General features: G+C 44.4%; 3 protein-coding genes across 3 annotated transcripts in view; all 3 read left to right on the plus strand.

Annotated features, from left to right (window-relative positions):
* LOC138674584 (zinc finger MYM-type protein 1-like) overlaps positions 1 to 105 on the plus strand; it is a 3,974-nt gene extending 3,869 nt beyond the window's left edge. Inside the window, exon 2 of the mRNA XM_069762402.1 lies at positions 1 to 105. This exon is cut by the window's left edge and continues 2,549 nt beyond it. Coding sequence (XP_069618503.1) covers positions 1 to 105 — 105 coding nt within the window.
* A 30,555-nt stretch (positions 106 to 30,660) lies between these two features.
* LOC138674237 (cocaine- and amphetamine-regulated transcript protein-like) lies at positions 30,661 to 32,539 on the plus strand. The gene is made up of 3 exons (XM_069762135.1): positions 30,661 to 30,910; positions 31,204 to 31,287; positions 32,226 to 32,539. Exons 1-3 carry the CDS (start codon positions 30,749 to 30,751, stop codon positions 32,331 to 32,333), a joined length of 354 nt encoding a protein of 117 aa, XP_069618236.1. The 5' UTR covers positions 30,661 to 30,748; the 3' UTR covers positions 32,334 to 32,539.
* A 31,073-nt stretch (positions 32,540 to 63,612) lies between these two features.
* On the plus strand, positions 63,613 to 116,233 carry TUBGCP4 (tubulin gamma complex component 4). Its single transcript, XM_069766115.1, has 18 exons — positions 63,613 to 63,880; positions 70,486 to 70,614; positions 80,427 to 80,549; positions 82,639 to 82,692; positions 86,890 to 86,946; positions 88,217 to 88,296; positions 90,080 to 90,281; positions 91,429 to 91,594; positions 92,085 to 92,209; positions 94,586 to 94,636; positions 97,187 to 97,292; positions 107,309 to 107,416; positions 109,645 to 109,783; positions 111,789 to 111,966; positions 112,106 to 112,240; positions 112,323 to 112,439; positions 112,513 to 112,652; positions 116,084 to 116,233. Exons 1-18 carry the CDS (start codon positions 63,803 to 63,805, stop codon positions 116,094 to 116,096), a joined length of 2,001 nt encoding a protein of 666 aa, XP_069622216.1. The 5' UTR covers positions 63,613 to 63,802; the 3' UTR covers positions 116,097 to 116,233.
* The last annotated feature ends 5,663 nt before the right edge of the window (positions 116,234 to 121,896 follow it).

Below are 121,896 nucleotides of genomic sequence, written 5' to 3' on the forward strand. Positions count from 1 at the left end.
AATATGGCCATTCTGTCTATTGAACATCAGCTGAGTGAAGAAATAGACTTTGATGATGTTATCAACGATTTTGCAAACAGAAAGGCAAGAAAAGTAAAATTCTAAAATATTTGAAATCCACTTTACTCCCAAAGTGACAATTTAAAGTTTCAGTTAAACAATAAAGAGTTTTTTTTCTGTGCGTGTTGTCCTGACTATTTTTGGTAACCTTTGTATTGAGTCGGGGGGGGGGGGGGGGCGCCAAACTCGGGACCGGCCCCGGGCGGCAAAAGCTCTAGCTACGCCACTGCCTAACCCTAACATGGCTCTAACCCTAATCCCAACCACACCCCTACTCCAACACACCCCTAACCCCAACACACCCCAAACCCTAATCTCAACCCTAACCGCACCCACAAAAGCCTCTGGCTCCCGGTTCCCAGCTACTGCGCTTCAGCTCTGAGGGTGCCCTGCCACAGTTCCCCTCTGAGCTCTGTTCCTCTCCTGTGCTCCTTCCCTTCCGGTTCCTCCACATACAACCCCTCAGGTCTTTCTGTCCTTCCAGAGGCTGCAGCTCCCTCGTGGCTGCCAGGCCTCTCTGTCTACACTCAGTTCCAGACTTCCTTCTACTTCAGTGTCTCTCTCAGACTAAACTAGCTCTTCCTTCAGGTCAGGATACATAAAGCCTAGGGAAGCTCCCCTGAATCCAGGTCCTGAGCTCCCCCTCCTGGCCTGGATTCAGAATGTGTTGCATATGTGTGCCTTACCTGGTGAAGAGAACTCCATTGCCTCTGAGCATGACATTACCATCCCCGAAGGAAAAGCAACATCACTGCAGCAGCCGGTCACCTGGGGTGCTGCACCTGCTGTGCGGAGTCTTTGCACTGCACAGACCCGAGCATCAGGCTAGGATAAAGAATCAAATGTCTGTACTTGTTGGGGCCATCATAATATGGGGACAGGTGCACTGTGGGGACAACATGATATGTGGGTATTATACTGCACATGTGTGGAAAGGATTCACTGTGGGGATATCATACTGTGTGGGGACAATATTTTGAGCATAGTACTCTATAATGGGCAAAGTAGTTATTGTGGGTGAGATCACAATGGGGTATAAATGTATTTCTTCTTGTTCACTTAAAACTTTTGCAGCCACATGATTTCTACACATGGCCCTGTCATTTGGAGTGGTAATAATTTGTTTCCACCAAACAACCCCAAAGCAAAATCATCTTGGAAATTAAAAAACAAAACAAACAAACCCAGTGGACATAAGATTTCTACAAATCCCATCCACTTTACTTAAACTTTAAGCTTTTACAAAGTTAAAATTTGCAGCGTTAAAAACTCATCTTGTGAACTTAACTTTTTATCTCAGGCATACGGTCCACATGTGTGAGCCATCGTACTGTATGAGAGTCATCATAGTATGGGAGCCCCCAAAGCCCCCACACACACTGAATGAGCCATTATACTGAGTGGGATCCCCCATACTGAGTGGGGTTTAGGTGGGTGCCCCCAAACTGTGTGGAGGGGCCATGATACTGTGTGTATGAGTGGGCATTATACTGTGTTAAGAGCACTGTGGAGTCATACTGTATAAGTGGGGGGGATTCATTGTGGGGATACCATAATTGTTGTGTGCAGGTAGGGGCATTTTTAGAAACATATTCTGTAATAGCCATAAAAGGAGGAGTATTGATGTTGAGAACACTAAGGGGCTTTAATTGGGTGCATAATTATTGTGCACATGTCACAATGATTGACCTTATCCTGATATATAAAAATAGACAGAGTGTGATATATGTATATATATATATATATATATATATATCGTAACAGCACAATGCTCACCGGTGGGTGCCAAGCCTCCTGGGTAAGACGGTCCACTCATCCACCCAAATAATATGCCAAAAAGAAAAGAAGGCAGCACTCCAATTCTTGAAAAGGTGAAAAACTGTGAAGTTTATTTAGACCCACATCTCTGTGCACAGAGATGTGGGTCTAAATAAACTTCACAGTTTTTCACCTTTTCAAGAATTGGAGTGCTGCCTTCTTTTCTTTTTGGTATATATATATATATATATATATATATATATAATATTACAGATCCCAAAATCATACTATCAGTCTGGAAAGAACACAAGTGTGTTGAAAATACCCAGACGGATCAAATCCGCTCCATATAATATACATGAGAAAATAGGAGAAACCGGAGCATATGGAAAAAGCAGCTCTTTATTAATACAAACATTAAAAACTATCATAAATATGCAGAGTATACAAATTCCACTAGATAACAGAGGTAAGGGGGCGAAAGAACCCACTCCTCAAAGTACCCCACACTGAGCACTATTTACATAAATAACTGGAAAGCACAAAGTGTGCTGTGCCAAAGAAAAATAGTAAGCTTAGTCAGCAATAAATAGCACAGTAATGCGAACAGTCACACAGCGCAGTGTAATAAACATAGGTGGAGAATGGCAGATGGCTTACCAGCTCAGGGGGGACCGAGGAGGGGGTTCCCGCCGGAAAAAAGACCCCGACGCGCGTTTCGCGGCACTTGCCACGCCGCTTCCTCAAGGGGATATGTGAAGGAGCAACCAGGACTTGCTAATAACCTTCCTGACCCCAGTCACATGTCCCTAACCGGCCAATCCCGGTGGCGCTAGCGGCGCATGCGCCCGGCGATGGGAAGGTCCTCCATGGAGGCGCGGCGTCAGGCCCAGCGCGAGCGCCCCGGGACTAAGCCCAGGGCGATCACGCAGGGCAAATAGACGCCCGCCCACATGGAGGAGCCGCCCATACACCGGGCAATGCGCACGGCCACCACAGAAGAGACTAATACCACAGATACTGAAGTCCAATAGGGGACCTCAATAACTCTGCCTGGCAGGAAGAGGTCAGAACCCAAAACCACGGGGCACCAATGGGAAAGGGTAGATAAGGGACCGGAAGGACATAAAAAATTGCAGCTGCTAAAAAGACAGCACAGGTCCGCAACATCTCAGAAGTACTGTCTGTCTAGCGGAGAAGACATGGCCAGGAGTAAAATGCCATATACCGGGTAGAACATGAACGCTGACACATATGGTGGCACATACATGACATGATTATATGATAAAGGATAATAATAATAAAGCATATAAAATAAAAAGAACAATAATATCACCCAATATATATGTGTACAGCCATGATCCGACATAGGGCAAAATAGACATCATAAATGAATATGGTAAGTCCTTTGATGGTATATAAAGTATAAGCAGGTCATTCTTGTCCGTGATCCGATGTCGAACCTAGGAGATGGCAAAGACGATAGACTGTGATCCATATGACCAGGGAAGAGGGAAAGGAAATAGCAGTCCAGGAAAGGCCCATAGGTGGAAGTGATTACTGATAAATGAAAAAACAAAAAACGAAGTTAAAAACAATATAAAAACAAGAGAATTAATCCGGCAGGCAAATGGATGGGCACCCATGTAAATAGATGACTAATTAAAGATAGGGAGCAAAGCTCAGGGATTCATTCAGACCTCTAGGGGTCATACAGTCCAGCAAGACGATCCATTTTGTCTCGATCTGGGCTAACCGTTTTTTATGATCACCACCTCTCACACCCAGGTGCAGTACGTAAATCCCTCTGACCGAAAGCAATTTAGAGTTGCAGTTATGATGTGATCTAAAATGTCAAGGGATTGTTTTTAAATCCGACACCGTGGACACTGTCTTGGCCGCGCCAATGTCCCGCACATGTTTCCGCACACGGACCCTAAGTTCACGTGTGGTGAGGCCCACATAGATCCTCGGGCACGGGCAGGTGGCATAATATATGACATTTGTAGTCCCGCAGGAAATGCGCTGTCTAATTTGAAAAGTTCTGGACCCATCGCTGGATTTAAAGTCAGAACAGCGCAGGACATTGGCACAGGCAAGACAGTGCCCACATGGAATACAGCCCACCCGGGGACCACTCGTCCCAAATGGATTTGCTGGTGTGGGAATATAGTGGCTCCTGACCAGCATATCGCCAAGATTCATGCCCCTTCTTGGGGTCATAAGGGGAAGGTCGCCCAGGACAGCACGCAGGGAGGGCTCAGTCTTAAGAACAGGCCAGTGTTTTTTTAGGATGGAACGCATACTCTCCCACTCATGATTGAAGGTGGAGATGAATCTAATGTGATCACCTCCACCCTCTGCACGACGTCGAGTAGTAGGGTATAAAAGATCACTCCGTGGGGTTTGGCGAGCACGGTCATAACCGGCCTTGATGGACCTGCGGCTGTAGCCGCGGTCCTCAAATCTTTTTCTAAGGTCTCTCGCCTGTGATTCAAATCTAGTCTCTGAGGAGCAAATTCGCCGCATCCTGAGGAACTGTCCGACCGGGACGGCCCTCACGGTGGCTTTATAATGAGCAGAAGTGGCATGAAGTAAGGAATTAACAGCGGTGGGTTTTCTGAAGACATCCGTCTGGATGCGCCGGTCAGAATCGACCTCCAGACGGACGTCCAGAAAATCCACCGCAGTCTCACTAAAAGTATACGTAAGCCGTATGTTCTGCGTGTTGTTGTTTAGAGTCTTCATGAAGTCCTCGAGCTGGCGAGCAGACCCCCCCCACAAAAACAGAATGTCGTCGATAAAACGATACCAGCACAGCACATGGGCAGCGGCGAGAGGGCCCCCGTCGCCAAAGATGTCCCTCTCCCAGGCGCCAAGGAAGAGGTTGGCGTACGAGGGCGCACAAGCCGTGCCCATGGCTGTGCCGCGTTTCTGTAGATAAAAATTGTCTCTGAAAACGAAAAAGTTGTGGGTAAGGATGTACTCCACCAGCTCAAGGACAAGCTCACACAGAGGGCCGTCCAGGTCGGAGGCCCCCAGGAAGCGGCGAACAGCACCCAACCCATGAGAGTGATCTATACACGTATACAAACCCTCGACGTCGGCAGTAACAAGGATTGTATCTTGATCCACAAGGATGCCATCAACCCTCGACAGGACGTCCGTCGTGTCTTTAATATACGATGGTAAAGTCTCAACAAGTGGTTTGAGATAAAAGTCAATAAATTGACAGACGGGGTCACAGATGCCGTCGATACCAGACACGATCGGACGCCCCGGAGGGTCGAGGGCATCCTTGTAGATTTTTGGTAGCAAATAGAATGTTGGGACCCTGGGTAACTTGATGGTCAGTCCATCAAGTACCTGTTTAGTGATGATATTAGCCTCGTAAGCCCCAATCAATATATTTTGTAGTTCCCGTGAAAAAGAGACCGTAGGGTTGGAGGATTGTTGTGAATTTGCTTTTTGGCTCCCTCTAGTGGTTACTAGTTTTTTGACTCTGGTTTTTCTGTCTTTCCTTTTATCCGCACCTGGGTCGTTAGTTAGGGGCGTTGCTTTATAAGCTCCCTGGACACTCAGTTCTATGCCTGGCAACGTAGTTATCAGAGCTAATCTGCTGTGCTCTTGTCTACTGATCCTGGTCCGGTTATTCAGCTAAGTCAATTACTTTGCTTTTTGCTATTTGTTTTTGGTTTTGTATTTTTGTCCAGCTTGTTCCTAATCTGTATCCTGACTTTTGCTGGAAGCTCTAGGGCGCTGGTGTTCTCCCCCCGGACCGTTAGACGGTTCGGGGGTTCTTGAATTTCCAGTGTGGATTTTTGATAGGGTTTTTTGTTGACCATATAAGTTACCTTTCTATATTCTGCTATTAGTTAGCGGGCCTCTCTGTGCTAAACCTGGTTCATTTCTGTGTTTGTCATTTCCTCTTACCTCACCGTTATTATTTGTGGGGGGCTTCTATCCTGCTTTGGGGTCCCTTTCTCTGGAGGCAAGAGAGGTCTTTGTTTTCCTCTACTAGGGGTATTTAGATTCTCCGGCTGGCGCGAGTCATCTAGGATCAACGTAGGTATGACCCCCGGCTACTTCTAGTGTTGGCGTTAGGAGTAGATATATGGTCAACCCAGTTACCACTGCCCTATGAGCTGGATTTTTGTATCTTGCAGACTTCCACGTTCCTCTGAGACCCTCGCCATTGGGGTCATAACAGTTTGCCAGGCCTATATTAAATGTTTAATGCATTGCAAAAGAGGGATTATAAGAAAGAAGATTCTGAGTTTTTTTTTTTTTTCTTCTCCTCTCTCATTTTTTTTTTTTTTTTTTTTTTTTTTTTTCTTCATCCCCTTTACCTCAGAGTGGCTTATGCTTGCTGCAGACATGAATGTCCAGACCTTGATTACAAGTGTGGACCAGCTGGCTACTCGTGTGCAGGGCATACAAGATTATGTTATCAGAAGTCCTGGGTCAGAACCTAAGATACCGATTCCTGAACTGTTTTCCGGAGACAGGTTTAAGTTTAGGAATTTCAAGAATAATTGTAAATTGTTTTTGTCCCTGAGACCCTGTTCATCTGGAGACTCCGCTCAGCAAGTAAAAATTGTTATTTCGTTCTTACGGGGTGACCCTCAAGATTGGGCTTTTTCGCTGGCGCCAGGAGATCCGGCATTGGCTGATATTGATGCGTTTTTTCTGGCGCTCGGTTTACTTTATGAGGAACCCAATCTTGAGATTCAGGCAGAAAAGGCCCTGCTGGCTATGTCTCAGGGGCAGGACGAGGCTGAAGTGTATTGCCAAAAATTTCGGAAATGGTCCGTGCTGACACATTGGAACGACTGTGCACTGGCCGCTAATTTTAGAAATGGTCTTTCTGATGCCATTAAAGATGTTATGGTGGGTTTTCCCATTCCCACAGGTCTGAATGATGCTATGGCACTGGCTATTCAAATTGACCGGCGATTGCGGGAGCGCAAGACCGCAAATTCCCTCATGGTGTTGTCTGAACAGACACCTAATTCGGTGCAATGTGATAGAAAAACCGCAAATTCCCTCATGGTGTTGTCTGAACAGACACCTGATTTAATGCAATGTGATAGAATCCTGACCAGAAATGAGCGGAAAATTCATAGACGCCGGAATGGCTTGTGCTACTACTGTGGTGATTCTACACATGTTATCTCAGCATGCTCTAAACGTATAGCTAAGGTTGTTGGTCCGGTCACCGCTGGAAATTTGCAACCTAAATTTATTCTGTCTGTAACTTTGATTTGCTCACTGTCGTCTTATCCTGTCATGGCGTTTGTAGATTCAGGTGCTGCCCTGAGTCTTATGGATCTGTCATTTGCTAAGCGCTGTGGTTTTACTCTTGAACCATTAGAAAATCCTATTCCTCTTAGGGGTATTGATGCTACGCCATTGGCAGCAAATAAACCGCAGTATTGGACACAGGTTACCATGTGCATGACTCCTGAACACCGCGAGGTGATACGTTTTCTTGTTTTACATAAAATGCATGATTTGGTTGTTTTAGGGCTGCCATGGTTACAGACCCATAATCCCGTCCTGGACTGGAAGGCTATGTCAGTTTCTAGTTGGGGCTGTCGTGGTATTCATGGGGATATCCTGCCTGTGTCTATTGCTTCTTCTACGCCTTCGGAAGTTCCGGAGTATTTGTCTGATTATCAGGATGTCTTTAGCGAGTCCAGGTCCAGTGCATTGCCTCCTCATAGGGACTGTGACTGTGCTATAGATTTGATTCCAGGCAGTAAATTTCCTAAGGGAAGACTCTTTAATCTGTCGGTACCTGAACATACCGCTATGCGTTCGTATATCAAGGAGTCTTTGGAGAAAGGACATATTCGTCCGTCTTCTTCCCCTCTTGGTGCAGGATTCTTTTTTGTGGCTAAAAAGGACGGATCTTTGAGGCCTTGTATTGATTATCGGCTTTTAAATAAGATCACTGTCAAATTTCAGTATCCTCTGCCGCTGTTGTCTGACTTGTTTGCCCGAATTAAAGGTGCCAAGTGGTTCACCAAGATAGACCTTCGTGGTGCGTACAACCTTGTGCGCATTAAGCAAGGTGATGAATGGAAAACCGCATTCAATACGCCCGAAGGTCATTTTGAGTACTTGGTGATGCCTTTTGGGCTCTCCAATGCGCCTTCAGTTTTTCAGTCCTTTATGCATGACATTTTCCGGAAGTATCTGGATAAATTTTTGATCGTTTATCTGGATGATATTTTGGTTTTTTCTGATGATTGGGACTCGCATGTGGAGCAGGTCAGGTTGGTCTTTAAAATTTTGCGTGAAAATTCTTTGTTTGTCAAAGGCTCAAAGTGTCTCTTTGGTGTACAGAAGGTTCCCTTTTTGGGGTTTATTTTTTCCCCTTCTGCTGTGGAGATGGACCCGGTCAAGGTCCGAGCTATTCTTGATTGGACTCAGCCCTCGTCAGTTAAGAGTCTTCAGAAGTTCTTGGGTTTCGCTAACTTCTACCGTCGTTTTATCGCTAATTTTTCTAGCGTTGTGAAACCTTTGACGGATATGACCAAGAAGGGCTCCGATGTAGCTAACTGGGCTCCTGCTGCCGTGGAGGCTTTCCAGGAGTTGAAACGCCGGTTTACTTCGGCGCCTGTTTTGTGCCAGCCCGATGTCTCACTTCCCTTTCAGGTTGAGGTGGATGCTTCGGAGATTGGAGCAGGGGCCGTTTTGTCGCAGAGAGGCCCTGGTTGCTCTGTTATGAAACCTTGTGCCTTTTTCTCTAGGAAGTTTTCGCCTGCCGAGCGAAATTATGATGTGGGCAATCGGGAGTTGTTGGCCATGAAGTGGGCATTTGAGGAGTGGCGTCATTGGCTCGAGGGTGCTAAGCATCGTGTGGTGGTCTTGACTGATCACAAAAATCTGATGTATCTCGAGTCTGCTAAACGCCTTAATCCGAGACAGGCCCGCTGGTCATTGTTTTTCTCCCGCTTTGATTTTGTTGTCTCGTATTTACCAGGTTCAAAGAATGTGAAGGCCGATGCTCTTTCTAGGAGCTTTGTGCCTGATGCTCCTGGAGTCGCTGATCCTGTTGGTATTCTTAAGGATGGAGTTATCTTATCAGCTATTTCTCCGGATCTGCGACGTGTGTTGCAGAGATTTCAAGCTGATAGGCCTGAGTCTTGTCCACCTGACAGACTGTTTGTTCCGGATAAGTGGACCAGCAGAGTCATTTCCGAGGTTCATTCCTCGGTGTTGGCAGGTCACCCGGGAATTTTTGGCACCAGAGATCTGGTGGCCAGGTCCTTTTGGTGGCCTTCTTTGTCAAGGGATGTGCGGTCATTTGTGCAGTCCTGTGGGACTTGTGCTAGAGCTAAGCCTTGCTGTTCTCATGCCAGCGGGTTGCTCTTGCCCTTGCCTGTCCCGAAGAGACCTTGGACACATATCTCCATGGATTTCATTTCTGATCTTCCGCTATCTCAGGGCATGTCTGTTATCTGGGTGATATGTGATCGCTTCTCCAAGATGGTCCATTTGGTTCCTTTGCCTAAGCTGCCTTCCTCTTCCGATCTGGTTCCTGTGTTTTTCCAGAACGTGGTTCGTTTGCACGGCATCCCTGAGAATATTGTGTCAGATAGAGGATCCCAGTTCGTTTCCAGGTTCTGGCGATCCTTTTGTAGTAGGATGGGCATTGATTTGTCGTTTTCCTCTGCTTTCCATCCTCAGACTAATGGACAGACGGAGCGAACCAATCAGACTTTGGAGGCTTATTTGAGGTGTTTTGTCTCTGCTGATCAGGACGATTGGGTGACATTCTTGCCGTTGGCTGAGTTTGCCCTTAATAATCGGGCTAGTTCCGCCACCTTGGTTTCGCCTTTTTTCTGCAACACTGGTTTCCATCCTCGCTTTTCTTCAGGTCATGTGGAGTCTTCTGACTGTCCTGGGGTGGATTCTGTGGTGGATAGGTTGCAGCGGATCTGGAATCATGTGGTGGACAACTTGAAGTTGTCACAGGAGAGGGCTCAGCGCTTTGCCAACCGCCGCCGCGGTGTGGGTCCCCGACTACGCGTTGGGGATTTGGTATGGCTTTCTTCCCGCTTTGTTCCTATGAAGGTCTCCTCTCCCAAATTTAAACCTCGTTTTATTGGTCCTTACAAGATATTGGAAATCCTTAATCCTGTATCTTTTCGTCTGGATCTTCCTGTGTCGTTTGCTATTCACAATGTATTTCATAGGTCCTTGTTGCGGCGGTACGTTGTGCCTGTAGTTCCTTCTGCTGAGCCTCCTGCTCCGGTGTTGGTTGAGGGCGAGTTGGAGTACGTGGTGGAGAAGATCTTGGATTCTCGCCTCTCCAGGCGAAGACTTCAGTACCTGGTCAAGTGGAAGGGCTATGGTCAGGAGGATAATTCCTGGGTGGTCGCCTCTGATGTTCATGCGGCCGATTTAGTTCGTGCCTTTCATGCCGCTCATCCTGATCGCCCTGGTGGTCGTGGTGAGGGTTCGGTGACCCCTCACTAAGGGGGGGGTACTGTTGTGAATTTGCTTTTTGGCTCCCTCTAGTGGTTACTAGTTTTTTGACTCTGGTTTTTCTGTCTTTCCTTTTATCCGCACCTGGGTCGTTAGTTAGGGGCGTTGCTTTATAAGCTCCCTGGACACTCAGTTCTATGCCTGGCAACGTAGTTATCAGAGCTAATCTGCTGTGCTCTTGTCTACTGATCCTGGTCCGGTTATTCAGCTAAGTCAATTACTTTGCTTTTTGCTATTTGTTTTTGGTTTTGTATTTTTGTCCAGCTTGTTCCTAATCTGTATCCTGACTTTTGCTGGAAGCTCTAGGGCGCTGGTGTTCTCCCCCCGGACCGTTAGACGGTTCGGGGGTTCTTGAATTTCCAGTGTGGATTTTTGATAGGGTTTTTTGTTGACCATATAAGTTACCTTTCTATATTCTGCTATTAGTTAGCGGGCCTCTCTGTGCTAAACCTGGTTCATTTCTGTGTTTGTCATTTCCTCTTACCTCACCGTTATTATTTGTGGGGGGCTTCTATCCTGCTTTGGGGTCCCTTTCTCTGGAGGCAAGAGAGGTCTTTGTTTTCCTCTACTAGGGGTATTTAGATTCTCCGGCTGGCGCGAGTCATCTAGGATCAACGTAGGTATGACCCCCGGCTACTTCTAGTGTTGGCGTTAGGAGTAGATATATGGTCAACCCAGTTACCACTGCCCTATGAGCTGGATTTTTGTATCTTGCAGACTTCCACGTTCCTCTGAGACCCTCGCCATTGGGGTCATAACAGAGGATAGCTTGAGGTACGTGTTAGAATCCTTGAGCTGCTGGAAGACCTCCCGCTCGTATTTGACACACGGCCAGACCACCACATTCCCCCCCTTGTCCGCCGGTTTAAATACTACATCTTTCATTTCCTGTGGGTCTAAATAAACTTCACAGTTTTTCACCTTTTCAAGAATTGGAGTGCTGCCTTCTTTTCTTTTTGGTATATATATATATATATATATATATATATATATATATTTATTTATTTATATTTAGGCTGGGGAGGGACCCAATTATAACTTTTTCTATGGGGCCCTGTGATTTCTATGTGCACCACTAAAAGCAATATTATTATTATTACTAGTAGTAGTAGTAGTAGTAGTAGTAGTATTACAGTATCTTTATATAACTGTATTATTATAAATCTATTTCTTGCATTAAATCTTGTTTTCCTAGTAGTAGGGTAATATTAGTAATATAGACCCCAATCTGGTGAAGCCAGCACCGGCAGGCCTGGGAGATTTTAGATTGCCCAGTGCCATGATTCCACTTGCTGTGTGTCTGGATGGAGTGAGTTAAGGTACCGTCACACTAAGCGACGCTGCAGCGATACCGACAACGATCCCGATCGCTGCAGCGTCGCTGTTTGGTCGCTGGAGAGCTGTCACATAGACAGCTCTCCAGCGACCAACGATCCCGAAATCACCTGGTAACCAGGGTAAACATCGGGTTACTAAGCGCAGGACCGCGCTTAGTAACCCGATGTTTACCCTGGTTACCAGCGTTAACGTAAAAAAACAAACACTACATACTTACCTTCCGTGTCTGTCCTCCGGCGCTCTGCTTTCCTCTGCACTGTCAGCGCCGGTCAGCCGGAAAGCAAAGCGGTGACGTCACCGCTGTGCTTTCCGGCTGGCCGGCGCTCACAGCCAGTGCAGAGAAGCACAGCGCCGGGGACAGACAGCGTAAGGTAAGTATGTAGTGTTTGTTTTTTTTACGTTAACGCTGGTAACCAGGGTAAACATCGGGTTACTAAGCGCGGCCCTGCGCTTAGTAACCCGATGTTTACCCTGGTTACCAGTGAAGACATCGCTGGATCGGCGTCACACACGCCGATTCAGCGATGTCTGCAGGGAGTCCAGCGATGAAATAAAGTTCTGGACTTTCTGCATCGACCAATGATCTCCCAGCAGGGGCCTGATCGTTGGTCGCTGTCACACATAACGATTTCCTTAACGATATCGTTGCTACGTCACAAAAAGCAACGATATCGTTAACGATATCGTTATGTGTGACGGTACCTTTACTGTCTGCCTTCTAATCTAGAGCTGGGGCATGCTGATCTGTCGGTGTCTTGAATGACAGATTAGCCGTCCAATCGGATTATGCCTGAGCTTCATCCAGGTGTCTATTGTTCAGATAATAATATGGGCCAGCTCTCTGCCCCAGACTAGTGCCAATTCTAGCTTCTTGCTGACAGGTGTATGTTTGCCTTATTTCACTGTGCGTTTTGCTCTTATCTACTGCTGCCTGACCTTGGACCTCGTTCTGACTGTTCTTTTGCTTTGACCCTTTGCTTGATCCACAATCTTTCTGTTATTTTGACCCCTGGACCATGACCTGACTATTCTTTTGAGACATCTCTCTATATATGCCGTACCCTCCTGGCTTTAGACCCCTGGACCATGGCCTAACAATTCTTTTGTATCACCCCTCTGTCTATGACATACTCTTCTGACTTCTGACCTTGGACCTTTTGATTACTCAGCCTCTCAGTTTGTCCGTGAGTAGTAACTAGCATCACACTAGAGTTGAATTTTAGTCCTAGTCTGTCCCTGGATTTAATATATATGTATATATATATATATATATATATATATATATATATATATATAGTGTATATATAATATATATATATATATATATATATATATATATATAATGATTGATTTTTCTTTTGGAGGAATCAGGGATACATACCAGACAGTTGATATGTTCTAAAACTCCCCAAAAAAATGCCGGATAATTCTACTTATCTGAAATCTATTCCTGGTAAATGTAGAATTATAATAATGTAGCTGATCAAGAGGACAGAACCGTTTGAAGCTTTTCACAGACTTATATATTGTATTGAACGAAGCAAAAGAGCAAACACAGTTGCAATCAACCACCATGAAAAACATTTTAAAAGAAGAATTCATGCCATTGATGTACACTGTTACATATGATGTACAGGAGTTTCTCACAAAATTAGAATATTATCAAAAAGTTAATTTATTTCAGTTCTTCAATACAAAAAGTTAAACTCATATATTATATAGAGTCATTACAAACAAAAGGTGATCTATTTCTAGTGTTTATTTCTGTTAATGTTGATGGTTATGGCTTATAGCCAATTAAAACCCAAAAGAAATTATCTCAGTAAATTAGAATAATTAACGAAAAACACCTGCAAAGGCTTCCTAAGGGTATGTGCACACGTTGTGGATTAGGCTGCGGATCCGCAGCGGATTTGACGCTGTGGAATCGCAGCAGTTTTCCATGCGTTGTACACAGGGATTGATTAACGGTAGCCAGGGCCCCGGGCTGTTCAGACACTGTGGGCCCCCCGGTCATGTGACGGGGTCATGTGATGGGGTCATGTGACGGGGTCATCATATACCTGAACGAGATTATTCCAGAAAAATAGTTGCTGTGTGAAACTATAACCTGTCAAACATCCATTGATCTAGTCAATTTACCCTTCAGTTCAGTATATAGTATACTGTGTATAGTGTCAGTGTATAGGTCACACTGACTCACCAGTGACGTCTCTAGGTGAAGTTCTTCATCTTTCATCCAGCACAGACCGCCATCACTTCATTCAGCCAGGGCTCGTCTCTGCAGGAAATAACACAGTTATCTCGAGCTCCGCTTGCAGAACACATTACGTAATTTTTCCCAACTTCTACATTACACCACATGAAGAAAAAGAGGTGACATAGTGTCACTCTACACAGTAACAGGACCGCCCCCCCCCCCCCCATTTAAAACAGTGTCCTCAAAAAATAAAATAAATACATCACTGCAGTAATAATCTCTTAATTAGCCCCTATGGTAATAATAATATCCCCCATCCTGGCCCCGTGTATCTCATTCCTGGCTCCAGCCATATGTTCTCCCATCCTGCCCTCATGAGTATCCATCCTGTCCCATATGATCTCCCCATCCTGCCCCATCAGTCTCCATCATATCCATCCTGCCCTATGATCCTGCACGATCTGTCTCCAATCCTGCCCCATGTCTTTCATTCTGCACCGTGTCTCCAATCATGCCCCTTGTCTACGTTCTTCCCATGTCTCCAGCATCTCTGCCCCCATTGTCCAGCATCTCTGCCCCAGTGTCCAGCATCTCTGCCCCAGTGTCCAACATCTCTGCCCCCAGTGTCCAGCATCTCTGCCCCCATTGTCCAGCATCTCTGCTCCCAGTGTCCAGCATCTCTGCCTCCAGTGTCCAGCATCTCTGCCCCCATTGTCCAGCATCTCTGCCCCAGTGTCCAGCATCTCTGCCCCAGTGTCCAACATCTCTGCCCCCAGTGTCCAGCATCTCTGCCCCATTGTCCAGCATCTCTGCCCCCAGTGTCCAGCATCTCTGCCTCCAGTGTCCAGCATCTCTGCCCCCAGTGTCCAGCATCTCTGCCCCCAGTGTCCAGCATCTCTGTCCCAGTGTGTCCAGCATTCTGCCCCCAGTGTCTCCAGCATATTGCCCCCAGTGTCTCCATCATATTGCCCCCAGTGTGTCCAGCATTCTGCCCCAGTGTGTCCAGTATATTGCCCCAGTGTGTCCAGCAATCTGCTCCAGTGTCTCCAGCACATTGCCCCCAGTGTCTCCTGCATATTGCCCCAGTGTGTCCAGCAACCTGCCCCCTGTGTCTCCAGCATATTGCCCCCAGTGTGTCCAGCATATTGCCCCCAGTGTCTCCAGCATTCTGCCCCAGTGTGTCCAGCATCCTGCCCCCAGTGTGTCCAGCATATTGCCCCCAGTGAGTCCAGCAATCTGCCCCAGTGTGTCCAGCATCCTGCCCCCAGTGTGTCCAGCATATTGCCTCCATGGTATCCAGCATATTGCCTCAGTGTGTCCAGCAATCTGCCCCAGTGTGGCAGCATCCTACCCCCAGTGTCTCCAGCATATTGCCCCCAGTGTCTCCAGCTTTCTGCCCCAGTGTGTCCAGCATATTGCCCCGAGCTTGTCCAGCATTTCTGCCCGGGGATCGCCGCTCTCAAAAAACAAACATACATAGTAACATAGTAACATAGTAACATAGTTAGTAAGGCCGAAAAAAGACATTTGTCCATCCAGTTCAGCCTATATTCCATCATAATAAATACCCAGATCTACGTCCTTCTACAGAACCTAATAATTGTATGATACAATATTGTTCTGCTCCAGGAAGACATCCAGGCCTCTCTTGAACCCCTCGACTGAGTTCGCCATCACCACCTCCTCAGGCAAGCAATTCCAGATTCTCACTGCCCTAACAGTAAAGAATCCTCTTCTATGTTGGTGGAAAAACCTTCTCTCCTCCAGACGCAAAGAATGCCCCCTTGTGCCCGTCACCTTCCTTGGTATAAACAGATCCTCAGCGAGATATTTGTATTGTCCCCTTATATACTTATACATGGTTATTAGATCGCCCCTCAGTCGTCTTTTTTCTAGACTAAATAATCCTAATTTCGCTAATCTATCTGGGTATTGTAGTTCTCCCATCCCCTTACAAATTCTTACATATGAGTTCTTACTTACCTGCGGCGGCCGGCGGGTGAAGCTTCCTCTATCCACTCAGGTGGCACTCCCTCCACTCGCCGACGGCTGACAATGACGTCAGATGCTGGCAACATGCGCGCTGCGGCACACATCAGCTGCCAGTCTCCGATAGGCTGGCGGCTGTTAACTATTAATGTGCGGGCCCACACCCGCACGTCAGTAGCCTTACTGCCGCAGTGCCTGTAGGGGGGGCCCGGTGAGCCCCCTCTGCCCACCGGGCCCATACGCCAGTCAGGGCAGTAATGCCCTGATGGCAGCTGAGGTCAATCTGAGCGGTAGCCCAGGGTCCCCCCACACCACTGGGCCCTGGGCTACTGCCCAAATTGACCTCATTACAATCCGCCACTGGTTGTACAGTACCATGTAACCATGTAAACGTATGGAAACCAAAATCTGCAGTGCACATGCTGCAGAAAATACCGCGCGGAAACGCTGCGGTTTATTTTCCGCAGCATGTCAATTATTTGTGCGGATTCCACAGCGTTTTACACCTGCTCCATAATTGAAATCCGCAAGTGTAAAAACACATGTGAAAACCGCACAAAAAACGTGATAAATCTGCAGTAAATCCGCAGGTAATCCGCAGGTAAAACGCAGGGTGTTGCCTCGTGCCCTGCACCTGTTGTTGCCCACAGTCATCCAGCACCATCATCAAGCCCATCCATGTCCTTGTCCCATCGCAGCCTTCAATTGTCTGTACCCCAGTCATTGGAACGCAAGCGGAAATACGCAGCCAATGTCCCACAGGCCACACTACTAAATTATCACATTTCGTCTGCTTGCGCTTGAAATGTTGCCTTTTAGGCTCGTTGAGACGGATGCTTTCCGCAACCTTTGGTGCAGCTGTCCCAAGGTACTCGGTCCCCAGTCGCCACTATTTCTCCTGGTGTGCCATACCGGCATTACACCAGCACGTGTCCCATAACATTACCTGTGCCCTCAACAATGCTGTTACTGGGAAAGTCCACCTAACCACAGACACGTGGACAAGTGCTTGTGGACAGGGATGGTACATCTCAAGCACGGCATACTGGGTTAACATAGTGGAAGCTGGGACCCAGTCGGACCGTGGGATGGAACACATCCTCCCGACACCGGAGCACATCAGTCAGAAGCTGGAAGCACTGCAGCACTGCCTCAGCCAAGCGGCAACAGGCTGTGCTGAAGCTAATCTACTTAGGTAACAAACTGCACAATACTGTAGAGTTGTGGACAGCACTGAAAGAGCAGTCAGATTTTTGTCTGACACTGCTGAATCTACAGCCAGACATGGTCATGTGTGACAATGGCTGGAACCTGGTGGCGGCTCTGAGGCAAGGTGAGCTCACACACGTACCTTGCCTGGCCCATGTGCTTAACCTCGTCATTCAACATTTTCTCAAAAGCTACCTGGAACTGCCGGATCTGTTGAAAGTGAAAGTACGCCACCTGTCTGCCCATTTTAGTAAGTCAGCTACAGCTTCATCCACCCTTGCCATGTTCCAGCAGCATTTGCAGCCTCCGGCTCACTGACTGGTGTGTGATGTCCCCACGCATTGGAACTCTACACTGCATATGTTGGAAAGGATTTGTGAGCAGAAGAGGGCAGCATTAACAAGGCTGCCGTTATTCAGTTCAGATTCCACACATAAGACATCAGGAGTGGATATGGATGTCAGACATATGTACCATCCTCCAAAACTTTGAGGACTGCACCAAGATGGTGAGAGGTGATGACGCCATAATTAGGGTCACAATCCCGCTTCTCTGCACTCTGAAAACCTCTCTGCTCACAATTAAAGAGGATGCATTGCAGGTGGAGCACGAGGACATGGAGCAAGGAACCATACAGGGTGATTACACTCAGCCCAGCCTTATGTCGTCCCAACATGGATTTGTAGACAATGAGGACGAGGAGGAAGAAGAGAAGCTACTTTCATGCGCTATAGACGGTACTACAAGCACAGCTGTCATACCGTCTGTTCAGCATGGATGGCCTGAGGACAGGGAGGAGGAGGAGGATGAGGAGGAGAAGGACAGCATGGTAAGTCATTCTGTTGGTGAGGACATGGAAGTCTTGCCTGTTAGCAGTCTGGCACGCATATCTGACTTTATGTTGCGCTGACTTTTTCCATGACCCTCGCAATATTAACATTTTCAGTGACACTCATTACTGGATGGTGACACTTCTAGACCCATGCTACAATGAGAACTTTCAATCTCTTCTTGCAGAGGTAGACAGGTGTACTAAAAAGGTGCAGTACCACAGGGCCCTTGTAGCGGAATTACTAAAAAAAATCCCATCTGAGAACGCTGGCAACAGACTTCAGAGTTTGTTATACAACCAAGGAGTACAAGCGAGACAGACAGAAGAATGATCCAGCACAGGCAGGGGAACAATGGCAAAGTTCTGGGTCAGTTTTCTCAGACCCTCTCACAAGAAGTGCAATGTTTGGAAAGATGCTGAGGGAATACCTTGTTGATCGTATAAACGTCCTCTAGGAGTCCTCTGTGCCTCTTAATTATTGGGTATCAAAGCTGGACATGTGGCATGAACTGGCTCTCTACGCCTTGGAGATCCTGGCCTGCCCTGCTGCTAGCATTCTGTCAGAGTGGGTTTTTAGTGCCGCCGGTGGAATTATAACTGATAAGCACATCCACCTGTCAACTGAAAATGCTGACAGGCTGACTCTTATAAAAATGAACAAGCGCTGGATTGGGTAAGACTTCTGTACACCACTGAATGAAAACAGCAAAACATAATCTCAAATACATTGTCTTTTTTGTGAAGGTGTATTCTCATGCACCTCTTCACAACCACACATCGGTATACGCTTCCTGATTTGGTCTATTTGGTGTTATCCTCCTCCTTATCCTCATCCTCATCATCCACAACCACTAGAACACCATTGTGAAGTTATTCCGTGATGCAAAAGTCACTAAATTTTTGTGCAAGGGTGTTTTTATGATGCCTGTTACTAATTTGAAACCAAAAAACATTTTACTCCCAAAGGGGGAAATGTTTGTCAGCCCATAAACTCAGTTTATGGGCATTATGAGTCTAGGAGACCCGCTCCTTTAAATTGGGCCTAGTTTTTAATGAGGCCTTCCTCTATGCCTCATCATTCTCCGCCACTATATCACCAGGGTTAACGTGTTCCATTCTGCTACAGTCAGTCAATTTTTTGGCAAGGGTGTCTATGATCCCCATAAAATATTTTTTAAAAATGAGCCCCCATGGGGAAATGTTTGTCAGCCCATGCACTTAGTGTATGGGCATTACGAGTCTAGGAGACCCCCTCCTTTGTAATGGGACAGTTTTGTTTAGGAGGCCCTCCTCCATGTTTCTTCAAAAGGGGGGATTGGGGTGCGTGCAAATTTGGGTCAAGGCGGCCCTTGCATTCAATGCATAAGGAAACAGTATGGCAGGACCAACTGAAGAATGTGAAGTGGGTTTTCATGTGGCCATCCAGTACCTGGGTTAAAAGGCTTATTGGGGTGCATATGACTTGGTAGCAGGGCAGGCCTTGCAGTCAATACATAAGAAAACAGTATGGGATTGCAAAATGAATAATGTGAAATGGATTTTCCTGTGGCCATCCAGTACCTAGGTTCAAAGGATTCTTGGGGTGCATATGACTTGATAGCAGGGCAGGCCTTGCATTCAATGCAACTTTTTTTTTAGGAAGCCCTCCTGTACCTCTTGTGAAAGGGGTATTGGGGTGCATCGTAATTCTTTGCAGCCCAGCCACTCAGTGCTTAGGCAATTACAGCATAGGAGATCCACTGTTTAATAATGGCCCTTTAAGAATATTAATGCCTTCTGATGCCCCTCTAAAAATAGGCTTTGTGACTTTTAGAGTCCCTCCTTCATAAATGAAACAAGATGTGTCTCCTTATGTGTCACACACCACATGGCCAGCTAGGGTTGTTAAATGTTACAATGACATTTCCCAGTGAATGCATTTGTATTGGTTGAAAGCAATGTTACAGTTGAAAAACGCATCAAAAACGCTGCGTATGAACATAGCGCAAGTGGTGGAGGAATATTTTGGTCTGGGCTTAATTATTTTGCCTAATATACAAGTCATTACCCTGGAAAAGATGTACCTTAACATATTTCCCAGCAAAATCCATTTTGGTTATGTTTTTTCATGTTTTTTGATGCGCCTGTAAAAATGTCGTGAAACTCTGATAACATTGCATACATCAGTGACCTATGAGTCAGAAATGCTTCCAGCGGCGATCCCCATGATGTTCCCATGTCATTTGAGCAGTGTTTCCATCATTTTCAGACGTTTTTAGACCTTAAAAGGACCCCCGGGGGGATCGCGGTAAAAATACACCTACTGGATATCAATGTGATATTAGATATCACCATATAATACCTATAGTATAGGATATTACTGTATCAATGTAGTACTAGATCTGACAGTATAATACCGATAGTATAGGATATTACTGTATCGATGTAGTACTAGATCTGACCATATAATACCAAAAGTATAGGATATTACTGTATCGATGTAGTACTTGATCTGACCATATAATACCTATAGTATAGGATATTACTGTATCCATGTAGTACTAGAGCTGACCATATAATACCTATAGTATAGGATATTACTGTATCCATGTAGTACTAGATCTGACCATATAATACCTATGGTATAGGATATTACTGTATCCATGTAGTACTAGATCTGACCATATAATACCTATAGTATAGGATATTACTGTATCCATGTAGTACTAGATCTGACCATATAATACCTATAGTATAGGATATTACTGTTCGATGTAGTATTAGATCTGACCATATAATACCTACTAGCTGTTTCCAGCCAGCTAACGCTCGGCACGCTCATTGCTATCTAATATAAACCTTGTGATATCTCTCTGTCCTTATCAATCTGCTCAGGTATTCGTTGTTGATAACCAATCTTACGATTTTGTCGATATTGTTGTTGTCGATCAGCTACTGCATCGTTGTCTGGATTTTCCTGCGGCCTGTGAGATGGACCTGGACACTCTTCTTGGCTCATTTTGTTTGGGAGAATGCGGATGCAATTAAATGTACGTTTACCTTGGCTGAAGTGGTTGAATTACATAAAAAGGAAGTGCTGTGTGTGGTAATGTGGGGGGGCGGAGCCTCGTGTGGTAATGTGTGGGGACGCAGCCTCATGTGGTAATGTGGGGGAACGGAGTCTCGTGTGATAGTGTGTGGGTAACGGAGCCTCGTGTGGTAATGTGTGGGAACGGAGCCTCGTGTGGTAATGTGGGGGGACTGAGCCTCGTGTGGTAATGTGTGGGAACGGAGCCTCGTGTGGTAATGTGCGGGTACGCAGCCTCATGTGGTAATGTGTGGGGATGGAGCCTCGTGTGGTAATGTGGGTGGATGGCATTATGTGTGGTAATGTGGTGGGGGGCGGGATTATGTGTGGTAATGTGGTGGGGGGCAGGATTATGTGTGGTGATGTGGTGGGAGGCAGGATTATGTGGTGATGTGGTGGGGGCGGAATTATGTGGTAATGTGTGGGAACGGAGCCTCGTGTGGTAATGTGCGGGGACGCAGCCTCATGTGGTAATGTGTGGGGACAGAGCCTCGTGTGGTAATGTGGGTGGATGGGATTATGTGTGGTGATGTGGTGGGGGGGGCGGGATTATGTGTGGTAATGTGGTGGGGGGCGGGATTGTGTGTGGTAATATGGTGGGGGGCGGGATTGTGTGGTGGGGGGTGGGATTATGTGTGGTAATATGATGGGGGGCGGGATTGTGTGTGGTGATGTGGTGGGGGGCGGGATTATGTGTGGTAATGTGGTGGGGGGCGGGATTATGTGTGGTGATGTGCTATGGGGCGGGATTGTGTGTGGGAATATGGTGGGGGGCGGGATTGTGTGGGGTGATGTGGTGGGGGGGCGGGATTGTGTGTGGTAATGTGGTGGGGGGCGGGATTGTGTGTGGTAATGTGGTGGGGGGCGGGATTGTGTGTGGTGGGGGCGGGATTGTGTGTGGTAATGTGGTGGGGGGTGGGATTATGTGTGGTGATGTGGTGGGGGGGTGGGATTGTGTGTGGTAATGTGGTGGGGGGCGGGATTGTGTGTGGTGATATGGTGGGGGGGATTATGTGTGGTGATGTGGTGGGGGGCGGGATTGTGTGTGGTAATGTGGTGGGGGGCGGGATTATGTGTGGTGATGTGGTGGGAACGGGATTGTGTGTGGTAATGTGGTGGGGGGCGGGATTATGTGTGGTGATGTGGTGGGGGCGGGATTGTGTGTAGTAATATGGTGGGGGCGGGATTGTGTGTGGTGATGTGGGGGGGCGGGATTGTGTGTGGTGATGTAGTGGGGGGCGGGATTGTGTGTGGTGATGTAGTGGGGGGGTGGTATTATGTGTGGTAATGTGGTGGGGGGCGGGATTATGTGTGGTGATGTGGTGCGGGGCGGGATTGTGTGTGGTGATGTTTCTGTGTGTGGTGATGTGGTGGGGGGCGGGATTATGTGTGGTGATGTGGTATGGGGCGGGATTGCGTGTGGTAATATGGTGGGGGGCGGGATTGTGTGGGGTGATGTGGTGGGGGGGCGGGATTGTGTGTGGTAATGTGGTGGGGGGCGGGATTGTGTGTGGTAATGTGGTGGGGGGCGGGATTGTGTGGGGTGATGTGGTGGTGGGGCGGGATTATGTGTGGTGATGTGGTGGGGGCGGGATTGTGTGTAGTAATATGGTGGGGGCGGGATTGTGTGTGGTGATGTGGGGGGCGGGATTGTGTGTGGTGATGTGGTGGGGGGGTGGTATTATGTGTGGTAATGTGGTGGGGGCGGGATTATGTGTGGTGATGTGGTGCGGGGCGGGATTGTGTGTGGTAATATGGAGGGGGGCGGGATTGTGTGTGGTGATGTGGTGGGGAGGCGGGATTGTGTGTGGTAATGTGGTGGGGGGCAGGATTATGTGTGGTGATGTGGTGCGGGGCGGGATTGTGTGTGGTGATGTTTCTGTGTGTGGTGATGTGGTGGGGGGCGGGATTATGTGTGGTGATGTGGTGTGGGGCGGGATTGTGTGTGGTAATATGGTGGGGGGTGGGATTGTGTGGGCTGATGTGGTGGGGGGGCGGGATTGTTTGTGGTAATGTGGTGGGGGGCGGGATTGTGTGCGGTAATGTGGTGGGGGGCGGGATTGTGTGTGGTGGGGGGCGGGATTGTGTGTGGTAATGTGGTGGGGGGCGGGATTATGTGTGGTGATCAGGGGTGGATTAAGGGTAGCCAGGGCCCCGGGCTGTTCACACACTGTGGGCCCCCCCGGTCATGTGACGGGGGTCATGTGACGGGGGTCATGTGACGGGGGTCATGTGACGGGGGTCATGATATACCCGAACCAGATTATTCCAGGAAAAGGGCCGGGCCCTACTCTACTGTAACCTAGGAAATATTTGTTAAAATCTGCAATACAATTTAGGTATATCTTGACCAATAATATCACATACAAGGAACAAATACCACCGCACCATGACCAGACCACAAATTACAACCACAGTGATCGAATAATAGCACATACAAGGGACAAATACCACCGCACCATTTCCAGACCACATATTACCATACCTCCCAACTTTTGAAGTTGGGAAAGAGGGACAAAGTTTGCGGCACGCGTTGCGCGCCGCAGCAAATTTTGGGACACACCTCTGACCACACCCATTCACTAGTCACACCCATATCCATGTCTCAACCACACCCATTTAGCACTGCTGATCACACTGTTCATAAAGAATAATTATAAAAAAAAAATATGGCCACACAGTGCTCGATACTGTATAATGGCCACACAGTGCTCCATACTGTATAACGACCCCACATGACCACATGATGCTCAATACTGTATAATGGCCACACATGATGTTCAATACTGTATAATGACCCCACATGATGCTCAATACTGTATAATGGCCACACATGATGCTCCATACTGTATAATGGCCACACATGATGCTCCATACTGTATAATGGCCCCACATGATGCTCAATACTGTATAATTACCCCACGTGATGCTCAATACTGTATAATGGCCCCACATGATGCTCAATACTGTATAATGACCCCACATGATGCTAAATACTGTATAATGGCCACACATGATGCTCAATACTGTATAATGACCCCACATGATGCTCAATACTGTATAATGGCCCCACATGATGCTCAATACTGTATAATGGCCCCACATGATGCTCAATACTGTATAATGACCCCACATGATGCTCAATACTGTATAATGGCCACACATGATGCTCCATACTGTATAATGACTGCACATGATGCTCCATACTGTATAATGACCGCACATGATGCTCCATACTGTATAATGACAGCACATGATGCTCCATACTGTATAATGGTCACACATGATGCTCCATACTGTATAATGACCGCACATGATGCTCTATACTGTATAATGGCCACACATGATGCTCCATACTTTATAATGACCGCACATGAGGCTCCATACTGTATAATGGCCACACATGATGCTCCATACTGTATAATAGCCGCACATGATGCTCCATACTGTATAAGGACCGCACATGATGCTCCATACTGTATAATGGCCACACATGATGCTCCATACTGTATAATGACCGCACATGATGTTCCATACTGTATAATAGCCGCACATGATGCTCCATACTGTAAATGACTGCACATCATGCCCCATACTGTATAATGACCGCACATGATGCTCCATACTGTATAATGACCGCACATGATGCTCCATACTGTATAATGACCACACATGATGCTCCATAGTGTATAATGACCGCACATGATGCTCCATACTGTATAATGACCGCACATGATGCTCCATACTGTATAATGGCCACACATGATTCTCCATACTGTATAATGACCGCACATGATGCTCAATAATACTGTATAATGACCGCACATGATGCTCCATACTGTATAATGGCCACACATGATGCTCCTTACTGTATATTGGCCGCACATGATAATGGCCACACATAGCTACTCCTACACACGCGGCTGCGCTCCGTAAACTTTGCATACACGGCTCCGCTCCGTACACACGGCTCCACTCCATACATCTCATACACACACGGCTCCGCTCCGTACACATTCAGCTCTGCTCCATACACCTCATACACGGCTCTGCTCCATACACCTCATACACGGCTCCGCTCCATACACCTCATACACACACGGCTCCGCTCCATACATCTTGTACACACGGCACTACTCCGTACACCTCATACACACACCGCTCCATTCACATTGCACACACTGCTCCGCATACCTTGCACACACAGCTCCGCTGCGTACACCTCATACACATACAGCTCCTCTCCATACATCTCGTACACACACGGCACTACTCCGTACACCTCATACACACGTGGCTGTGCTCCGTACACCTCATACACACGCGGCTGTGCTCCGTACACCTCGTACACACGCGGCAGTGCTCCGTACACCTCGTACACACGGCTCCGCTCCGTACACCTCGTACACACGCGGCTGTGCTCCGTACACCTCGTACACATGGCTCCGTACACCTCTTACACACGACTCCGCTCCGTACACCTTGTACACATGCGGCTGTGCTCCGTACACCTTGTACACATGGCTCCGTACACCTCTTACACACAACTCCGCTCCGTACACCTCGTACACACGCGGCTGCGCTCCGTACACCTCGTACACACGCGGCTGTGCTCCGTACACCTCGTACACACACGGCTGTGCTCCGTACACCTCGTACACACGGCTCCGCTCCGTACACCTCGTACACACGCGGCTGTGCTCCGTACACCTCGTACACACGGCTCCGCTCCGTACACCTCGTACACACGCGGCTGTGCTCCGTACACCTCGTACACACGGCTCCGCTCCGTACACCTCGTACACACGCGGCTGAGCTCCGTACACCTCGTACACACGACTCCACTCCGTACACCTCGTACACACGCGGCTGCGCTCCGTACACCTCGTACACACGCGGCTGTGCTCCGTACACCTCGTACACACGGCTCCGCTCCGTACACCTCGTACACACGCGGCTGTGCTCCGTACACCTCGTACACATGGCTCCGTACACCTCTTACACACGACTCCGCTCCGTACACCTTGTACACACACGGCTGTGCTCCGTACACCTCTTACACACGACTCCGCTCCGTACACCTTGTACACATGCGGCTGTGCTCCGTACACCTTGTACACATGGCTCCGTACACCTCTTACACACGACTCCGCTCCGTACACCTCGTACGCACGCGGCTGCGCTCCGTACACCTCGTACACACGCGGCTGTGCTCCGTACACCTTGTACACACGACTCCGCTCCGTACACCTCATACACACGCTGCTCTGCTCCGTACACCTCGTACACACGCGGCTGCGTTCCGTACACCTCATGCACACGGCTCCGTACACATCGTACACACACGACTCCGCTCCATAGACCTTTCACACGCTGCTCTGATCCATACACCTCGTACACACACGGCTCTGCTACATCCACCCTGTAAACACCTCCTGACCTCACACATACGCTGCCTTACCCTCCTCCGGCGCCATGGCAACCAGCAAAGTCCTGTACACGGAGGTCCTCCTCCCGATCATGTGACCCCTGACTCCTCCCATCCTGTGACCTCATCACAGGTCCTGTGCACAGAGCAGCCATTATGTGGTTTGCTGGCTGTGCAGGCCGGGTGCAGGGACTCGGAGCTCTCAGCTGACCGGCTGATACACGCACCTCCCAACCAATGCGGGCCCCCTCTCTCTGCCCACCGGGTCCGGGGGCACACAAATGCCGGCGGGCATTCAGACAATTAGTGGAGGGTCAATCTGTGCGGTAGCCCAGGGCCCCCCCAGACCACTGGGCCCTGGGCTACCGCCCATATTGACCCTCTGATAATCCGCCCCTGGTGGTGATGTGGTGGGGGGGTGGGATTGTGTGTGGTAATGTGGTGGGGGGCGGGATTGTGTGTGGTGATATGGTGGGGGGGATTATGTGTGGTGATGTGGTGGGGGGCGGGATTGTGTGTGGTAATGTGGTGGGGGGCGGGATTATGTGTGGCGATGTGGTGGGAACGGGATTGTGTGTGGTAATGTGGTGGGGGGCGGGATTATGTGTGGTGATGTGGTGGGGGCGGGATTGTGTGTAGTAATATGGTGGGGGCGAGATTGTGTGTGGTGATGTGGGGGGGTGGTATTATGTGTGGTAATGTGGTGGGGGGCGGGATTATGTGTGGTGTTGTGGTGCGGGGCGGGATTGTGTGGTAATATGGTGGGGGGCGGGATTGTGTGTGGTGATGTGGTGGGGAGGCGGGATTGTGTGTGGTAATGTGGTGGGGGGCAGGATTATGTGTGGTGATGTGGTGCAGGGCGGGATTGTGTGTGGTGATGTTTCTGTGTGTGGTGATGTGGTGGGGGGCGGGATTATGTGTGGTGATGTGGTGTGGGGCGGGATTGTGTGTGGTAATATGGTGGGGGCGGGATTGTGTGGGGTGATGTGGTGGGGGGGCGGGGTTGTGTGTGGTAATGTGGTGGGGGGCGGGATTGTGTGTGGTAATGTGGGGGGCGGGATTGTGTGTGGTGGGGGGCGGGATTGTGTGTGGTAATGTGGTGGGGGGCGGGATTATGTGTGGTGATGTGGTGGGGGGTGGGATTGTGTGTGGTAATGTGGTGGGGGGCGGGATTGTGTGTGGTGATATGGTGGGGGGGATTATGTGTGGTGATGTGGTGGGGGGCGGGATTGTGTGTGGTAATGTGGTGGGGGGCGGGATTATGTGTGGTGATGTGGTGGGGGCGGGATCGTGTGTGGTAATATGGTGGGGGGCGGGATTGTGTGTGGTGATGTGGTGGGGAGGCGGGATTGTGTGTGGTAATGTGGTGGGGGGCAGGATTATGTGTGATGATGTGGTGCAGGGCGGGATTGTGTGTGGTGATGTTTCTGTGTGTGGTGATGTGGTGGGGGGCGGGATTATGTGTGGTGATGTGGTGTGGGGCGGGATTGTGTGTGGTAATATGGTGGGGGCGGGATTGTGTGGGGTGATGTGGTGGGGGGGCGGGATTGTGTGGTAATGTGGTGGGGGCGGGATTGTGTGTGGTAATGTGGTGGGGGGCGGGATTGTGTGTGGTGGGGGGCGGGATTGTGTGTGGTAATGTGGTGGGGGGCGGGATTATGTGTGGTGATGTGGTGGGGGGTGGGATTGTGTGTGGTAATGTGGTGGGGGGCGGGATTGTGTGGGGTGATGTGGTGGGGGGGCGGGATTGTGTGGTAATGTGGTGGGGGGCGGGATTGTGTGTGGTAATGTGGTGGGGGGCGGGATTGTGTGTGGTGGGGGGCGGGATTGTGTGTGGTAATGTGGTGGGGGGCGGGATTATGTGTGGTGGGGGGTGGGATTGTGTGTGGTAATGTGGTGGGGGGCGGGATTGTGTGTGGTGATATGGTGGGGGGGATTATGTGTGGTGATGTGGTGGGGGGCGGGATTGTGTGTGGTAATGTGGTGGGGGGCGGGATTATGTGTGGTGATGTGGGGGCGGGATCGTGTGTGGTAATATGGTGGGGGGCGGGATTGTGTGTGGTGATGTGGTGGGGAGGCGGGATTGTGTGTGGTAATGTGGTGGGGGGCAGGATTATGTGTGGTGATGTGGTGCAGGGCGGGATTGTGTGTGGTGATGTTTCTGTGTGTGGTGATGTGGTGGGGGGCGGGATTATGTGTGGTGATGTGGTGTGGGGCGGGATTGTGTGTGGTAATATGGTGGGGGCGGGATTGTGTGGGGTGATGTGGTGGGGGGGCGGGATTGTGTGGTAATGTGGTGGGGGGCGGGATTGTGTGTGGTGGGGGGCGGGATTGTGTGTGGTAATGTGGTGGGGGGCGGGATTATGTGTGGTGATGTGGTGGGGGGTGGGATTGTGTGTGGTAATGTGGTGGGGGGCGGGATTGTGTGTGGTGATATGGTGGGGGGGATTATGTGTGGTGATGTGGTGGGGGGCGGGATTGTGTGTGGTAATGTGGTGGGGGGCGGGATTATGTGTGGTGATGTGGGGGCGGGATTGTGTGTGGTGGGGGCGGGATTGTGTGTGGTAATGTGGTGGGGGGCGGGATTATGTGTGGTGATGTGGGGGGGTGGGATTGTGTGTGGTAATGTGGTGGGTGGGGGGCGGGATTGTGTGTGGTGATATGATGGGGGGATTATGTGTGGTGATGTGGTGGGGGGCGGGATTGTGTGTGGTAATGTGGTGGGGGGCGGGATTATGTGTGGTGATGTGGTGGGGGCGGGATTGTGTGTGGTAATGTGGGGGGCGGGATTATGTGTGGTGATGTGGGGGGTGGGATTGTGTGTGGCAATGTGGTGGGGGTGCGGGATTGTATGTGGTGATGTGGTGGGGGGCGGGATTGTGTGTGGTGATGTGGTGGGGGCGGGATTGTGTGTGGTAATATGATGGGGGGCGGGATTGTGTGTGGTAATGTGGTGGGGGGCGGGATTGCGTGTGGTGATGTGGTGGGGGGGCGGGATTGTGTGTGGTGATGTGGTGGGGGCCGGGATTGTGTGTGGTAATATGGTGGGGCGGGATTGTGTGTGGTAATGGGGTGGGGCGCGGGATTATGTGTGGTGATGTGGTGGGGGGGATTATGTGTGATGTGTGGGGGGCGGGATTGTGTGTGGTAATGTGGTGGGGGGTGGGATTATGTGTGGTGATGTGGTGGGGGGCGAGATTGTGTGTGGTAATGTGGGGGGCGCGATTGTGTGTGGTAATGTGGTGGGGGGCAGGATTGTGTGTGGTGATGTGGTGGGGGCGGGATTGTGTGTGGTAATGTGGTGGGGGGCGGGATTATGTGTGGTGATGTGGTGGGGGGGATTATGTGTGGTGATGTGTGGGGGGCAGGATTGTGTGTGGTAATGTGGTGGGGGCGGGATTGTGTGTGGTAATGGGGTGGGGGGCGGAATTATGTGGTAATGGGGTGGGGGCGGGATTATGTGTGGTGGGTGGGCGGTATTGTGTGTGGTAATGTGGTGGGGGGGTGGGATTGTGTGTGGTGATGTGGTGGGGGGGCGGGATTGTGTGTGGTGATGTGGGGGGCGGGATTGTGTGTGGTAATATGGTGGGGGCGGGATTGTGTGTGGTAATGGGGTGGGGGCGGGATTATGTGTGGTAGTGTGGTGGGGGGCGGGATTAAGTGTGGTGGGGGGGCGGGATTGTTTGTGGTAATGTGGTGGGGGCAGATTTATGGGTGGTGATGTGGTGGGGGTGGGGGATTGTGTGTGGTAATATGCAGGGGGCGGGATTAGCGAGTAATCACTATGCCTCTTATATATATATAGATAGTATAGGATATTACTGTATCGATGTAGTATTAGATCTGACCATACAGTATAATACCTATAGTATAGAATATTACTGTATCGATGTAGTACTAGATCTGTCCGTATAACACTTGTAGGATTTCACTGTAGTATTAGCTGTGCCTACAGCCCCCCATCCCACCTATATAAGCAGGCAGGACATTTCCTGACTGTCGGCAGTATGGATCACTTCCACCCAGGCTGACTAATCAAGAATGAGCGAAAACTGTCATTTGCAAAAGTTCACACAGTAATATGAAATTGTCTTGAAGTATCAGAGAGGAAACATAAGCCTCCTGTGCCCTGGGGCCATGTCAGCATAGCCCAGGGAGCTCTGATTGATGTCTTCACACAGACCCCAATGTCAGGCGCTGCCTGCTTCCCCCCACGCTTCCCATTGGCGTCACTATGGGAGGAGTTCATCAAATAAAATAACAAGACGCATCCCCGAGGAGGAGATAAATAGGGAGCTCTCCACTCACTACAAAGCCCAGCCAGTGCCCCGACCACTGGGTGCCAGGAGAGAAGTGTAGATCAGCACCATGGACAGCAGCTCCAGACTGCGCCTCCTCACCCTGGGCAGCTGCCTGCTGCTCCTCGGCATCGCAGCTGTGTGTGGCCAGGAGGACAGCTCAGACCTGGAGACCAGGGCGCTGAGGGACTTCTACCCCAAAGATGCCATTCCTTCCAGTGAGAAAGAGCTGGTGAGTGATGTTCTGCCTGTGTGGGGATATGTATTATTGCCATACTATACACTGTCCATGTGCAATGCCAGACACCACATGGCATGTCCAGCAGCAGCAGGTTACACCTTATATTAATACAATGTAAAGAGTTTGCAATTCTGGAAATTATAATTCTAAAACAGCTGTAATATCCAGAGCAAACCTAGAAATGTGCTGGATTTATACATATAAATATATATATATCACTCTATAATATCTGTAAACCATAATGCATTATCTCTGCCCTGTCTGCTGATGTCTCTGCTCTGCAGCTGGGGGCTCTGCAGGAAGTCTTGGAGAAATTACAGAGCAAACGTATACCTTCCTGGGAAAAGAAATTTGGACAGGTCCCTGTGGTAAGAAAATCGCTTTTACCCTAATGTGATATCTGCAACAGAATCTAGTCTATATTTAGGATGTTTTATCTACATCACTAGAAAGAGAGGAAACCCCACAGTAACCTGTACTCTGCCTAATTGTGTATAGTATGTAATATCTCCACATTGCTGTGCATTGTAACAAAATGTAAATATATATATGTGTGTGTGTATGTGTATATATATATGTATATATATATATATATATATATATATATATATATTTGTAAAAGTATCATTTATATTACAGGGGATTTGCATATGAATAGGGGAAACTTACAGTATATATGGTTATTGTGTTTTCTTCAGGACAATTGCCCTTGATAAAATATGTATACAGTGTAGTATTGTAAATTAAAACAGTGTAGTTAAAGTGTAACTGTCATTTTAATTTATTTCATAAATCAACAGAATACTTGAAAATAAGTAACTTTGTAATATGTCTTATCAGAGAAACCTGCTTCTTTCTCCTCCTGATCTTTCACTCTCAATTCAAGTGTAGAATCTGTAAAATCTATATTCAGTGAAAACAGATTTTCCCATTTCTGAGATAGGAGATGGCAGTTGGTGCTTATAAAGTTCTATGGAGAGGGGAAAAGTTGGCGGCAGACACCGATAATCTGCTGCAAGTTCTCCAGAATGGATAATTGCAGTTCTCCATAGAACTTCATGATCATAAACTGTCATCTTTTATCTCAGTAATGGAAAAATCTCTTTTCACTGAATACACATTTTACCTGTGAATCGAGAATTTTGAGAATAACTGATCAGTTCAGGAGGAGATAAAAGCAAGTTATTTTTTTCCATGTTTACAGTTGGTTTATTAAAGGAGAATTAAAGTGATATTTACTGTTTACATTTGTTAACAACACTATTGAAGGGTTCTATGGTCATAATTGTAAACCTTTGTTTTTCAGTGTGATGTAGGGGAACAATGTGCAGTCAGGAAGGCATCCAGGATTGGGAAATTATGTAACTGCCCGAGAGGTTCTGTCTGCAACTTCTTCCTTCTAAAGTGTTTATAGAGTAAATAAAACCCCAAAGACAATGTGCAGAAGTGACCAAGCTGAGCACCAACACAACCTCTGAAAAGAAACAATGTGGGTGATCATGATTTTTCCTCTGGTGAAATGATATACAGCATCTGTTCTGCATTTTGTCCTGTTCTGTTAGCCTACCTGTTTGCACACCTGTGAAGATAAAAAAATAAAGACCTGCTCTCTTTTGTAAAGTTTTCTTTCATGAGAAGTCTTCTAGATATTTTGTGCATAAAGATTTTATATTCAATAGGAAATTCAGATGCGACTAAGCACTGAAAGGTGATATAATATTTGGGGCACAAATGTGTTCATATAAACAATAGCATTCACAGTCATTCATTCCAACAGTCATTCATTCTTGATCAGTATTCTTTTATTGATTCCCTTCATGACAGAAGTATATATGTAATATTTGATGAGCATGCCAGTATAGGATACACGTATTCACAGTGCCTTTGGCTTTTTTAAGCTCAGAGAGGGTTCATTGCAATATTTTGTCATCAAGACATTATCACTACAGGACTAGGTGCCTCGTGCCTCCTAGTCAACTGCTCTGTGTAACCTCATTCCCACCACTGATTAGCAACTTTCTGTCAATGTACGGTGTACACAGATAGCTTCGGGGTTGGGGTTATACAGAGCTCCGCATTCAGAAATCCGCTATATCTGTAGCAGAGCAAACTTTGTATCAAGATGACAGGATGCTGACCGGTAAGTGATGCAACACTGGAACAAGGGTCTCAGCTCCTACACCATGCTGCTCTCAGATTACATAGCAAAAACCTGGTGACACGTTGCCTTTAAAACTTGAGCATTGACTACCTGTTGTGGTACTAGAACAAGAGTTTTCCTTATTCTGGAGGAGAACTGATCTGGATACTTTTTCCCACTGATCATTCCCCTAACATCAGAGAGGTTGTCCAGAAATAAAAAATACTTGCTAACTTTAAGTGTTTCTTAAAAAAAAAAAAGTCACTCTTCTCTATGTGTTAGTCTTGATTCAAACTAAAGGGATTGTCCCACAAAGTACATTTTAAACGATAGATCTTGGAATAGTGATAATAATTTCCACAATTGGATGTGTTTTAAAAAATGTTCCTGTGCTGAGATAATCTTATAAGTGTGCCCCTGCTATCTACTGTGTAATCGCTGTGTCTGACCGTACAGGGACATGGTCTGATCATACCACAGCTCCTGGCCAGGGGAGGAATCAAAAGAGTATACAGACAGGACAGCAGAGGATCACAGCTGATTCATTTGGGAGGTAAAACATTTCCCTGCCTGTTTTTAAACACTGTTTTACCTCAAAGAAAGCATCAGCTGTGATTTGTCCTGTCTGTATACTCTTTTGCTCCTCCCCACTGGCCAGGAGCTGTAGTATGATCAGACCATATTCCTGTACGGTCAGACACAGCCATTACACAGTACACAGCAGGAGCACATTTATAGCATTATCTCAGCACGGGAAAACATTTTTTAACCCCTTAACCCCCAATAGTGGTTTGCACGTTAATGACCAGGCCAATGTTTACAACTGACCACTGTACCTTTATGAGGTTATAACTCTGGAACGCTTCAACGAATCCTGATGATTTTGACACTGTTTTCTCATGACATATTGTACTTTATTATAGTGGTAAAATTTCTTTGATATTATCTGTGTTTATTTGTGAAAAAAATGGAAATTTGGCGAAAATTTAGCAATTTTCCAATTTTGAATTTTGATGCCCTTAAATCACAGAGATATGTCATGCAAAATACTTAATTAGTAACATTTCCCACATGTCTACTTTATATCAGCACAATTTTGGAACCCAAATTTTTTTTTGTTAGGGAGTTATAAGGGTTAAAAGTTGACCAACAATTTCTCATTTTAACAACACCATTTTTTTAGGGACCACATCACATTTGAAGTCACTTTGAGGGGTCTATATGATAGAAAATAACCAAGTGTGACACCATTTTAAAAACTGCACACCAAAACCATATTCAAGAAGTTTATTAACCCTTCAGGTGTTTCATAGGAATTTTTGGAATGTTTAAAAAAAAATGAACATTTAACTTTTTTTCACAAAAAATTTACCTCAGCTCCAATTTGTTTTATTTTACCACGGGTAACAGGAGAAATTGGACACCAAAAGTTGTTGTAAAATTTGTCCTGAGTACGGTGATACCCCATATGTTTGGGTAAACCACTGTTTGGGCACATGGCAGAGCTCTGAAGGGAAGGAGCACCATTTGACTTTTCAATGCAAAATTGACTGGAATTGCCATGGGACGCCATGTCATGTTTGGAGAGCCCCTGATGTGCCTAAGCATTGAAACCCCCCAGAAGTGACACCATTTTGGAAAGCAGACCCCCTAAGGAACTTATCTAGATGTGTGATGAGCACTTTGACCTATCAAGTGCTTCGCAGAAGTTTATAATGTAGAGCCGTAAAGATAATAAATCATTTTTCCACAAAAATGATCTTTTCACCCCCAATTTTTTATTTTCCCAAGCATAACAGAAGAAACTGGACCCCAAAAGTTGTTGTGCAATTTGTCCTGAGTACACTGATACCCAATATGTGGGGGTAAACCACTGTTTGGGCGCATGGCAGAGCTCTGAAGGGAAGGAGCACCATTTGACTTTTCAATGCAAAATTGACTGGAATTGAGATGGGATGCCATGTCGCGTTTGGAGAGCCCCAGATGTGCCTAAACATTGAAATGCCCCACAAGTGACACCATTTTGGAAAGTAGACCCCCTAAGGAACTTATCTAGATGTGTGGTGAGCACTTTGACCCACCAAGTGCTTCACAGAAGTTTATAATGTAGAGCCGTAAAAATAAAAAATCATATTTTTTCACAAAAAATGATCTTTTCGCCCATAATTTTTTATTTTCCCAAGGGTAACAGAAGAAATTGGGCCCCAAAAGTTGCTGTAAAATTTGTCCGAAATGCGCTGATACCCCATATGTGGGGGTAAACCACTGTTTGGGTGCATGGCAGAGCTCTGAAGAAAGGCGCGCCGTTTGACTTTTCATTGCAAACTTGACTGGAATTGAGATAGAACACCATGTCGCGTTTGGAGAGCGCCTGATGTGCCTAAACATTGAATCCCCCACAAGTGACACCATTTTGGAAAGAAGACCCCCTAAGGAACTTATCTAGATGTGTTGTGAAAACTTTGAACCTCCAAGTGTTTCACTACAGTTTATAACGCAGAGCCGTGAAAATAAAAATTCTTTTTTTTCCACAAAAATTCTTTTTTAGCCCCCAGTTTTGTATTTTCTCAAGGCTAACAGGAGAAATTGGACACCAAAAGTTGTTGTCCAATTTGTCCTGAGTACGCTGATACCCCATATGTGGGGGGGAACCACCGTTTGGGCGCATGGCAGAGCTTGGAAGGGAAGGAATGCCGTTTGGAATGCAGACTTAGATGGATTGGTCTGCAGGCATCACGTTGCATTTGCAGAGCCCCTGATATGCCTAAATAGTAGAAACCCCCCACAAGTGATCCTATATTGGAAGCTAGACCCCCCAAGGAACTTATCTACGGTAGATGTGTTGTGAGAACTTTGAACCCCCAAGTGTTTCACTAGAGTTTATAATGCAGAGCCGTGAAAATAAAAAATCATTTTTTTTCTCCACACAAATAATTTTTTAGCCCCCAGTTTTGTATTTTCCCAAGGGTAGCAAGATCAATTGGCACCAAAAGTTGTTGTCCAATTTGTCTCGAGTACTCTGATACCTCATATATGGGGGGAACCACTTTTTGGGTGCATGGCAGAGCCCGGAAGGGAAGGATAGCCGTTTGGAATCCAGATTTAGATGGATTGGTCTGCAGGTGTCACGTTGCATTTGCAGAGCCCCTGATGTACCTAAACAGTAGAAACCCCCCACAAGTGACCCCATATTGGAAACTAGACCCCCAAGGAACTTACATAAATGTGTTGTGAGAACTTTGAACCCCCAAGTGTTTCACTTCAGTTTATAACACAGAGCCGTGAAAATAAAAAATCTTTTTTTTTTCCACAAAAATTATTTTTTAGCCCCCGGTTTTGTATTTTCCCAAGGGTAACAGGAGAAATTGGACCCCAAAAGTTGTTCAATTAGTCCTGAGTATGCTGATACCCTATATGTTTGGGTAAACCCCTGTTTGGGCGCACGGAAGAGCTGGGAAGGGAAGGAGCACCGTTTTACTTTTTAAACGCAGAATTGGCTGGAATTGAGATCGGACGCCATGTCGCGTTTGGAGAGCCCCTGATGTGCCTAAACAGTGGAAACCCCCCAATTCTAACTGAAACCCTAACCCAAACACACCCCTAATCCCAACCATAAGTCTAACCACACCCAAGCAGTGGCACTGTCCTCCATCCGAGCAGACAAAGTGGCGGATGCTTTACTAACTGTTTTCTCTCGTGTGGGTTTCCCCAGGAAAATGTTAACCGATCAGGGGACCCAATTCATGTCCGATCTGATGGAAAGCCTCTGCAAGAAAATATAAGTGCAGCATTTTGCGGCCAACGCCTATCATCCCCAAACCAACAGGCTCTGTGAGCATTTTAATGGAACATTAAAACAAATGCTGAAAATGCTGGTGGAGACTGAAGGGAGAGACTGGGAGCTGTACCTTCCTCATCTGTTGTTTGCGTACAGAGAGGAACCCCAGGCATCTACAGGATTCTCCCCCTTTGAACTAGTTTATGGGAGCAGGGTCAGGGGGCCACTTGATTTGATTAAGGACTGTTGGGAGGACGACACCAAAACTATGGGAGTCTCATTGGTTGAATATGTACTGCAGCTCAGAGAAAGAATGTAAAAACTGAGCAACCTGGCTCATGAGAACGTGACCAAGGCCCAAATCACCCAGAAGGTCTGGTACAACCATAATGCCAGACTGAGGGCCTACGAGGAGGGGCAGAAGGTTTGGGTGTTGGTCCCTATGTTACAGATTAAATTACAGGCCTCATGAGAGGGACCATACACTGTACACAAGTGGCTAAATGATGTAAATTAAGTGATGACACTAGATGAGCTTGCAGAGCTTGCATATGTTGAAGGCTCATCGTGACAGGGAGACCTGTGTCTTACCTGTCTGTAGCCTGCCTGAAGAGGGGAAGGCTGATATATTACCAGATGTGGGGGCTGGGACTCAGTATATGGAGTCTCTGGAGTCAGCAGAGTTTATCCCTGAGCTATCCCACAGTCAGAGGTCTGAGCTGGTGCTCAGCGAGTTCACCGAAGTCTTCACAGGGGAGCCTGGGAGGAGGCACTTAGCAACTCACCATGTGGACACTGGTACTAATCCCCCAGTACACAAAAAAACCCTGTTTGGGAGAGAAGAACAGACAAATCGCGGCGCCCTAAGTGCGTAAACACAATATTATAGTCTTTAAAGGGTGCACAATTTTATGCACTCACCTGATAAAAGACTAAAATGGCTTTAGATCGTGTATCCTCCAAATTCCCTCTGAGATATTTTTCAATATACAGGGCTTGCAGCTTGCCTCGGGTGGATCCAAGTGAGAGAGCCAGAGTAAGGCTCACACAGGATGAGTAGTTCAAGAAAAGCACATCCAGCCCATGAATGGCAGCGCTTCCCAGGACTCACATTCAAAGATGATATTTCATATTTTTTTATTTCATAACTTAAAATAGAAGAGATACAACGCGTTTCGGATACAGTATATATCCTTCTTCAGGTATCATAAAAACACAGTACAAATCCTACTAGTATAAAATTCAATTACACTTATATATAGTATCACACCTTTTATCCCAGTCTCAGAAACTTGATTTGGGGTGTGGACCAAATTCAGGAAAACACCCACTGATTGATACAGCCTTGTTAACATTGATGCAAGAAAGAGAGAAAAAATAAAATAAAATAAATAAATAAAAAAAATATATCAAAGGAAAAAAAAAAAAAATCACAAGAAAAAAAAAAAAAAATCCTTTAAACTCTCTCTATGATATCATTCAATCCATTTGGAAATAATGTTCCCAAACGATATATCCAAAACGTTTCTTTCCTGTTTAAAAGAGCATTCCTGTTTGCAACTCCAGAGGGTATCTGCTCCACTGGAGTTACTTTTATGTTAAAAATTTTATTATGTTTAAGTAGTAGATGCCTTGAGAGACTATGTTTTAAAAAGCCATTTTTTGCTCTATTTCTGTGGCCATTAATGCGGGACCGCAGTGTCTGTACAGTGCGTCCCACATACTGCAAACCACAACTGCATGTGATGACATATACAACATGATCACTACTACAGGTGAGTCTTTGTGAGATTTCAAAGACATCACCAGTATTATTGCATTTAATAGTTTTAGCCCCATGATCTAGGATCCCACAGGTACAACATTTTTTGGAGTTACATTTAAAAACTCCGGTGCCTTGAAGAACTCCACATAAAGTTTGATCCTTATTTTTATAAATGTTTTTTCTTTTTGGATCCAACTGTTTTTTTAATTTACTGGGGGCCACCAAATTTTTCAAAGTTTTCCCCCTTCTATATGTAATCCCTGGTTTATCAGGGAGATGTTTTCCCAAGACAGGGTCACGCTTCAAGATGTACCAATATTTAGAAAGCACAGTTCTTATGATTTTATTGCCCCTATTGAATGTTGTCACAAAATTCAATTTCCAGCGATCATCACTTTTTTCCTTACCAGTGGTCAAAGTGTCCCCCTTCCTGGCTTTTCCTTTTAAACATTCCTCCTGTGTTTTTATTTTGTTGTCCCTATATGCACCATTTATCAAATTTTTCGGGTATCTTTTTTCTTTAAATATTCTTTTTAAAATTTTAGACTGAGCTACATAATCAGATTCTCTCGTACAATTCTTTCTGATGCGATAAAATTGGCTGTGGGGTATATTAACCTTCCACTTCTTGTAATGTGCACTATTGAAATCTAAAAAGCCATTTGAATCCACTTTTTTGAAGTGGGATTTCGTGATGATTTTTTTTTTTTTTTTTTACCACTATGGCTGATCTCTAAATCAAGAAATACCATTTTTTCTTTATTAATTTGTGATGTAAAGGTAATCCCCCAGGTGTTATTATTGAGCTCCTTTATGAATTGTGCCGCTTCCTCCTCTGTCCCCTTCCATATGATAATCAGATCATCTATGAAGCGCTTATAAAGCCTTATTTTGTCATAGAAAACAGGCTTAGAAAGTGACGATGAGGACTCGAATCGCCCCATGAATAAGTTTGCGAAACTTGGCGCGACCCGAGTCCCCATCGCGGTGCCGAGCAACTGTAAGTACAGTACGCCTTCAAAAATGAACACATTGTGTTCAAGAATGAATTTCAGACCCTTTAACAGAAAATCTCTTTGTTCGGGGAGCATCTCTGTCTTTGCTAAATAAAAACCCACTGCATTTACCCCCATTTCGTGGTCTATGTTGGAATATAATGAATTGACATCCAATGAGATAAAGGAATAGTTATCTTCCCATTCAATATCCCTCAGCTCCTCGATTAATTGTGTGGAATCTCTCAAATATGAAGGAAGAGACTTTACTAGATCTTGTAGAAACAGGTCAATATAATGAGAAAGATGACAAGTTAAAGACCCTATTCCTGATATAATTGGTCTACCAGGTGGTTTTTCACAGTTCTTATGCACTTTTGGTAGATGATAAAATAACGCCATGGTTGGCGCAGGATTTGATAAAAACCTTTTTTCTGTTTTATTGAGAATGTTCCTCTCATAGGCTTCCTTAATCATATGGTGATAGTCCCGAACAAAGGATTGTGTAGGATCTTCTTTTAGAATTTTGTAATATCTCATATCAGACAATATGTTCAAAGCTTCCTCAATATAGTCAGATCTGTTTTGCACAACTACTCCCCCTCCTTTATCAGCTTGCCTTATTACTATATCTGTATTTTGTCTCAAATCCTCCAATGCCATTTTCTCTCTTTTAGAGATATTGTTCTCCTTTTTTATCTTGCTTTTTCCAGTTCCATGCTTTTGGATTTTATGTTTATTATTATTATTTTCCCATTTCCTAAATTCTTCAGATACTAATGAAAAAAAGGTATCTATATTTGGTCCTCGGTGTTGATGAGGATTAAATAGAGATTTTGGGTGTACCTCCTTATGGATATTTTCTCTTTCTTTGTTTGTCTCTATTGGGATCAGTATTTTTGGGGGATCCCCAATGTCCCCATTTTTTTCGTTCAACAAGAAATGCCTTTTAAGAGTGAGTTTACGAGTGTACGCATTTAAATCGAGAAAAAGATCGAATGCATTCATATCTTGAGCAGGGCAGAAATTTAGTCCCCTACTTAAAATTTCCATTTCTGAGGAGGATAAAATATGGGACGATAAATTAAATATTTTAACCAGAGGCGGATTTAGTTGTTTATAAGTTTCAGGGTTCCTTGTTTTTTTACATATTCTCAGATTTCTATTAGATCCCTTTCCTCTTTTTCCTCTTGCTCTACTTTTCTTTTTTTGGATCTTGATATTACAGTTGGTGCGAAGTAATTTGTAATATGATTCTTTTGTATTGGACTGAAAATTTGAGCTGTTTGTGAAGAACTGATTAGTGGTGGTAAAATTATTTCTGAAACACTTGGACGTGTGGGACCTATCTCTAAAAAAGAGATGTTGGATACTACTGAAGATGGTGATGGAGTGGGCGCTTGTAATACTGTGGTGAATGTAGATGGGGATTCTGTATGATCATGGATAGTTAGTTCATTTATATCAAATTCAACATTGGAAATTTCCAACCTGTGGGAAGCAGTAGGAATTTCCAATGGGGGAAGTCCAGGATTAGGGAGAGGTAATGTTGGAGCATTTTTCATTATAATGATCCTGGGCTCTAATGGAATGTTTTTTTCAATGGGTGGAGGTTTTTTCTTTTTTGCATTTTTATTCAATATGGTGTGAATGTTCTCGGGGGTAGACGTATTTAGAGGTAATTTAATTTGAGATATAGTTGTTTCAATGTCATGTATATTTTTTATATTTGAATTGATTATAGTCCTTGTTTGTTTTAAACCTAATTCCTGTGGGACCAGGACTTCTGTTCTTAAATTACTAGGTTTTTTCTTTGTTGGTTCATTGATACCTATCAGGTATTTATTCCTGATTGGTTCCTTTGACATTGGTTTCATTGGTTTAGTTTTAACAGTATCCCTACGAAATTTTTTTATTTTTACATCTACTAGATCATTTTCAAATACTTTGAGTTTCCTGGTAATGTCATCATTCACCAAATTAAAAAAATGTAAACTTTTAAACTTTTCAAGTTCAAGTAATTTCTTTTCACAAATCATTGTGGCTTTACTGGCTAGCTCAGAAAGCTTTTCCACTAACAAACTCATAAGACTATAAGAACAATCATTTAAAATATTATTCCAATTATTGGTAAAATTACTGTCATCTGAAAAAGTACTATTAAAATGTATCTTCAAACCATTTGGAACAATTTTTTGATGAATACAAATACCTAGAAATTCTGCATCAATCTGATGTCTTATTTCCATCTTCATATGTTTTTCAAAGTCCAAAAAAAGACCAGTAATGGTCCTTTTTGTCTCAATATCAATCACAGGTTCAGTACAAGAGTTATCCAACCTTGTATTAGTCATGTTCTTAATGGATGATAACAGCTCCTTTCTCCTCTCAATTCTGTTGTTATAATACTCCATTTTCACTCTAGGCTGCTCGCTCCCCTTTGCTGTCTGGGGTGTCGATCTTCAACCGATTAGGAAGAACTCCTTTCGGTAACAATATACAAAAAAACCCTGTTTGGGAGAGAAGAACAGACAAATCGCGGCGCCCTAAGTGCGTAAACACAATATTATAGTCTTCAATGTAACTCCAAAAAATGTTGTACCTGTGGGATCCTAGATCATGGGGCTAAAACTATTAAATGCAATAATACTGGTGATGTCTTTGAAATCTCACAAAGACTCACCTGTAGTAGTGATCATGTTGTATATGTCATCACATGCAGTTGTGGTTTGCAGTATGTGGGACGCACTGTACAGACACTGCGGTCCCGCATTAATGGCCACAGAAATAGAGCAAAAAATGGCTTTTTAAAACATAGTCTCTCAAGGCATCTACTACTTAAACATAATAAAATGAACCAACAAAGAAAAAACCTAGTAATTTAAGAACAGAAGTCCTGGTCCCACAGGAATTAGGTTTAAAACAAACAAGGACTATAATCAATTCAAATATAAAAAATATACATGACATTGAAACAACTATATCTCAAATTAAATTACCTCTAAATACGTCTACCCCCGAGAACATTCACACCATATTGAATAAAAATGCAAAAAAGAAAAAACCTCCACCCATTGAAAAAAACATTCCATTAGAGCCCAGGATCATTATAATGAAAAATGCTCCAACATTACCTCTCCCTAATCCTGGACTTCCCCCATTGGAAATTCCTACTGCTTCCCACAGGTTGGAAATTTCCAATGTTGAATTTGATATAAATGAACTAACTATCCATGATCATACAGAATCCCCATCTACATTCACCACAGTATTACAAGCGCCCACTCCATCACCATCTTCAGTAGTATCCAACATCTCTTTTTTAGAGATAGGTCCCACACGTCCAAGTGTTTCAGAAATAATTTTACCACCACTAATCAGATCTTCACAAACAGCTCAAATTTTCAGTCCAATACAAAAGAATCATATTACAAATTACTTCGCACCAACTGTAATATCAAGATCCAAAAAAAGAAAAGTAGAGCAAGAGGAAAAAGAGGAAAGGGATCTAATAGAAATCTGAGAATATGTAAAAAAACAAGGAACCCTGAAACTTATAAACAACTAAATCCGCCTCTGGTTAAAATATTTAATTTATCGTCCCATATTTTATCCTCCTCAGAAATGGAAATTTTAAGTAGGGGACTAAATTTCTGCCCTGCTCAAGATATGAATGCATTCGATCTTTTTCTCGATTTAAATGCGTACACTCGTAAACTCACTCTTAAAAGGCATTTCTTGTTGAACGAAAAAAATGGGGACATTTGGGATCCCCCAAAAATACTGATCCCAATAGAGACAAACAAAGAAAGAGAATATATCCATAAGGAGGTACACCCAAAATCTCTATTTAATCCTCATCAACACCGAGGACCAAATATAGATACCTTTTTTTCATTAGTATCTGAAGAATTTAGGAAATGGGAAAATAATAATAATAAACATAAAATCCAAAAGCATGGAACTGGAAAAAGCAAGATAAAAAAGGAGAACAATATCTCTAAAAGAGAGAAAATGGCATTGGAGGATTTGAGACAAAATACAGATATAGTAATAAGGCAAGCTGATAAAGGAGGGGGAGTAGTTGTGCAAAACAGATCTGACTATATTGAGGAAGCTTTGAACATATTGTCTGATATGAGATATTACAAAATTCTAAAAGAAGATCCTACACAATCCTTTGTTCGGGACTATCACCATATGATTAAGGAAGCCTATGAGAGGAACATTCTCAATAAAACAGAAAAAAGGTTTTTATCAAATCCTGCGCCAACCATGGCGTTATTTTATCATCTACCAAAAGTGCATAAGAACTGTGAAAAACCACCTGGTAGACCAATTATATCAGGAATAGGGTCTTTAACTTGTCATCTTTCTCATTATATTGACCTGTTTCTACAAGATCTAGTAAAGTCTCTTCCTTCATATTTGAGAGATTCCACACAATTAATCGAGGAGCTGAGGGATATTGAATGGGAAGATAACTATTCCTTTATCTCATTGGATGTCAATTCATTATATTCCAACATAGACCACGAAATGGGGGTAAATGCAGTGGGTTTTTATTTAGCAAAGACAGAGATGCTCCCCGAACAAAGAGATTTTCTGTTAAAGGGTCTGAAATTCATTCTTGAACACAATGTGTTCATTTTTGAAGGCGTACTGTACTTACAGTTGCTCGGCACCGCAATGGGGACTCGGGTCGCGCCAAGTTTCGCAAACTTATTCATGGGGCGATTCGAGTCCTCATCGTCACTTTCTAAGCCTGTTTTCTATGACAAAATAAGGCTTTATAAGCGCTTCATAGATGATCTGATTATCATATGGAAGGGGACAGAGGAGGAAGCGGCACAATTCATAAAGGAGCTCAATAATAACACCTGGGGGATTACCTTTACATCACAAATTAATAAAGAAAAAATGGTATTTCTTGATTTAGAGATCAGCCATAGTGGTAAAAAAAAAAAAAAAAAAATCATCACGAAATCCCACTTCAAAAAAGTGGATTCAAATGGCTTTTTAGATTTCAATAGTGCACATTACAAGAAGTTGAAGGTTAATATACCCCACAGCCAATTTTATCGCATCAGAAAGAATTGTACGAGAGAATCTGATTATGTAGCTCAGTCTAAAATTTTAAAAAGAAAATTTAAAGAAAAAAGATACCCGAAAAATTTGATAAATGGTGCATATAGGGACAACAAAATAAAAACACAGGAGGAATGTTTAAAAGGAAAAGCCAGGAAGGGGGACACTTTGACCACTGGTAAGGAAAAAAGTGATGATCGCTGGAAATTGAATTTTGTGACAACATTCAATAGGGGCAATAAAATCATAAGAACTGTGCTTTCTAAATATTGGTACATCTTGAAGCGTGACCCTGTCTTGGGAAAACATCTCCCTGATAAACCAGGGATTACATATAGAAGGGGGAAAACTTTGAAAAATTTGGTGGCCCCCAGTAAATTAAAAAAACAGTTGGATCCAAAAAGAAAAAACATTTATAAAAATAAGGATCAAACTTTATGTGGAGTTCTTCAAGGCACCGGAGTTTTTAAATGTAACTCCAAAAAATGTTGCACCTGTGGGATCCTAGATCATGGGGCTAAAACTATTAGGCCGGCGTCACACACAGCGTAAAACAATACGGTCCGTATATTACGGCCGTAATACGCTGAAAAGTCCCGAAAAAAGTGGTCCGTAGCTCCTCCGTAGGCAGGGTGTGTCAGCGTTTTTTGCGCATGGCATCCTCCGTATGTAATCCGTATGGCATCCGTACTGCGTGGTTTTCTCGCGGGCTAGCAAAACCAACATACCGCTATAGAAGTGATCCATGTGTCCCAAAAAGAAAAGAAAATATATATATACTGTCTATATATATATATATATATATATATGTATATATATATATATATATATGTGTCAGTAGACACATATATTAGAGAGAAAAGCCGGTAATTCAGTGCGGTGTACAGTAAAATCACACTGACAGCTTACAGTAGAATAGGTAGAATAAATGTGTACACATAGAATAGGTATATATATATATATATGTCAGTGAGACACATATATGTATATATATTAATATTTATTCCAGCGCTAGACAGCTTGAAAGCCGGTAATTCAATTACCGGCTTTTTCCTTCTCCTTCCTAAAACCCGACATGATTTGAGACATGGTTTACATACAGTAAACCATGTCTTCTCTCCATTTTTTTTGCAGATTCCACACTACTAATGTCAGTAGTGTGTATCTGCAAAATTTGGCCGTTCTAGCTCTTAAAATAAAGGGTTAAATGGCGGAAAAAATTGGCGTGGGCTCCCCTCCGCAGATCTGTAACGTCCAACGATGTAAATCCTTCTGAAGGGGTTAAAACATTTTGCAGCAAGGAGCTGTGCTAATGCAGGCTGCTCCTCGCTGCAAAACCCCAGGGAATGAGGCTAAAAATAGATCAATGATCTATATTTAGCTTCATTTGCGGTGAGGCGCCCTCTGCTGGCTGTTCATAGATCGTGGGAAATTACCTAGAAAGCTCCCTGGCTTTCTAGGTAATTTCCCACGATCTATGAACAGCCAGCAGAGGGCGCCTCACCGCAAATGAAGCTAAATATAGATCATTGATCTATTTTTAGCCTCATTCCCTGGGGTTTTGCAGCGAGGAGCAGCCTGCATTAGCACAGCTCCTTGCTGCAAAATGTTTTAACCCCTTCAGAAGGATTTACATCGTTGGACGTTACAGATCTGCGGAGGGTAAGTATATTGTTGGTTTATTATGTTTTTTTACTCACAGAACGAGGGTCTTCAGTGACTGGATTGGGCGTTGAATAAAATACTGCAACAACCATTGTTTTTATTTCCTTAAAATAATTTTAAATAATGTGTTTGTGTTTTATTTAACCCTTCACTACAATTGGATTAATAATGGATAGGTGTCATAATTGACGCCTCTCCATTATTAATTAGGCTTAATGTCACCTTACAATAGCAAGGTGGCATTAACCCTTCATTACCCCATATCCCACCGCTACACGGGAATGGGAAGAGAGTGGCCAAGTGCCAGAATAGGCGCATCTTACAGATGTGCCTTTTCTGGGGTGGCTGGGGGCAGGTGTTTTTAGCCAGGGGGGGGCCAATAACCGTGGACCCTCTCCAGGCTATTAATATCTGCCCTCAGTCACTGGCTTTACTACTCTGGCGGAGAAAATTGCGCGGGAGCCCACGCCAATTTTTTCCGCCATTTAACCCTTTATTTTAAGAGCTAGAACGGCCAAATTTTGCAGATACACACTACTGACATTAGTAGTGTGGAATCTGCAAAAAAAATGGAGAGAAGACATGGTTTACTGTATGTAAACCATGTCTCAAATCATGTCGGGTTTTAGGAAGGAGAAGGAAAAAGCCGGTAATTGAATTACCGGCTTTCAAGCTGTCTAGCGCTGGAATAAATATTAATATATATACATATATGTGTCTCACTGACATATATATATATATATACCTATTCTATGTGTACACATTTATTCTACCTATTGGACTGTAAGCTGTCAGTGTGATTTTACTGTACACCGCACTGAATTGCCGGCTTTTCTCTCTAACAGCGCTACGTATTTCTCGCAAGTCACACTGCTTGTCCGTGTGTAATCCGTATTTTTCACGCTTCCATAGACTTTCATTGGCGTATTTCTTGCGCAGTACGGTGACAAACGCAGCATGCTGCGATTTTGTACGGCCGTAGAAAGCCGTATAATACTGATCAGTAAAATACGGCAAATAGGAGCAGGGGCATAGAGAATAATTGTGCCGTATTTTTTGCGAGTTTTACGGACGTAGATTCTGCGCTCTTACGTCTGTAAAACTCGCAAGTGTGACGCCGGCCTTAAATGCAATAATACTGGTGATGTCTTTGAAATCTCACAAAGACTCACCTGTAGTAGTGATCATGTTGTATATGTCATCACATGCAGTTGTGGTTTGCAGTATGTGGGACGCACTGTACAGACACTGCGGTCCCGCATTAATGGCCACAGAAATAGAGCAAAAAATGGCTTTTTACAACATAGTCTCTCAAGGCATCTACTACTTAAACATAATAAAATTTTTAACATAAAAGTAACTCCAGTGGAGCAGATACCCTCTGGAGTTGCAAACAGGAATGCTCTTTTAAACAGGAAAGAAACGTTTTGGATATATCGTTTGGGAACATTATTTCCAAATGGATTGAATGATATCATAGAGAGAGTTTAAAGGATTTTTTTTTTTTTTTTCTTGTGATTTTTTTTTTTTTAATTTTCTTCTTGTGTTTTTTTTTGTTTTTTTTTTTTTCCTTTGATATATTTTTTTTATTAATTTATTTTATTTTATTTTTCTTTTTTCTCTCTTTCTTGCATCAATGTTAACAAGGCTGTATCAATCAGTGGGTGTTTTCCTGAATTTGGTCCACACCCCAAATCAAGTTTCTGAGACTGGGATAAAAGGTGTGATACTATATATAAGTGTAATTGAATTTTATACTAGTAGGATTTGTACTGTGTTTTTATGATACCTGAAGAAGGATATATACTGTATCCGAAACGCGTTGTATCTCTTCTATTTTAAGTTATGAAATAAAAAAATATGAAATATCATCTTTGAATGTGAGTCCTGGGAAGCGCTGCCATTCATGGACTGGATGTGCTTTTCTTGAACTAATCCCCCAGTACGGCAGTCTGCATACCGAGTGTCAGCAGAGGTGAAGGCACACGAGAGAACAGGTAGAGGAGATGCTAAACCTCAAGGTAATACAAAAATCCCAGAGTGACTGAGCCTCGCCTGTGGTTCTTGTCCCGAAAAAGGACTGTACAACCCGGTTCTGTATAGACTACAGGAAATTAAATGTACTGACTACATGTGAGGTCTACCCCATGCTGAGGATAGACAAGCTGCTAGAGCAGCTAGTTAAAGCATCGTACCTCACTATCATGGACCTAAGTAGAGGATATTGGCAGATACCCCTGACCAGAGAAGCTCAGGAGAGGTCTGCCTTTATAATGCCATTCAAGCTGTTTGAGTTTCTGGTGATGCCATTTGGTATGAAGAATGCCCCTGCCACCTTCCAGAGGTTGGTCAATCACTTATTGGAAGGATGTGATGGTTTTGCCATTGCTTATCTCGATGATAGAGCCAGTTTTAGTAATTCTTGGGACGAACTCCTCATACATATTTTGCAGGTGTTGCAAAGGCTTAAAACTGCAGGTCTTACTGTTAAACCGGGGAAGTGTCAGGTAGCCATGTGGGAAGCACAATACCTAGGACACCGGGTGTGGGGACGACTGCTAAAACCTGAGCCAGGGAAGGTAGAAGTCATTACAGTCTGGCCCACCCCATGAACCAAGAAGCAGGTACTGTCCTTCCTGGTTACAGCTGGTTATAGGAGGTTTGTACCAAACTACAGTGCTCTGGCCAAACCATTAACTGATCTGACCAGGAGGAAGCTTCCCAAAATTGTCTCCTGGAGTCCTCAGTGTGAGGAATAATTTTCAGCTCTAAAGTCAGCATTGGTTAGTTCACCCGTCCTTCAGGCCCCAGATTTCTCTTTCAGGTTTGTAGTGCAGACAGATGCCAGCACCTATGGGCTAGGTGCGGTTCTCAGCCAGGTGAACCAGCAAGGTGAGGAGCACCCAATTCTCTACCTAATCAGGAAACTCCTGCCCAGAGAAGTGGCTTATGCCACCATTGAGAAGGAGTGTTTGGCTATTGTGTGAGCTCTGCAGAAGCTGCAACCATACCTCTATGGGTGCAACATCACCATGATAACAGTTCATAACCCACTGAGTTGGCTCAACAGAGTAGTTGGGGACAACGGGAAATTGCTTAGATGGAGTCTGATATTACAGCAATATGATTTCACAATTTAACATAAGAAAGAAGTCGATCATGGCAATGCTGATGGCCTAGATACGCGCTCGGCCTGTAAGTCAACCCCCATGCACGTTCATAAGGAGGGAGGTGTAGTGAAATATGTATAGGTATGATTGTATGACTAGCAGTAATTTAACATCTGTCCTGAAGGCTGCAGGTCTCACCAAGGTGATATTATGTGTTATCCTGAGAAAAGGCAGTTTTCCTGTTCTCAGACCACAGGGGGGGCTTCCTGGAAAGACAGAATCGAAACAGTTAACACCTCTGAGGCCTCAAAGGCAGAAGCCAAATGGGACCTAGTACAGCCTGACAAATTCTGTTTACTATGATAAAGAAGTCTATGACGCCGGTACAGTTGAATGCAATGATGGAGGAGAGAGCGTCTCCTGACGCTCCCTCTCCCATCATTCCCCGCTCTGCATCCGACACTGCGGGTGCGCGATGACGTCATATCATCGTGTACCTGCTGTGTGCCGGGCAGACTGCAGCCGCTGAGACCGGAGCCAGGAGCAGAGCGGGGCACAAGGAGAGGTGAGGATTGTATGTTTTTTTTTAAATATATCAATGAGTGATAACTGGATTGTGGGGCTATTGGGGGGACATTACATTAAATTCTATGGGGGGGGCACTACATTATACTCTATGAGGGCTGTATTACATTCTATGGGGGGGCTGTATTACATTCTATGGGGGTTGTATTATATTCTATGGGGGGCTGTATTACATTCCATGGGGGGACTGTATTACATTCTATGGGGGGCTGTATTAAATTCTATGGGGGGCTCTATTACATTCTATGGGGGGTTGTATTATATTCTATGGGGGGCTGTATTACATTCTATGGGGGGCTGTATTACATTCTATGGTGGGCTGTATCACATTCTATGGGGGTTGTATTATAATCTATGGGGGCTATATTACATTCTATGAGGGAGGATTGCATCATACTCTTTTATGGGGCTACATTATATTCTATGGGGATGTTGGCTGTATTATATTCTATATTAAATGTATTCTATGTAATAAATTTATTGCATTCTATGAGGGGTGATTGAATCATACTCTATGAGGGGTCTACATTATATTCTATGGGGAGCTGCATTATACTATATAAGGAGGGCTGCATTGTATTCTATGGAGGGGCTACATTATATTCTACGGGGGGCTGCATTATGCTCTATGAGGGGGCTACCATATATTATATATGCAGGGGATGCATTATACTATATGAGGGGGCTGCATTATATTCTCTGGGGGTTACATTATACTCGGGGCTGCAATATATTCTGTGGGGTGGCTGCATTATACTCTGGGGTGGCATCATTATACTATATGTGGGCTGCATTATACTGTATCTAGGACTATGGGGAATACATTATACTATATGAAGAACTATGGGTTGCATTATATTATGGGAAGTGAATTGTACTACATGGATGACTATGGTGGTGCATTATACTATATGGAGCACTACAAGGAGTGTATTATACTATATAGAGGACTGAGCAGTGTATTTTAATATATGGAGGACTATGAGGAGTGTATTATACTATATGGAGGGCTGAGGAATGTATTATACTATATGGAGGACTGAGGAATGTATTATACTATATGGAGGACTGAGGAGTGTATTATACTATATGGAGGACTGAGGAGTGTATTATACTATATGGAGGACTGAGGGGTGTATTATACTATATGGAGGACTATGGGGTGTATTATACTATATGGAGGACTATGGGGTGTATTATACTATATGGAGGACTGAGGAGTGTATTATACTATATGGAGGACTGAGGAGTGTATTATACTATATGGAGGACTGAGGAGTGTATTATACTATATGGAGGACTGAGGTGCACATTATAATATATGGAGGACTATGGGGTGTATTATACTAAACAAGCAAAATGCTGCCTATTCATCGAGTGATTGGATTGTTTATGTGGGAACAGAAATCCTTGTTCTCAGCAGCACATCGCCGGTGTAAACTGTAGATGTGCTGCTTATAACATGATACTGTATGGGGACAGATTGATCTAATTGTGATTGTTCTGTTCCCTTCATTCTTTCTCAGTTGGTGTAAAGAGGCCGGGAAACAAGCGAACGACTTCAGTATTGTCGATCACATTCGTTTAGTGGCCTGAGATCAGCGTATGTAAATACAGCAGAAATGCTTCGCAGGGAGACCAGGCAAGGATGATGACAGTTGTAGTTAGCACCCGGCGCCTGGGAATAGCGCTAACTCTACTGCTTTTCCCAGCCGCCAGAGCATTTAATTCTGCTATGTGTAATGATTTTTAGGGTTGATGTCAGCTGCGTAATGTCAGCTGCTATCAATCCCTGGTGTAAATAATGGAGAGGTGTCTATCAGACATCCCCACTACTAGCCCAGACCTGGCGAGACCCAGCGACTCTGAAGAGCGGTGACGGTAGTAACAATACCGCTCTTCACAGTCGCCGAGCTCAGCGCAAGACCTGGAATATCTGAAGAGTGGTGACGTTACTGATGTCACCGCTCTTTAGAGTCACCGGGTCTCGTGCTGCACATTGCAACCAAAAGTAGCTGTAGGCAAAGTATATGGAGCATCAGAATGAGGTTCCATAGCCTTTGGTCATCTCATCCCTTCATTATCTACGAGATCCAGTTATGTAGGTAAAGTAGCGGCTTTTCTTGGTACTGCAACTAAAAGCAATAAATAGGACTGAGCTGTACTGCTGGATACACCTGTGATTATATGTTATATAGTCGTATTACACTCCACTCACTTCTTGTAACCTACAAGTGTACAAAGATATTATACAGTCACCATGTGACAAGTGGGCCTGTGTAACTTCAAATGCCAGGGCTGAATATTAGTCCCAGTCCGGCCCTGCGCACATCACAGTGATCAGATTATTATTTATGGTGATCAGAAGATGGTGTATAAAATTGGCCATTCATTTTTGTTTCTCCATACATTTTTTTAATAAAAATGTAGTGCTGAGGCCGTGTTCACATGTAGCGCAAATTCTGCGTTTTCTGTACTGCTTTTTATCTGAATGTTTTCTGCAGGTGTCCTCACCACACGACGCAATAACAATCTTCTCTGACCATTGCGCAGTGGCGTATCTAGGGGGGGGCAGCCAGGGCATGTGCCCCGGGCGCAGCCGGCAGGGGGGCGCAGTTGGGCCGCCTAAAGCGGCGGTCCAAAGTGTCTCCCCCGGCGGCTCCATTCTGCCGCCCTCCCCCCACTGGGAGTCAGCTGTTCTCTGTGCCGACTGTCAAGCTGACAGCCGGCACAGAGAAGCTGCAGCGTGCCGGCTCCCGGAGATCAATTGTACTCGCATCTAACAGCTGCGAGTACAATTGAGGCTCTGACCGCTGGGTCAGAGCGACGCCAGCAGCGTGATCAAGTCATGTGATCACGCTGCTGAGGTCACTATCCGGAGCGCAGGGGAAAGAAGAGACCTGGTGGTAAGTGCTCCTGTAGTTGTGGAGCTGAAGACACCGAAGATTCAGCGTGGGGTGGGTTTATGGGGAATGTTTATTCAGTGTTTGGGGGAGTCAGGATTTAATCAGTGTGTTGGGGGGGGGGTAGGGATTTATTCAATGTGTGTGGGGGGATTTAGTCAGAGTGTATGGGGGGATTTAGTCAATGTATGTGGGGGGGATTTAGTCAGAGTGTATGGGGGGATTTAGTCAGTGTGTGTGGGGGGGATTTAGTCAGAGTGTATGGGGGGATTTAGTCAGTGTATGTGGGGGGATTTAGTCAGTGTGTGTGGGGGGATATATTTAGTGTGGGGGGGATTTATTCAGTGTGTGTGGGGAGATTAATTCAGTGTGTGTGGGGGGATTTATTCAGTGTGTGTGGGGGAGATTTATTCAGTGTGTTTGGGGGGGATTTATTCAGTGTGTATGGATCGCCTCCAGACACAGGGCCACGCATTTCGGTACCGGGCCTCTCTGGTTCGGTTCTGAGGCGGTCACGGTGGCTAGGCCCGGTCCGCGACCCTGCTAAGGAGAGTCCAATAAAGGTGATGGTATAGTCTGTCAGGGGTTCGTGACGCCACCTGTGGTGTTCGGTCAGGGTGACGGACGCTGCTGTGGGGTCCGCTGGGGTGATGGAATGGCAGCTGGATGGTATACCTTCCCACAGGTGAAGTATGTCCCCAGGGCTTCCCAGTAAGGTAGATGGTGATGGTGTGAGGTGCAGGCAATAACGAGGACACAGGGTTGCAGTCTCTTTACCTCTTTACTGAAGGCTTCAATATCCTCAGTCCAGAGCACGTTCAACCGGGCTATCAGAGACCGGCCGGTCCGATGGGCACATCCAGAGTTTCCTTCGCAGCTGAAAATCGTTGCCTACCAATAGCGCCTGTGTGTTGTAGTCCTACCCTGCTGAGCATTCGGAATAGTCCTCACAACTGCTGCTCTCGTTCGTTCGTTCTCTACAGCTTTCTTTCTCTCTCTCGTTTTTTGGTTCCAGATGTTACTAGATTCTAACATCCCCCAGATATGTTATGGCTAGGACGCCACCTGTTTGACGGGAAGGCTTGGAGGTCTTCCGGGACCCTAGAGATGCCCCTCTCCCAATGTTGCCCCCTATGTCTTCGTAGGTGTAGAAGGTAGACAGCCAACCTATGATTAACTGTCCAGCGGAATTTGAAGTAAGGCCTGAAGTCAGTTACTCCTACGGTGATCCGGCCACCGACTACGCGCCTCAGTAAGATGTTGCCTTCCTCTCTCGGCATGACTCTTACTGGCTCTCCTTTGTGCTGATCTCGTTTACACTGTTCCACAATATCCTTCCCTTCGTGTCTCTCTCCTGGATACCGCCGCAGGGTGTGCAGGCGCGGTTCCGTTACGTTCTGTTCTGTTCGCTAGGCACCTGCCAGGTTCCCACGCCTGACAGGGACCCCCCCTGTGCCTTCTCCCTGCAACACCCCCTGCCACGGGATGTTGCCTGGTTCCAACCCAGTCAGCTTCTGACTAACTTCCTCCCCAGCCCCCAGTTTTACCAGTGTGAGGAGTGGCCCAATAAATAAAGCCTTTTTCTCCCCCTAGTGGCCGGAGTGTGAAGTGTAATGTGTTCTAGTGATACCTGGTCAGGAGAACTCCTTAGTGCCATCAGACGTACCGCTGCTACCCCTAGCGGCAGAGCGCCATACTGCAACGACCAGGTCTCTGGGTCCCCCCCCCCCCCCCGGTTAAATCCAGTACTCCTGGACTGGAAAGAAGAACAACAATATGATGCAGTGAAAGGCATACAAAATTTTTGAATGCTAAGAACAAGTAAATAGAAAAGGTGCTTCCCTTTATGGGAGGTGAGGACGCTTAAACGTTACAAACAATAACAAGATTAAATATTTTTAAATAACATTTAGAGTATAAATAACTTTCAATACCCAGCCGGGTATTCTACTAAGTGCAATTTTTTTTTTTGAACAATAAACTAACTCTTCCTTTAAGGGCGTATTCGCTGAACCCACTAAAGGCCTACCATAGAATGCTACATAACTCAACTTTTCTTTCTGTTCCAACTTCCCCAATGCAGGACCGCCCAGCTCCTTGGCTGGGCCTACTGTCATTGTACCGACCATCTTTCTACATCTCTCAGGAGGACTCTCTCTCTAACCCCTACAGGTTAACTTCAAACTTTCCTGTCCTCAATCTTTATTAACATTATTAAACTATCTAAATTCTTCAACATTATTAACGTTTCAACTTTTATCAAAGTAATCATCAAACATTCCCTTTAAGAGGGACCCAAGTCTCTGGTGCAGATTCTCCTTCAGCAAGCAAGTTCACAGCAAGCAAGTCCTTCTGCATCATGTCTTCGCAAAGTCTTCTTTGGCTTATAAAACCAGTAGGGAGCACCTTTAAGAAGGTGCAAACTATTTACAAAGCAAAGCAGTTCTGAATCATTCACCGTCCATGATCTGGCAGTCTTTAAAACAATGATGAACGTGGGGTAACAGTAGAAAAACAATGGAAAAGAATAGGGATCCCGGGTAAACGAAGGGATCCCTAGGAGTTAACCCTGGGCGGATTGAAGGTAGCAGCAGGAACACAGTGAACTATGTACATATTTCGGATCTTCGAGGTTTAGTGCTGTAATAGGTGACACAACATCAGCCGGTGGTGACCACGTCCCGGCCGGGGAAGGTCTGGCACTGTGTCGCAATCCAGCACCATCTCCATCGGATCGGCAGCGGTCTGGGTACGAGCGGTGATGCCGGTGGCAGACTCCGCAAGCAGGACACCACGCGCCAAGGTGGTAGTGCTGGGTCCTGTGGGGTCAGGGGTCAGTGGAGTCCCGCCACCAGTTTCAGTCGTGATCGTAGATGGTGCAACCACTAGCGCACAACGTTTGACTCTCTTAGCATACCACCCTCGCTCACTCCAGTGGCGGGTGTAAGTCACATGGTCCCCTCTGTACAAGTTTCAGAGTGGAGGTACACTGCGGGAATGGGGTTCCACGTTGCAGCTAGTCACATAGACCTTGGTCAGCAGCCCTGGCTCCAATATGAAGCCACAACCCCTCCCCCAGTGGAAGGCCAGCACAATCCCCTGTTTTATCAAACTCTCAGGGCAACAATTGACGAGGGGCACTCGTTCCTCGGATCGGACAGTCTGTTCCATTCGCTCCCGATCTTCCCATTGTGAGATCAGGCTTCGCCTATACTGATCCCAGGTGAGCCTGATGACGTAGGAGCCCTCCTGTCGGGACCCGTCTGGCTGAATCCGGGGAGCATTCCACTCAAAGACCACTCCCCTGGGGCTGATGTCGATCGGTATACCCAGAGGCGTCGGTAGTGGGGGCAGGATCCCCTTCATGGCGTAAAGTGCTGCCACCACGATCTCAGTAGCGGGACACCAGTCATCCATGGCCTGGGGAGCGGTCACCGGAGCCGGAACGGTCGGTGGGGCAGGGGAGCTGTTGGTACCTGCGTCTGATGTGGTTCCACCGATGTCGGTCGGCTCCGCTAATGAGGACGCTGGAGTCCGCTGCGGCCCTGACCACGACTCCCCCTGGGCGGCCTTCCAGCACAGCTCCGACTTCCATTTCCTCGCCGTCGCCGACCCCTCGTCTGGAGTCGGGTGGTTCGGAGCCTCCTCCGGCAACTCCAGGGGATCCGGGTTCCCCCGTGATGGCAAGCCCTGGTCCGAATCCGCTGGGCTGCGGTGCTCCCGGATCACTTCGTCGTTGTTCAGGTACCCGCTGGCTATCAGCTCCGCTCCTGTGCCTGCAACAGCACACGCACGAGGCTACGTCATCTTCTGGGGTTTGAGCTCCTCCATTCCTGAGCTCGTCCTCCTGCAGCCGTAGTCGGAGTGGGCGGGTCCTGCTGTTCGCGCCGTTTTCTCGATCTCCTCCCATGACGCGCCCTCCTTCTTCTGCGCTCCTCGTGGCGCGGCAATGGCGGAGGTTTTGGCGGGAATCATGCGTCAATAGCAATTCACAGTCTTTGCAATAAATCACAGTCCAACACGTCTCAATCACAGTTCCAAGGCACACATGACCTGCTTCTCAGGTGGGGAGATGGGAGTGGACACAGTAGCGAGGGGAAAAATGTGTGCTGACACAGTATTGGGAGCAAGGGTGATGGGATGTGTGAGGACAGTATGGGGAGTCGGGGGAATGTGTGAGGGGGAATGTGTGAGGAGTTAATATGGAGAGCAAAGAGGTATGTTAGCAGGGGGGATGAACATGAGGAGGCTATTAGAAATGTGTGCAGACAGTATGGGGGGATGAAAGTGTGAGTGGACAGAGAATAGATACTGAGTTGTGTGAGGGTAACAGCCAGGAGGAGACAGTATGCCAAGTAGGACAGTATTCATTATCATTGTGAAGGAAGCGGACAATCTGTCTATGACATACAGATATAATATTCATTATCACTGTGAAGGAAGCGGACAATCTGTCTATGACATACAGATACAATATTCATTATCATTGTGAAGGAAGCGGACAATCTGTCTATGACATACAGATACAATATTCATTATCAGTGTGAAGGAAGCGGACAATCTGTTTATGACATACAGATACAATATTCATTATCATTGTGAAGGAAGCGGACAATCTGTCTATGACATACAGATACAATATTCATTATCATTGTGAAGGAAGCGGACAATCTGTCTATGACATACAGATACAATATTCATTATCATTGTGAAGGAAGCGGACAATCTGTCTATGACATACAGATACAATATTCATTATCATTGTGAAGGAAGCGGACAATCTGTCTATGACATACAGATACAATATTCATTATCATTGTGAAGGAAGCGGACAATCTGTCTATGACATACAGATACAATATTCATCATCATTGTGAAGGAAGCGGACAGTCTGTCTATGACATACAGATACAATATTCATTATCAAGGGAGTCTTTGCGAGATCATCTTGGACTTCATCGATTTCTTCCTCAAACCTTTAGTCCTGACTCTACCCTCCTATATCCAGGATACCACCTCGGCACTACAAAAATTGAACAACCATTGTTTGTATGACCATATGATCATGGTCAAAGCCGATGTAGAGGCATTGTACACCTCTGTTAGACATTGTGATGGCCTTAAGGCAGTAACTTGGTACCTAGAAACTAGCAACTTAGATCCCTTAATGATTGAACTAATTCTCGCCTTATTAGAATTCGTATTAAAACATAACGCATTTACTTTCAACAGGCAAATCTACTTAGAAACACAAGGGACCGCCATGGGGGCCTCATGTGCCCCCTCTTATGCTAATCTTTTTTTGGGGGCCTGGGAAAGGGAAATCTTTCAGGGAGACCATATCGCAGAAATCCAACAGGTCCAAGTATGGATGAGGTATATTGACGATGTGTGGTTAAAATGGGAAGGAACACCCGAAGGCCTTAAAACTTTAATGACCAAATTAAACACGAATAGTCTTAACATTAATCTCACATATAAATCTGGCAGAGATTTAGAATTTTTGGACTTAAGGATCAAGGTCTCCAGAAATGGCATCATCGAGACGGATTTATATAGAAAACCCACAGCCACAAATTCATTGTTACATGCTACATCTGCCCACCCATCAGTAACAATCAAGGCAATCCCCATAGGCCAATTCCTAAGGGCTAGACGTATCTGTTCTGATGATCAGGCCTTTGAACAGCAATCAGTAGATCTGACACAAAGATTCCTCAATAGAGGCTATAGCAAACGCTCTATCAGGAAAGGCTATAGAAGGGCTAAAAGAACGCCCAGGGAACATCTCCTCTACTCTCTACCTAATAAACGGAAAGAAAATTCTACTAGCCAAATTAGATTTATCTCTACCTTCAATAACAAGTGGGAGGACATGAAAGTGATTTTCAGAAAACACCGGAAAATCCTCATGACGGACCCAACCTTACAAAAAATCCTTCCCCCTTCACCATCTCTTGTAGCCAAAAGGAGCCGCAATTTGAGGTATCTGTTAGTGCATAGTCACTATAACCCCACTTCTCCCAACTCCAGGTCCGCACCAAAAGGCTTTTTTCCATGTGGTACCTGTAAAGCGTGTTTGAACACTAAAAAATCTTTTTTCTTCTCTAACTTTGACCAATCAAGAACTTTTGAAATTAGGGAACATCTAACTTGCTCTTCCCAGGGAATTATATATCACGCTACGTGTCCCTGTGATTTGGTATACGTGGGTTTAACATCTCGGGAATTTAAAATACGTATCCGCGAACACGTCCGTGACATTGAAAAGGCTAAGAACATTGAAGACTTCTCTGTCCTAAAAACCCTACAACGTCATTTTAAAATTCATCACAATTCTAACCCAAAGGGCCTAACCTTCAAGGCCATAGATCAAGTTAAACTAGGCATAAGAGGTGGTGACCTGGGCAGATCCCTTGCCCAATTGGAGAGCAAGTGGATATATCGCTTAGGCACCATCACACCCCAGGGCCTTAATGAAAGCTTGCGAAACGGCGCTCGTCGGGCGTCTGGGAGAGCGCAGCCACACACCGCTATATGTCTGCTTGATCCCAGGGCACCGGCCTCTATCTCCTCCACGGCTCTGCACAGGTAATAATATTCACTCTGTAAAAACGCCGTCTACCTCTTTCAGCCACTGATGCTGTGACTATATAGGGATCTCTGCATTAGCCTCTTGAGTAGCTTTTTTAGCACTAGCGGTTCCTTGTACTGTGGAAATACCCCTTATCATTACACAGCTCTTGGCTCTGTTATTGTATATATAATGTATGTGATGGCTTTATAAGGTGTCTAAATTTACCTGGTGATTCAGCTAGCCATAATATTATAGCTACACTTATATTCCACAGACTAGCAACATCTTGCTTTGGAGGGGGATCTATTCCATGCAGCATATATACTATCCTATAACATCCATTATTATTTTGTTTGGCTCTCCTCTCCCTGTACCACTTAGAGGTCCCATTTGTTGTCTTTTTTATGTTATACATGTTTGCGTCCCCCCTGTTTTTAATTAATGTATTAATAGTTATTTTACTTCTATTTTTGTTCATTTCACTTCTTATCCTCTGCCTGGCATACCCCTTAAGAGGATTATGGTTGCTGCAAGTAGGACAGTATGCCAAGTAGGCACAGTAGAGAGACTGGGCTCTCTAGGAGGGACACAGTTTGAGAAGGCAGTGTGAAGTATGGAAAAGAGAGAGGGTAGTGTGGATGGCATGTACCATAAGAGGGACAGTGAGGGTTATATTATGTCCTGGGAATAAAGTGAGGGGGCAATTATTTACTCAGGGGCTCAGCCTAGGGCAGATATTGTTATTCCGGAGCATTATAATAACACTGCTATCTTTAAGGGTGTTGTGCGGGATGTGCTGCAGAAGACAGGAGAAGATGGAAGTCTGCAGAAACGAGCTCTGCCGGTGGATGAGAAGAGTCATCATGGCATCTGGACAAGGTGAAGATGAAAAGAAAGCGGCGACTCCACAAACAACGTCATCTATCAGGTACCTGGATGTAAATGTGTTTTTTTTGTGGTACTAATTCTCATATTTTTATTTATGTTAGGAACATTAAAGGGGATGTCCAAGGTTGTGATGAGTCTGCAGTCATTCTTTGTGACTGCAGACTTCTGAATTCTCACAGTGCACACTGCTATCATAATTCTCTGATGTTGGTGATTTACATACAGTGGGGCAAAAAAGTATTTAGTCAGTCAGCAATAGTGCAAGTTCCACCACTTAAAAAGATGAGAGGCGTCTGTAATTTACATCATAGGTAGACCTCAACTATGGGAGACAAACTGAGAAAAAAAAATCCAGAAAATCACATTGTCTGTTTTTTTAACATTTTATTCGCATATTATGGTGGAAAATTAGTATTTGGTCAGAAACAATCAAGATTTCTGGCTCTCACAGACCTGTAACTTCTTCTTTAAGAGTCTCCTCTTTCCTCCACTCATTACCTGTAGTAATGGCACCTGTTTAAACTTGTTATCAGTATAAAAAGACACCTGTGCACACCCTCAAACAGTCTGACTCCAAACTCCACTATGGTGAAGACCAAAGAGCTGTCAAAGGACACCAGAAACAAAATTGTAGCCCTGCACCAGGCTGGGAAGACTGAATCTGCAATAGCCAAACAGCTTGGAGTGAAGAAATCAACAGTGGGAGCAATAATTAGAAAATGGAAGACATACAAGACCACTGATAATCTCCCTCGATCTGGGGCTCCACGCAAAATCCCACCCCGTGGGGTCAGAATGATCACAAGAACGGGGAGAAAAAATCCCAGAACCACGCGGGGGGACCTAGTGAATTAACTGCAGAGAGCTGGGACCAATGTAACAAGGCCTACCATAAGTAACACACTACGCCACCATGGACTCAGATCCTGCAGTGCCAGACGTGTCCCACTGCTTAAGCCAGTACATGTCCGGGCCCGTCTGAAGTTTGCTAGAGAGCATTTGGATGATCCAGAGGAGTTTTGGGAGAATGTCCTATGGTCTGATGAATCCAAACTGGAACTGTTTGGTAGAAACACAACTTGTCGTGTTTGGAGGAAAAAGAATACTGAGTTGCATCCATCAAACACCATACCTACTGTAAAGCATGGTGGTGGAAACATCATGCTTTGGGGCTGTTTCTCTGCAAAGGGGCCAGGACGACTGATCCGGGTACATGAAAGAATGAATGGGGCCATGTATCGTGAGATTTTGAGTGCAAACCTCCTTCCATCAGCAAGGGCATTGAAGATGAAACGTGGCTGGGTCTTTCAACATGACAATGATCCAAAGCACACCGCCAGGGCAACGAACGAGTGGCTTCGTAAGAAGCATTTCAAGGTCCTGGAGTGGCCTAGCCAGTCTCCAGATCTCAACCCTATAGAAAACCTTTGGAGGGAGTTGAAAGTCCGTGTTGCCAAGCGAAAAGCCAAAAACATCACTACTCTAGAGGAGATCTGCATGGAGGAATGGGCCAACATACCAACAACAGTGTGTGGCAACCTTGTGAAGACTTACAGAAAACGTTTGACCTCTGTCATTGCCAACAAAGGATATATTACAAAGTATTGAGATGAAATTTTGTTTCTGACCAAATACTTATTTTCCACCATAATATGCAAATAAAATGTTAAAAAAAACAGACAATGTGATTTTCTGGATTTTTTTTTCTCAGTTTGTCTCCCATAGTTGAGGTCTACCTATGATGTAAATTACAGACGCCTCTCATCTTTTTAAGTGGTGGAACTTGCACTATTGCTGACTGACTAAATACTTTTTTGCCCCACTGTACATGCGGTCACGTGCTGACTAGACATGTGTGGCCTCATTCAATGAAAATGAATTGACTGAGGCCGGACACGTCTAGTCGGAATGTGGCCAGAAGTATCCAAATCACATACTTGTGCTGTCATGACCGTCCACTCTGGCCACCGGCAAGGGAGAATCCTAAGAGCGTGCAGTGCTTGCGCTGTGAGAATTCAGAAGCCTGCAGTCACATAGAATGACTGCAGACTTTCATCTCAAACCTGGACGCACCCTTTAATTATAAAATGAAGCCCTGTAGCCAGTCCTAACAATGTGTAATATCCTAACCGTCAGGATTAAGCTCTGCTGTCATGTGACAATGAGGTGTTCTTCCTGCTTCTCTCAGTATTTCACTGAACATTGAGAGGATTAGGGAGAGCAGCTCGTCGGCGCGTGACTAAGTGTACAAATCATGTGTTGTGTTGGGGGTTGGGCGCCAAAGTGAATTCTTGCCCCGGGTGCCAGAAAACCTAGATACACCTCTGCCATTGCGTGCGTGCTGCGTTTCATTTATGTATTTTCTTTCTTATTTCATATGTTTTTATCATGCAGATGTGAAGCCGAATTTTTAACGCTTTATTAATATTACACAAAATCTTTGATTCTACACTTAAAGGGGTTTTCCACTACTAGGATAAGTAGAAGTTGTTGGAAAATGTCTTTAAAAATCCTACGGCATTTTTTTACATTCGTTTTTTTCTGGCTCCACATAGAAGCCTACAGAGAAAAACTGCAACAAAGTCATGAAGTCACATCCACTTTGCTTGGACATTTAGACCATGTTCACATGTACAGTAAATGCTGCGTTTTCTGCGCTGCTTTGTTTGTACAGAACTTCTGCTGTGTTGATCTCTCCCACATAAAGTGGATGTGATTTCATGAAAACTGTGCCCTCCGTCTAAAGACGCTGAACTGTGCGGTTTGGGGGCATTTTTTCTCTAGAGGCTTCAATATGGAGGCTAAAAACGCATGTAAAAAACGGCAGGGTTTTTTTCTACAAAGAAAAAAAGAAAATGGGTGTGGCTAGGCTAGGGGCGTGGCCACAATATGCCGCAGTACTACACGGTGACTCGTCCTAGCTTGTCCCTCTTTCTCTAGAAATTGGGAGGTATGCCTGAAGGGCTGCAGTTCATAGCAGTTTTATTGCATTTTTGCTGTGGTGTTTGCTCTGCGTTATTGATGCGATTCCTGTAGTCACATAATTTCACGTGAACGGCGGAATCGGGCAGGACACTGCCCTGTATGAGGCAGACGGGTCTCCACTGTCTCCAGCCTCTATAGCCGAGATTATTCACATCAATACGGTAGCTGCGCACGTCATTACGGTAGTAGTCCCTCGCAAGGCTAGGCGCTAAGCAAAGCACGTCGGGAAGAAGATTCAGCCAATCATGGGCGCCGTAGTGATCACTGCTTCGCGGAGCATGTCGGGAGGTGTAGTCTGTTCAGTTTGGAAGCTGTGCTGGCGGGCTGTGGGGCGGCAGGCGCTGCTGTATGCAGTGTAGGGTTAATCGCAGCATCACTGCTCCCGGTGTCTGGGCCCAACGAAAATGATTCACGAACTTCTCCTGGCCCTGAGCGGCTATCCCGGCAGCATCTTCACCTGGAACAAGAGGACAGGCCTGCAGGTCGTGTATCAATGAGCCTGCTGTCACCTGTGTATATAGAGGAGCCTGCTGTCACCTGTGTATATAGAGCAGGCCGCTGTCACCTGTGTATATAGAGCAGGCCGCTGTCACCTGTGTATATAGAGGAGGCCGCTGTCACCTGTGTATATAGAGGAGCCTGCTGTCACCTGTGTATATAGAGCAGGCCGCTGTCACCTGTATATAGAGCAGGCCGCTGTCACCTGTGTATATAGAGGAGCCTGCTGTCACCTGTGTATATAGAGCAGGCCGCTGTCACCTGTGTATATAGAGGAGGCCGCTGTCACCTGTGTATATAGAGGAGGCCGCTGTCACCTGTGTATATAGAGGAGGCCGCTGTCACCTGTATATATAGAGGAGGCCGCTGTCACCTGTGTATATAGAGGAGGCCGCTGTCACCTGTGTATATAGAGGAGCCTGCTGTCACCTGTGTATATAGAGGAGCCTGCTGTCACCTGTGTATATAGAGGAGCCTGCTGTCACCTGTGTATATAGAGGAGGCCGCTGTCACCTGTGTATATAGAGGAGGCCGCTGTCACCTGTGTATATAGAGGAGGCCGCTGTCATTGTCACCTGTGTATATAGAGGAGGCCGCTGTCATTGTCACCTGTGTATATAGAGCAGGCCGCTGTCACCTGTATATATAGAGCAGGCCGCTGTCACCTGTGTATATAGAGGAGGCCGCTGTCACCTGTGTATATAGAGGAGGCCGCTGTCATTGTCACCTGTGTATATAGAGGAGGCCGCTGTCATTGTCACCTGTGTATATAGAGCAGGCCGCTGTCACCTGTATATATAGAGCAGGCCGCTGTCACCTGTGTATATAGAGGAGGCCGCTGTCACCTGTGTATATAGAGGAGGCCGCTGTCATTGTCACCTGTGTATATAGAGGAGGCCGCTGTCATTGTCACCTGTGTATATAGAGCAGGCCGCTGTCACCTGTATATATAGAGCAGGCCGCTGTCACCTGTGTATATAGAGGAGGCCGCTGTCACCTGTGTATATAGAGGAGCCTGCTGTCACCTGTGTATATAGAGCAGGCCGCTGTCACCTGTGTATATAGAGGAGGCCGCTGTCACCTGTGTATATAGAGGAGGCCGCTGTCACCTGTGTATATAGAGGAGGCCGCTGTCACCTGTGTATATAGAGGCGGCCGCTGTCACCTGTGTATATAGAGGAGGCCGCTGTCACCTGTGTATATAGAGGAGGCCGCTGTCACCTGTGTATATAGAGGAGGCCGCTGTCATTGTCACCTGTATATAGAGCAGGCCGCTGTCACCGGTATATAGAGGAGGCCGCTGTCACCTGTGTATATAGAGGCGGCCGCTGTCACCTGTGTATATAGAGGAGGCCGCTGTCACCTGTGTATATAGAGGAGGCCGCTGTCACCTGTGTATATAGAGCAGACCGCTGTCACCTGTGTATATAGAGGAGGCCACTGTCACTGTCACCTGTATATAGAGGAGGCCGCTGTCACCGGTATATATAGAGGAGGCCACTGTCACCTGTATATAGAGGAGGCCGCTGTCACCTGTGTATATAGAGCAGACCGCTGTCACCTGTGTATATAGAGGAGGCCGCTGTCACCTGTGTATATAGAGGAGGCCGCTGTCACCTGTGTATATAGAGGAGGCCGCTGTCACCTGTGTATATAGAGGAGGCCGCTGTCACCTGTGTATATAGAGCAGACCGCTGTCACCTGTATATAGAGGAGGCCGCTGTCACCTGTGTATATAGAGCAGACCGCTGTCACCTGTATATAGAGCAGGCCGCTGTCACCTGTGTATATAGAGCAGGCCGCTGTCACCTGTGTATATAGAGGAGACCGCTGTCACCTGTGTATATAGAGCAGACCGCTGTCACCTGTATATAGAGGAGGCCGCTGTCACCTGTGTATATAGAGCAGACCGCTGTCACCTGTGTATATAGAGCAGGCTGCTGTCACCTGTGTATATAGAGGAGGCCGCTGTCATTGTCACCTGTATATAGAGCAGGCCGCTGTCACTGTCACCTGTATATAGAGGAGACCGCTGTCACCTGTGTTTATAGAGCAGGCCGCTGCCACCTGTGTATATAGAGGAGGCCGCTGTCATTGTCACCTGTATATAGAGCAGACCGCTGTCATCTGTGTATATAGAGGAGGCCGCTGTCACTGTCACCTGTATATAGAGCAGGCCGCTGTCACCTGTGTATATAGAGGAGGCCGCTGTCATTGTCACCTGTATATAGAGGAGGCCGCTGTCACTGTCACCTGTATATAGAGCAGGCCGCTGTCACCTGTGTATATAGAGCAGGCCGCTGTCACCTGTGTATATAGAGGAGGCCGCTGTCACCTGTGTATATAGAGGAGGCCGCTGTCACTGTCACCTGTATATAGAGGAGGCTGCTGTCACCTGTGTATATAGAGGAGGCTGCTGTCACCTGTGTATACAGAGGAGGCCGCTGTCATCTGTGTATATAGAGCAGGCCGCTGTCACCTGTGTATATAGAGGAGGCCGCTGTCATTGTCACCTGTATATAGAGCAGACCGCTGTCATCTGTGTATATAGAGGAGGCCGCTGTCACTGTCACCTGTGTATAGAGGAGGCTGCTGTCACCTGTGTATATAGAGGAGGCTGCTGTCACTTGTGTATATAGAGGAGGCCGCTGTCACCTGTGTATATAGAGGAGACCGCTGTCACCTGTGTATATAGAGCAGACCGCTGTCATCTGTGTATATAGAGGAGGCCGCTGTCACTGTCACCTGTATATAGAGCAGGCCGCTGTCACCTGTGTATATAGAGCAGGCCGCTGTCACCTGTGTATATAGAGGAGGCCGCTGTCACCTGTGTATATAGAGGAGGCCACTGTCACCTGTATATAGAGGAGGCTGCTGTCACCTGTGTATATAGAGCAGGCTGCTGTCACCTGTGTATATAGAGGAGGCCGCTGTCACTGTCACCTGTGTATATAGAGGAGGCCGCTGTCACCTGTGTATATAGAGCAGGCCGCTGTCACCTGTGTATATAGAGCAGGCCGCTGTCACCTGTGTATATAGAGGAGGCCGCTGTCATTGTCACCTGTATATAGAGCAGGTTGCTGTCACTGTCACCTGTATATAGAGGAGGCCGCTGTCACCTGTGTATATAGAGGAGGCCGCTGTCACTGTCACCTGTATATAGAGGAGGCCACTGTCACCTGTGTATATAGAGCAGGCCGCTGTCATTGTCACCTGTATATAGAGCAGACCGCTGTCATCTGTGTATATAGAGGAGGCCGCTGTCACCTGTGTATATAGAGGAGGCCGCTGTCATTGTCACCTGTATATAGAGGAGGCCGCTGTCACTGTCACCTGTGTATATAGAAGGCCGCTGTCATTGTCACCTGTACAGAGAGCAGACCGCTGTCATTGTCACCTGTGTGTATAGAGCAGACCGCTGTCATTGTCACCTGTGTGTATAGAGCAGACCGCTGTCACTGTCACCTGTGTGTATAGAGCAGACCGCTGCCACTGTCGCCTGTGTGTATAGAGCAGACCGCTGTCACTGTCACCTGTGTATATAGAGCAGACCGCTGTCACTGTCACCTGTGTGTATAGAGCAGACCGCTGTCACTGTCACCTGTGTGTATAGCCAAAGGCTGTGATGGCTAGCACTCAACTGGGGTAGAGGTGACGGTGCTAGTGAAAGGAACTGAAAGTTCCGAAGTCACTGGATATAAAGATCACTGCACACGTTCAAAAGGAAGATATGCTTTCAAGTGGAAGTTTATTTATAGTAGATTCAAGATAAAGCGACTGGTAAGTTTGACGTTTCGGCTAATACATAGCCTTGGTCACAACGTCGCTGAAAAAAATACAGAAATACAAATATTTACAATTCGGTATATACAATGATTGATGAAATCATGTTCTGTACACTATATACAAAATATATACATAAAAGGTTTTTGTGGCGTGCATGTACAGAGTAATGACTCTGTGAGACAATGTAACGAGATGCACTAAAGTGGAATGATTTACTGCAAAGGGGTATGCATAAAACGAGATATTAGAAAAAGGAAATGCATATTGGCATATGTGTACAAGGATGCGCGAACATGGAATAGTGCATGCAATTAAAAATACATGGGCGTCTAGAACTTAGTCCACAAGGCAAAAGAGTGGCCTATGTAGTTCTGTTATGTAAGCGAATAGTGTTAATTTCTAAATAAATTCACAAGGCAAGTAGAGTGGCCCACCTATAGTGCAGAGTCTGTCTCAGTTCAAGGTAGTACAGGTGTAGCACTGATGAGAGGTTACGTCCTGGTAGGGATGGAGGTTAAAAATTGAACATAAGTGTGAATGCTCACTATGGATATGTTGGAACATGTGGAAGGGAACATGGACCTACCCTGTAGATTTCGTGGGTACCTATATGCTCCGGGCTGAGCAATGTCTCTTTGGAAAAGATAGGTAAATATCCAGGTCCTGTGCCAGAAGCCTGTTGAAAGGCATAATGATGAGAATACATATTCATAGCAAAGTGCTGTTGTAGTTTAAGCATATAGGTACCCACGAAATCTACAGGGTAGGTCCATGTTCCCTTCCACATGTTCCAACATAGCCATAGTGAGCATTCACACTTATGTTCAATTTTTAACCTCCATCCCTACCAGGACGTAACCTCTCATCAGTGCTACACCTGCACTACCTTGAACTGAGACAGACTCTGCACTATAGGTGGGCCACTCTACTTGCCTTGTGAATTTATTTAGAAATTAACACTATTCGCTTACATAACAGAACTACATAGGCCACTCTTTTGCCTTGTGGACTAAGTTCAAGACGCCCATGTATTTTTAATTGCATGCACTATTCCATGTTCGCGCATCCTTGTACACATATGCCAATATGCATTTCCTTTTTCTAATATCTCGTTTTATGCATACCCCTTTGCAGTAAATCATTCCACTTTAGTACATCTCGTTACATTGTCTCACAGAGTCATTACTCTGTACATGCACGCCACAAAAACCTTTTATGTATATATTTTGTATATAGTGTACAGAACATGATTTCATCAATCATTGTATATACCGAATTGTAAATATTTGTATTTCTGTATTTTTTTCAGCGACGTTGTGACCAAGGCTATGTATTAGCCGAAACGTCAAACTTACCAGTCGCTTTATCTTGAATCTACTATAAATAAACTTCCACTTGAAAGCATATCTTCCTTTTGAACGTGTGCAGTGATCTTTATATCCACCTGTGTGTATAGAGCAGGCCGCTGTCAGTGTCACCTGTGTATATAGAGCAGGCCGCTGTCATTGTCACCTGTATATAGAGGAAGCCGCTGTCATTGTCACCTGTGTATATAGAGGAGGCTGCTGTCATTGTCACCTGTGTGTAGAGGAGGCCGCTGTCACGTGTGTATTGGAGCCTGCTGTCACTGTCACCTTTGCATAGAGGAGGCTGCGGCCACTGTCACCTGTGTGTAGAGGAGGCCACTGTCACCTGTGTGTAGAGGAGGCCACTGTCACCTGTATATAGGGGAGGCCACTGTCACCTGTGTGTAGAGGAGGCCACTGTCACCTGTGTGTGTAGAGGAGGCCACTGTCACCTGTATATAGGGGAGGCCACTGTCACCTGTGTGTAGAGGAGGCCGCTGTCATGGTCACCTTTTGTGTTGGAGGCCACTTTAACCTGTGTATATAGATGAGGCCACTGTCATTGTCACCTGTTGTGTTGAGGAGGCCACTGTCACCTGTGTATATACAGTCGCTGAAGTTATGTCGCTTATCCATGTTATGTAAATAAAAGCTTATAACCTGACGTTAAATTCATCCATTGGTTGTATAAGTTATTCTTTTGAAAGCTGAAATATTTCTGCATTGATGCCAATTTATTTTCTTAACCTAAACCACATTTTGGAGGGTTTTGGCTTTCAAAAGAATAATTTATACAACCAATGGATGAATTTAACGTCAGGTTATAAGCTTTTATTTACATAACATGGATAAGCGACATAACTTCAGGGAGAGTAGAGGAGGCCATTGTCATTGTCACCTGTCGTCAGCCTCTAATCTCTGTATTTACTAAGTGGATATGTACTGTACCTGTCTTCACAGGTGCCGCCTCTTTTAGGGTATGTGCACACGTTCAGGTTTTTTCACGATAAAAACGCTATAAAAACTCATTAAAAACACATACATTATGCATCCTATCATTTAGAATGCATTCTGCAATTTTTGTGCACATGATGCGTTCTTTTCCGCAAAAAAAACGCATCGCGGTAAAAAAAAGCAGCATGTTCATTAATTTTGCGGTTTTTTTGCGTTTTTCCCGCTATTCTATGCATTGGGAAAAAGCGCATCAAAAACGCATAAAAAACGTGAAAAAACGCATGCGGATTTCTGGCAGAAATGTCCGGTTTTTGTCAGGAAAATTTCTGCCAGAAATCCTGACGTGTGCACATATCCTTAAAGAGCATCTGCTTCTAAATTGTAATAATACATTGCCTGTAGCCTTTGCTCCAGCATTTTTTTTCATATTGAAATGTCACATTAAGCTCCTGACTATTGCACATTCTCTAGAAGAATAACACAATTATGTCTATTTTTTGCAGGTATCCCAAGATCTGCCATTTCTTCATCCTGGTGAAACTAATGTGCTGAACCGTCTGTGCAAGTTAGGAACAGACTACATTCGCTTCACAGAGTTCATTGAGCAGTACACCGGCCATGTTCAGCAGCAGGTAATAACTTCATCTTCAAAATGCCCTTTTAGAAGAGTTTAAAGGGGTTGTCCGTTTTTGATTTCTATATTAACCCCTCTGTGACCTTAGACGTACTATCCCGTCGAGGTGCCCTGGGCTTATCTGACCCTGGACGGGATAGTACGTCATAGCGATCGGCAGCGCTCACGGGGGGAGCGCCGCCGATCGCGGCCGGGTGTCAGCTGCTTATCGCAGCTGACATCCGGCACTATGTGCCAGGAGCGGTCACGGACCGCCCCCGGCACATTAACCCCTGGCACACCGCGATCAAACATGATCGCGATGTGCCGGCGGTGCAGGGAAGCACCGCGCAGGGAGGGGGCTCCCTGCGGGCTTCCCTGAGCCCCCCGCAGCAACGCGATGTGATCGCGTTGCTGCGGGGGTCTTACCTCCCTCCCTCCCTGCTCGAGCCCCGGATCCAAGATGGCCGCGGATCCGGGTCCTGCAGGGAGGGAGGTGGCTTCACAGAGCCTGCTCAGAGCAGGCACTGTGAAGGCTGCAGCACTCTGAGACAGATCAGTGATCTGACAGAGTGCTGTGCAAACTGTCAGATCACTGATCTGTGATGTCCCCCCCTGGGACAAAGTAAAAAAGTTTAAAAAAAAATTTCCAAATGTGTAAAAAAAAAATAAAAAAAAATATTCCAAAATAATGAAAAAAAAAAAAAATATATTATTCCCATAAATACATTTCTTCATCTAAATAAAAAAAAAAAACCAATAAAAGTACACATATTTAGTATCGCCACGTCCGTAACGACCCGACCTATAAAACTGTCCCACTAGTTAACCCCTTCAGTAAACACCGTAAGAAAAAAAAAAAAAAAAAAAACGAGGCAAAAAACAACGCTTTATTATCATACCGCCGAACAAAAAGTGGAATAACACGCGATCAAAAGGACACATATAAATAACCATGGTACCGCTGAAAACGTCATATTGTCCTGCAAAAAACGAGCCGCCATACAGCATCATCAGCAAAAAAATAAAAAAGTTATAGTCCTGAGAATAAAGCGATGCAAAAATAATTATTTTTTCTGTAAAATAGTTTTTATCGTATAAAAGCGCCAAACCATAAAAAAATGATATAAATGAGGTGTCGCTGTAATTGTACTGACCCGAAGAATAAAACTGCTTTATCAATTTTACCAAACGCGGAACGGTATAAACGCCTCCCCCAATAGAAATTCATGAATAGCTGGTTTTCGGTCATTCTTCCTCACAAAAATCGGAATAAAAAGCGATCAAAAAATGTCACGTGCCCGAAAATGTTTTCAATAAAAACGTCAACTCGTCCCGCAAAAAACAAGACCTCACATGACTCTGTGGACCAAAATATGGAAAAATTATAGCTCTCAAAATGTGGTATTGCAAAAAATATTTTTTGCAATAAAAAGCGTCTTTCAGTGTGTGACGGCTGCCAATCATAAAAATCCGCTAAAAAACTCGCTATAAAAATAAATCAAACCCCCCTTCATCACCCCCTTAGTTAGGGAAAAATAAAAAAAAATGTATTTATTTCCATTTTTCCGTTAGGGTTAGGGCTAGGGTTAGGGCTAGGGTTAGGGCTAGGGTTAGGGTTAGGGCTAGGGTTAGGGCTAGGGTTAGGGTTGGGGCTACAGTTAGGGTTGGGGCTAAAGTTAGGGTTAGGGTTTAGATTACATTTACAGTTGGAAATAGGGTTGGGATTAGGGTTAGGGGTGTGTCTGGGTTAGAGGTGTGGTTAGGGTTACTGTTGGGATTAGGGTTAGGGGTGTGTTTAGATTAGGGTTTCAGTTATAATTGGGGGGTTTCCACTGTTTTGGCACATCAGGGGCTCTCCAAACACGACATGGCGTCCGATCTCAATTCCAGCCAATTCTGCGTTGAAAAAGTAAAACAGTGCTCCTTCCCTTCCGAGCTCTCCTGTGTGCCCAAACAGGGGTTTACCCTCACATATGGGGTATCAGCGTACTCAGGACAAATTGGACAACAACTTTTGTGGACCAATTTCTCCTGTTACCCTTGGGAAAATACAAAACTGGGGGCTAAAAAATAATTTTTGTGGGAAAACAAAAAGATTTTTTATTTTCACGGCTCTGCGTTATAAACTGTAGTGAAACACTTGGGGGTTCAAAGTTCTCACAACACATCTAGATAAGTTCATTGAGGGGTCTAGTTTCCAATATGGGGTCACTTGTGGGGGGTTTCTACTGTTTGGGTACATTAGGGGCTCTGCAAACGCAATGTGACGCCTGCAGACCAATCCATCTAAGTCTGCATTCCAAATGATGCTCCTTCCCTTCCGAGCCCTCCCATGCGCCCAAACGGTGGTTCCCCCCCACATATGGGGTATCAGCGTACTCAGGACAAATTGGACAACAACTTGTGGGGTCGAATTTCTCCTGTTACCCTAGGGAAAATACAAAACTGGGGGCTAAAAAATAATTTTTGTGGGAAAAAATTTTTGTTTTATTTTTATGGCTCTGCAATATAAACTTCTGTGAAGCACTTGGTGGGTCAAAGTGCTCACCACACATCCAGATAAGTTCCTTAGGGGGTCTACTTTCCAAAATGGTGTCACTTGTGGGGGGTTTCAATGTTTAGGCACATCAGTGGCTCTCCAAACGCAACATGGCGTCCCATCTCAATTTCTGTCAATTTTGCATTGAAAAGTCAAACGGCGCTCCTTCACTTCCGAGCTCTCCCATGCGCCCAAACAGTGGTTTACTGCCACATATGGGGTATCAGCGTACTCAGGACAAATTGGACAACAACTTTTGGGGTCCATTTTCTCCTGTTACCCTTGGTAAAATAAAACAAATTGGAGCTGAAGTAAATTTTTTGTGTAAAAAAGTTAAATGTTCATTTTTATTTAAACATTCAAAAAATTCCTATTAAACACCTGAAGGGTTAATAAACTTTTTGAATGTGGTTTTGAGCACCTTGAGGGGTGCAGTTTTTAGAATGGTGTCACACTTGGGTATTTTCTATCATATAGACCCCTCAAAATGACTTCAAATGAGATGTGGTCCCTAAAAAAAAATGGTGTTGTAAAAATGAGAAATTGCTGGTCAACTTTTAACCCTTATAACTCCCTAACAAAAAAAAAATTTGGTTCCAAAATTATGCTGATGTAAAGGAGACATGTGGGAAATGTTACTTATTAAGTATTTTGTGTGACATATCTCTGTGATTTAATTGCATAAAAATTCAAAGTTTGAAAATTGCGAAATTTTCAAAATTTTCGCCAAATTTCCGTTTTTTTCACAAATAAACGCAGGTACTATCAAAGAAATTTTACCACTATCATGAAGTACAATATGTCACGAGAAAACAATGTCAGAATCACCAGGATCCGTTGAAGCGTTCCAGAGTTATAACCTCATAAAGGGACAGTGGTCAGAATTGTAAAAATTGGCCTGGTCATTGACGTGCAAACCACCCTTGGGGGTAAAAGGGTTAAAATTGAGCCCAAGGTGGTGTAATTTTATTTAAAATAAAATACAAAATGAACCGCATCTGGACCTGTTTTTGCAGCACTCCCTGCATCCATTGCTGGCTTGCCCACTAACTTTTCCTGGGGAGAATGTCACAGCGGTCATGTTCTGTCCTAACTCAGATGGAACATTCCCCCTGCAGCCAATCAGTTGACTGCAGGCTAGGGGGAGATGTGAGAAGTGCTATGGAGTAATGCTGGGATCCGTAGGTGATTATGTTTTGTGTGTTGCTGTTTTTTTGTTTGTTTGTTTTTTTTAATATTCTACCCCGATTTTAATTTTAATATAAAAATTGTTTTTTGACTAACTCTTTTAAAGATGGCTTCTGGGATTGCTCTCCTTTTTAAAGGGAACTTGTCATCAGGATTTTGCTCAGCAAACTACAGACAGTGTCAGGTTGGCACAATTATACTGATTAAGATGAGACCTGGGTTGATGAAATCTGTCTTGTGGTTGTTGTTAAATCTGTGTTTGCAGTTTTTAGATTCTCATGCTCTGGGGCGGGATTGTAGGACGGACTTTATGTGGTGCTCTGCTCTTGCTCCTCATCATTATCCATCATTCATCATCCATCATCATCATGTTACTGAACCTTCAGTGACCTGACTCCTATTTTAAATACTGCGCCTGTGCATTTAATATTGTGGTCTTCAAAAGAAAAATTTTGTTTCAACAAACTGCTGCTTGCGGCGCATAAGCAGTGGCATCTTTCGGCAAGCAATGCTCTCAATCTGCGCATGTGCCGCTGTTAAATATTAATTATTAATTGAGTTATTCTTATTCTCAATTCTGTACTGAGTACATTGCCTCTCGCTGACATTACCAAAAGCTATTTCTGTATATGTAGCTCAGAGTATAAGTAAACACTATAGAGAGAACACGTTGTTTATGGGACACACATATAACCATAATCGTAATTATTTCACATATTTTATGTTTTGCTGCAATGTGGTTTTTCTGTGGACAATCCAATAAACCACTAAATTTTTTTTATGAAAATATCATGACATTTTTACTTTAAGAGTAACGCATCTGGTAAAGAGTCCTGATTAAATAAATGTGGGAAATAAGCCTATTTAACAGCCGCCCACTCGGTTCTGAGGACCAGTGTGGGAGTGTGTACAAGAAGAGGAAATAATCGTCGCTGAACATAGCAATGGTCCCCGGAATACAGTGGGTGGCACATTCCTCATAATGAGAGCATCGCTTGCCAATATATGCTACTGCGCATGCACCGCTGCCGGCGCCATTTTGTTGAAGCAACATTTTTTTTTTTTCTGAAGATCACAATATTAAATACACAGGCGCAGTATTTAAAATAGGAGTCAGGTCAGTGAAGGTTCAGTAACATGCTGATGATCATGAGGCCAGAGCACCACATTAAGACCCCCCCACAGGCCGCCCCGAAGCATGAGAATCTCACTAAGGCCGGGTTCACATTGAGTTAACAGCAGCCCGTTCAATACATATGTTAACGGGCTGCTGTTAACGCAAGTGCCGATGTGTCATCACGCTAGCGTAGATAGAGCTAGCAGATGTTCTATCTGCGCTAGCGGTGACGGACCCGGAAACGCTGCAGCCCGCGTCCCAGGGTCCGTCACTCAATGACGGCACATCGCTAGAGCGCGCCCATTGTGGGCGTGCGCTAGCGATGCGTCCGACATAGGACATAATGGCGGCGTTAACAGACTGCGTTATGCCGCGGTGTAACGTCATCCGTGCAGTGTGAACCCAGCCTAAGTGAAAACTGCAAACACAGATTAAACAGCAACCACAAGACGGATTTCATTAACCAAGGTATCATTTTAACGGTGTATTAGTATAACGGCGCTGACCTGACAGTGTGTAGGTTGCGGAGCACAATCCTGCTGACAGGTTCCCTTTAATGGTGTGGTCCAGTCATCATATATTCATGGATGGTCCATTGCATAGGTCATTAATATCAGATTCACGGAGATCTGACATCCTTAATAATGCTCTGCATGAGCAGGAACACCACTCACTGCTGAAGCTCGTGCTACTCATCCACAGCATTCGTTATTACCTGTATACTTATGCACACAGCAATCTGTCTAACTGATGAAGGTCATTGTATGATCAAAACATCTTTCTACGGAAATCCCACGATCTTTTTGGTCATTTTTAAGCGCTTTTTTGATGTTTTTAAAACTTTGGTGTTTTTCTTTTTTTTTACCATTTTTTCAAGCACTTTTGAGGCATTTTTGCTATTAGTTTTACAAACTTTTTTTTTTAAATTCCATTCAATAAAGAAGAATCTGTTAGTGTTTTTTAAGCAAAAATGTTGGCAAGCTGTTTTTAAGGATGCCCTGCACTTCTGTTGAACCTTCCCATTCACTTCTATTATAAAGTATAGAGCGTCTTCAGAGCAGAAGCTACCTGAAGAATGGTCCAGTGTCTTCCTTTAGCCACTCTCTGTCTTTGGAACACTGAAGCTGTTAAAGGACATTCCAAAGCCTAAACATAGAAACGTCAGTTGTTTTTACATAGAAACGCATATGTCCGTTATTGGGTGTTTGGTAAACACTTTTTCAGGCGGGCTTCTGAGTGGAAACCTGCTTGAAAAAAGAAAATATCCTAAAGAGGCCCGAAAAACCTGACAAGTGGCATGCATCTAAAGCTGATTTCATACATCAGACTGAGGGGCGATCTAATAACCATGTATATGTATATAAGGGGACAATACAAATATCTCACTGAGGATCTGTTTATACCAAGGAAGGTGACGGGCACAAGGGGGCATTCTTTGCGTCTGGAGGAGAGAAGGTTTTTCCACCAACATAGAAGAGGATTCTTTACTGTTAGGGCAGTGAGAATCTGGAATTGCTTGCCTGAGGAGGTGGTGATGGCGAACTCAGTTGAGGGGTTCAAGAGAGGCCTGGATGTCTTCCTGGAGCAGAACAATATTGTATCATACAATTATTAGGTTCTGTAGAAGGACGTAGATCTGGGGATTTATTATGATGGAATATAGGCTGAACTGGATGGAAAAATGTCTTTTTTCGGCCTTACTAACTATGTTACTATGTTACTATCAGTTAAACACCGATTGGGCATGGTCTGCAATACCCAGCATTGACCACCGGGTGTCCTGATCTGAGCGGACTCATCTATGCCTCCGCGGTAGGTAGCTCAGGTTAGGAGACCAGGCCGTTGTGCTGGGTTTTGGAATCCAACCCTGATCCGTGTTTTATGGACGTCTAATTCATCTTCAAACTTTGATTGCAGTTGGATCATCCGATGGGCACCTGTTGTAAGTTTGCCACCTATGAACTTGGAAATCTTAAGCTAACAGTGGCAAAGTACCCTCTATCTGGAGTTATATTCAGAAGTTGAAAATTATCAAAGCCGCTAATTTCGGCAACCTATTTTTAAGCTGACAAGTATTGTTATTGAGAACGAGGAGTGACGTGTGCAGAATAACAATGTTTTAATTTGGTTTTTCTTGCTGACATTTAAAATTGCCTAAAAAGAGAACAATGCAATCTATATATAAAATCATTAAAAAAAGTGACAGTCGCACATCGCAGTTATCTACATAAAGGTGATACCTACAAAAAGTGTATAATGTTACAGCCCCGAGCAGGTGGGCACCATTACTTATTTATGACACAGGCCCACAACAGTTGGCTTTCCTTGTGAACTATATGAACAATTGGTGACAACTGGTATGGCTTCCCCTGTGAGTATATGGTAAGATATTCCAATCACGGGAAATGACATCAATATATTGTGCTGAATACTATACAGGACGAATAATGTATATAATAGAAGGGGGGATATAAATGTCTCCCCTGCAGATGTCTGATCCATAGGAGAAGAGAGGCCCACATAGTTCAGAGCGGTCTAGCCTTAGTCTGGATACTATGGTGTAAGACGACGATGATCTTTTTCCCTATAGTTAAGCAGGAGTGAGTTTTTGCCCTTGGTTGCTTTGCATATTTTTTCAAATTTTTGCATATTTTGTTCCATTGTTTTCTATGGTGTGGATAATGTTTGACAGGTTTTACTTTTTGCATATTTAAACATGCTGGAGCCGCGTAGCTGGTGATCGGGTGTTAACTAGTGATGAGCGAATGTGCTTGGATAAGTTGTTATAGGATAAGGTGTTATCCGAACATGCTCGAGTCCTAACCGAGTATCTCCGCAACACACGCAGGGATTGCCTAACAAACTGCATGTGTTGGAGCTTTCGAACAGCCACGAGACATGCATCCGCGGGGACTCGAACATATTTTTCGGGAACGCCAAAGACACTCGGTTATCAATAGGTCAGGAGTTTGTGGATAGTGTCCATTCTGCCGACAGGATTTAAGACATACCGGTATATCCCAGTGTAGTAAAATGATGGTTTATTTTGATGCTTTTTGAAGTACAAAGTTACTTCTTCTCTTCAAGAAAACCACATGTATCTAGGGATATATGTCTTAAATCCTGTTGGCAGCATGTAGACTATTCACAAACTCCTTCTAACCTATTGCTGTCTGATGGTCACTAGCTGACCCGTGGATCTGCTGCAGCTGATTTTGCACTATATGCTGTTTTTTTTCGGATTAAACAGGTGAGTTTAATCTGAGCGTAACGCTCACCATATTTCTTGGATAACACCCTATTTTACACTGATCTCTCCTCCACAGTTCCTTGGATAAAGACACTCGGTTACCACACAGGGCCTGCTTGGATAGTGCCTTATTAGAGAACGTTCGCTTATCACTAATAGTAACATACTGTTTGGTTACACTCTGTGGGTTTATTGCAATATTACATTGGCTACTGTTTGTGACGGTTAGAATCACCGCATTATCTATCTATCTATCTATCTATCTATCTATCTATCTATCTATCTATCTCAAAATCTGTAGTAGCCTGCTCTTTACAAATCCACAGTTCTCGTTCGATTTTGGTGAAATTTGGCCTGCCCCCTCTCCACTCACAGGAGCAGAATACTGCGCACGTTAAATCTCGCTAGCTTCTCCCCGTCATGAGATTGGGGCCCCCGACGTTAGGCCCTATACCTATAATGGAGAAATGTGAAGGTGAACGTAACATTGCTGAGAGGAAAACAACAGTTGTGACTGAAAGGGACAGATTATAGCGACTCCGCCAAAGAGTCGCTGATAAAGGGGTCACACCACCACAAACAACAAACATTTCACAAACCCCATACAAACATCACACAGTCAGCACACATACACCAACCCACAAGCACAACACCACACAAATGCCACACAAACACCAGACCACTTTAGACACACACAACACAAACACCACCCCATAAATACCATATTCACATCACGCACGCACACACACGCAAGGACCACACACGCAAGGACCACACACGCATGCAAACACACTCAGATGGATGCACCATACACACACGGATGAACAGAGCACATGCGTATTCACACACACCATGGACACTTTCACTGCGCACGCACAAACACATGGACCACATGCGTGTGGGAGCTTTCATCACTGAAGATGCTGAGGTAAAGTGTGAGCAGCAATATTGGTCAGGCGAAAAATGCCTCATAGTAAGATTTTCATTATTGCTTACTATACAGGGAGCTTTCATCACTGAAGCTGCTGAGGTAAAGTGAAAGCTGAGCTCTGATTGGTTGCTATGGGCAACTAGACAAGTCTGCCTGTGAGGCGGTTTTCATTACTGAGACATGAGCTCCTTCAGGTCATAGTAATACTGTGTGAGGGCTGCTCTGTATTTATTCATCCTATTATATCTCTTATCAGTGTCCGGTAAATACTAAAGGGCATAATACTAAGGACTGTTTTTTAAAGGGAATCTGTCACCTACTTTTTCGTATATAAGCTTCGGCCACCAGCATCAGGGGCTTATCTACAGCATTCTGTAATGCTGTACATAAGCCCCCGATGTATCCTGAAAGATGAGAAAAAGAGGTTAGATTATACTCACCTGTGTGGGCGGTTCGGTCCGATGGGCGTCGCAGATCCGGTGCCTCCCATCTTCATGCTATGACGTCCTCTTCTTTGCTTCCTGTCGCGGCTGCGGCGCAGGTGTACTTTTTCTGCCCTGTTTTGGGCAGAGCAAAGTACTGCAGTGCACAGGCGCTGGGCCTCTCTGACCTTTCCTGGCGCCAATGCACTGCAGTACTTTACGCTGCCCTCAACAGGGCATTTCATTCTTACGAGTGAGTTTATTGCTTTGTATGGCTTCCATTAATCAAGGAAAAGTTTTTCCTAAGAAATCGTTAACAAATACATCGTATATGCATATGTGATAAATGCATTAATATTAAAATGTGTTCTTCTCTTCCAGGATCACCACCCTTCCCAGCCCGGGCCGACTGGATTGCATGGAATTTACTTGAGGGCTTTTTGCAGAGGATTGGAATCAATTCTTCAGCCTTACAGACAGTCTTTGTTAGACTTGGAGCAAGAGGTAGTAGTAATGATATGATTGTCTGTGTCTTCAGATCTCCATAAACCTACACAAATAAGTACCCTCTGATGGAACTCTCTGGGGGCATGTGGTATATTGAACAGCAGGGTGGCTCAGTGGTCAGGACACTTACCTTGCTGCAGTAACCTGGGTTTCAGTTTATATGATTTCCTCCAGGTATTCTACTTTCCACCGCATCACTAAAACAACACCATAGTGTTATGTGTGCATATGTACTAGGAGCACATCAAGAAAGTAACTTTTGGGAGGTCTATGAACTCGTAAACCAGATTTCTACTAAACCATTAGTTCTGTGAATTGTTGGTAACACATTGTTTAGAGCAGTAGCCCCCAACTTCGGTCCTCAAGAGCCACCAACAGATCGTGTTTTCAGTTTTTTCTTAATGTTGCTGCAGGGTGGAATAACCGGCTGCGAGGGGTAAACTCTAATTCTGCCAAGGCATGGTGGATTAGAATTGCTGTGTAGTAGACTTGTATTATCAAATGTTTGTTGCTCTTGCATCTCTGTGAATGAGATGGGTTGTCCTTTTTCTTCTTCAGCACTTGGCCCTCTTCACTAGCCCTATTGATAGTCAGTAGAGTGGTGATCATGTATGCATACTACCTCTCTAGTCATACCTCTATGGAGATTTGTAGACGTCTCAGTGCTCAGACTACCAGCAATAATACATTTATTACCATTGAATAGATGAGATATGTATTTAGTGTTGGGGTGCCAAACTTTTTGGTCCAAGGGCCACAATAACACTTATGACTAATTCCCATTTACAGTATGGGAATTATCATCTGAGACTTTTAGATGCTGGTTCCCTCTCCAAGGTTCCCACATTTCGTGTATGTGTCTGGGGGTCACCTAATCCCTCATCTGCAATCCAGGATACAAGGTGCCATGACTGTGGCTTTCCTAAACATGGTTAATATGAGTTGCTGAAACACCTGAACCTTTACTAATCCCATAAATGAGAATGAAGATATCCACATTTGTATGTGCCCACCTCTCTACCTCATCTACTCCTTTCTAACATGCCATGCAGGCATCACGAGTCCCCCACTCTGCCAATTTATGGGGGTCTCAGAGATGCACCATTATTACTTGCTCAGCCCTATGTCAATCAATCATAAGCTCTATTACTTTTTCCTCTGCCATGGGAGATACATATGAGAAAAAAAACTGTGACTGTTACAGACAGGGCATAAACAGGTGGAATGTATTGTGGTGATCTGTTTCCACCAGATGAATAGGAGTATTCTAAAATGTTAGTTACCCCTAATCTATCGTATAGGAGATAAACTTCCCAATCATTGAGGGTCTGACTGCGGGATCCGCCAACGATCTTGTTGACCGGATCTCTGAAGACCCCTGTGTGAACAGAGCGCAGGTTGACCATTCTCACCACTGGCACCATTCATTCATACAAGAGTGCTGAAGACCATCTGAGTGCAGCACTCGGTAATATACTGCAGTCCCCCAGAGAATGATTGCATTGGAGGGGGTGATGGACCGCCGCTCCATTTACAAGGCTCCTAGGGAATGGCATTCAAACCTGAGAAGATCCTTTCATGTGTTTAAAAGAAACAAAACCATTTGCTGTCTGTTTTATTGAGGGCTGGAAAAACTAGTTACGGTATGTAGATTATGTTTTTTAATCCAGCTGCAAAGGAGGCAAATGTAAGACAATTTCTGACAAATGAATGGCTCCTGTACTGGAACAATATTCTTTTGTTTCCAAATTAAATCACTTTGTAGTTTTGAAAGGTTTCTGGGGGGATTGGGCCATGTTTCTTTCTTCTATGCAGGTGTATGTGTATGTGCACTTTCAGAGCTGGAGAGAAGTCCATTGTGGTGGCCATTGCCACTGCCTCCGTTCTGGAAAATGCAACAACTTTTTTGAAAGATTTTTTTTTCTTGCTAAAAAGTAAGACTTCCAGTCTGGAAAATACTGTAATTATTTCTGTACCTTCTTCACGCTGTATTCTTTTTTTGTTGTCTTGGTCCTGTAGGGGGTTAGAAGTTTTCCGAATACATTAAACTTCCAAGGAAATGAATCTTTTTTTTTTTCTTATACAGTTCTTGGCTGATCCTCATCTTTCAATATCCCACATTAACTACTCCCTTGATCAGGTGAGTTCATGTAACAGAAGGCACATTAAGCAGCGTGGGCTTTTTAATTTGTTAATATTACATACCAAGCACCACTTGTTTCACAGTTGTATAAGGTCAAGTATGCAAACAGAAAAATAAATAAATATATACACATACTTTTCTTGGAGATATATATGCACATGAAGTATACATGGTCGTAAAATGCTTCACATCACATAAGTCGTGTGTATATATATATATATATATATATATATATATATATATATATATATATATATATATATATATATATATATATATATATATATATATATATAATGAGAGAGAGAGAGAATAGAATATAATGTATGGCTACAGCCTCATCAGTAAATATGCCTCTAAGGATATGTGCACACGTTTAGTGAAATTCTTCTGGAAATCTTGATGTGTTGGCAGGAAAACATGATACGTGTTTTTGTGATTTTATTTTTAGGTGTTACTGTTGCCGATTTTTTTTAATTTTTTTCTATTATTATTATTATTGTTTTCACTACAATAATGTATATGCTGTAGATATAAATCTGTAAGAAAAAGAATGATTTAGGAAAAAATAATCAACGTGTGCATGAGACTTCAGGAATCTCATTCACTTTCCTGCTGCTAGGAATTTATTCAGGTTTTGTGACAAAACTGTGCAGAAAAAAATGCAACAAAAATGTAACGTTTGCAAACACCCTAACAAAAAAACTGCTAGAGAGAAAGTTAATACAAAATAGGCTTAAAAACAGATGGGTCACGCAGTAAGGGAGGCAGCACGCATGAGACTTGTACAGAATGTGCTTTGGGAAGGTGCCAAACCGTCGGCTGGAGACTTTAATGGGCATATATACAGGTCCTTCTCAAAAAATTAGCATATAGTGTTAAATTTCATTATTTACCATAATGTAATGATTACAATTAAACTTTCATATATTATAGATTCATTATCCACCAACTGAAATTTGTCAGGTCTTTTATTGTTTTAATACTGATGATTTTGGCATACAACTCCTGATAACCCAAAAAACCTGTCTCAATAAATTAGCATATCAAGAAAAGGTTCTCTAAACGACCTATTACCCTAATCTTCTGAATCAACTAATTAACTCTAAACACATGCAAAAGATACCTGAGGCTTTTATAAACTCCTTGCCTGGTTCATTACTCAAAACCCCCATCATGGGTAAGACTAGCGACCCGACAGATGTCAAGAAGGCCATCATTGACACCCTCAAGCAAGAGGGTAACATAGTAACATAGTAACATAGTAACATAGTTAGTAAGGCCGAAAAAAGACATTTGTCCATCCAGTTCAGCCTATATTCCATCATAATAAATACCCAGATCTACGTCCTTCTACAGAACCTAATAATTGTATGATACAATATTGTTCTGCTCCAGGAAGACATCCAGGCCTCTCTTGAACCCCTCGACTGAGTTCGCCATCACCACCTCCTCAGGCAAGCAATTCCAGATTCTCACTGCCCTAACAGTAAAGAATCCTCTTCTATGTTGGTGGAAAAACCTTCTCTCCTCCAGACGCAAAGAATGCCCCCTTGTGCCCGTCACCTTCCTTGGTATAAACAGATCCTCAGCGAGATATTTGTATTGTCCCCTTATATACTTATACATGGTTATTAGATCGCCCCTCAGTCGAGGGGTAAGACCCAGAAAGAAATTTCTCAACAAATAGGCTGTTCCCAGAGTGCTGTATCAAGGCACCTCAATGGTAAGTCTGTTGGAAGGAAACAATGTGGCAGAAAACGCTGTACAACGAGAAGAGGAGACCGGACCCTGAGGAAGATTGTGGAGAAGGACCGATTCCAGACCTTGGGGAACCTGAGGAAGCAGTGGACTGAGTCTGGTGTGGAAACATCCAGAGCCACCGTGCACAGGCGTGTGCAGGAAATGGGCTACAGGTGCCGCATTCCCCAGGTAAAGCCACTTTTGAACCATAAACAGCGGCAGAGGCGCCTGACCTGGGCTACAGAGAAGCAGCACTGGACTGTTGCTAAGTGGTCCCAAGTACTTTTTTCTGATGAAAGCAAATTTTGCATGTCATTCGGAAATCAAGGTACCAGAGTCTGGAGGAAGACTGGGGAGAAGGAAATTCCAAAATGCCTGAAGTCCAGTGTCAAGTACCCACAGTCAGTGATGGTGTGGGGTGCCATGTCAGCTGCTGGTGTTGGTCCACTGTGTTTCATCAAGGGCAGGGTCAATGCAGCTAGCTATCAGGATATTTTGGAGCACTTCATGCTTCCATCGGCTGAAATGCTTTATGGAGATGAAGATTTCATTTTTCAGCACGACCTGGCACCTGCTCACAGTGCCAAAACCACTGGTAAATGGTTTACTGACCATGGTATTACTGTGCTCAACTGGCCTGCCAACTCTCCTGACCTGAACCCCATAGAGAATCTGTGGGATATTGTGAAGAGAAAGTTGAGAGACGCAAGACCCAACACTCTGGATGAGCTTAAGGCCGCTATTGAAGCATCCTGGGCCTCCATAACATCTCAGCAGTGTCACAGGCTGATTGCCTCCATGCCACGCCGCATTGAAGCAGTCATTTCTGCCAAAGGATTCCCGACCAAGTATTGAGTGCATAACTGAACATTATTATTTGATGTTTTTTTTGTTTGTTATTAAAAAACACTTTTATTTGATTGGATGGGTGAAATATGCTAATTTATTGAGACAGGTTTTTTGGGTTATCAGGAGTTGTATGCCAAAATCATCAGTATTAAAACAATAAAAGACCTGACAAATTTCAGTTGGTGGATAATGAATCTATAATATATGAAAGTTTAATTGTAATCATTACATTATGGTAAATAATGAAATTTAACACTATATGCTAATTTTTTGAGAAGGACCTGTAGGCATTGCTGATGTTCTGCCAGTCACCCTTGTATTCTAGATCTGACTTGCACATTTACATTTCTGTGGACAGCACTGTTGCTTTGCTGATCTGGGAGCCTGAGCTCAAATCCCACCAAAAACAACATCTACAAGGAGATTGTATGTTCTCCCCGTGTTTGTGTGGGTTTCCTCCAGGTTCTCCAGTTTCCTCCCACCCTCCAAAGACATACTGATAGGGAACGTACATTGTGATCCCCAATGGGGACGGTGATGATAATGTTTGTAAAGCGCTGCAGAATTTGCTGGTGCTGTATAAGCAAAACAGATTAATAATAATAATGCTCATCTACTCTGGCACATTCTATGTGTTAATACTTTATATGCCTTATCTATCTGCTTCCTTTTTAAGCTGATATGTGTTACGTATTATGTTCATTTTACGGCAATATTAGTAGTCTTTGGTTACTTGGCTTTCCTTAAGCCTAATGTTAAAATTTAATTTTTTCCTATCTTAATAACCATTTTCGTTAGTAATCTGAATTTTCTGTGTTTTTTTTTTTATCTAGACAAGCTAAAAAAATACCCAGACACATGCATGCTAAATAATGACTGTAAATCACTTATAAATTATCCAGCCTTACAACTATCACACATCTCCTTTCTACCATTAAATAACACATTGATATTATAGCTGATCTAAGATGTGTTAGTGATGATTGAGTGTAGGCAATAACGGTGAGCATCGGCAGCTGGACAGGTAGTCCTCTCAGACATGCAGTGATATAGAAGTGTCGGCTTCACCTTATAATCCATAGTGGAGTAAGACTTTTTGGTATGGCCTCCTGGCTCAAGTTGATTATGACCTATATGGAACGACTATGGCCCTCATAGACCGCTGGGTCCACCAGCAGAAGACACCAGAAGGGAGAGGAGTTGGGAACATGGGTATCAGACCCAGCAGCTCTCGAAAACATGGTATATGAGAAGAGCAGGCATGGACCCAACTTGGCTCAACACAAAAATAACACTCCCAGAGTACAAACACGAGGAGACGACTGCAGGAAGGACGAGTACAGTCGCCACACTTACGGCTGTAGGACTGACCAGTTCACTCACTGCGCCACAGCTACCTCATATCAATGACATCCATGGTCAAATCTCTTCAATGTGGGTCCCAATGATGGGTTATATTCCACCAATTTGCTTAAAATCAGAATCTATGTACCTGAAATGACAATTTCATCAAATTAATCTGATTGATCATCCAGACTATTGATGAACCAATTTTCTGATGATCTATTGTTCTGTAAGGTTTCCATGTTTCCTGTTTTTCAGTTTCATCTCCTTTTTCCATCTGTAATGATTGTGGTGGAACAGATAAAGAGCCAGAAGGTATTGTAATAATGTTCTACCCATAGTGATGGCCGCTCCTTCTCATGCTGCAGGTAGAAATGGAGGGAAGTGTGATATGTAGCCTGGATATTTGTCCATTGTGTGTAGGTCCTCTTCTGTACTGTACAATGTTAGTCACTGAGAGACTCGTCAGGAAGTTCTTTCCTCTAATATGTCAGGGAAATTATGAAATGGAGCACAATATGGAATATCATGTTTATTTAACCGTTCCTTAAGGACAGTATTCATACTAAATGAACAGTACAAACTGCAAGAAATTCACTGCAGAAATATTATAGAGTGTATACCAGTAGTACCCAAAACCCGGTCCCTGAGCATTTCAGGGGAAAATATGAAGTTACAAATCAGATTTGCTCTTGAGTTCAGTGGAGGTGACATTAACCTCCATACGGCCGCTAATGGCGACTGTGGGCAAAATGTCATCTAGCTCTTTTCAGACTTCTAGAACATCAGCATATGTGGATCTCTAGCAGGAAAACCTCTATGGTCTTCTTCAGTCCTAAGCCATTCTACGTCCACTAACCTATAATCCACCACTTCTAAAAAATGGGATGTACTATATATAGAAAGTTGTTATAGTGAGTGTAATCAGGGCTGTAGGGGGAAGGAGGGTTTGCTTTCCATCTTTTTCGCGGGCACCAGCACACTTGGAAGTCCTAATTTTGCCCTTGTGGTTTTCTCTAAATTCTGAATTTCTGTAAAATGGACAGTATACTGTAATACTTGTTTTCTAGTAGTGCATTGTAGTGTTAATTCTAAGCACTGGCCATATAAATAGCGGCTGCAGAAAGTAATTATTTCTTTCTATGGTGATTATGGAAATGCAGAATGTATCCAGGCTGGGCTTCTTTACGGAGCTTCATGCTGATATTCTCCTTTTAGCTATGAACGGATGAAATGGTAATAACTCTTTAAATCTTCTCATGTTAATTATAGCCAGGCTTTATTAGACTCTTTAATGGTAAACCTGCCCACCTATTAGTTGAGATGGGAGCATGGATTGCTCCTACTATCCAGGTATTGTTGAAAGATGAAATTGTGGCCATGTTGTCATTTTTGGAAGGCTGAAAACTACTCGTCAGAACAGGACTCTTCCTGGTGATGGTGAAGTGTACAGAGCAAGGGTCCATGCTGCCCAATACAACTGCAATGAGTGGTGCGATGTAATAACTAGGCAGCACGAATGTAGCTGATTAATATACCCGTCTTCTACATTTTGCCATAACTACAGATACCTTTCTTTCACTAGATTCATGGCTGCCAACTTTTGGAAACCGTTTACAAGCACAGCTGTGGGGGGCTTCCTCCAGTCCGCAGTGCGCTAGAAAAGTAAGGAAACTATTCACATGCTATAAATATATTAGAAAATATTTTCCCACCATATAGTTTCTGCCACCTGAATGTGCAGCCATTTGTAAGGGCAATATATTATAAAGATTTATAGGTTTACTCTCTCTTAGCCTAAATGGCATAAAAAATATCTAAAGAAACAAAGTCCAGCTCACCAGTAATGCCTCATCCAGACCTGTCCAAAGCACTAATAGCGTTTCTGCCACTGACATAAAGATCTCCTGTATCCACAATACAAATACCACCCGTTTCTGGTGGGTCAAGCTTCCTGGCAAATGGGTGCAAGCAAAGAACACACTGGATTCATAGTCATAGTCCACTGAATTCAGGATCTGAGAGATCATATCTCCCTCCTCACTGTGTGATGGAAGGATTGCTAATTGGTATACACAGTAACCAGCCATCACGTCTGTAGTGGGGCGAGTACAGCAGACTAGTAGCTATGTGTCCTCTGTATTCCTTATTTGCTACTATTGGCAAAATAGCACAATATTGTTTTGTGCCATTGGGGTTAATAGGGGGGGCACATATTTTCCTCTACCATGAATACCTAAACTTCTTATCTAATGGGAATACCAGAGAAACTTCTGGCATATATAATAGCACTAATATTAAAGGCAATCTGTCATGTCTAGAAAAGCTAATTATCTATAGTGGTAATCTGCATGTAAATAACTCATATTTGCCAGGCTTAAAAGGGTGGTCCAAAGTCCAAATTAATTTTCATCCTAAAACCCTATCTATTTAATACCATAATCTAAACTACTTTCTAATATACTTTAATTAAAAATGTTCCATCCTTCCATAACTATACTATCTAACTGCTTTTCCTTTTTTTCCATTTCCTTTTTGATGCTGTGTTGAAGAATCCTAGTGCATGCTGTGATACTCGAACAAAGCATCATCAGGTGGCAAAGGCTGTGGTTACTGCAGCAGGCAGTGCCCCCTCAATGAAGCAAAGCGTCATCAGTGACTTTCAGGGGCTGGGCTGGTCCCTGCATGATATGCACAATGACAGCGTGCTCTCTGTTGCTGGCTCAGATCAGCATTAACAAGCCGGCAACAGAGTGGTATCAGAATACCCAGCATACAGAGGCCAGTTTCCCACCTCCCGCAAGAGACACTACATGCCAAGTATTCTGCCAGCGCTCTGTTGCCGGTTTGTTACTGCTGATCTGATCTGGCAACACAGAGTGCGCTGCCATTGTGCACATTGCCCTCTAAATGAGCGTCATTGATGATTTTTTTTTTTCCAGTATCCCAGCATGCACTAGGATTTTTGAACAAATTGTCATCAATAAGGAAGAGGGGGGGGGGGGGGAGAAATGTTTAGATTATGGCATTAAATAAGGATTTGGGATGAAAATTTATTTGGACTTTGGACCACCCCTTTACTGCTGCAGCTACGGGGAGAAGATTAGGTTATATTCTCTCTGCAGCTGCTCGCTTCCAATCATGCAGATTATCCCTGTATCTGTATTGTAATTATTTAGCTTCATCAGCGGCTATCAGAATATTGCTGGCTGCAGAATGTATCACCTTAGAATCTGTCAGTGAGCTTGTTATAATCGCAGTTTGGGAGTCTTTTTCTTCCTCGGAAGCTATCTTTATCATTTAGGCTTAAACCCCAGGAATCGCTATGTACAATTATTTATTTCACAGGGAACTACTGTAACATATTCCTGACCATTAGCTGCAGTCTCCTGCTTTACTTGCCCATTTTATATTTACCATTGTATATTTCCCTCATGCCCTTTTTCAGGATCTTGGCCGTGAGTCACGGGGTCATGTACAAGCAGCTTTCAGCTTGGATGCTTCATGGACTTCTCTTGGACCAGTATGAGGAGTTTTTTGTCAGACAAGGACCATCTTCTGGCAATTCTTCTGCTCAATCAGAAGATGATGATGATGATTTGGGAATCGGGGGACTCACTGGGAAACAACTACGAGAGTTGCAAGATTTGGTAAGAAAAAACACTAGGTGTTTTAATTGAGTTGTCAAATCAATCGCCTACAGCCAATATTATGGTTTAAAGTAGGGCCCTGTCAGCCCAAAATTCTTTTTTGATGTTTGCATCTCATTGGTAAACTCTTGGTAGAGAGGAGAAATAAGTGAGCAATATCCAATCATTGAAGGTCTAACATGCTGCACCTCAACCAATTCTACACCAATCAGCTGTTAGCAGGTCCCGCTTCCACTGGAAGTACACGGTGTACAGAGCTGGAACAGCATGGCTGTACACTGTGCAATGGCTTTTCTCGGCTATGGCAGCTCATCACCTAGTTAGATTAATAGGAGTAGAGCTGCAGTACCCAAGGAGACCACGATCTAGCGTACGGAGTTGTGCTGTGCCGGCTTCATTCATTGCGTACATCTGGATTCTGCAGGATCTAGTAACAGCTGATTGTGGGGGTGCAGTGTTTTGGACCCTCTTAAGGATAGTTCACTACTAGCTAAATTGTGGACAACCCTTTTAGCATTGTATAGGTTTTGTTAAAGTCAGAGGGCTATCCATGAGAAACATTTTAGTTGTTACTTTTTCCACCTGGGGGCTCTGAGAGAGGACTTGCCTCTACTAAGAATCCTTTTCTTGTATTGAATAATTCCAGACATGTTTTTGTGTAGTATTAGTCCATCTATCTTCTGCTGCCTGAACATTTAATTTTAGAGATGGAGAATTTTTCCTTGTAAATGGTTCTGCTGTCAGACGAAAGTCTCACATGCACATTAGTCTACTGTAAGCCAAACCCACCGGTATCAACGGGTTTGGCCACATTCTAATGTGTATGAGGGCCCCAGACAATTCATTGCCTTGGAGAGTTAAGGATCAAACATGTCTGATATTGAACTGCCAATTCTATGTTCTCTAGAAGGTGAGCCACTGCCAGTAATGTCTGGCGGTGGCTCAATCATGGAGAAAACAGAAACCCTTGGCTAATAGAGCGCTCATGTGTATGGTACAGTTGGGTGAGATAGCAGCCAGCCAAATGACTGTTTGAATTGTTAGTCCAATGGTCATCTGATGTGTTACAAGCTTAATGGAGGACATGCAATCTTATGATTATGTGATAAAGGGAGAATCATTTCTGCCACATTCTGTAATCTATTAGAGGCTTATTGAAGAGGAGAACATGCTGGCTCCATCACTCAAGCAGTTTTCTCTGCGGGTTGAAATGCTGCCATCTTACATCCCTGTAAGAGTTGCTGAGAAGATTTTATTTGTCGGGGAATCGGTCCAGATGTTCGAAAATCAGAATGTAAATATGACTAGAACGGGTAAGAAGCGGCACACAGCCCTGATCGTCTGATAATATGTGATACATACAGAATTCTCACTACGGAAAGATTGTCCTTCCATGTCATTGCATTGTGTTTGATATACCTGCTCTGCTATACGCTGTAATAGTAGGACATCATTCCCATACTTCTCCATAAGCCCACACCCCAGCATCTCAACCTCCGATGCCATACTTGGGTGCACTCGGCTGCACTTTTTGCCCTGGCTGTACTGTACCACTGTGGCAAGAATCTGTGCAGAACTCCTCTCTATACATCGAAACCGCATTTATCAACCAACAGGTTGGGAATTGGTCAAAGGGTTATGTCAAGTATGTGTAGGGAAAAACCCTATTTCCCTCTATCCAGGGTAGTAAACTGGTGCACCATTTTCGGGGAGGGGGCAGTATACTATTACATAGTACCATTTACTGATAGAGTGGTGCTGTACATTGTTGTTGGCCTCTCATATGATCTGTTTTTTGAACAGGTTCTATATTGAAGAATCAGGAGGATATATTTGCTGCAGAGTTGCATAGGTTGAAGCAGCAGCCTTTGTTTAACCTGGTAGATTTTGAGTCCGTCCTTGACAGGATCAGAAGCACTGTAGCCGAGGTAAGAAGTCTTTTTTTTTTTTTTTTTTTTTACTCTAATGGCAAAAAGTCTTCAGGATGTGAAGAAATGTCGTGTTTTGCTCCATTTTTATAAGATAGAAAATCAATAGTACAGGTTTTTTTTTAAGAAAGACATACTGCTTAATTGCTCAGTTACACAGGTAAACGCTGAATCAGATCAAAATAATACAGGTGGTCCACCACCCACTAATGGTAATAGCACAGGGACTACATAATAAATGTAAGCTGTGGGGAGTGTGGCATGGAACAGATCCACAACATTGAGACTGGTTGGAAAACTGATACGCCATCCACGGCTAACAATGTATGTGCTATATAAATTATGCGCCTTATTATTTCTGAGAAGCATATAATTAGGTATTGCCACACAATGAACCAAGGATCCTCCACTCGCGACGCGCGTTTTACAAGAAATGCTTCATACGAATTTAGTAGTGTGTTAAAATATACCATAGGTCAAGAAGATTGCTGTAACCTTTATCAAGTGAGCAGGGTCTTGTGTACACGCAGAGAAATGTGCCTCAGTGTATGAAATCCATCCCAGGATACAGATACAAGTGCTTCTCACACAATTAGAATATCATCAAAAAGTTAATTTATTTCGATACAAAAAGTGAAACTCATATATTACATAGTTATTACAAACAGAGTGACCTATTGCAAGTGTTTATTTCTGTTCATGTTGATGATTATGGCTTACAGACAATGAAATCTCAAAAGTCATTATCTCGGTAAATTAGAAAAACATAACAAAAAACACCTGCAAAGGCTTCCTAATCGTTTAAGAAGGTCCCTTAGTCTGTTTCAGTGGGCTCCACTGCTCGGGGGAAGACTGCTGACTTGACAGATGTCCAGAAGGCAGTCATTGACACATTCCTAAACTTACTAAAGAAGCTGGCTGATCAGAGTGCTGTATCCAAGCATATTAATGGCAAGTTGAGTGGAAGGAAAATGTGTGGTAGAAAAAGGTGCACAAGTAACCGGAAAAACCGCAACCTTGAAAGGATTGTTAAGAAAAGGCCATTCAAAAATTTGAGGTAGATTCACAAGGAGTGGACTGCTGCTGGGGTCATTGCTTCAAGAGCCGCCACACACAGACGTATCCAGGACATGGGCTTCAAGTGTCGCATTCCTTGGGTCAAGCAACTCATGACCAATAGACAACACCAGAAGCGTCATATCTGGGCCAAGGAGAAAATGAACTGGACTGTTGCTCAGTCGTCCAAGGTATTGTTTTCAGATGAAAGTAAATTTAGCATTTAATTTGGAAATCAAGGTTCCAGAGTCTGGAGGAAGAGTGGAGAGGCACAGTGTGAAGTGTGCAGTCTAGTATGAAGATTCCACAATCAGTGATGGTTTGGGGATCCATGTCATCTGCTGGTGTAGGTCCACTGTGTTTTATCAAGACCAAAGTCAGCACAGCCGTCTGCCAGGAAATTTTAGAGCACTTCATGCTTCGCTCTGCCGACAAGCTTTTTGGAGATAGAAATGTCATTCTCTAGCAGGACTTGGCACTTGTCCACACTGCCAAAAGTACCAATACCTGGTTTTAAAACAACAGTATCACTGTGCTTGATTGGCCAGCAAATTCTTCTGACCTTAACCCCATAGAGAATCCATGTGGTATTGTCAAGAGGAAGATGAGAGACACCAAACCCAACAATGCAGACGAGCTGAAGGCTGCTATGGAAGCCCAGGTTGCTTTGATAACACCTCAGCAGTGCCACAGGCTGATCGCCTCCATGCCACGCCGCATTGATGCAGTAATTGATGTAAAAGGAGCCGCAATCAAGTATTAAGTGCATTTACTGAACATACATTTCAGTAGGCCAACATTTCAGATTTTAAAATCATTTTTCAAGCTGGTGTTATAAAGTATTCTAATTTACTGAGATAATGACTTTTGGGTTTTCATTGGCTGTAAGCCATAATCATCAACATTAACAGAAATAAACACTAAAAATAGGTCACACTGTTTGTGATGACTCTATATAATATGAGTTTCACTTTTTGTATTGAAGAACTGAAATAAATTACCTTTTTGATGATATTCTAATTTTGTGAGAAGCACCTGTACATAATAGCTCATAAGGTCATCTACCTGTATTGACCTCTGCAACAGGAAGAGTAAACCACATGTGAATGGCTATCAGACTACAATCCACTGCTCTCTTTCTGTAGAGTGGGTACTTTTCAGTGCTGCTGCAGAACCTCATAGGAAACACCTCTGCTTATCTGTTTACCATGTGTACATTGAACAGCTGGGACTTTATATTGTAATGTGACTTTATAGAAGCCTTATAGGTTTTCTGTCTCAGGATTGTCTTTGACGTTGTTTGTTTTCATTTATTTCCAGCACTTGTGGAAACTAATGGTGGAGGAGTCTGATTTGATAGGACAGTTAAAGGTAAGGGCTGAAGATAAATTAAGGAATTTATTAAAGACTTAATGCTACTTTTTTAATAAAAATTACAGCTTTTTCACTCCTGGACATGGTTTTCTGGAAGATATAAGGCCAACTATAGTCTGACAGATTAACTATAATTTACACTAGAAGTTTCTGTAAATTATTGTTCACATCTACGCCTAGTTATAGCAGGCATAGTTTTCAAATTCTGGTGCCCGGGGCGTTTCATCTCTTTATAAATTTGGCACAACTTACTCTACCACAAGTTAATGCATATAAATTGCCTACTTGCTGCTGATTAACCATTTAAAAGTTGTTGTCTGTTTCTGACAGCATCATTTAAATGGAGCAAATGCATAGTTCAAGTGGAATACTGTAGTTTTGCATTGTACAGTACAAGCAATCAAGCGATCTGAGGTTCAAGTTCCGTAGGTACATGAAAAAAACTATGTAAAAAGAAAGTTGTTAAACAGATGTTTTAAATGTACTAAAAAAAAATTACCACACAAGTGAAGTGTGTGTGTGTATTGTGTAATATATATATATATATATATATATATATATATATATATATATATATATATATATATATATATATCATGAAAATTCTTTTACCTGGTAGAAAAAGATATCGCACATTGAACGCCTTAACCTCCAGAGCTTTTTTCGGATTTCGTTTTTCACTCCCCTTATTCCCAGAGCCAAAGCTTTTTTATTTTCCTGTCAATATGGCCATGTAAGGGCTTGTTTTTTGCAGGACGAGTTGTACTTTTGAACGACACCATTTGGTTTTACCATGTCGTCTACTAGAAAATGGGACTAAAATTCCAAGTGCGGTGAAATTGCAAAAAAAAAGTGCAATCCCACACTTGTTTTTTGTTTGGCTTTTTTTACTAGGTTCACTAAATGATAAAACTGACCTGTCATTATGATTCTCTAGGTCATTACTGGTTCATAGAAACCAAACATGTCTAGGTTATTTTTTATCTAAGCGGTAAAAACAAATTCCAAACTTTGTTAAAAAAAATTCTGCCATTGTCCAATACCCGTAGCGTCTCCATTTTTCGTGATCTCGGGTCGGGTGAGGGCTTATTTTTTACATGCTGAGCTGTCTTTTTTTTTAATTATACTGTTTTGGTGCAGATACGTTTTTGATCGCCCCTTATTGCATTTTAATGCAATGTCGCAGCAACCAAAAAAACCCGATAATTTTGGTGGTTTGACTTTTTTTTTCTCGCTACGCCGTTTAGCGATCTGTTTAATCCTTTTTTAAATTTTTTTATTGATTGGGCGATTCTGAACGTGGCGATACCAAATATGTGTGGGTTTGATTTTATTTTTGTTTTATTTTGAATGGTGAAAGGTGGGTGATTTGAACTTTTTAGATTTTTTTTTAAATATTTTTAAAAACATTTTTTTTTTTTACTTTTGGCATGCTTCAATAGCATCCATTGGAGACTAGAAGCTGTCATAGCCTGATCGGCTCTGCTACATAGAGACGATGGTCAGATCGCCTCTATATAGTAGAATTGCTGACTTGCTATGAGTGCCGACCACTGGGTGGCGCTCACAGCAATCTGGCACTGACAACCATAGAGGTCTCCAGGAGACCTCAGGTGACCCGCGATCACGTGATGCAGGTCACTGGTGTGCATATTTCCGGCGCGATTGCTGGAAGCGCCATTTAAATGCCGCTGTCAGCGTTTGACAGTGGCATTTAACTAGTTAATAGCCACGGGTGGATCGCGATTCCACCTGCAGCTATTGTGGGCACATGTCAGCTGTTCAAAACAGCTGACATGTCCCGGGAAAGATGTGGGCTTACCGCAGGAGCCCACATCAAAGGGAGGGATACCGATATTGGCGTACTATTACGCCCGATGTCGGTAAGGGGTTAAAAAGAAAATCCCAAAAATTATGGCAGAATTTTTTTTTTTTTTTACCATTTGTAATTTTATTCCCCATTGTAAAGTACATCATTATATTGTGAAATGAACTGTGGGATTTAAAACTACAACTCTTCCTTACACCCCCCCCCACCAAATAGTACAATTCATCAGATAGCTATGTTAACGAAAAATAAAAAAGTTGTGACAATCATTCATCATATATTGTGATTTTTATAGTAGTATATAAAAGGTATACTGTGGCTCGTATTCTATCCATCACAAATGTCACCGACTAATTCCTTTTGTTCTTTGTTTATTGTCAGTTATGCAAATTTTCTCTTCAGAGAGGAAGAGAGCTAGAACTCTAGTGCCGCCTATTGGAAGGTAGCAATCCTACAAGTCAATGTTGACCCTTTAACGAGCCTTGTCACATGACTTAGGATAATAGCCAAACCAGAATAAAGTCATGTGACAAGGCTCGTTAAAGGGTCAACATTGACATTGCCTCTGAAGAGACAATTTGCATAATTAGCATATTACCCAGAGGAGCATTGCGGCTTTAAGTCTCCTCATCTCGGCATGCTTAGCATGTCGATCTCCGCAAGGAGAAACAATATTTATTGTCAGTGAAACTAGTTATTTTATTTATTTCCTCTTACAGATTATAAAAGATTTCTACCTGTTAGGAAGAGGTGAATTGTTTCAGGCCTTTATAGATATAGCCCAACACATGCTTAAAACGCCACCCACCGCTGTCACAGAACATGGTGAGTACAAGCTGGTATGGACGACACAGATTGTATGTGCACAGCGTGCACTGCCACATAGGGGTGACCATACATATCATCTTTTTATGTCGATTTTCCATGCTTATTAGATGACGCAGATCAAGTGATGTGTATTTGTGTGATGAGCGGGTGTGACCTAAGGAAATACCACAGTCTAGCAAGGTGTATTGGTCAAAGGTTTGGAAACATACGCTCATACAATGGTTTTCCTTGAGGAAGCCTAGTCATGTTGAAGATAGTGGTGGGGAAAAGGTTCTCTACCATCTTTGAAACGGTGTCTGTATCCTCTGTTCTCTGGCCTTCTCCATAACCATATCTCATATACAAATATATACATACACGATGCATTCGCACACTGTAGTTAATAAATACATGAACTCCGCTATTGAAAACCGTAAAAATGTAAGTTATCATTTTTTGATCAAAGAGGACAGAAGCCATCGAACCACCTCATGGTTGGTCCTTTCACGAATGTCTTCTCTTTGTGCCAAACATGGCCTTATCTGATCCGGGAAGTGATCGTTTATGTAAATGTTTGTAAATTGGAAACATAATGTATTTGTGCACTGGTACATTAATTTATACTACAGGTGTGTAAGGCTTATTTCTCTCATTTTCCTTTTTTTAACTAAATATATCATATATATATTGATATACTATTTCACCAGTACAATACTACAGTTTTTTTTTCTTGTTTATCCTTTTATTCAGTTAAGGCCTTGTGCCAATATAGTATTGGTATATTTTCTTTTTAACCTAGGCTTTGATATCAATCTTATTTTTATTTGTCCCCTTGTCTTTAAATATTTACTATATGTTTAGACCATGTATTAATTGTATTTGTTTTCCAGCCTTGGTTTTAGTATTTAAAACATAATATTGTGTCCTGGCTGCCAGTCATTAATTGTTCAGTAACGCCGGTTTATTTCTCTTGTGTGATATGTTTTTTATAGCTAGTTTTGTCCAATAAAGTAATAATTTTTAATGGTATACTTGTTTATCTGTTATTGTAGCTTTATTGAATACTTTTTTGGTTTTCCTATTTACTGTAGTATTTTATGGTATGTACTGTATAACTAGTGCACATTGTGGTATAGAATTCTAAAATAGGTCACATTGTAGATTCAAACTAACAAATTAAAGCTGCACTTTGTAACACTATAGTATGCAGACTTGGAATATATGAAATTGGAATTGCATTACTGCTCTCAAAAATAAGTTAAAATGAAGATTCTTAGCACATGAATTGGCCAATTCATGTGTGGCCAACAGCCAAACGACGAGGCAACCTTCTTTGCTGGGAAGCTAACCTAATATGATACTACTCCTGAGCTAAAAACCTACAATTATATAACTAGGTAGGATCGAGCTGTGATTAAAACATCCATAGGCGGATTGGTGTAGTGCTCGGTCAGAAAGCATTTGTATACATTGTAGATTCCGACTGAAAGCAGCAAAACCATGAGTGTCCACCTATGGAAACACATTTGAAACAACTGTGCATTTGTCAGCTGCTTTGCTTTTACTCTGTAGTCCAAATTAATCCAATCTCTGTTGGATTGAGGGCTGGTGATCATGGAGGCCATGTCATCTATCTCTGCACTCCATCCCTCTCCTTCGTGGTCACATATCCCTTACGTAGCTTTAACATGGTCCCGCTAAGTTCAAACCATATGGATTGACGTGCCATCACAGAATACTGTGGTTGTCATGTTGGCTAAGTGTGCCCTGAATTTGAAATAAATCTCAAACAGTATCAACAACTTCCTCACCCTCACACCACCCCCTTCTATGCTTCACAGTGGGCAAACACATCTAGAAACCATGTGCTCACCTTTTTTGTGACTCCCAAAGATATGGTAGTTGGTACCAAGAATCTCACTTTTTTGGCCAGAGTACAGATTTCTACTGATTTTAGTGTTCAGTCCTTCTGTTACAAAACAAGTCTCTTCTTTTTGCTGTCCTCAATAGTGGCTTCTTTACAGCAATTTGACTATAAAGACCTACTTCTCCTAGTCTCCTCTAGCCAGTTGATGTTGAGGTGTGGCTGCTACTAGATGTCTGTGTATCACTCATGAGAGTTGTTATCTGGGATCCTGTGAATTTGCAGTTCCTGAGTCTTGTCACTCTCATGAACTTTTACTTTGCAGCAGAGGTAATTCTTGGTCTTCTTTCCCACGGTGGTCCTCATGAGGACCAGTTTCTTCATTGCGATTGATGTTTATCATGACTACACTTGTTGATACCTTCAAGGTTCCAGTAATTTTCCAGATTAACTGATCTGCATGTCTTAAAGTAATGATGGATTGTCATTTATATTTACTTAAGGGGTTCTAGCCACATTCTGACTTGTACACCGTTCCATACAGTGCTGAGTCCATATTCGACAACTGTTCTAACACTGCTTCCGTAAAACACACCTGATGATCACAAACCCATAGTGAAGCCCGGTGATTTCACAAAAGAGCTCAATGAGGCATACTTGTTAACTGGAAAATATTCCAGGTGACTACATGTTGTAGCTACTTGTGAGAATGTTATGGGTGTGTAAAAGGGATATGGTCTTCAGTCTGAATCTGCAATATATGTACACTCCAATAATAACAAGGAAAACCCTTACATAGACTGATGCATCCAAAATTTTGACTGATAATGCTTTTTTATGTGTTTATATGTAACATAGTATATCATTAACATAACATGTCTGCTGATCCTGTGATTATCATAATTGGTGTTGCAATTTTAGTGTTGAGGCGTGTATGTACACTCAAATTACAACTCCAAGAAGGAAAAACAGGATTTTGGTTGCTTACCGTAAAATCTGTTTCTTGAAGCCTCCATTGGGGGACACAGGAACCATGGGTGTATGCTGCTGCCACTAGGAGGCTGACACTATGCAAATAAAAAAGTTAGCTCCTCCTCTGCAGTGTACACCCCACCGACTGGCATTATACTCTTCAGTTAGTGAGAAAGCAGTAGGAGATAATGAACAAGGTTGAAAAACCATAACCACAAACATGAGAACTGTAAACGTGAGAACAGTCATATAACATATAACAGAAACATTGGGAGGGAGCTGTGTCCCCCAATGGAGGCTTCAAGAAACAGATTTTACGGTAAGCAACCAAAAATCCTGTTTTCTTTATCGCCTCTCATTGGGGGACACAGGAACCATGGGACGTCCCAAAGCAGTCCCTAGGGCGGGAAAACAGACTTCCATCAGGTCAGAGGACTCGCCACTGCCGCCTGCAGGATCCTTCTGCCTAGGCTGGCGTCCGCCGATGCGTAGGTATGGACCTTGTACAATTTGGCGAACATGTGGAAGGAAGACCAAGTTGCCGCTTTGCAAAGCTGTAGGGCGGAAGCCCTGTGGCGCACCGCCCAGGAGGCGCCGACTGCCCGGGTAGAGTGAGCCTTAATCCCAGTAGAGGGCACTCTGTTTTTGACCCGGTAAGCCTCCAAAATTGCCATTCTGATCCATCGAGCAATAGTCGCCTCGGAAGCCGGTTGGCCTCTGCGCGTGCCATCAGGAATGACGAAAAGGGAATCCGTCTTCCGGAAAATGGAGGTTCTATCCAGGTAGATCCTCACTGCCCTGACGAGGTCCAGCTTGTTCAACGATCGCTCCAGAGGATGAGTCGGAGCTGGACAAAAGGAAGGGAGAACGATGTCCTCGTTGAGGCGGAAGGAGGAAAACACCTTAGGAAAAAAGGAAGGTGGGAGCCGGAAGACCACCTTGTCCTGGTGAATGACCAAAAACGGAGGACGGCAAGACAGGGCCGCCATCTTGGAAACGCGGCGAATAGACGCGATGGCCACAAGAAAAGTCACCTTCCAAGATAGAACTGATAGAGAAATCTCCCTAAGGAGCTCAAAGGAAGAAACCCTCAGAACGTCCAGTACCAGGATTAAACCCCATGCATCCACAGAGGCCCTGTACGGCGGGACAGCGTGGGCTACTCCTTGAAGGAAGGTCTTAACCTGTGGCCGAGAAGCTAAAGTCTTCTGAAAGAGGATGGAAAGCGCAGAAACCTGGCTCTTCAGGGAGCTAAGAGCCAGGCCCGAATCCAGTCCTGCCTGAAGGAAGGCCAAAAGAGAAGGCAGAGAAAAGGACATGGATGGAACGCGGTTGGACTCGCACCAACGGAAGTAAGCCTTCCAGGTACGGTAGTAGATCCTGGAAGACGAAGGCTTCCGAGCCTGAATCATGGTGTGAATTACCCGGTCCGAAAGGCCGGACGCTCTTAGAACCGCGGTCTCAACAGCCACGCCGTTAAACTGAGCGACCGAGAATTCGGGTGGCAGATCGGACACCGAGACAGCAGATCGGGCCTGTCTGGAAGGCGCCAGGGAGCGTCCGCGAGAAGGTTGACGAGCTCCGCGAACCAAGCTCTCCTGGGCCAACCCGGGGCGATCAAGATGACTGGCACCCCTTCCGCTTTGATCTTCTTCAACAGTTTGGGAAGTAATGGAAGGGGTGGGAACAGGTAGGGCAGCACAAACTGTGACCAAGGGATGGCCAGAGCGTCGACGCCCACTGCGAGAGGATCGCGAGACCTGGAGACGAACTGCGGAACCTTCCTGTTCATTCGAGACGCCGTGAGATCCACGTCCGGAGTCCCCCATCGAAGACAAATCTGATGGAAGACCTCCGGATGCAAGGACCATTCCCCTGCCGCGAGGCCCTCGCGGCTGAGGAAGTCGGCGGCCCAGTTGTCCACGCCGGGAATATGCACTGCGGATATCACCGGAACTGTTGCCTCTGCCCAAAGGAGGATCTTTGATACCTCAGCAAGGGCCAAGGAGTTCCGGGTCCTCCCCTGATAGTTGACATATGCCACAGCCGTGGCGTTGTCCGACTGGATCCGGACTGGCAGGCCCTTGAGAATCCTTTCCCAGGGGCGGAGGGACAGAAAGATGGCCCGAATTTCGAAGACATTGTCAGAGATGACTCCTGCGACGACCAACGGCCCTGGACCGTCAGGTGGCGAAAAACCGCACCCCAGCCGAACAGGCTGGCGCCCGTCGTCACCAACTGCCAGTGAACTGGAAGGAAGTACTTGCCCTGGGAGAAGAGAGGTGACGTCAGCCACCAGTTGAGAGGCCGTTTGACCCGGGAAGAGAGTCGGGTCGGCCGATCCAGGGAGAAGGCAGACCTGTCCCATTGAGACAGAATGGCTAGCTGAATGGGTCGCGAATGAAATTGGGCGAAGGGAATCGCTTCCAATGTAGCTACCATCCTCCCCAGAACCTTCATGGCCGATCGGAGGGAGGCCGAGGACCCGGGAGCAAGCGTATGTCCCGACAAAGGGTGGATCTCTTGTCTTTGGGAAGGAAGACTCTGGTCTGACAAGTGTCGAAGAGCATGCCCAGAAAGATGATGCGCTGAGAAGGAATAAGGCAGGACTTCTTCCGGTTGACCAGCCACCCGAAATGGGCTAAGGTGTCGAGAACAATGGACAGGCTTTCGTGAGCCTGAGAAAAGGACGGAGCCTTGATGAGGATGTCGTCGAGGTATGGCAATAGGACCAGGCCTCTGACTCTCGTGATGGCCATCAGTGCCGCCATGATCTTCGTGAACACCCTTGGAGCGGTTGCGATGCGAAATGGCAGGGCGACGAACTGAAAATGTTCCCGGAGCACTGCAAAGTGCAGGAAACGGTGATATCCGGGAAATATCGGGACATGGAGGTAGGCGTCCTGGATGTCTATTGAGCACAGAAATTCCTGAGCTTCCATGGAAGCAATTACTGAACGAAGGGATTCCATCCTGAAGTGTCTCAGACGAACTCTCCTGTTCAGCAATAAGAGGTCCAGAATGGGGCGAACCTTGCCGTCTTTTTTCGGTACACAAAGAGGTTCGAGTAGAAACCCGTGAACCGTTCTTTTTCTGGGACGGAAACGATTACCCCGGCTTTGAGAAGAGAAGCGATGGCTGCGAAGAAACCCGGAACTAGAGCGGGATCTCTTGGAGGACGGGATTTGAAGAAACGATCCCGGGGTCGTGAAACGAACTCTATCTTGTATCCCGAGGATACAACTTCCCTGACCCATGCGTCTACTGCGGAAAACCAGACGTCCCAGAAAAAGAGAAGACGGCCGCCCAGCCTGGGAGTTGGGCTGGAGTCTTGGAGAGAGTCATGCCGAGGTGGATCTTCCAGTCCTAGACCTGGAGGATCCACCTTGGGAGTAGCGAGAACGCTAAGAAGGAGTGGGTCTAAACAAAATACCCTCTTCTTCTCTTGACGTGCCTGTGGCCTCTGCTGCGTGAACCCAGAAAAAAAGACCAGCTGGTAAGGGACTCTTTTTTTTTTTTTTTTTTTTTGGAAGACAAATCCGCCTGCCAGGCCTTGAGCCAACGGTCCGACGGAAGGGAACAGCATTGCTGGAAGCCTGAGTCGCACAGGACGCGGCATCCAGGGAAGCGGAGGCCAGGTATTCACCTGCAAGAGAAATCTGTCTGGCAAGCTCAGCTAGCTGTCCAAGTGGAGCCCCATCCGGGATGCCCTGACGGAGCTGTTTGGCCCACTTGGATACTTCGCAAAGGATTCTATGATTATCATTAGAATCCTTCAGAGATGCTCCGCCAGATAGAGGAAGGACAGTATTGGTCTTTCGACAGCCTGGAAACCCGAGGATCCACCGAGGGAGAAATCCAATTAGCGGTGAGCTCCGGAGAAAGGGGATATAAAAACGACAAGGCGCTTTCCTCTCTGAAAGCGTCCAGCTGGATTCTCTCCTCTCATCATGATTTCCTCTAAATCAGGGTGAGGAGCGAAAAACCTTTGAAGGTGGTTTAGCCCGTCTAAACGAAACCGCCTGGCCTGCGGGTTCCGTAGCGGAAGCTTTGATGCCACAGGTCTGATTTATCGCTCCAATGAGGTTCTGAACCATATCCCCCATGCTATAAATTTGGTTCAACTCCAGCGCCGACCTATGAAGGCGCATCAGAGAAAGCCTCGCCTGACTCAGGGAGGACCAGGGGGGAAGCCGACCGCAGAGAAGGACCGTGGGGCGAGATGGAACTGAAAGAGGACTAAGACCAGCGTTCCTGTCTGGACCTTTTGCGGCCTATAACGGAAGGCTCAGATGGAGCCTCCTGCGACCCGTTGGCTACTGCGGGGGTCTGCAGGGGCAACCTATCAACCACAGACACAAGGGTTTTAGACACCTGTGTTAGATCCGCTATGGACTGTGATAGAGAGGAAACCCAGGCTGGAGCGGAGTTTTCGCTCTGTAGCAAAACAGCGGGAGGGTCCTGGGCGGGGGTTGCTACAGGTCTGACAGAGAGATGACAACGCAAAGTGTTTGCCTAAGGCAGAAATACCAGAAGGTTAGGGGACAGAAGGGTAGAGGAAAGTGTCCGTCTGCAGAGCAGAGCTACTCACGACAGGCGGAGCGATCTTCGGACAGAAAAGCTGCATAGCTGCCAAGAGGAGGATCTTGATAGAAGATGCACCTCAGCGATGATCCTTAACGTAGAAATGCAGACAGACAGCAGACTTCTGGGACACTGCTGTTTGGCACCTTCAGTCCAGGACCAACTGCAGCCACAAAGAGTGGAGCAAGGCGTTCCTGGTGCCGAAAAACAAAACTTGGGGGCGCAGGGAAAGTGGGCGGGGCTAACCGCCATGTCAGGAACGCCTGCTGTGTCCCCCAATGCGCCGAAAAGAATCAGTCGGGCGGGAGAAAAGCCCGCCCGATGGGCCATAGTAAAATTAAGCACGGCTAGAAGGGTAGCCGCGCCACTCGGGTAAAGGAGCGGCCGCAGCAAAAAGGGACTGTGCGGCTGCCGAGACAGTGCGGGGGGAAGCAGCACGGCCGCCGCGCGAGGAGACGTCCGCGCTGCTGTGCCAGAGAGGAAGGAGCGGCCGCAGTAAAATTCAGCGCGACAGCCAGAAGGACCGCCGCGCCACTCGGGAACAGGAGTGGCCGCAGCAAAAAGGGTAGTGCGGTCGCCCAGACAGTGCGGGGGAGCAGCGTGGCTGTCCAAAGGGGCCGCCGCGCAAAGGAGACACGACTCCTACCATGCCTCCCGAGAAGGACCCAGAGGAAGGGGAGCAGGAATACTCACCTAAACATCCCACGCCGTCTGTTACTAACCTCAAACCGGTGAAGATATCAGACGTCCGTGGAGCTGGACGTCCTCGTCTCCTCCAACCGACAGGCTCTGGTGGGCGAGTGGGTGGGGGACGGAGCCAGGACCGGACTTCTGAGCACGCTTGTGTGCTAGGCTCTTGGTCCTGGTGAGGGATCTATGAGGATACGGGGTGGCAGTACACGCCGTACTCATAGTCCGCATTGTGGGAGTACAGGTGTGACTGTTCACCCTGTATCCTTCCGGGAAACCTGAAAGAAAACGACGCACATTGAGGTAGATAAGGGTCTAATGAAAGACCCGTGTCCACCTCCTACTGACACTAAGCTAAACTGAAGAGTATAATGCCAGTCGGTGGGGTGTACACTGCAGAGGAGGAGCTAACTTTTTTATTTGCATAGTGTCAGCCTCCTAGTGGCAGCAGCATACACCCATGGTTCCTGTGTCCCCCAATGAGAGGCGATAAAGAAATCTTTGAATTATGGAAATGACAGGACCAATAGGCATGTTAATGATATGCAAATGATGAAAAAAATGAAAAAGACAACATTTTCGAAACATCTGGCTTTATTTAGTATCTAGTATGAGCGCCACATGCAGAAATACACACATGCCTTGGCTTGTTTTCAATGAGGCTATGAACGGTTGTCTGAGGAATGTTCTGCCACACTAGGTTGTTGTTGTTGTACCTGGAATGAAGACTAGAGGGCTCTGCCTACTGGGCATATGCCACCCCACACCATAATTCCGAAAATAGGACCAAAATCACAGTTTTCTTGGGGAGGTGTGCATATGCCACCCTACACCATAATTCCGAAAATAGGACCAAAGTCACAGTTTTCTTGGGGAGGTGCTCATTTGACCTCACGCCACCACTGTCAAATGCTATCATGGTGAAAAGTAAAACTGCAATTGAGGCTGGAATGAAAAACTATTCTTTTCAGGATTTTGTCTTTGATGCAATAATATCTGGCGATTTGGTCAGGTGACCACAAGGGCAATGCCATGAAGAGTCCTTCATGAGGGAACATCATGCTCGTCCTGCTTTCAGGATTATGAAGTGTGGTGACATAATGTATGGTAACTGGACCGTCTAATCTTAATTCCAGGTACAAGAACAGGTGAGTGTTGCATTGATTTGGTTGTGGAACTAATCGTAAGACCATATCTCCAAAGTGTCCCAGAATCCTATTCATGCTACTGTGAGTAGCCTCTGTGGCCATTAATGTGCTACCATGGCTTCCTGCATATCTGGACTTGTGTCCCATCAAGCACATCTGGAATGTCAGTTATCAGCAAATGCAGTGGGAGCTGCTAGCAGCGGATCGTGATGATTTTCGGTCCATGTGCATTCATCGTGGCAATTCATTCCTCAGACAACCATTAACAACTTTGTTGATAGCAGACAAGGCATGTAAGTGTGTGTAATTCATTACGTGGTGCTCAAAATCGACACTGAATAATTTGAGATGTTTTGAAAATTTGGTTTCCATTTATTTATTATTTGCATATCATTAATATATTTATCAATGCTGTGATTCCCATAATTCCATAACTTTTCCATCTTGCAATTTTAATGTTGAGGACGGAGCACACATAGACACCATCCTGAGGATGCCAAGAGTGTGCAAAGCAGTCATCAAAGCAAAAGGTGGCTACTTTGAAGAACCTAGAATATAAGACATGTTTTCAGTTGTTTCACACTTTTTTGTTAAGTATATAATTCCACATGTGTTAATTCATAGTTTTGATGCCTTCAGTGTGAATGTACAATTTTCATAGTCGTGAAAATACAGAAAAATCTTTAAATGAGAAGGTGTCCAAACTTTTGGTCTGTACTATATACATATATATGTATGCACACACTATCGTTTACACTAGCCTTTTTGTTCTCCAGATGTCAATGTAGCTTTCCAGCTCTCTGCACATAAGGTCTTACTTGATGATGACAACCTTCTTCCCCTGCTCAATTTAACCATTGACTACCATGGAAAGGAGCAGAGAGGTTCGTTACTCACTATTTTTTTCCCTGGCTTTCATTGTTTAATTTCTTTCTTCGTTTTTTTTTTTTAATAACCAATGGATATTTATGATTGTTGGTTAAGACTGTCTAAAAGGATTGTATTCCTTTTAAAGGGGTGGTCCTGGTCTTAGTTTTTTGACACATAGTAAAAAAAATACAAAACTGGTTTGTCCTTTACAACGGCGACAACTATCTGCTTCTTGTACCCAGTGCTGGAACAGAATGGTCATTGACTACTCCTGCCAGCGATTCAGCTACACCCTGTCAACGGAGTAGATCTTTTTTTCTGGGCTAGTCTGTCGACAGGGCATGACTGCCAACTTCATGCTGTTTGGAGAGCCAGCTATCAATCTACATGACGTTGGCAATCCCGCTGTGTCAACTGAGTAGAGCACAGAAAAAAAGCCGCCGCTCTGTTGAGGTGACTTCAGAAGTAGTTGAATTGCCACCAGGAGCAGTCAGTGACCGCTTTGTGCCAGTGAAGAACGCAGCTGAGCACAACAGTAAGGTAGTACCAGATATGCCCTTCAAATGTGTTGTTCGGTAATAGAAAAAAAACTAATGGAAATGTCATTATAGATAAATTCCTAAATACTTTTAATTAGCAAATCACAAACTTCTTTGTAGAATTAATATGACTGCCACCTTGTTATACTGACAGAAATCTGTCCTAGAATTTTAGGACTATGCCTGTGTGTATTTGCAGTAAGAAGCTCCAATGCCGTGACCTGTAAATCACTATACCATGTATTTTCATAAAGAAATACAGAGTGTGCAGCAGTTTAAACATCTTCTTACCGCAGTGTATCCAGTATTAGATCAGATAGATAAGTGGACAGCAGTGTGAGTGGCCTCTTCTTACCTCAGCCCTCTGGTGTCTCCAGTATTAGATCAGATAGGTGGACAGCAGTGTGAGCGGCCTCTTCTTACCTCAGTAGCCCGGTGTCTCCAGTATTATATCAGACAGACAGGTGGATATCAGTGTGAGCAGCCTCTTCTTACCTGAGCTCTCCGATGTCTCCAGTATTAGATCAGATAGGTGGACAGCAGTGTGAGCGGCGTCTTCTTACTTCAGCACTCTGATGTCTCCAGTATTAAGTCAGATAGGTGGACAGCAGTGTGAGGGGCCTCTTCTTACCTCAGCAGCCCGGTGTCTCCAGTATTAGGTCAGATAGGTGGACAGCAGTGTGAGTGGCCTCTTCTTACCTCAGCAGCCCGGTGTCTCCAGTATTAGGTCAGATAGGTGGACAGCAGTGTGAGTGGCCTCTTCTTACCTCAGCAGTCTGATGTCTCCAGTATTAAGTCAGATAGGTGGACAGCAGTGTGAGGGGCCTCTTCTTACCTCAGCACTCCGGTGTCTCCAGTATTAGGTCAGATAGGTGGACAGCAGTGTGAGGGCCTCTTCTTACCTCAGCACTCCGGTGTCTCCAGTATTAGGTCAGATAGGTGGACATCAGTGTGAGAAGCCTCTTCTTACCTCAGCACTCTGATGTCTCCAGTATTAGGTCAGATAGGTGGACAGCAGTGTAAACAACATCTTCTTACCTCGGCACATCGATGTAGATCAGATAGATAGGTCGATAGTAATGTGAGCAGCCCCTTCTTACCTCAGCACCCCAGTGTCTCCAGTATTAGGTCAGATAGGTGGACAGCAATGTGAGCAGCCTCTTCTTATCTCAGCACCCCAGTGTCTCCAGTATTAGGTTAGACATGTGGACAGCAGTGTGAGCAGCATCTTCTTACCTCAGCACCCCTGGTAATTGTGAGTATTAGATCAGATAGAATGGATTGACCGCATCATTGAGCAACATCCTTCCAACTTGGCAGCTCTCGAGTCTCCAGTATTGGATCTGACTTTCCAATGGGAACCCAGTTATCTACCCAGGAAGGCAGAGAGGCACTTCCTACTGCACATGCTCACAACAATTGTCTTATTAATATTCTAGGACAAGTATCTGTCAGTGTAACAATTGGGCAGTAAATTTAATTTTATAATCATTACCTCCATAGACAAGACAATTGCTATTTAAAAGCATTTAGGAATTTATTTATAATATTTCCTTTAGTTTTTTTCTATTCACAGAGAACCATTTAAAAATATTGATACACAAGTCCTTTCAGAGGGTGTCTTGTGACATACAGGTGTTTGAATACATCCTTTTTTTAACAATTAACCTATCATATTTATCCCATTTTCTGTGTATTCACAGACTTGTCTCAGCCAAGGGATGGTCCATCACGTGAAACATCTCCAAGGGAGGCTCCTACTTCTGGTTGGGCAGCTCTCGGACTGTCCTACAAGGTGCAGTGGCCATTGCACATTCTCTTCACTCCAGCTATCTTAGAAAAGTGAGTGATTCTGGGTTTTAGTTCAGAAGTAAAACTCCACATTTCTTATAACTTTGTTTTGAAATTTGATAATTTCAGTTTTCAAATATATTTTTGATTTAAAAAAAAAAAAAAAAAGAATATATGACTGTAATCCAAAACATCCGAAGGAAGTCGCCACAGAGACCAATACAATCGAGGCCATTAGTCATAAAATATAACTCAACCCAATATAGGGATACAGACTCCTAAATCAATATGATTCGTGCACGAAACTTGCATCATTCCTGAGATATGAGCATATAAAGTTTTTTTTCTACATTGTTCCTTCAGCCACATGGGCGGTAAGAGACCTTTCTCAGGTGGATTTTTCAGAATACACTCACAGAGAAGGTCATTCTCCACATGAGTAATCCTCACTGCTGATACCTTCTGGTTCATACAGCTCTGCTCACCAAAAAGAGCTGGCTACTTTGCATCCCAAACAAATTACTTCTAAATATGCGTTCACCTTAAGTGAGCAGATATTTAACTTAAAATAGCAAGGAAACACACCTAAAGCCACAATCAATGTCACCAGGCCTAGGAGTGGAAAGATGTATACAGTACAGACCAAAAGTTTGGACACACCTTCTCATTTAAAGATTTTTCTGTATTTTCATGTCTATGAAAATTGTACATTCACACTGAAGGCATCAAAACTATGAATTAACATGTGGAATTATATACTTAACAAAAAAGTGTGAAACAACTGAAAATGTCTTGTATTCTAGGTTCTTCCAAGTAGCCACCTTTTGCTTTGATGACTGCTTTGCACACTCTTGGCATTCTCTTGATGAGCTTCAAGAGGTAGTCACTGGGAATGGTCTTCCATCAATCTTGAAGGAGTTCCCAGAGATGTTTAGCACTTGTTGGCCCACCTGGCACAGGGTACACCTGTGAAGTGAAAACCATTCCTGGTGACTACCTCTTGAAGCTCATCAAAAGAATGCCAAGCGTGTGCAAAGCAGTCATCAAAGCAAAAGGTGGCTACTTTGAAGACCCTACAACAGGGGTCCCCAACTCCAGTCCTCAAGGCCCACCAACATGTCATGTTTTCAGGATTTCCTTAGTCTTGCCCAGGTAATAATTGCATCACCTGTGCAATGCAAAGGAAATCCTGAAAACATGACCTGTTGGTGGGCCTTGAGGACTGGAGTTGGGGACCTCTGCCCTACAATATAAGACATATTTTCAGTTGTTTCACGCTTTTTAGTTAAGTATATAATTCCACATGTTAATTCATAGTTTTGATGCCTTCAGTGTGAATGTACAATTTTCAAGTCATGAAAATACAGAAAAATCTTTAAATGAGAAGGTGTGTCCAAACTTTTGGTCTGTACTGTACATCACCAAAAGAAAAACTATAAGCCAAATAGAAAAAGTATATAATGTTACTAATACAGTCAATTGTGTAAAAATAAATAAATCATATCATTAATTATAAAGCAACATACAGTGAGTCTAAAAGGTGTGAACATCTGTTCATAAATACATATAAATCCCCTACAGTCTCAATATACCGTATTTTCCGGCGTATAAGATGACTTTTTAACCCCTAAAAATTGTCCCAAAAGTCGGGGGTCGTCTTATACGCCGGGTACAGGTGCACGGAGCGATCCTGGATGGTTCCCAGGGTCTGAAGGAGAGGAGACTCTCCTTCAGGCCCTGGGATCCATATTCATGTAAAAAATAAAGAATAAAAATAAAAAATATGGATATACTCACCCCTCCGAAGGACCCTGGCTCTCAGCGCTGCAAGCGTTTGCCTCCGTTCCTAAGAATGCAGTGATGAAGGACCTTCGATGACGTCACGGTCAGGTGGCCTTAACTCATATAGGCAAAACCTTGTGACAGGTTTAAAAGCCTGCCATGTGCGTACCACCATGGAATACAATGTGTGTGCGTGAGTCCGCTTTGCGGCCCTTAAAAAACAGATGTGTGAAGACCTAACTCTGATTTCTGGTTTTCGACCTTTTCTTCTCAGGTACAATGTCGTCTTCAAGTACTTACTTAGCGTCCGGCGCGTGCAGTCAGAGCTGCAGCACTGTTGGGCTCTACAGATGCAGAGAAAACATTTGGAATCTAATAGGACTGATGCCATTAAGTGGCGTCTTCGGAATCACATGGCATTTCTGGTGGACAATCTTCAGTATTACTTACAGGTGAGAAAATGGGTAAATAATAGAAAATGTATTTAGTGACATTTATTTTTCTTCTTACAAATGTTTTTGGAAGTCACATTGCATTTTATGATAAGCTGCGGGTAGGTAAATCTCCCTATATTGTTTCTCGTTAATACAGGTAGATGTTTTAGAATCCCAGTTCTCACAGCTGTTGGAACAGATTAACTCTACACGGGATTTTGAGAGCATTCGCCTGGCTCATGACCACTTCCTCAGCAACCTCCTGGCCCAGTCCTTCATTTTATTAAAGCCGGTAGGTAGAGCATACACTTTTACATGTAATAAAATCTTTTATTGCTCACAGAATTTATTGAAGACAATATTTAATTTTGCAGGTTTTCCATTGTCTAAATGAAATCTTAGATTTATGTCACAGCTTCTGCTCTCTAGTCAGCCAAAATCTGGGTCCTTTAGACGAACGTGGCACTGGGCAGCTGGATATCCTAGTTAAGGTAAGAGATGTGTATTTTCGTATAAAGTGCTTCGTATGCACAGTCTTCTGAAAACGTTGGCTTTTTATTATAGGGATTTAGTTGCCAATCCGCACTACTATTCAAGATCCTTTCGAGTGTCCGCAACCATCAGATCAATCCGGACCTGGCACAGCTACTTTTGCGATTAGATTATAATAAATATTATACACAAGCTGGGGGCACATTGGGCAGGTAAGAAAAGACTATGCTTAGAAAACATTTAATGGACTTCCAGACCTGATATCCTGTATGTATGAGAGGTGACCTCAGGTTTCACTTAAATTGTGTGCCTGAAGGGACATGGAAAGATCCAGCTCCACACGATGTGCAAAAAGAGAAAAAGGTCAATCTCTGCCAATTATATTTTTTAAAACACAGCTCCGGCATTTTTTTGAATTTCAGCACTGGAGTGGTGCCATTAATATACACTGCTCAAAAAAAATAAAGGAAACACTAAAATATTCTGGTTGCAAATCTTTATTCATTACATAGTGGAATGCGTTGAGAACAATAAAACCTAAAAAAGATAAATGTAAATTATAACTTATATCCCACGGAGGTCTGGAGTTGGAATGATGCTCAAAATCAAAGTGGAAAATCAAATTGCAGGCTGATCCAACTTCAGTGGAAATGCCTCAAGACAAGAAAATGATGCTCAGTAATGTGTGTGTGTGTGTGTGGTCTCCACATGCCTGTATGACCTCCCTATAACGCCTGGGCATACTCCTGATGAGGCGGCAGATGGTCTCCTGAGGGATCTCCTCCCAGACCTGGACTAAAGCATCCGCCGACTCCTGGATAGTCTGTACTAGATAAAGAAACAGGAGGGCACCGCACATCAATTCAAACAGGAGAGTTCACCATGGGCTTGAAAAAGGACATAACAAAACCAAGAAAAGATCATGCCCATACAAATGGGAACACCTGACAATATGTAAAAAATTCAGTGCTTTATTGGTAGAATATAAAACACAGTGCAAAGAACATTAAAAAACATTAAAATTGCAAAGAAGATACCTATACAGAAACCATGTCCTATTATAGGGGCAATGATAGTTCACACCAATAGTCCCCCAAAGCATCTAGATACAAATAATGTACATGATATGCAATAAATATGCAAGAAGTGTGCAAAAATGGCTCCTAAAATGTGGAGCATATGGAGGGCTCTGCGGCTCTCCAAAGAAATGCCACCCCACACCATTACTGACACACTGCCAAACCGGTCATGCTGAAGGATGCTGCAGGCAGATTGCTCTCCGCGGTGTATCCAGACTCTGTCACATGTGCTCAGTGTGAACCTGCTTTCATCTGTGAAGAGCACTGGGCACCAGTGGTGAATTTGCCAATCCTGGTATTCTGTGGCAAATGCCAAGCAACCTGCACAGTGTTGGGCTGTGAACACAACCCCCATCTGTGGATGTTGGGCACTCAGACCATTCTCATGGAGTCGGTTTCTAACCATTTGGGCAGACACATGCACATTTGTGGCCTGCTAGAGGTAATTTTGCAGGGCTCTGGCAGTGCTCTTCCTGTTCCTCATTGCACAAAGGCTGACATAGCGGTCCTGCTGCTGGGTTGTTGCCCTCCTTCAGCCCCCTCCACGTCTCCTGGTGCACTGGCCTGTCTCCTGGTAGTGCCTCCAGCCTCTGGACACTACGCTGACAGACACCGCAAACCTTCTTGCCACAGCTTGCATTGATGTGCCATCCTGGATGAGCTGCACTACCTGAGCCAGTTGTGTGGGTTGTAGAGTCCATCTCATGCTACCACGAGTGTGAAAGCACAACCAACATTTCAAAAGTGACCAAAACATCAGCCAGAAAGCATTGGTACTGAGATGTGGTCTGTGGTCCCCACCTGCAGAACCACTCAGTTATTTTGTCTTGAAAATTGCCAATAATTTCCATCTGTTGTCTATTTCATTTGCACAACAGCATGTGAAATTGATTGTCAAACAGTGTTACTTCCTAAGTGGACAGTTTGATTTCACAGAAGGTTGATCTACTTGGAGTTATATTCTGTTGTTTAAGTGTTCCCTTTATTTTTTTTGAGCAGTGTATATTCAGCAATCCAAATGTTATACTGACCAGCCGCCGTCTTCAGCTCTTCCCGGCACAGCTCGATACATGTAATAACCGTACCCAATGATTGGCTGCAATGGTCGCATGTCCATCTGGACCTAGCAGGGAGTGCAGACACAGTTTCTGTACAGCATGTTCTGGTCGGATGAGTGAGGATGCCTTTATTTAATTAATTTACACTGTTGGACTTTTTAAAAATGTCTGGGGTGGACAACCCTTTTTAAGGAGGACCTGTCAGCAGATTTTTAGACCCTTAACTAACGTCATCTATGTCTCTGTAATGTTGATTAAATTCATACCTTTGTTTTCTAAATCTGTTTCCAATTCATAGAAATCCATCTGAAAATGTTTATAAAAATGAGCCGCAAGTAACTGCATCCTCTCTCCCTAGTGGCTGACTGGTCACTTTTCTTAGTGACCTGCTTCCCCTTAAGGTCTTGCGCAAGTGTCATCATTCCCTCTGGGCTAGCGCATGTAGAAATAGGCAGTTCATGTCTTGCAATTTTCTCAGGACTCTACTGCACATGTGCCGCCCCCAGGAACGACAGCGCTTGCACTAGATCTTAGTGGTGGGAGCAGGTCACAGAGAAGAGTGACCTGTCAGTCACTGACCAGTGGCCAGCAGCGGGCAAAGAGAGAGCCCCCCGCACTAGCATCTCATCTGCCTTAACATTGGGCATTATCAGTGCTACAGCGACTTTCCATAGATGACGTTAGTTTGTGGTTTCACAACATGCCGAAAGGTTCCCTTTAAAGAGAACCTGTCACCATGTTTACCTCTATGACTTGCTTTCATTTCAAGGTCAAGCTATTGTTTTTAGGTGTGTTCACATCACGTTTCGACCACACTGTGGTTCCACTGAGGCACACCTGAATCTTGGATTCGGAAATTCAGTGGAACCCCCAATGGAATAAAGAACATGTGGCTGAAATGTGATATGAGCATATCCCAAGTGTGGCCTGGGTCAGTGTTAGACACTGGCACAGCAGAGTTATAACCAGGCACACGGTAATTCTGCTTGCTTTCATCATCTAGCCCTACTACTCACCAGCACAAAGCTGCTGCGTAGTAGCGGGGAAAGACACTGAAAGCAGGCAGTATTACTATCTTTTCCACCTGTGATGTCAGTGGGGTAGCGATCTCATCGCCCAGAAAATTATATTTTCTTTGCTGGCAACTGCTTGATACCAGGTCACCCTCCTAAATCCTGCATTAGAAAGGGTTGGTGACAGCTATATGTTACTGTCAGCACTACACAATAAATGGATAGAGAACTGCAGGAACCGCCAGTATAGTCCTCTGTCAGCCTCTAGTGATCCACATTGGTATGAGCATTAGTAATGCAGGAAGAAGTGAATACCCCATGTCTGTGAATGGTTTTTAGAGATGTTTTATATAGATTTATGCTTAGCCTTCCAAAATTTTTAAAAAGAACTGTACAACCAGCAAAGGTAGAACCACATTTTTTTTTTCTCTACATAGTGTGTTCTTTATATTAATCAGTGATATTAATGTGAAAACTATTTTCCATCTTGCAGTTTTGGATTATGAACACGATGATGGATCCACTTGTGGTTTATAAAAAGAAGCTTGTGATGCAGATACCAAACACTCACGGAAAAACTGTCCCAAGTCTGGTTACTAATTGTTGCTGTACATTATGTATAATAAATTATATTGTGTTTCTACTCCTTGTGCAAACTACTATTAGGTTAAAAAAAGACAAGATCATCAAGTATTCATTACTCAAATCAATTGTCCTCCATATCATGCGTGTCTTTTTAGATCTGCATATAGTCTTTACGTGATGATAGTGCCATTACTATTTCTTGGGGTGTAGGATATTCCATAATGCGAATACTGGTAAAGAATTGCATACAATGTGAGTTTTTGCTGAAGATGTGAGGCTATGTGCACACGTTGCGGAAATTGCTACGGTTCCGCAGCAGTTTCCCATGAGTTTACAGTACTCGGTAAACCTATGGGAAACCGAAAACGCTGTGCCCATGCTGCGGAAAAAAACATGTGGAAATGCAGCAGTTTACATTCTGCAGCATGTCTATTCTTTGTGCGGATTCTGCAGCGGTTTTACACCTGCTCCATAATAGAAAACCGCACACGTAGAATGATCCACTGCGGATTTTTCCACAGCGGATTTGATAAATCTGCAGGGCAAAAAGCTGCAGATTTATTGCGGATTTACCATGGTTTTACAACTGCGGTTTTCTATAGGAGCAGTTGTAAAACCGCTTCGGAATCCGCAGAAAGAAGTGAGATGCTGCGGAATGTAAACCGCTGCGTTTCCGAGCTTTTTTTTCCGCAGCATGTGCACAGCGTTTTTTTTGTTTTCCATAGTCTTACATTGTACTGTAAAAACATGGGGAAACTGCTGCGGACCCGCAGCTGTGGAAACACTACGTGCACATGTTGCGGATTTTGCTGTGGATTCGCAGCAGTTTTCCCTGAGTTTACAGTACCATGTAAACCTATGGAAAACAAAATCCGCAGTGCAAATGCGTAAAAAAACCACACGGAAACGTAGCGTTGTTTATTCCGCAGCATGTCAATTCTTTGTGCAGATTCCACAGCGGTTTATACCTGCTGCATAATAGGAATCCGCAGGTGTAAAACCACAGCCCATGAAGGCTATTGAAGCATGGCAAAAGTAAAAAAAAAAAAAAAAGTTACAAAAAATGTGAAAAAAATAAAAAAAATATAAAAGTTTAAATCACCCCCCTTTTGCCCCAATCAAAATAAATCAATAAAAAAAAAAATCAAATCTACACATATTTGGTATCACCGCGTTCAGAATCGCCCGATCTATCAATTTAAAAAAAGCATTAACCTGATCGCTAAACGGCGTAGCGAGAAAAAAATTTGAAACGCCAGAATTACTTTTTTTGGTCGCCGCAACATTGCATTAAAATGCAATAACGGGCGATCAAAAGAACGGATCTGCACCAAAATGCTATCATTAAAAACGTCATCTCGGCACACAAAAAGTAAGCCCTCAACCGACCCCAAATCATGAAAAATGGAGACGCTACGAGTATCGGAAAATGGCGCAAATTTTTTAATTATTTTTTTAGCAAAGTTTGGAAATTTTTTTTCACCACTTAGGTAAAAAATAACCTAGTCATGTTAGGTGTCTATGAACTCGTACTGACCTAGAGAATCTTAATGTCGGGTCAGTTTTAGCATTTAGTGAACATAGCAAAAAAGCCAAACAAAAAACAAGTGTCACCAAACTTGGAATTTTTTCCCCGTTTTCTAGTACATGACATGCTAAAACCAATGATGTCGTTCAAAAGTACAACTCGTCCCGCAAAAAATAAGCCCTCACATGGCCAAATTGACAGAAAAATAAAAAAGTTATGGCTCTGGGAAGGAGGGGAGTGAAAAACGAACACAGAAAAACTAAAAATCCCAAGGTCATGAAGGGGTTAATGTAAAGAAATGCGCCTAGGCCATAGTAATGGTATCCATGTTTGCATTAAAGTGAACTTGTCAGCTGATACATGCTGGTCACAGATTGGTCAGCATGTATCAGGCACTGTCTGTATTAACTCAGCAAGGCATGTTTTCATTCTGAAAGGCTGCAGCGTTTCAAAGAAAACATACTTTAAAAGCTACCAAGGACTGAGACCGTGTTGTAGACTAGTTGTACAGGAGGATCCCCAGTGGAATCTCCCCACCCACTCTCTGGATGGACAGGTCTGTCTCTGTGCGCATACGGCAGAGAATTGTCAAGCCGAGCTCTAGTGCGGGGAAATGATGAGGATGTGGAGACATCTTTCATATCCACTGAGCATAGGTACTTGCCTGGTTCCATGGAGGCTATGACCAGGCACAGAATCCATTCTAAAGTGTGAAACACTAACCTATTTAGGGAAACATTTGATGTCCAGGTTCGGTCTCTAGGACCCGTGTTTTTTTTTTTTTTTTTTTTTACACCGGTTTGAATAAAAACCTGGTACAGGTATGATAATCCCTGACTGAAGGAGAGGAGATGGCCTGGAAGACAACAAAAGTCAAGGAGGATGAATGAGGAGGGCAAGATCTGAAACATGGTTTCATCCCGATTCAATATAGTATTTTTGTCCCACTTCACAGTCCATCTGAACCAGGCGTCCTAGGCTGCGTACAGCCATATGTTCCAGAAGAGGGGAAGATGATTGCCTACCTTTAAAGAGCTCCCGAGTGGCACTGCATTATGCAGAAAATAAATTGTATATGGACTTTGCGGGCTGGCTATGGAGGTGCGAGGAATGAGTTGACTTAAAGGATATCTTTCTTAAGTGGTGGATGTCTTCCCCTGTTGGTAAGAGGAATATAGCCAAAAGGTGCAAAACTGGTAAGTCTTGCAAGCTTGGGGTGGAGCATTTAGGTCTCGTTTGTGGGAGGAATGTAGTCATGCAGCTGCTAGCTCCAGAAATGATTTAATCTAGCCTAGCCATGAAAAGGCGAGAGCCTAGGAAGGATAGGCCTACAGTGGAGTTCTAGAAAGCAGAGTTTGCACTCCAAAACTTAAGCCAAATAATTCTGCAAATGCCAACAATAAGAGCAGTATGTGGTTTCTAAAGAAGATCAGACCATTTACCTGCTATTGCAATCTGGTAGGCTAGGTCAGAAAGTTCTAGAGTTGGGGTGCCAGGGTGGATTCCTGAATGTAGTTACTTGGACCAGGCAAAAAGTGCCTTAGAGTCCCAGTTGCAGGGTAATGGACTTAGATAACCAAGAGACCAGCAATCTACCTAAGGCAGGGGTGGGGAACCTTTTTCCAGCCGGGGGCCATTTTTTGCTCAGGAGAAATTGCACAACAAATTTTGTGGTCCATTTTCTCCTAATATCCATATGAAAAAAAAACAAAAAAACGTTTTGGTCTAAAGTAATTTTGATGTTGAAAAAAAAATTAAATCTTCATTTTTCCTTCCACATTGCTTCAAATCTCGTGAAGCAACTGAAGGGTTAATCAACTTTTTGAATGTGGTCTTGAGCACCTGGAGTTGTGCAGTTTACAATGGTTTCACTTTTGGGTACTTTCTGTCATATAGACCCCTCAAAGTCACTTCAAATATGATGTGGTCCCTAAAAAAAAAAAAGGTTTTGTAAATTTTATTGGAAAAATAGGGATTTTTGTGTACTCACTGTAAAATCCTTTTCTCCGAGGCAATCATTGGGGGACACAGGACCATGGGTGTTCTGCTGCTGTCACTAGGAGGCTGACACTAAGTTAATACAAAAAGATAGCTCCTCCTCTGCAGTATACACCCTCATGCTGTCTCTCAGAGCCAGTTCGGTGCAAAAGCAGTAGGAAAACACTAACCATATACAAGAGAACAATACAGCAACTCAAAGAACAGGCCAAACTATTAGGCTAAGAGGGTGGGTGCGGTGTCCCACAATTATTAGCTCTGAGAAAAGGATTTTACGGTGAGTACACAAAAATCCCTATTTCTCCTTCGCCTCATTGGGGGACATATGACCATGGGACGTCCCAAAGCAGCCCCTGGGTGGGTTAACAACAGATGATAGGCTTCATGTAACAACTGCCTAGATGTGCGCAACCGCGGCTTGCAGAATTCTTCTGCCCGGGCCCGCATCTGCGGAAGCCCGAGAGTGAATATTATAATGTTTGAGAACGTATGTATGCTGAACCAGGTTGCAGTCTTACAGACCTGGTCCACTGACACCTGATGTCGAAATGCCCAAGAAGCTCCCACCGCTTGAGTGTGGTGTGCCCAGATCCCCGCAGGAATGGGTTGACCTCTGACATGGTAGGCCTCCTGGATGGAAAAACAAATCCTCCTGGCTATCGTGGCCTTAGAAGCAGCGAAGCCCTTCTTATGACCATCGGGGATCACGAACAAAAGCATCTGTCCTTCTGAATGACACCATCCTCGAGAGGTACCTTCTCAGAGCTCTGACCAGATCCAGAGTGTGGGGAGCTCTTTTCACCCTGTGAACGGGAGTCAGACAGAGGGAGGTGAGAACGATGTCTTCGTTCAGATGGAAAGACGAGATGATATTGGGCAAAAATGTCGGGGATGGCCTGAAGAGAACCTTGTCCTGATGGAAATTGAGGAAAAGTGCCCAACAGGACAGGGCGGCTAGCACCGAGACACGCTGGAGTGACGCGATTGCCACAATGAAGGCGACCTTCTGGGTCAATAAAGTCAGTCAAATGTCCTGGAGTGGTTCAAAGGGCAGTTCCTGTAGGGCACTCAGCACCAAGTTGAGCGCCCAAGGTTCTAAAGGCATGCGATAGGGGGTTCCAGGTGTGAAATCCCCTGCTTGAAGGTCTTCACCTGAAGTTTATTCATGATCTTCCTATGGAATAAGGCCGATAAGGCAGAGATCTGACCTTTGAGGGAGCCGAGAGCCAGGCCCGAGTCCAGAGCGGCCTGTAGAAACTATAAAATGTTAGGAATGGAGAAGATGAGAGGGGAGAGATGCCGAGTTGTGCACCAGGCGAAAAATATCTTCCAGGTTTGATGATAAATGCGTGCGGACGCCGGCTTACAGGTGCTGATCATCGTGGTGACTACCTGTTTAGAGAAAACAGCCTGTGTCAGAATCCAGAATTCAACAGCCATGCCATTAAACACAGTTCTCCTGAGTTGTGGTGGCAAATCGTGCCCTGGAAGAGTAGATCTGGACGATTTGGCAGTCGCCAGGGGACGTCGACGACAAGACACACCAATTCCGCAAACCGCGTGTGGCGTGGCCAATCTGGAGCGACCAGGATCACGGGAGACGGAACTGTCGCCACGGAAGAACTAGAGCATCACTCCAATGGCCCTTGGGTCCCGAGACCGAGCTATAAACTGGGAAAGTTTGGCATTCAGCCTGGACACCAGTAGATCCACGTCTGGGGTCCCTCAATGAAGACAGATTTGTTGGAACACATCCGGATGAAGTACCCATTCTCCCAAATCGAGACCTTGATGGCCAAGGAAGTCTCACGACCAGTTCACTCCTGGAATGTGAAAAGCTGAAGTTACCGAAAGGTTTTTCTCTGCCCAGCTGAGAATGAGTGACTTTGGTCATGGCCGCTCTGCTGCGGGTATCTCCTTCTTGATGATTATTATTATTATTATTAATTTATATAGCACCATTAATTCCAAGGTGCTGTACATGAGAAAGGGGTTACATACAGGGTTATAGATATCGATTACAGTAAGCAGGTTTACAGTGACAGACTGGTACAGAGGGGGGAGGACCCTGTCCTTGCGGACTTACATTCTATGGGAAAGTGGGGAAGGGACAGAAGGTAGGGGCGAGGCTCTGGTGATGGCGAGGCGGCAGCTCTGGCGATAGTGAGGCGGCAGAATGGTTATTGCAGGCTGTA

This window comes from Ranitomeya imitator, chromosome 4 (assembly GCF_032444005.1).
Source record: "Ranitomeya imitator isolate aRanImi1 chromosome 4, aRanImi1.pri, whole genome shotgun sequence".
Taxonomy (NCBI): Eukaryota; Metazoa; Chordata; class Amphibia; order Anura; family Dendrobatidae; genus Ranitomeya; species Ranitomeya imitator.

What these genes read in the sequence shown, in the direction of transcription:
- TUBGCP4 (XM_069766115.1), top strand. Translation starts at nt 63,803, where the DNA reads ATGATTCACGAACTTCTCCTGGCCCTGAGCGGCTATCCCGGCAGCATC. An exon ending in TACGAGAGTTGCAAGATTTG is followed by an intron (nt 90,282 to 91,428) that starts GTAAGAAAAAAC and finishes GTAATCTATTAG; the next exon opens with AGGCTTATTGAAGAGGAGAA. An exon ending in CCTTCATTTTATTAAAGCCG is followed by an intron (nt 112,241 to 112,322) that starts GTAGGTAGAGCA and finishes TTAATTTTGCAG; the next exon opens with GTTTTCCATTGTCTAAATGA.
- LOC138674237 (XM_069762135.1), top strand. Translation starts at nt 30,749, where the DNA reads ATGGACAGCAGCTCCAGACTGCGCCTCCTCACCCTGGGCAGCTGCCTG. An exon ending in CTTCCAGTGAGAAAGAGCTG is followed by an intron (nt 30,911 to 31,203) that starts GTGAGTGATGTT and finishes TCTGCTCTGCAG; the next exon opens with CTGGGGGCTCTGCAGGAAGT. An exon ending in AATTTGGACAGGTCCCTGTG is followed by an intron (nt 31,288 to 32,225) that starts GTAAGAAAATCG and finishes TTTGTTTTTCAG; the next exon opens with TGTGATGTAGGGGAACAATG.